The 144,179-nt window shown below is 46.8% G+C and overlaps 1 protein-coding gene across 1 annotated transcript; it reads left to right on the top strand.

Moving 5' to 3' along the window:
• Window positions 1–100,590: 100,590 nt before the first annotated feature.
• LOC119391314 (uncharacterized) lies at window positions 100,591–140,707 on the top strand. Its single transcript, XM_049415240.1, has 9 exons — window positions 100,591–100,965; window positions 103,441–103,652; window positions 118,512–118,558; window positions 122,018–122,183; window positions 122,495–122,577; window positions 128,504–128,624; window positions 130,287–130,476; window positions 139,533–139,675; window positions 140,451–140,707. The coding sequence occupies exons 1-9, from the start codon at window positions 100,596–100,598 to the stop codon at window positions 140,667–140,669; spliced, it is 1,551 nt and encodes a 516-aa protein (XP_049271197.1). The 5' UTR covers window positions 100,591–100,595; the 3' UTR covers window positions 140,670–140,707.
• Window positions 140,708–144,179: the final 3,472 nt, after the last annotated feature.

Below are 144,179 nucleotides of genomic sequence, written 5' to 3'. Positions count from 1 at the left end.
CGGCGGGCAGGCGTCACGAGCTCCTGAACACCGTCGCCACCTGAGACGGCGCAAGGCCGTGATCAAACGGGAGGCCTTCCGGAGGCCTTGTCTTCCTGATGTAAGGCACACGGGACGTGTCACCTGCGTGCTTGGGCTCGCCTTCGACGAGACTCGTCGCCGCACGCGGACTGACCCTCCGCAAGACAACGACATCTACAAGTCGTGAGATGTTTTTTTGTACCCTCGATCGAACATTCCGCGGTTAAGACGTTCATATTAATTTATGTGTGTTTATCTCTGTGCTAGTTCTCCGTCATCGTCCCTAGAATCCCTCGTCCCCATAAATATTTATTGAAACTCATTCATGCGTATTCTCTTGTCGCCCGTTCCGTTGAGCCACGCACTCGCAAACGTGACGAACCGCCGCTCGGTCCTTACAATTTCCTGGCGTCCGCGAGACAGGACCAAGCTCTTCCGTACACCTTAGATCCGCACGTTGCTTGTGTGTGGTGGGCGGCAATGGACGAAAAGAGAACGCTCGTTGAGTTAGGGAAGGAGATGGGACTCACTGGAGAGGCCTTGCAGGCATGGGTTAGCGCAGAACAGAAGGATATGAGGGATCAGCGAGCTAAGGAGCGGGAAGAAGCGAGGGTAGCGGCGCAGAAGAAACACACGCGAGAGTTAGCGCGTATGGAGGCTGAACGGGCGCTCCTCGAAGAGCGAAGGCGTGTCTTAAAGGCAGAGCGTTCGAGTTCGAGAGTCGTAGGCAATGAAACAGTTGGTGGTCAGGGTTTTCGCAGCCCCCACAAGATGATTCCTCCCTATAACGAGGGTAGGGATGAACTAGATGCCTATATACAACGGTTTGAAAGAGTGGCGTCTAGTCAAGGTTGGCCATAAGACAAGTGGGCCTTATCGTTGAGTCTTTGTCTGACGGGCGAAGCACTAACGGCAGTAGGTCGGATGTCCGCGGAAGACGCCACCGACTATGCCAAGCTGAAGCGGACGCTACTGCAGCGGTTCCGCTACACGGAAGAAGGGTACTGTGTGAAGTTCCGGGATGCCAAGCCTGAAAATGCTGAGACCGCACGGCAGTTTGCTGGTGGTCTTCTAGGATACTTTGACCACTGGCAAGAGTTAGCCAAGACAGCAAAGACCTATGAAGCGCTGCGAGACAAAATCGTGTCTGAGCAGTTTATACGACGCTGTGAAGAAAAACTGGCGATTTGTCTGAAGGAAAGAGGATGTGATGACCTAGACACGCTGGCCACGACAGCCGACCAGTACTTGGAAGCTCAAGGCATCCATAGCCTTGCTAAAGGCAAGAAAACCAGAGAAGAGAAGGGAAAGCCGCCTGGCCAGTATAAAGGAGCTGCGACGACAGCAAGCAAGGGAAAACCTCTCTGCTTCCTCTGCAGCAAGCCGGGACATAAAGCTTTCGACTGCTGGACCAGAACGAGGGCACCGAAGCCAGCATACTGGAAGTGCGAGAAGCCTGGTCATAGCGCCGACACGTGCTCTATTGGCTCTGGAAGACATGAAGCTTCATGCTCTGTTCTAAGACAGGAAGAACTGCAGGATGAGCAGGAAAAACAACGAAAGCCTGCCCACACAAGTGCATGCAAAAGTCATGGGATGCTGGATGTTGCCCAGAGCTGTACAACCTGTTGTGGAGGGTGGAAACAGATGCCGACGGTCACGGGTCGTCTGGAAGGCAACTTGGTGACTGTCCTCCGAGATACCGGCTGCAGCACGGTTGTAGTAAAACGCTCACTGGTTCCCGACACCAAGCTAACTGGCAACACACGCATTATACGCTTACTAGACCGGTCGGAAAAGTGTCTGCCAGAGGCCGACGTATTTATTGATTCACCGTTTTTCAGGGGAGTTGCTCGTGCTGTTTGCATGGAGAACCCTCTGTACGATGTTATCCTTGGCAACATCGAAGGTGCTATCCCGATTGCAGATCCTGATTTCAAGCAAACAGATTCACCGAGTGAGAAAGTGACAGAGACAGCGACAAAGCGTAGCAAATCAAAGGAAGTGACGGTTGCTACAGGAAAGACGGGAAAACTGCAGAAATTACCCGCACCGCAAGTTGACCCCTTGAACGTCAGCCCGGAAGAACTTCGGCAATTGCAGAGCACGGATCAGACACTGGAGGCTTGTTTCCAAGCATTGGGCCAAACAACAACGTCCAGGAAACGAGCTACTACCAAGTTCGTGCTGGTCCGTGGCATCCCGATACCCAGGAATTCGGGACATCGCTTCTAGTTCACCGTTTTTCACACCACGTGGCGTACGGAGCTTCAACGTTCGAAATTCGCGCGATGACGCTTGCCGTAATCGCGCGGATTGAGAAAACCACAATACATAAAAAAGCACGACAACCAGCGAGCGCGAACCTGTCGCCGTCAGATAACCGCAACGCTTGCGACTAGCGCCCGGTTGGGCTGCCCGACTGTGAGTCAGCAGTTCTGTTGCACTGAAAGGGTGCACACATACAAGTCGCTTGGCTGTGCTTGATAACTACGAACTCTCGAAAGAGCGTGCTGCTCTTCTTCTCATCCCCTGCCTCTTCAATATATTTCGTCCGATGATGTTGTAGTTGGCTCAGGGGTTTCTTAAAAGAAAGCAAGGCTGCTGTTTTTGTAATGTTAATAAACTAACTTCCAGAAAATAATGCAAGCTTGGGAAGGGGAGATGACGATTGCGGGTTTCCGAATGTGCAGTGTCTTGACGTCCCTAATTTTTGTTGGCCTCAATTTATAAAATCAATATTTTGCGCTATTATGTGAAGACGCCTGGCCGTGTTCGCTACCACAGACATTTTTCTTGAAAGCTCAATAAGCAGCAGAAGTAAAGGAAGAATGAATACCTTTGCATGCAGAATATTGTTCGACGATCTTAAAAAGAATGGTTTTAACAAAGTCGCTTTAGTTTTAACTGCGCGCTTTTTGTTTCTAAATAACATACCTATGCGTCGGAAAGTGCATTAACTTACGCATGACATGCTACACAGGACGCGTTTCCCTCTCTGCTAAGTGTTGGTTAAAGAGTAATGAAACAGATTAGATTCATATAAGGTATCGAGAAACACGCCTTCTTGTTTGACTGCCTATGCTAGTCTGCAGAAGTGTTGGAGGTCGCGGCTTGAAACCCGGCTCTTGCGGCCAGCTTTATTCGGGACAGAATAGCGCGTTTCTATTTTTACATAGTAAAGTTCGCTAAAAGGCCCGTCGTCGGGACCCGTTCAATATATTGATTACGAGCTGAAATATTTCATCTATTTGAGCAAGGGACGTGGAAAAGTCTCGAAAAGCCGTTTTATTTTTATTCTCTGTGTCGTGTGTTTGTTCACCGTAAGACAACGTAGCACCGCACCAGGCTTTGTTTGGAGCAAGCTGAGCAAACTTTCACGAATGTCTTTTTTTTGTCAGTAAGTTCGCTGTTCACTATTGCAAGAGTAGGAAGGCATTGAACTGCCCTGTTACCGTGCCGCCAGAAGGTAAACTGTTGTCAACGCGGGCCTTGTCCGCCGCGGTGGAGCAGTGATTATGGTGCTCGGCCGCTGACCCGAAGATCGCGGGTTCGATCCCAGCCGCGGCCGTCGCATTTCGATGGAGGCGAAATGCTATAGGCCCGTGTATTGTGCGATATCAGTGCACGTTAAAGAACACCAGATGGTCGAAATTTCCGGAGCCCTTCACTACGGCGTCTCTCATAATCATATCGAGGTTTTGGGACGTTAAACCCCAGATGTTATTATTAACGCTGGCCTTATACCTTCGCCAAGGTGATGCAGGGAAAGAACTCTGCAAGCGGAGTTTTTTTCCCTGCCTTCCCTTACGTATCGTAGGCGATGTGCCCTATTTTGCTTACATGGCGAGCCCCACCTTCTTTCTGTTTTTCTTCGCGGCGCCTTTAGAGTGACCGCATTGAGCGTCTCGCAATGGGAGCACTCTTAAAAAAAATGGAGTGACCCTCTCTCCTTTAAGGGAGAAACGGCGATGTCCCCAATGTTCGTCTTCAAATGGAGAAACCGTTCCTCCCTTTTCAATGGAGAAACCGTCAAAATCAAGATGGCTGACGCCAAGCCAGTGAAGCGAGCAATAGATTTAGGCCTAGCGAGCGCATCGATTCTCGACTGATAAAGAGTATGCGGCACTGGCAGTAACAAAAAACGGTCCCGCTGAGCTTAATATCGAACGCTATGACAATAAAATCAAGCAGACAAACCTGTAGTGATGAAAACCTCGCGAAACGGAACGACGGAACTCGTACGTTTCGCTCGGCCAGCGAGACGGCGTTCACTTTAAAAGAGACGGATACTGCAAAGGGGCTCTCACCCGGAGACTGTACGTTACGCTTGCTGTCTTTATTTGTCGAAGCGTCACACGGTGTAGCGACGTTATCCACGCGTTTGTGCCTCCAAAATGTACATTCTGTCGCATCAAAACAATCCCGGCGCAGCAGAGCATAGTTTCGATAGATAGATGTTCAACTTCATATAAGTAGGTGGAGCTATGAGAGCGCCTCGGCCGCGAAGTATGTGGTAGCTGGCGCCACCTAGAGGGATTAAACAATACTAAAAAAAAAGTTGTTTCTGACTGAGGCGGCGTACGTCGATACTGCACACGGCATTTCGGGGAGGTGGGCCCATTCACGGATTACTCAAGGACACCGGAAAGTTGATACGCACATGTTCACTAGGCAGACACATAGTACGCACATTCAATTCAATACATACACAATTCATTCGCATGTACAAAACCTACAACACACACAATGCACTACAGACGCATACGTATAGACGTTTACACATACCCCTCTAAGAAGCGCTGGCCCTTATATAGTCACTGAATTACAGTGGACCATAGTGGCACAAAGATGCGTCATTTTTCTTCAACTCTTTACGATTTCATGGCTGCGTCACAATATACGCCGACATTATTAAATGTTAGCTATGGCTTAGCCAAGCGCACCAGTTAATCTAAAGCCGCATGATAATGAACAATATAATTACAGAGAGTTGATTAGTTAGTGCGAAAACGACCATATTGTGAACCGTTCATACCATTCCGGCGACATTTTGAAGTAGCGCCATCTTCCGACAGCGGCCACAGATGAAATTTCTCTTCTTATTTCTTTATTTTCAATAGTTACTGTGTGAGGGCGCAACATCGGCAACATAGTTCAGATTCCGGCGCCTTCGTCGAGTCGACTTCGTTGAGTGGTTATGCGTTAACATCTGTTCACATTCTGTTCATGCGTTGACCACAAGTATGACGATGGGCCATGGATTCTTTCAACTGCTAGCCCTTCAGTGACAATGCTTCTGATGCGGTACGGCCGTCTCGTACGTACGTTACAACGCGGGTCGTGCGAAGAAACAAGACAAGATGGCCTCGCACCGGACGGTGGTCTTTCGAGAGCGATGTCAGTGGCTCTTGGCGTCGCGGCAGCTCGATTACTTGAGTAGAGAAACTGGCGCTACACCGCGCGAATTATGGAAAAGAACGCTACCCACACTACGTGTTCTGTAATATTTCAGTACGCTGTACCTACATGCTGCTCTGCTACTGTTACGTCACGGTATTCGCCTGGCGTGTGAAATTGTGGTCATTGTGCGACAACTGTGTAGTTGTCGTTGTGGCGGTGGTTTGTCTTGCGTTAGATTTGGAATACTCTTTTCACAAAGGTGAGTGAGAGTGTTAGTGATTACCCACTGTGCACAGCTGTCATTAGAAGCGCATTTTGTGTTGAGTTTCGCACGCCAAAGCAAAATCCTGAGAACGAGAGATACATACTGCACGCGTGCATAAGTCGGTCCTAATTCTCAGTGATGGCATGCGTATTCCAAAACGCATGTGATTGAGAATTTTGGCTTAATTGACAGAAGTCATTGACTTATTTTTCAGATATGTGCAACTATGCTGCAGGTTAACGTTAAAATGCAGCCACGGCGGCCACATTTCAATGGGGGCGAAAGGCAAAGAACACCCATGTGCTTATGTTCGGGTGCACGTTAAAGAACCCCAGTTGATCGAAATTAATCCGTAGTCCCACACTACGGCATGCCTCATAATCATACGGTGGTTTCGACACGTCAAACTCGAGCAATTATATGTTATCGTACTTTCACGCATGCACTGTCCAGTGGTATCACGTTTGCTAAAATGTTGTAAAAATTAACCTTCATGCTTCTTTATATCGCTTGTTGCATTGATAAGTGCTATAAGTGCTGTGTAAAACTAAAAACGCGTGCTCTATAGCCAAGTATGTTAACGCCGAAAAAAGTTGAATTATTGGTGTACCGTCGAAGGTGTTCATTAAAACAAGACTGTTTTGTGAAGCGGGATTTACTGTATTTATGACAAGCAGATCGTGCGCAAGCGTATACAAACAACACGAGACACACGGAAGTATGCGGCGCATCGCGCACACGCCGAGCCTATAAAAAACAAAAAAAGAACTCCACACACGTTACTCAACACATAGAACAAAAACAATGAACGTCACTCGTGTGTTGCTCGCATCAATCCTAGGTACAAGTAATTGCACGCGACTGGCCGAGATCGGTAGCACTGGATAGTCCGGTCTGAGGCTGCCGAGTGACCGCGAAAGGGCAGCCGCTCTCCGCAGCACGGAATCACGATTGAACTCGGCGTGCGCATGCGCGCGCGCGCAAGTCACGTGGTTGAGGAGAAAAGGAGAAAAGTTTCTCCCTTGGCGCTTGCCGCAAGAGGGCGCGACGAGTAAATCGTCCGCAAAGGAGAAAGTCGCGGCTCCGAAGGAGGAACGGAGCCCGTTTGCTCCATTCTCGCTCCCTTTTTTTTTAGAGTGAGGTTAACTGAAGTCACTTGGTGTAATCAATGCCGCTAAAAGCAGTGTGCTGTAGTGCGCGACTCACATCTCGCAGGAAGTGTGGCCCCCTCTGAGATGCACGGACTACCTTTTATTATTTTCATACTTGGTAGACACGATGTTCACCTGCTAATCTACTGACCGCGAATGGGTCAGAAATCTTAGATGATGAAATTCTTCGGTTTCCTCGCATTCCTCGCATTCCTCATTGTCATCGTCTCAATCATACAATAATGTCAATAAACACTTCGCACCCTCAGATGGTGCTAAGTAGCTATCATTCATTAAGGCAAGAGCGTTGTACGGCTCGTGATTTCAAAAATCCGGCTTGCGGCGCGAACACACCATTGGTACCAAAACTCGACTGGGCCGATACCCGGAGGCTGTGCAACAACGGGAGAGGCTGAAAATGCTTCAGGCTGAGGCTTGGACGACCAATGCAATTGACTAAGGACGTTAAAGTAGTTAAATTATTAATGTCCCTCAAGAGCATAGGCTACTGTGGTCTCCTTAGTGTCAGCTAAATAAATTTTATTACAGCGCCACCGACATAATGTGTATGCGCAGTGAGAGCGACTGGCCGATAAAGTATGGCGCTGTTAAGCGCGAGGTAGTGGGTTCGATTGCCTGCTATGGCGGCCGTATTGCTTTGATGTAGGACACCCGCTTGCTTTGATGTAGGTGCACGTTCAAGAACCCCAGGTGTGTAAACCTATTACAGAATTCCCCACTGCGGCTTGCCTCATAATGACAGTGTGGTAATGGCACGTAAAATCCTTTAAATTATTATTATTTACATAGGCCGCTAGGGGACAACAGGAATAATACGTGAAAAACAACCCCGTACACACGCTTCCTCATTAACGCGATAGTGTCACATAGCGAGTTTTGCCTAAATTAATGTTATGCATGTTCTATCATCTGCTTATTTTAATAATCCGCAAGTAGCCACGTGAATGCGCACGTGGATACTTCGGAATTACAGATGCTCTTGTCGCAGGATAAAAAGAAACATATATAAAGGGAGAAGGTTATGATATTCCTCTAGTTTTGCTTGCTTTGCTCGCTAGGCCGTCTTCTGGCGCTGTTGTCGCATGCTAAAAGCTACACCGCAGTGTGTATTTTCGCGGGGTACAAGTCAAGAAATGGCTTCTCCTGGTCTTTGTATTTTTTTTCGGTCATATTGCAAGATGAGAAATCCAAAACACGACTTGACGCCTAAGACGAGTGCGGTTTAAACCAATGCACTACGGAGAAAACATTCAACCAGGTTGATTATAAAGGCTTCGAGCTTTCATTTTTGGTAATTCACTTTACATAAACCAACACTCTGCCAGTACCATGTGTTAATAATAATAATAATAATAATAATAATAATAATAATAATAATAATAATAATAATAATAATAATTGTTGGGGTTTTAGCGTCCCAAAGCCGCGATATGATCATGAGGGACGCCGTCGTGGAGGGCTCCGGAATTATTGACCACCTGAGCTTGTTTAAGGTGCACCTAAACCTAAGATTTATTCCAGTATTTTTAAATATGGTTCATCGACGCCCTGATTCCGTAGCGCCTGCGTAACTGCTTATGCTCGACCGAATCAAATGCCTTCTCGTATTCTATGAAGGCTATATATAGGGTTTGGTTATATTCCGCGCATTTCTCTATCGCCTCATTGACAGTGTCAGTATGGTCTATTGTCGAGTAGCCTGTACGGAATCCTGCTTGGTACTTTGGTTGACTAAATTCTAATGTTGTCCTAATTGTATTAGCTACTACCTTTGTAAGCAGCTTGTAGACAACGGACAGTAAGCTGATCGGTCTGCAATTTTTCAAGTCCTTGACGTCCCCTTTTTTGTGGATTCAGATGATCTTAGTATTCTTCCAAGATTCTGATACCCTCACCGTTACGAGACATTTCGTATACAGGGTGGCCAGTTTTTATAACACAGTCTGTCAACTCTTTCAACGGATCTGATGTTACGTGATCCTCACCAGGGGCTTCGCCTCTTTTTCCCTCCGAGGCTTTATTTCCCCTGTCGTTACCGCTGGGATGTCCGATTCCTCTGGGCTACTACTACTTCTTACAAAATCTTCCTGGTTGCCCCGGCTACTGTACAGATCTCCGTAAAACTCCTCAGCTGTTTAAGCTATCCTACCCATAGTGTTAGTGTCTTTGTCTTCCTTGTCCCTAAGTGCATACATCTGGTTTTTGCCAGTACACAGTTTTGCTGTTCACCGCTTTGAGGCTTCGTCCGTTCTAGAGATAACTAATAGAGACATGGGACGAAGTTAGTCACGTGCGAGCCGGGCCGTGTCCCCTGCCCCTACAGCATAAATTAAATAAAACAAAACAATTCGTCTTCCTAGATGAAGTTCAGGAGCGGTCTATGCAATTCGCGGATCCATTTGGAATCAACGTCCGTCGACACTGTCGACGAGCTGAAGGTGAGGTTGTGATATTCAAAGAGTACTCGAGAGAGTATAGTCGGCGTTTACTAAAATAAAGTATGCCTTGAAGTATGAAGTATACTGAAATAAAGTATAGATAGACCGCGTGCGCGTCGCTCGCACCATATATGCATCAAACGATAAGCTTTTGCCACCCTTCGTTGATACTAACTGCAGTTGTTGCATTTTAGAAACGCTGGTTGTGCTTTCGCGTGATGGCTAGCAGGTCAATGTATGCCGCAGATATGTATAGTCGTGAGCAAGATGACCTGCAACGCTGAAATTACCTTTTAAATAGGCCATAGCGGCTAAACGCAGCGAGCAAGCGCAAAAGTGTTCACTGCACCAAATGCTCAAACGGAAATGTGTCTATGACGATGCTGTACGTCCCATATCAGTGTAGGTGCCGCTCTGTGGTTCAAGCGCATTGCAAAGTGCATTAGGCGTTGCCCTAAAGATGAGAAGTATTAAATCTCATGTGAATATAGCCTTTGCGCAGCTCGGTGGTAAAAAAAAATGCTCTCGTGCACTTACGCGTTGTGGTTAGGTGTATAACTTCGGGACTGTCGTTATAGGTTACGCGACGAGCTTTAGCTGTGTATGGCCCTAGTCCCACTACACGGAAATATTTCTGTCAGGTCGCGCCTGACACTTTGGTACTTAAATTGTCCCCTTAAAAGAACAGAAAATGGAATGTGTTGTAGATGCTGCCATCTAGAACAAGCCAGGCGAAGCTGGTGACAGCGTGTGCTCGAGGTGCGCGTGGCGCGTGGCTTGGCTCCTAGGAGAACGCCGTTTGGAATAAGCCTGTGTCCACGTAACTCAGCCTCCTGCCTTCTCGCTCGTCCCTGACGACTTCAACATGGTGTCAGAAGAACAGGTGCTACCAGTGGACATCGGCTTCTAGTCATCATCCTTACGAAGGACGCCGCAAGCAAGAAAGCACCGGTCATGGCGTCATTCGTTATTCAACCGCCGGACGCCCTCAACTTTTCGTCGCCGAACGAGTGGCCGAAGTGGAAACAGCGTTTTGAACGTTTCCGAACCTCTTCAGGCTTGTCCGTGAAGCCCGAGCAACATCAAGTAGACGCCCTACTCTACATCATGGGTGAGCAAGCCGAGGAAATCTACGCCACCTTCGCTTTATCTGAAGAGAACTCCAAGAAATTCGACGCCGTCGTGGAGCAGCCCGACGAATATTTTATTCCGCGACGCAACGTAATCTTCGAATGAGCCAGATTCAACACCAGACTGCAACAAGATGGTGAGTAGGCCGAAGATTTCGTCACTGTGCTTCACACGCTTTCGAAAGATTGCGAGTTCGGTGCTCTTCGAGAGGAGTTCGTGCGCGACCGCCTCGTGGTTGGGATAAAAGACAAGCAGCTATCCGCAAGGTTACAGCTCGACGCAGAGCTCACACTACAAAAGGCTCTCAATTCCGTCCGCCAGATCGAGAGTGTCCGTCGGCAACAAGCAGAGCTCCACCAGGAAGTGCCATCTTTGAACAAAGTTGCATCCGGTGCGCAGACCAGTCGACGTGCTTCAATGCAAGACAAAAGCGGCAGTTATCTACGCGAGGCAAGCAAGCTATCTTCACCCTCCGGTAAAAACCGTGCCGTTGGTGTGGTCAACAGCGTCACTCTCGCACTCTCTGCCCAGCACGCTCGGAACTCTGCAGGAATTGCCGGAAGAAAGGTCACTATGCCTCCGTATTCATGTCGCGACGCCTCGATTGTGTCTAAACCGAGCACGGAACTTTAGAAGCAGGATTTCTTGGAGCAGTCAAGACGACGGATGCGGGAAACTGGGAAGCAACAGTCTTGGTTCAAGGCCAGCCAGTATACTTCAAAATTGACACTGGTGCCGACGAAACCGTCCTCCCGACGCACGTATTCCAGACGCTCAAGGACAAGCCGCTTCTATCAGCTCCTCCTGGTCAGCTGCATGGCCCAGATGGAAAGCTTCTTCCAGCAGCAGGAGTGGCACAACTCCAGCTCGTCTACCGCAACCACGCGACTACTCAGGATATATACGTCCTAGATCAGATTTGCACTCCGTTGCTAGGCAAAAAAGCCATTAAAAAGCTACAGATGCTGACCTTCGTAAACGCCGTTGCCGACAAAGTGAACCCTAAAGAATAATTTCCAGCGGTATTCCAAGGACTCGGCAAGCTGCTCAAAGAACACAGGATTCAGCTTCAACCAGGAGCAAATGCTTTCGCACTCAGCTCCCCGAGGCGCATCCCAATTCCATTGTACGAGAAGGCAAAGTTGGAACTTCAAAGGATGCAGAAACTCGGCGTCATATCACCTGTTGATGAGCCGACCGAGTGGTGTGCGCCAATGGTAGTCGTCCCAAAGCCCCCCGGAGACGTGAGATTATGCGTCGACTTTACAAAGCTGAACCGCTACGTTCTCAGAGAATGGCATCCTATTCCTTCCGTGGAGCATACTCTCGGACTTCTTCATGGAGCTAAGGTGTTCTCCAAACTCGATGCCAACTCTGGAGTTTGGCAAAGTCCACTTTGTGAAGAATCAAGGAAACTCACCACCTTCATCTCACCTTTTGGGCGCTTCTACTTCAACCGACTACCATTTGGCATTGCGTCAGCTCCTGAACACTTCCAGAAGCAGATGGCGTACATTTTACAAGGCATCAGTCGAGTTGTCTGTCACATGGACGACATCCTCATCTGGGGTTCCAACAGCCATGAGCACAATGAGACACTCCGAAACGTGCTGCAGGCACTTGCAAAGGCTGGAGTGATACTGAACGACAGCAAGTGCGTGTTTAATGTTCAACGCCTTACATTCCTTGGACACTGGCTCGATGAAGACGGAATAAGACCCGACGAAAAGAAGGTTGAAGTCATACTGAAAATAGAGAGTCCCAAAAACAGGACCGAGCTGCAGAGAGTTCTCGGAATGGCAACATACCTTGCGAGATTCGTTCCCAATCTCTCTGATATTCTGCAGCCACTGACACTCCTGTTGTCAAAAAAGCAAGAATTTGCTTGGGGTGCTCCACAAGAGCAGGCATTCAACAGGTGGAAGTCGGTGCTCTCATCTCGTCCTGTCCTTGGAGTCTACGACCCATCAAAAGAAACAGTCGTCACCGCCGACGCATCATCCTTCGGACTGGGAGCATTAATCCGACAGAAGCAAACGAATGGCAAGTTTTCTGTCATCGCTTATGCCTCGAGGTTGCTCTCAGAAACCGAGAAGCGCTATGCTCAGATTGAAAAAGAAGCTCTTGCTTTAGTCTGGGCATGCGATAAATTCAGCGATTACCTTGTTGGCAAGCTCTTCAAGCTAGAAACGGATCACAAGCCGTTGGTTCCAATCTTCACTTCGAAGAGTTTTGAGGACTTGACGCCTAGATTACAGCGGCTAAAGATGAGAATGATGCGACATCGATATGAGGTTGCATACGTTCCAGGCAAAGAACTTCTAGCCGCAGATGCACTTTCGAGAGCGCCTCTGCGAGAGACGGGAGACAGCGAGCTCGAAGAAAGCGTTGAAGATTGCCTGTGCTCTATGACAACCTCTATTCCGATAAAGCAACATTGCTTACAATGGTTAAAGGCAACCCAACAAGCAGACCCTATTTGCACACAACTTCGTCTGCTGTGCGAGAAAGAATGGCCCTCCAGGAGAGACTTAGGACTTAACCTAAAACTAGGGGTGTGCGAATATTCGAAAGTTTCGAATATTCGTCGAATATTACATTCGAAATATTCGTATTCGATTCGAAAATCGTGTATTCGAAAAGTTTCGAATATTCGATAACTTCGAATATTCGAAAAATTCGAATATGCGATTCGATTATCACGCATAAAATAACTCGTCTTTCACATTTCTGCTGCGTTCGTATAGCTAAAAACGTTGCCGAGAGGAGCGATAAACATCGTAAGTACACGGAGGCACGATATCTGCCTGCGCCGAGCGCCGCAATACGTGTGATTTATTGCAGGTGCATCTCCGACGTGCAGCGCTGTTGGCGATCATGTAACCGTACATTTTCAATATTATGCGGTCGTAACGTGCCGCACTACCACTCGTTCACTATGCGGGACCACTTCTGAAGAAAGACAGTGACCCATGTGACCGGCTGCGGACTGTAGGCACCTTCAGATGCCCCAGTCTGGCAAAGCTTTGCCCCATGTACCTCCCTATGCCAGCCACTTCTGTTCCAAGAGAGCGTGCCTTTTCAGTGGCAGGGGGGGGATGGGGTGTCTTTGTTAGAAGGGAGCGCCTGCTGCCTAATCATGTGGAGCAACTCATATTTCTTCATGATAACATCTAGTCATTACTTTCATTGTGCCGTGTTATTTGCTTGTGTTGTGATGTGCATTGTGCTAGCCTGGACATTGTGTTCTGGAGATAGCAGTGTATGTTATGTTGCCAGTCAGGCTGTTAATGTTTTTTTTTCAAATAGCTACATGTTAAATAAAATATTGTTACTGTGGAGGCATTTTTCCTTTGATATTCGATATTCGATTCGATATTCGAATGTAGATATTCGTATTCGATTCGTATTCGAAAAATTTGATATTCGCACACCCCTACCTAAAACCCTTCTACGACCACCGACACCAGCTCACTGTCGAGGATGATTTACTCCTCTACGCCTCGCGAGTTGTCGTCCCCGACTCATGCCGAAAAGAAATTCTACGACTCTTGCACGAAGGACACTTTGGCATAACAAAGAGATTTGCTCGAGCCAGAGACTGTGTCTGGTGGCCCACCATAGGATCTGACGTCTCGTCCCTGGTGAAGCGATGTCAGCAATGCATCGAAACAAGAGTCAACAGGAAACTGCCACTAATAAGCTCCGAATTCCCTGAGAGGCCTTGGCAACGCATTGCGATGGATTTGTTTCACTTCAAGAACCAGTGGTGGTTGATAGCTACAGACTATTATTCAAGATACCCCGAACTAGTTCGACTTGAGAAGCTCACTTCCGCAGCCGTGGTCAACCACTGCAAGTCAATTTTTGCACGACACGGAATTCCCGAGGAAGTGGTTTCCGACAATGGCCCGCAGTTTTCGTCGTATGAGTTTTCACTCTTCGCCCAAGACTATGGTTTCAAGCACATTACATCTAGCCCTCACTATCCTCAAAGTAATGGACTTGCAGAGGCTGCAGTGAAAATCATCAAGACATCCATGACGAAGACCAATGACCCTTACCTGACACTTCTAGCTTACAGGTCGACTCCTTTGAAGAATGGATATAGCCCTGCCGAACTGCTCATGGGTCGTCGGCTGAGATCCAGGCTTCCTCTTTGTCCCACCAAGCTGACACCCCAATTGCCAGATCAAGACAGCCTTCGGAATTTTGAGGAAAGATACAGAAAACGTCAAAGGAAAGACTTCGACAGACGTCACGGAGTCCGCGACTTGCCGGAACTTCTTTATGGAGATGCCGTGTGGGTGACAGACCTCAAGAACAAAGGGACAGTACAAGCCCCAGCCGATGAGCCTCGATCTTATTGGGTCAACACCGACACTGGTGCTGTACGCAGAAACCGGACGCAGCTAGTTCCATATTCCCGAAGTCACAACAACGGCAGATAGCGCCAGTCCCAGTGATTGTGCTATAGAGACTCGCCCGCGTTGCCAGGACACTTCCCATGGGCATACCAGAAGTGGCAGGTGCGTGAAGCCGCCTGCTGCGGCGAACTTCGCTTGATTGCATTGGGAGATGTTGTAGATGCTGCCATCTAGAACAAGCCAGGCGAAGCTGGTGACAGCGTGTGCTCGAGGTGCGCGTGGCGCGTGGCTTGGCTCCTAGGAGAACGCCGTTTGGAATAAACCTGTGTCCACGTAACGCAGCCTCCTGCCTTCTGGCTCGTCCCTGACGACTTCAACAGAATGACCCGGAAATCGCAAAAATGAGTTGCCTTGCGCAATTTTAACTTGTGGCGGAATTTATACAAGAACACCCATGTACTTAGATTAAGATACGCGTTAAAAAGCCCTGATGGTCAAAATTAATCCAAACGGCGTGCTTTACATTTATGTCGTAGTAATTTCACGCGAAGCCACATCTTTTTTTCTTTACATTATCTTGAGCGTTTGTGTTGCGTTTTATAGATTGACGGAAGGCAGCGGACATTATTCACATGAAAAACGTACTTTGGTTCAGTGAAACAACCGGGCCTTTTTTCCATTACTCTCGTGCAAGTAATAAGAAATGCGGATAAATCATTTGAGCACGCAGTGCACGAAGTCCTATTTGAACTCATCGTGCAGGAATACGGTCTTTTTGTTGGGGGGTATCCAGATGAAGAAGAAGTAAATAATTCAGTCGTGCTACAGCAGCGCGTATAGTAGGTGGAACACAAGCTAAACATTTGCAAATAAAACAACAAGAAAACGCCATCCATTGCGAAAACGCCGACTGTTGCCGAAGGCGGGCTACAGATTCGTTGGCAGAATGCGCTACTCTCACAAGTAATACTAACGTTCGGCGCGCTTCGTGCATTAATTCGGGAATGAAGAGCGCACATATTACCAGAAAGCTGCAATCAACGCATTTTGTTTGCCGGAAATCGGATCAAATCGCTCACAACGAAGCGCTGTTGTGTGCGTTTCTATACGTGCCGACAACCGCCCATCCACACTAGCGCGGCGACGGTGCTGCCACCTGTAGCCCGATCTCGCGGCGAATAGGCGATGCGCAAAGCGCCGACGACGCCATCTGCCGCCACGGCTCGGAAGCGCTGATGGGTCCCGGCGAGCAGTGCTCCGCGAGCGTCTACGCGAGTGCACGGATGGATGTGTTTTCATCGTGATTTAACGATTCTGTCGGGCCTCAGCGATGTCGAAAAATAAGTGCTGCGTTGTCGGCTGCTCAACACACAGAAAAAATTGCCAGGAACGCACTTCTACAGGTTTCCGGTGCTATTTCATGAGCGAGAGCGACGGCGGCGGTGGATTGCGGCTGTACGACGTAGAAGGTAAGCAATCGCGCTTTGTTTACGGCGGTGTTAGAACGATTACCGTGTTTTTATTTCTTCATTTATGTCGCTACGTCTTCAGCGAACGCTACTACGTTTACACGTGGTCACCTCGCCCGCATTGTAGACGCTACAATGCACATGAGGTTGTTATTACTGATAAGACGCGATGCCTAGGCTCTCTTGAAAAACGAATGGCGCGAAGCGCAATGCCACAAAATGTGGGGCAGGTGACGGCTCCTTTACAAAAGCGCCGTGGAATCGCACGTGGCCTGCACGAAATCGGCTGCATTCTGCCCAGGGGCGTAGCCAAAAATTTTTTTCGGGGGGGGAGGGGGGGGGTCAACCATACTTTATGTATGTTCGTGCGTGCGTTTGTATGTGTGCGTGTGTATATACGCAAGCAAAACTGAAAATTTTCGGTAGGGGGGGTTGAACCCTCCCCGCCTTGGATACGCCCCTGATTCTACTTAATGATGGCACTGGAATGCGATCACTGGGGCCTGCGTACGGCTCACAAAGGAGGTGGCTGGAGGGGATCCGCTGAGAGGATCCCATGGCACGTCGGTAACGTGATAACGCAGACGCTGCGTGGCGGCACAAGCAGCAATTCTGCAGCCTGACCGTGCTCGCCCGCTCCCTAAAAAAAGAAAAAAAAAGAAAGAACATAAACAAGAAACAGCTCAATTCGCTTAAGAAAGGTCGAAATAATAAGAGAACGCCTGCTTTCACTTATAGAAAAAAAATATTTTTTTCAGCGAAATTACAAGGGGTCGACGGACGTGCACCGACGTTCATATCTGAACACACCCAGCAAATACGTAGCCAAGCTGCTATGACAAGCTAGGTGACCACCAGCTCCGCAGTGACTCAGTCCCGCGCCACTAGCGCAAGCAGCCGAGATACTTTTTCACAAGTTTGTCGTGCTGGTTTCAAAGTTTTACCAACGCTGACCCTTCGCGTGGCCGCACCCGTGAAATCCATGCGCCGGTGCGACAGCGCTCCCTCAAAATCTACTATATAAACACATGGCACGTAAATGAAGCTACTGTGTCGTGAAAAAAAAACGTCGGTTCATGCGTCAGCGCATGCAGGCATTAGTGATCGGGACGTTATAAAGAAATCGGTGTACTTACGATGAGCTCCACTTCGTAGAGAAGCTTGTTGACGCTTGTCTGTGGCAAACACTTGGCGCGTATGGAGACATTGTCGTCCAACACAGCTGTGACATCGGACACATGTCCACTATGATAAAGTGCGGCTCCTTTGCGCACACTATCGCCGCAAAAGTAATTATTTCGGAAGCGCACAAGCGGCAAATCGCACGCGCGAACTTCCGCCATGCTTGCAGTGAAAGGAGGCGTCTGCTACGCGAACCGCCAGCGGTTCCAACGGCCGTCCGCCGCAGTGGTATAGCGGTTACGGTGCTCGGCTGCTGACCCGAAGGTCGCGGGTTCGATCCCGGCCGCGGCGGTCGCATTTCGATGGAGGCGAAATGGTAGAGGCCCGTGTACTTAGATTTAGGTGCACGTTAAAGAACACCAGATGGTCGAAATTTCCGGAGCCCTCCACTACGGCGTCTCTCATAATCATATCCTGGTTTTGGGACGTAAAACCCCAGATATTATAGCGGTTCCAACGGCCGCCGCTACGCGGCTTTCAGTGGCGCCCCTATAGGCGCTGCGCATCGCGTATATATATATATATATATATATATATATATATATGTATATATATAAAGTCCCAAAGAAAAATAATTCAGAAAAATGCTTCCGAAGCGCGGACTCGAACCAATGACCTCTGGTTCCGCTGCGCCAGAAAGCGCCACTACGCCAGACCACTACGCCAGAAAGCGCAGATCCGTCAGGTAGCTAACGGCGAGTGTTATATAAAAACCCTTTACCGCTGGCAGGACTCAGAGACGGCAGGCGCTTATAAGCGTTCCTTCATTACCAGCGAGATGGCGCGAGGAGCACGACGGGTGCATTTAAAAGTCGTCGGCGAGCTCGCTCGCTTCTCCTTATATTTGCGCAGGGAGAACCTTGACCCTCCGCTGTCTGCTCGCGCGGTTTTCTCGTGGTGAGGGGAAGAGGAATGTTTCGAGCTTTCACCGTGATGTCCGCGCTCATGTTACGGAGCGTACGAAAGTCAATCGAGCTCAAGGGACGCCGCCAAACTCACAAACCGAAGATGAGCGCGAACTATCAAGTGTGGCCGCTCGACACTTGAAGCACGCTAGTTTCCTTCGCTGCTTCGGTCGCCTTTGCAACAGGAGCGCTGTTCGAACTGAGAGTATCCATTGGCGAGCCTCACTTCGTATAGCATTAATTTCTTGCTATCGCATTCGTTGCTTTGCCCTTGCGGCGAAACTGTCACTTTTTTCGTGTGACATTCCAGTTGCTTGCTATCGCATTCAGTCCTTATCAAAACAATGAATACGTTGTTGTGTAGTACGCCATAAAACTTTGCATAAGCGCACTATATGTGCATTTCCTCCTCTTTTTACCTGCAGCTTTTCTTTTTTCCATGCCCAATCGCATGCACATGTTTTGAGTGTTTCCAATACTGTCTTGCATTCTGCGAGGCAGGTCCACTGCGTCCTTTGCTTGTCTCTTTTATTAATAATACTATCTGGGGTTTTACGTGCCAAAACCACGATATGATTATGAGGCACGCCATAGTGGAGGGCTCCATGAATTTGGCCATCTGGTGTTCTTTAGCCTTCACTGCCATCGCACAGTACACGGGCCTCTAGCATTACACCTCCACCGAAATGCGACCGCCGTGGTCGAGATCAAACCCGCAATTTTCGGGTCAGCAGCCGATTACTGTAACCACTATACCACCGAGGCGGACGTTTTTTCGTTTGTTTTTAAGGCGAAAGGCTTAAATGCCTCATAAAACGCGAAATTTGACCATCGGCGTTGGCGCTCCGCGGCGTCGGGGACAAGTGATGCAAAAAATCATCGTCACGGGATGACGTCACCATATGACGCCATCATGACGTCAAGAACTTTGGAGTGACGACACATAATGCTGTCGTTACATGACGTCGTAGCTTGGTCAAACAAAAGTGGGCAGATCACGGAGGCAGTGCAAAACCGGGTGAGGTGCCTCCGATCCTGAGGTTTTCCATGAGGTACTCATTGTACAACTTGACTTTGTTTCTTGTATATTTTAGTGTCACAGCGGGTCTATTGTACACAATGCTGCCCTGTCGTCTTCTTGTTTTCATGCGTCTTCTTTATAATGACGCTTCGCGAGTGCTGTTTGTATGCGCACTTTTGCATGAGCCTTCACGGTATATATTAAAATAAATAAATATATTATGCTTGCTCAAATAATTTAAATACTCAATTTGTGTGTGCGTATTATTATTAGCCCCCTATTATTATCCTGCGTACAGGTCCTTTATTTGTGCGCATTGATGCTGTGCTGACAGAAGCAATTACACAAATAAAGTGCTCGATGGTAGAATTTACCGAAGACTGCCACTAGTCGCTTCACAGTGATCGTGAATGGTTAAAAAAGTCAAGTTTCGCCGCAACGGCGAAGCAATGAATTAGATAGCAATAAATTGGAATGTAACGCGAAGAACGGAAAGCAGCTCGAAATTGCCAGCGCATCGCTCGAGCCCAAAGGACGCACGAAAGGAACGCACACAGGACGAGCACGAACTAATGCGTCACAGCTCGACACTTCAAGCGCACTGCTCAAACATAAAGCAGGACGCATGAAACGAACGAACAGGTACACACAAGACGTGCGCGAACTAATTGTCACAGTTGTCACTTATTTCTGTTTGAACAGCGCGCTCCTTTCGCAAACGCGGCCGCTGCAGCGAGCGAAGCGAAGCACCCCACCGGCCGCCCCTCCTTTCCTCGAGATAAGCGCACGAAAGCGACCACGCCCTGTAGGACAAAGAGCAACGGCATTCGCAGGAGCGGGGCGACAATATTAACGCGCGCCACACGCTTCTCTACCACACGCGCGCACATCGCGCCATCTATGTGGCAACTAAGAAAGCATGCTGAAGTACATGGTGTATATAAATAGCTCGCCGTTAGCTGGCTGAAAGACTGCGCTGTCGTGGCCTAACGTCTAACGCGGCGGGCTGCAAAGCGCGAGGTCGCCCGTTCGATTCCGCCCGTCGGAAAATATTTCTGGATTATTTTTCTTTGTGGCTTTTCTATATATATACATAATTATACGTATACGGTGAATGACGGCGACGGGGACGGACATTTTCCAGCCGAGACTGTCCATATAATTGCTATCGTAATAAAAGCAAGAACTGCGTAATGATTTAAGACAGGACAAAAAGATAACCTGGAAACACAGAAAAAAGATTTAACTGCACACATACACACATGGGCATTAGACAGCACAGAAGGCGTACTTAAACCACGGAAAGGAATCTAGAAAACAGGAACCCGCTGTAGTTTTCTAGTGGTTATGGTGCTCGATTGCTGACCTGAAGGTCACGGGATCGAATCCCGGCCGCAGCGGCCCCATTTCCATGGAGGCAAAACGCCAGAGGCGCACGTTAAAGAACAGATGGTCTAAATTTCCGGAGCTCTCCACTACGGCGTCTCTCATAATCATATCGTGGTTCTGGGACGTAAATTCCACAAATAATTATTATTAGAAAAAAAGAAGGGTATTATCTACAGAAAAACACGCATAATACATTTCATGATAAATTTCACATCACAAAAAATAGCGAAAGCAAAAATCAAAGGCAGATACAGGACCAACCAAGTGCAGTAAGGAATGTTACGAAGTAAATAGCAGGATTCATATATATGATCAAGTAAACACGTGAGAACCACCGTGTATATATTAAACATCAAACTTTTATTGTACTGTTGGTTTACGTGGTCCCTTCGTTACAACGGTCCCCCTAACGTACGTCGCCGCACTAAATCGAACAATTGCCTTCTACCAATGACACGCGCCATATGTGAATCTTCCGTGAATTCTGCCTAGTACATCATCAACAACGTGAGATCGGGAGCGTTTATACTAAAGGGTTGATGAGAGTCATGGCGACTTGCAGCTCACTTTAATTTTACATGTAAGCTGTGAATTTTTATTGTTTAATCACGCGCAGGAGAAATCTCACACAGGCACTACATTGGAGGTCAAAATGCAGTGCCTATATATATGGGGTGGTCAGTGAACGGTTGCGCAGCGCGAGCAGTCGGTTTCTTCAATCAAGAAACTCGCTAGCAGACGCTGCCTGCGTCGGCCTCGCGAGGCGAGAGACGGGTGGGGGAGGGGACTAGAGCACGCGTCTGCAACGCAGCGAACGCGGAGCGTCGGCGTCGCGTGGCGAGAGAGAGGGGGGGACTAGAGCAGGCATCTGCAACGCAGCGAGCGCCTCCGCGCCATATCCGCCTCGTGCGCTGCTGCTTTCAGTGGTACTGGTGGCGCCACCAACGGCGAACGGTGGCGAAAGGTGGATACGCGCAACTCAAAGAAGCCGTGGGCAAAGCGCCCGTTACTCGCCGTTTTTCTATTCATTTTTCATTCTGGTTTGATATTTGTACTGCCGATGCTGCTCCACTAGCCAACCATGCCGTTTGTTACGTCGATTGTTCTATATTATTTGTTTTAAAATGACAGGCCCGTTTTTATATGCGTGCGCGCGATGCACTGCGTACGTTTCTTGCATGTGTCCAAGTTGTTTGCGTGATCTGTTCACACAGATGAAATAAAAACTGTAGCAGTACGAAACAGCGTTCTTGTTTTATTGAACACCCCGAACAGTACAAGAACAGTGACTATTACTACTGTATGCCTGCTTAAGAAACGCACAAAAGACACGCGTTTTTATCTTCGCCCAGCACTCGTAGCACTCAACCAGGCCACGAAAACCAAAATCTAACTTGCTGAACGTTTTAACAGCCGTCACACGGCTGCATAATAATGCGTGAAAGTACTTTAGCAAATGACCAACAAACATTCACACAGCGTTTTTTTTTTGTTCACAGACCATGTTAACATATGAGAAAGTTCTAACTGCATTGCAATCACATATTTCGGAATATCTAATCACTTTCACCATTGAAGCCACAATCCTCTAACACATGCGCTTTAAATTGAGCATGGCATTACTCAGACTTAGAAATGCGCACGCGTGGCATTACTCAGATATATATAGGAAATGCGCACGCGTGTAATGTATCTCGTATGCTAGATTCTCCTTTGGTACGTGCAACTCAACATAAAATGCGATTCTAGAAGTAATGTTCGTGGAGTAGCGAGCATATAGAAGGGCAACTACTTACAGCTTCACTTACTTTTGCAAGAACGGTATTCCAATTGCAATTCAATATTAACCGACGCAACAACGATAACAACACACTTGTTGCACACAGGCGTACCAGGTTGACGCGCGAGGCCAAGCGCGGTATTTTAAGTGTAGCACAATCGTGCGCGTACAGTACGCTAGGATATTCTGGCACCATGTCGTCAAGCTTGCAGTCACTGCAGCGGTTCCCACGATGTAGCATCAGTTGACGTCCTCGCGTCATCAAACTGCTGAGACGCCGAGAACTACACACACAACTGTCTTGGAAAAACGCGGTCTTGCAGCAAGCCATCTTGTCCAGCAACCAACGGACAAAAGTACACTACTGAGGCGTCTGAAGCATTGCCGTTGATGAGATGGCAGCTGAACGAAATAAGGGTTCATCGTCCGACGTGTGGCCACCGCCTTACACAATACTAACGTTGCAACGTCAAAGGAAGACGCGACGAAAGTGACGAGCCCAGCCGGCCTTGTCGTGTGCACTGTCGACTACACAGTCCTAACAGTGCACAGCGCGCGCTCTCACGGCCACCGAAAGAAATAAAAGAAAGTGTAGAGAGGAGTTAGCTTGGAGCATGGCCAGTCGGTGGAAGAAAGAGGAGGTGTTGCATCGTCGGTGTGGCGTGTTGTCGAGGGATGGCGCTAGTTTGTTTTTTGCGCAACGAAATTGCAAACTTTATTCAAAATGCATGGGATCCTATGGGGGGTTGGGAGAGGGTACAACCGCCTGAGCCGAGCGGTGGCGCCACCATACCGATGACGAGGCGGATAGGGATCTTTCTGAGAACTAGAGGTGGCTATGCCAGCGCCATCTAGTGAGCACTGCAAGAACTACAGGTGGCTACCTACTACTACAACTACTACATACTACAGAGGAGGGACAGACCCACACCCTAAGGAGCTTCGCCCCTAAAAAAAGGCGGCCGGTGGGATGGAGCGGGGGGTACGAATGTCACTTCACTCGCTGCAGCGGCCGCGTTTGCAAAAGGAGCGCGGTGTTCAAACTGAAATAAGTAACAACTATGACAATTAGTTCGCGTTCGTCCTGTGTGTACAAGCTCCTTCGTTTCGTGCGTCCTGCTTTATCTTTGAGCAGTGCGCCTCAAGTGTCGAGTTGCGACGCATTAGTTCGCGCTCGTCCTGTGTGCGTTCTTTCCGTGCATCATTCGGGCTTGAGCGACGCGCTGGCAATTTCGAGTTGCTTTCCGTTCCTCGCGTTACATTCCAATTTATTGTTATTGCATTCATTGCTTTCCCGTTGCGGCGAAACTGTGACTTTTTTCTCTGCCCGCGTACTTTCGTCCGCCTCGGTAGTACAAACTCCATTTGTGGTCTAAGCACTATGGCCGTCTTCCACGCTCCCACCCAGTGCCATAAACTGTACTCGTTTGACTCCGACTTACCATATATTACTTATAGTGGTAGCTGCTAAAAAAACATGCTTGATCCCTCCGTTATAGGAATCAGTACAATAAGAAAGTAAAACTTGTCTTTACAGAAGTAGCTGAATGTTTACAGTACATTGATATAACAGAACTTGCACAATGTCTATTGGTGTTTGCCAGCTATAGCACCGTTTTGCGTGAATGCACCCACGTTGATGCTTGGTGTCGCTTCTCCATCTCGACGGCTAAGGTCCATGCTGAATGATTAAACAAACCTTTCTGGTAGCTGCAGTAGTTAACAGTGAGAGATTGATCAGAGAAAACGGTGTGACAGCCAGAAGATCGTCGCTGACTGGACGCAGTACTTGGGAATGCGGCATCCCGCTGTACGTTAAAGAGTTATTGAACACCATGGACGACGGGACTAGAGGGAAGCGCAACGCGCGTCGTGTCTACCCTCTAGCCCGACCTATAATATTTTACTCCGGCCGGGCCTAAGCGGGCAACGCAGTGTTACAGCCAGGCGACGCATGCGCGCGTCGCACAGCTATTTTAACGCGATAGCGTTAGAGAGCTCGTTTCGCAGAAATTCAGCTGTCGGCGTCGGTGACGGCGCCGCTTGTGAGCGAAAAATTGTCCGTGACCAAAAAATCGAGAAAGATGCAAATAAAACAAACAAAACACTTTGATCCCATTGAGGATTGAACCCGGGTCGTTTGCGTGGCAAGCCTACCACAAAGCCACGAAAATAATTGCAACTGCTTCGGAAAAGAACACTACATAAATGCCATGCAGTGGAAGGAGTCTCTTTGACGCATTTTGTTCGGCCGGTGTTACGACGAAAATGAGCCCATTCGACGATTTGTAGGCGCATTGGCGAGGCCATCAAAGTACGTTTTTTTGCGCGACGCCATGCTTCGAAAAAAGACGGGATAGTGCACCCATCGCCGTTAAAAACACACACAAACTTGCAAACAGCTCCAACAATGGACAACTATGTCCATCTAGCGGAAAACATATCAAGCAAACAGCAAACATCAGATAATGTGCTGCCATCTGTGAGACATTGTGAGAAACATGTCTCGACTCTAGCACAGTGAAGTGCTTCAGATCGAAAACCACTACCATTACTATAAGTACATCACGCGCGTGCGTGTGTGTGTCTGTTTGCGTGTGCGTGTGTGTGTAACAATGCACGTTGATAAGTATGCAGTTATGCCTTAAAGGGACCGACAACTGCCCAGAATATGAAATTAGTTGACTCCACTGATGTAAAGATCGTCCGTTGCACTGACTCAAACCAACCCCGTTTTTTTCGTGAGAGATGGATTTATATTTTTATTTCTTAATTGAAAGTCGCGAAAAATGACCTGTGGCGCCTCTGGCGGCAAAAACATGGACGATCCGATGAGGACGGCCACGTGACCGTTGATTACTGTACGCGGTCGACGATTTTTTTGTTAGTATTGAAATATTGTTCGTTTCTTTATATTAAAAGGTATTACTCCATAATAATGTACATATAGGCCTGCGCTAGTAGTATGCAATAAAGTGGCGCTGCCTTCGCGTGACGTAATGATCCCATGCTCGTCAGCGCTTCTTGAGCAACTTTTCAGCGTGCTCATGCAACCGTGCACGCAGTTACCAGGTCGCTAAGATTTTGGAGCGACATAGTTTTGCTGCCTACACTTCGTCTCAGAAATGACGCGCGCTGCTATTCGGTGCGGCCGTGCATGCGCATAGTTACGTTTTCGATTACTTGGCTTGGCTCGTGTATCGAGAGAGTAACGACGCCGGGACAAGCCATCCATGACACAGGCGCAGGCAACCTTGGGCGCAGGCGCACACAACGCTGTACAAATACCGGGAAGGTGTATAAAGCCACACATCTCATTGTGACAGCTTGCTATTTTCAAAAATGGTTGGAAAGCTCAAAATAAAGGTGGTTAAGCATAGTTACAGTAACTCCTGCGAAAGCAGAACAACGACAGCTTTCACAAGGGCTAGCGGCATCGCTATCAATTCTCAGCGTTGCTGGAGCAAGCCTCCATGCGTGTTTGGAGCCTTTCAGATCGAAAAATACTGCTTATAAAATAACTACGTGCTTTTCGGATAAACCACTGCAGCTACAAACGCTACGAAGGGTGAGCTTCCTGTCGCGCCGTAAAAAACTGGGTCGAGAAAAATCAGTTGTCGGTCCCTTTAAGCTTCCCCCCTTAAAGGGGAAGCTTAAGCGTCGCCCAATTTTAGGGGAGAAGCATCTTAGGGTCTCGTCGTTCCGGGATGCATCGTCCTCTGCTGTCGCGGCGGTACATTTGCTTCAGCGCAAGAGAGGGCGCCACCACCTTAGCGCTCACCGTGTGGCGAGAGAGGAGGAGGAGAGGTTGAGGAAAGGAAAAGGCGCAACTTCTGCAACCCTAGTTGGGAGCACGGCTCAGCGCCTGTAGGGGAAAGGGGGAGAGGGAGATAAAGTTGAGAAGAGCGAGGAGAAGGAGAGGAGGAATGCTGTCCATGACCGAGGACGCGGCGGGCGGCTACTATAGCCGGTTGGCCAGTCCAGTGTCCTCAAGGAAGCGAAGAACCGCCTTGAAAACCTGGGTGTGGTGCTGTGCAGGGAAAAGAAGGTCCCTCTGTAAGCGAACAGCGCGCGTTCACTATGGAAACTCTTTCTGCGATGAACGCTGAACTACCAGCTCGAGAACGCGCCCTCGCCCGCGAGAGACAACGCCGACGCAGACAGTGCCTGCTAGCGATTTTCTTGATTAAAAAAAACTACTGCTTGCGCTGCACAACCGTTCACCGGTCACCGTGTATAATATAGGCACTGGATCTTGACCTGCATTGTAGTGCCGGTGGGAGATTTCTCTTGTGCGTATTTGAACCATAACGAATCGAAGCGTGGATGTGAACTAAAAGCGGACTGCGGGTCTCTCTCTCTCTCTCATCTTTCTTGTCTCTCATTGCAAATCAGATGTGATTTTGCCGTGGGAAACACCGGCGCACACTGCATGCTTCGCCCCTCCACAGGTTTCACGGTAATGGAGCTGAAACACCCTTCCCTACATGCTTCGCCCCTCCCCACTTTTTATAATATGGATGGATGCTATGAGCGAGGCCTAGGCTTGGGCTAATGTCGCCACCTCGCGGTGTGCTCAGGCTTTGACGAAATTGCACTTCTCATACTGCAAACGCGCCGAATGGGGCGCACGTGTAGCAAGGACGCGTTTCAGGAGCGAATCGTGGAGGCCAGGGTCATAATGCATTACTTCACTACAGCTACCAGACGCCGACACCATCGCGCTGACGAAGAGCACTGTGAGAGGAAAGCGTGAGATATAAAAAGCGTTTTTGTAAAGCCTACATTGTATGTGACCGCGGCGCAGTGGATCGCGTGCCCGCCTTCTGTTGTCGTGGACGGAGAAGGTGTAGGTTCGACTCTCGTTGATGAAACTTTTTTTTTCTTTGTCAACTGATCATGACGGAAATACGTCACTGACGTCCTAGGGGACCCTGGCATAAAATACTTTCGCGTTAAAAAAAAACGACCTTATCTTCCTTTTACGGATTAGCTTGATCAACATGTAAGCACAGAAACTGCACTCTCTCGTATTGCTATTAGCACGAAGCCACTCTCTTTAATCTCTGACGTTAACATTGCTATTTATTGGCCAGTACTATAAATAATATGCCTGCAACACCGCAGGCATGTGTTGCAACAATCGCATCATTCTAAACTAGCACACCAAGGACGACCGCGATAATTCCTTGAGAAATATGGCAGCCACTCAAGCTTTTTTGGTCTTTCGTATGTTCCTTACGCGCTATGTAATCGTAAGCAAGAGAAGATGCGGAATGAATGGTAGTGTGAATTCCAGTACCTACGTGGTGGATGCAAGGGTCGATTCACGAAATAATGCTGCTTTTAGGATGCTTATTTGTGACAACACGACATTCGCGCATACGACACAACAAATAACAAATGTTAGTACATATTTGACGATGCAGCGTGGTCTCTTGCGTCATACGTGCACCCCACATCCTTCGGGTTGTGTCGCTTACACAGCGATCGCTTGTGCCGTTCTATTTGCCCGACCTGTGTACGTGTGCGCATGCGTTAGAAGGTCCAAACCAGGGACTAGTTTGTTGCGCGTCGCAAGCAGCGTGTCGCAAACAGCGTGTCGCAAGTGTGAACTGTGCATGTGTGTTTCTCTCCGTATGTGAGTAATGAATAGCGTGTGTGCGTGCCTACGCTTGTGCTGTGAGTGCAGCGCGTGCGCGTAAAGTCGTGTGTGCGTAGGCACACGCGCGAAGTTTTTGACCGTGCATATGTTCGTATGCGTGTGTGTGTACGTGTATGCGTAGGTGCGTGTATGCGTAGGTCGCACTATGGCTTGGCACCCGTAGTGCGAAGCGGCCTTAATCCTTTAAAAGCTGTCACTTTTACTCAGATCACTACTGCGAATACTCACCTTCCCGTTCCCTTCCCTGTTACTTATACATCTACAACCAGATGTCTCTGAACTATCTGATCTGATCGATATGCAACAAGTGAGGCTCCATAGGAGGACACCGAGACAACTTAATCACCTTTATTTAGAGCTTTTCAACTATTTCTGGAAATACCAAGCTGTTGTGGCATTATACACCTTCCCTGTATTTGTACTGTGTTGTGTGCGCATGCGTCAAGGTTGTCTGTGCCTGTGTCAAAGGTGGCCTGTCCCGGTGTCGTTACTCTTTCGATGCACGAGCCCCCCAAGTCACGGAAAACGTCACTACCCATATACGCGGCCTCGCCGAGTACCAGCGCGCGTCATTTCTGAGAGGAAGTGTAGGTAGCAAAACTATTTCGCTCCAAAATCTGCACGGTTGCATGAGCACACTGAAAAGTTGCTCAAGACGCGGTGACGAGCATGGGATCATTACGTCGCGCGAAGGCTGCGCCCCTTTAATGCATACTACTAACGCAGGCCTATATGTACATTTTTATGGAGTAATACTTTTTTTATTATAAAGAATCGAACAATATTTCAATAATAACAAAAAAATCGTCGACCAGGTACAGCAATCAACGGTCACGTGGACGGGTGCATAGGATGCACCCGATTCATGTTTTGGCCTCCAGAGACACCACAGGTCATTTTTCACGACTTTCAATTAAGAAATAAAAATATAAATCCACCTCTCATGTCAAAAAAACAGGGTTCATTTGATTCAATGCGACGGACATTATTTCCCTCAGTGGAGCCATGTCATTGCATGTTCTGGGCAGTTATCGGTCCCTTTGGGCCACACGTCTCTGCCATGTCTTACAAAAACGCATTATTCATTGCAGCCGCGGGTCAGGAATTTTTTACAGGAGATCATCTTTATGAAGCTCATCGTCGCCGGAAACCATGGAAGTCATGGGTGCCCCATGAGAGCGGTAGTCAGCAACGGCTGTTTGGTGCGCAGCTTTGAAGGTCGTACGACGCACCAATGAAGCCGCGAGTGAAAGGGATAGTCCTGGTTTCTTTAGCACGGGAAATCGCCTTGTTTTCAGCGTTCACCTGAGGCTTGATATCGTTTTCACTCGGCTCTGCTTGATGCGACCCACTTTTTGCGTTTCGTGTTCGAAAGAGGGCGCCAAGCGCCAGCTTACTTAGGGCGTTCGTTGGTGCTTCGCAGAGAATAAATGTCGCGTAAGCTAGAAGGAAGCTCCAGACGAGCACGCCGAACAACAGCGTCACCTGCGAAAGAAAAATTAGGGCAGATATAATTGCCGGCAATTAACACTTTGCCAATATGACATGCTGTCGCCATCTGGTCATTAGACGGGCTTGTAGAAATGACGACATAACATATTACAATTCTAACAAACGTTTCTTCTGCTGCTACGGAGGGTATATATACGATTGCGAAATAAGGTGTACTAGATGCTGCAGATTCCGGTCATAGTGTTTCATAACGTTTGAGTCGTATTTGTTTATTAAGTTTTAAGATCTTTTTCGAGTGCAGAATGCACAAACAAGTTGAAGACATCATCACTGGCAATTGCTAGAAATAACGTTAACTCAAAAATGCGTGACGACTGAAGAGGAGGCGGGGCTCAGAGGTTATGACGATGGCTTACTATTAAAAGAATCCAGCGTACGTCCTTAGTACTACCATGCAAATGTGCACTTCTGACTTCTTGTCAAACAAGGGAATAGACACTGTGGTTATTTGGGAAAAGGCCACACTGGACAGGAGACAATACGTCCGTGGTTGCACATGTCCTCTGAGTGGCATGACTTTCTTTCTCTTTCCTTTTTTGTGACAGAGAAGACCACCGTCCACAGTCTTGGTTAGCATCCTTATCATCCCTAAGTGGGGGAGGGGGCACCATGTCTGCCCCTTACCCTTACTCAGTCCAATCTGTCGCGTCATTGTTCAACGTTCAGGGTTATGGCGACGCAGTATGGCGTTATTGTCGGCCGAGGACCACTGATGTTGCAGTCCAGTACTGTACCTTTATCTCCGGAAAGCCAGGGACCAGGGATAGGCACGTCAGCTTTCTTTCGGACTGAACCAACACAGCGGGAGGGGGGGGGGAGGGGTTGGAGGTCGCTTCGGTGTATCTTCACTCCCCTTAAAGAAAGACCCTGCGCACTCTTATGTCAGAAAGGGCATGCTGTTGCGCTACATTGCTGGGATGCTCCAGGAGGAGATCGCCGAGGGAAATTTCGATACACATGATGAACATCATAAAAAGTAACCCAGTCTCTTATGCATTCACCTAAGACGACTCGAAGGCGAAAGCCATCTTCTTTTTATTCTAAGTAGACTGTAACGATCCTTCCATCCCCCTCCACCCCCCCCCCCCCCTTCCCACCCGCGTACCCTTGAAACACTGTCACACCTCTGCTCACGTATTCTTCGCCGCTGCGCAGGAAACTTTCATTGTAAGTAAGCGAGGTTGGTCACTACTCAGTTGCATGATAAAGAACAGACACATGAGGAGCAGTGCACAATGGAATTTCTCGCGCTGGACTGTCTTCAGTGAACAGAAATCTGAGTTTGAAAACTTAGCGTTCTTACTATGTTGAACGCTGACCAATATATACGCTCCCTGGACGCACGCAGCAACAACTGGAGGAACGGCAAGTGAATGAGGTAGACGCCGAAGGTCAGTCGGCTAAGTGGCGCGAAGACTTTCCAGGCCAAGAAGTCTCCAATAAGTCCTGCAGAGGCAGCGAAAGGAAGGCGCTTTGAAAGATGTAAGATAACGAAACCATAATTCATGACTGAACAGCGCTCAATGTAAAGTGTCAGCGCATGACCTTTACCAGAAATAGTTCAGGTAACCCGCGGTTGGCACTTTCATTCATATCTCGCTGGCTAGCCTTGGTTGGCAGATGTTTAGTAGCAAGTTAGTACGTACGACAAAGTTTTTAATGGTGCACAAGGATGGTCTAACGCAGAGTCTTGAAAATAGAGCAAGCAACTGGGTATCTCTGGTACATTTGATGTCCCAATTTCTTAGTGTTTTATTATTATTATTATTATTATTATTATTATTATTATTATTAGTAGTAGTAGTAGTAGTAGTAGTAGTAGTAGTAGTAGTAGTAGTAGTAGTAGTACTCTACGAGCGCTTACGGGAACTTCTTATCCCTGTCTTCGACTCTATTTCGAGCGCTCCTATAATCTGAGATGCGCCCGATAAGAATTTTGTAGAAGTATTAGTGGACAGTACTGACTAGTTCATAAATAGGGGCCACGATTTGGTATTTCGCAGATTGCAGGTTGAGCTACAAGATTAAACTGCCTGCATATATTGTAGGGCCAGATCTGCCTGCAACTGACAACGTCCTTCCCCTTTTCCTATAATTTGAGGAGTGTTTCCAAGTGCGCCTAGTCGTCACCCGAGAGAGTGTTATCGGTCAATATTATCCCTTTTCTCATTCCTCCTACCAATAATCACTAATATATGGCTGGTTCTTGCTTTGAATATACCTCCGTTGATACCTCCGTTGAATATACCTCCGTTCACAAGAAAATTCTCACTTTCGCCGGAATGGAGAAGGGACTGGTGCGATAGCAACACACTGGGAATACTATACGAAGTAAGACTAGCAGCTTTAGGGGGGACGGGTGCTTCCGCTTTGTGCTCCCGAACTGCTGGATCCTACCGTCAAGAATCAGGCGTTTAGCTGCAGCATGTCTCACACGCAGCTTCTAACATGGAAAGTCATTAATAATCCCTATGGAAGTGACCATTTTCCTATAGTTCTGAGCACCCCAATAGTTAATGAATGTCCTCCACAGGTTCCCAAATGGCAAATTGGCAAGGCCGATTGGGAACAGTTTCGTAAAATGGCTCTCTTAAGTTGGACCAACATGCGTGCTTTAAGCATAGATGAAGCTGTAGACTACTTTACAACTTTTTGGATTGATGCCGCAATGAAGTGTATCCCATAAACATTCTAAAAAGACAGGGCGTGCAAACAAGGACACAAGAAGGAAGTCAGGACACCACAAACGCCGACTAACAACTGAAGAGACGCACAACGGCTGAAAAGAAAGAAGGCACGAAAACTTATCTGCGCATGCCCATGCAACAGGCGAACCTATCAATCCGGCACGCGTTGCGGTCTACGTTGAAGATAACTGTTAAGGCATTTGATTTCATCTTTATGCAAGTTAATCGACGGTTGGCTCACGCATGCGTTACCACTATTCTCGATATGCCATGCTTCTATCATCAGGCGCGTTTCTTCATTTCTATGACGGTACAACACTGCGCATTCATCGAATTTTGGCGTGCACTTACAATCTCGACAATGTAAAGATAGATTAGAAGGTGAGCCTCCTGTTAGCGATCTCTTATGTTCTAATAATCTCTGGTTGATGCATCGGCCCGTCTGTCCTACGTAGAAGCGGCCGCAGCTGAAAGGGATCTTATACACCACGCTCGTACGGCAATCAGTGAATTTGTTGGTGTGTTTTACGAAACAAATATCGGTCCGCTTCTTGTCTTTTACTCGCTCATTCTTCCTCTGCACAGCGGCGCAAATCTTACCTAGCTTATTGGCAGCCGTGAAAATAACATTAACGCCGTATCTACTTCCTACTTTCTTTAGCCTGTGAGACACGCAATGAATGTACGGTATACCTACGACACGTTTCTTCTTATCGTTTTCTGCAACCATGCTCGGACTTAACACAATAGACTTCTTTAAACGTTCAGCGACCGTGGCCACTGCATCACGAGGATACCCTACATCTAAAAGACGCGTAACCTGTGCGTTAAAGCTATCACTCATTTTGTGCTCACACGACTTGGTGAGGGCTGATTTAAGGCAAGACATGGCGATACCGTTTTTTACAACCTTCGAGTGCTTCGACGAAAAATTTAACAGCGGTTTCGAAGATCTAGGAGAATACTGCCAGCACACGTGGTTCTTCTGGAACGTTAAAGAAATGTCTAGAAATTGTATTCCATTATTCTGAGGCACCTCTTTAGTAAATCTCAGCCCACCTCCATTAATTTCAAATTTTTCGCTCACGGAAGTTACCACCTTTTCAAAGTCCTCACCACTACAAAAGATCAAGTAATCGTCCACATAACGAAACACCTTAATAACCGAATTACCTAAGGCGCCTTCCAAAAGATTGTCAATCTTGCTAAGGTATAAATCACTAAGAACCGGAGCAACCTTAGAACCAATACATATCCCTGATTTCTGCACATAAACGCCTTCCTTCCAACCTACAAGCGTCGACTTTAAATACATGGAAAGGATTTCTAGAAAGGCCCTGGTAGAAACACCACATTTATCGGTGAAAACGGTCTGGTGCGCTTGTTCGTTAATACATTCATTAACACAATTTAACAACTCCCCATGCGGCAAAGAATAATACAGGTCTTCAATATCCATACTAAAAGCCTTACAACAGCCGGGGTTCTCCTCGGAGAGGAACTGCACTAGTGCCTGAGAATTACGCATACGAAAAGGGTCTGAAAAACTCAAAGAGGTTAAGCAGTTCTGCAAATAACTAGATACAGCGACTTGCCAGGTGCCTTGCTCTGAAACGATTGCTCGAAATGGGATCTCGTTCTTATGTGTTTTGGCTGAAAAAAACAATTCTAAAGTAAGTGATTTTGCCTTCTTGACATTACAAGCTATTCTCTCAAGATTATGTCTTAACAAAAGGTCGATGCATCAACCAGAGATTATTAGAACATAAGAGATCGCTAACAGGAGGCTCACCTTCTAATCTATCTTTACATTGTCGAGATTGTAAGTGCACGCCAAAATTCGATGAATGCGCAGTGTTGTACCGTCATAGAAATGAAGAAACGCGCCTGATGATAGAAGCATGGCATATCGAGAATAGTGGTAACGCATGCGTGAGCCAACCGTCGATTAACTTGCATAAAGATGAAATCAAATGCCTTAACAGCTTATCTTCAACGTAGACCGCAACGCGTGCCGGATTGATAGGTTCGCCTGTTGCATGGGCATGCGCAGATAAGTTTTCGTGCCTCTTTCTTTTCAGCCGTTGTGCGTCTCTTCAGTTGTTAGTCGGCGTTTGTGGTGTCCTGACTTCCTTCTTGTGTCCTTGTTTGCACGCCCTGTCTTTTTAGAATGAATACTTACCAACTAGCTCAGCTCTCTGTTATTCTAAGTCCCATAAACAGCTGGACTGCCCGGCAAACGACGTGTGCCATGGTGGAACACTGAGTGTCGAAACGCGCGCAAAAAAAAAACAAAATAAAGCATGGAGGCTGCTTCGGGACTCGCCGACAGCCGAGAATCTGGACAGTTTTAAAAACATAAAGTCACAAGGCAGGAGAACTCGCCGACAGGCAAGAAGACAAAGTTGGCAGAAATTTTTATCGGGAATTAACTCATATACACAGGAGGCTAAAGTCTGGAACATGGTTAGTAGGGTAGCAGGCCGACAAGCACATTCACTTCCCCTAATAAACACACAAGGTGACAGCTCGGAAGACCAGGCGAACTTCCTAGGCGAACACTTCGAGCAGGTGTCGAGCTCGTCACACTACACGGAAGCTTTCCAACGATACAAAACAAGAATCGAAAAAGAGAAACTAGAGCGTAAATCCGCAAAACACGAAGCATACAATGAACCTTTCTGCATAGCTGAGCTACAAGCATCGCTTAATTGCTGCAATAATTCCGCCCCAGGCTCCGACCGTGTTGTATATGAAATGTTGAAACACCTGCCATCTGAAACACAAGAAACCCTCCTTTCCCTATATAATGCTGTTTGGTTTTCCGGCGAGATCCCCTCGGCCTGGAAAGAAGCCATTATTATTCCTATTCTAAAACAGGGCAAGGACCCATCCTCCGTTGCGAGCTACAGGCCCATTGCACTAACAAGCTGCCTGTGTAAACTTTTTGAAAAGATGATAAACCGCCGACTTATACATTTCCTCGAAGCAAACAAATCACTTGACCCATACCAGTGCGGTTTTCGAGAGGGTAGATCTACCTCTGACAACCTTATCCGTATCGAGGCACAAATTCGCGACGCTTTTGTTCACAAGCAATTCTTCCTTTCGGTGTTCCTCGATATGGAAAAGGCCTACGACACCACATGGCGCTTTGGAATATTAAGAGACCTATCCCACTTAGGTGTCCGAGGAAAGATGTTGACCATAATCGAAAGCTATTCGTCCAATCGCACGTTCCGTGTTCGAGTGGGTAATGCCTTGTCCCGAATATTTGTCCAGGAAACTGGAGTGCCGCAAGGTGGTGTCCTGAGTTGCACACTTTTTATTATAAAAATGAATTCCCTACGTCTGTGTATTCCACTGGATATGTTTTATTGCACATATGTCGACGACGTGCAGATCGGTTATAAATCTTGCAAACTTTCAATGTGCGAGCGGCAGGTGCAACTTGGTTTAAACAAGGTAACCAAATGGGCAGACGAGAACGGGTTCAGCCTTAACCCGCAAAAAAGTACTTGCGTATTATTCTCAAGAAAGAGAGGCCTACATCTCGATCCAGACATTGAACTGCATGGTCAGCGGCTACCTGTGAAAACGGAGTATAAATTCCTCGGCGTAATTCTAGACACGAAACTAAGCTTCATATCACACATAAAGTATATAAAGAAGAAGTGCATAAAAACCATGAATATTCTAAAGGTATTGTCACGCACTACGTGGGGTAGTGACAAGAAGTGTCTGATGAATCTTTATAAAAGCCTCATACGCACGCGCCTAGATTATGGGGCGATAATATATCAGTCTGCGACACCAAGCGCGTTGAAGATGCTTGACCCTGTCCACCACTCGGGTATTCGTCTTTCTACGGGTGCTTTTCGCACCAGCCCCGTGGAAAGCCTCTACGTCGAATCGAACGAGTGGTCGCTCCACCTGCAGCGATCTTACATGTCGTTTCTATACTATCTCAAAGTGAACGCAGACAACGAACACCCCTCACACCCCAAAATTAATGATATATCTAGTTCTGCCCTTTTCGATCACCGCCCTTCGGTGCGACAGCCTTACTCACTTCGTGTGAGGGGCTTAGCTGAGGAAACGGGTGTGCCACTTTCCGAACACTGTCTATTGGCTCCCGCTGCTCAACTGCCGCCGTGGCGGTGGCAGCTTATAGACTGCGATCTTTCTTTCAGGGAAGTAACGAAACATGCGCCTATTGCACATATCCGTACATACTTCCTTGAACTACAACACAAATACACTTGTGCAGAATTCTTTACAGACGCCTCAAAGTCCAATACTTCTGTGTCTTACGCAGCCGTTGGGCCATCCTTTACGGATTCCGGTATTCTACACCCTGAATCAAGTATTTTCACGGCAGAAGCTTACGCGATACTTGCGGCCGTTAAACACATTCAACAATTAAAACTACAAAAGGCAGTGATTTACACAGACTCTCTAAGCGTGGTAAAAGCTTTAAAAACTCTGAAAAGACACAAAAACCCCGTCTTTGTCTCGCTGTATTCTCTTTTAAGCACGATCTACGCACTCGAACAACATGTCGTAGTGTGCTGGGTGCCAGGTCACCGCGAGATTCAAGGCAACGTGTTGGCGGACCAGCTGGCAGCATCCGCCCACGAAAACAGTCACAATACATCCTTAGCTATTCCCCCACTAGACCTAAAACACTTCCTGAAAAGAAAGCTCACAGCCTTTTGGCAGACCACATGGGATATGCATACACGAAGTAAGCTACACGTTGTCAAACCGCATCTGGGTAATTGGCCGCCAGTATCAAAATCACGCCACACAGAAGTTGCACTCTGCAGACTTAGGATCGGTCACACATACAGTACACACACACACCTTCTGTCCAGTGGCGAGCCACCTTTGTGTGATAGATGTGGTCAACCACTCACTGTCCTTCACGTCCTCATTCAGTGCAAGGAACTCGATGCTATCAGAAAAAAGCACTTTTTATTGCCCTACCGACAGCAATTTCCACTTCATCCTTCAATGTTTATCGGTAGGGACCCGCTTTTTACATATCAGACACTGTCTGCTTTTTTAAACGATGTACAGAGTTTTCATGTCATATATCAAGGTGATCCGTAGCACGGCCTCTAAACAGAGGTCGCTGCTGCGGTGAATACGTAAAGACAGCACTTGCCTCGCGGCCCTTGGGCTCAAGGGCATTGACGAGGCACGCGTGCTGATGTCATATCTTCATAGTTTTAGTCTTGCGACCACTTGTCATTCATTCCACTACACATATTTCACGTCAATCTCATGATTTTAATATTGAAATAAAGCGGTTAAGCCGACGCTTTATTACGCCAAAGGCAAGATGGCGCCGACGAAGAAGACGTCCGAGCCGATGACTGATGATGGTTATGTACAGATGAGGAAGATGAAGTCCAATTAATGCCTACACTAATTTCCCCCGTTGACGAAAGCGGCCGGCCTGGCCGCGAATTACGTTGTGGAACGCAGATGAAAGGGTTTGAGACGCGAAATGTGCACAACCTCTGTGCCGCGGCAGCGTTGGTCAGTGGAGGCATGAACAGGTGTAACACGGTAGTTCACCGGCGAGGTCTGGTCTATAACTGTGTAGGGGCCAATATAGCGAGATTCAAGCTTTTCTCATAAGCCAGGTGTCCGTGCAGGCGTCCATAGGAGTACAGCGTCGCCAGGGCGATAGAAAACGTCGCGGTGAGTGGAATCGTAGTGATTTTTGCGATCTTCTTGGCTAGCTTCGGTGTTTATACGGGCGCGACGACGGCATTGGGCAACCCGGTACAGAAACTGGTCGCAAATGAATGGTGAAGAGTTGACGGGTCCAGAGAAGAAAGAAACGTCGAGTGATGAGGTTGGCTGGCGTCCGTATACTAAGAAAACGGAGAAAAGCCTGTGGTCCGTTGAACTGACGTATTATACGCAAACGTTACAAATGGGAGAACCGCATCCCAGTTACGATGGTCAGGTTGGATATACATGGATAACATGTCGCACAGCGTGCGATGAAATCTCTCCGTCAAACCATTTGTCTGTGGGTGGTAGCTAGACGTTGTCTTGTGTATTGTCTTTGACGCTTGGAGAACTTCACTAAGCGTGCTTGAGAGAAACGCCTTGCCTCGGTCGCTCAAAAGAACGTGAGGGGCTCCGTGCCGTAGGTAGATAGCTTTCAAGAAGAAGGTTGCTACTTCGGAAGCAGTTCCTGAAGTGATCGAGGCCGTCTCAGCGTACCGGGTCAAGTGATCAACAGCGGTGACGACCCATCTCTTGCCGTCTGGGGTAGTTGGGAGGGGCCCGAATAGGTCAATTCCGACGACAGAGAACGGCTGTGCTGGGCAAGGAAGTGGTTGTAGGGTCCCGACTGGGACAGTAGTAGGCCGCTTGCGGTGTTGGCAAAGGGCGCACGAGGCAATATATTTAGCTACGCTCGTGGAAAGACCTGACCAGAAGAACCGGCTGCGGATGCGCTCGTGGGTTTTGTGGTAGCCAAAGTGGCCTGACGTTGGGTCGTCGTGTGAAGCCCGAAGAACTTCCCCGCGAAGAGCCCGCGGTACGACGGGGACCCATCGATGGCCTTCCGGGTGAAAAATGTACCGATAGAGTACGTCGTCTTCAAACTTGAATATCTTGAGCTGTTTTCGTAGCCTGGCATTGGGAGAAGACGAAGCACCACTTAGGCGACTGATGATGTCGCTGCAATAAGAATCAGCACGCTGGTGAGTGGAAAGCACTGAAGGGCGGTTGGCTGAAGGACAGGGAAGAAATGGATGCAGTCAACGATGTGTCCTCAGTGCGGCCAATTTGACAAGGTGACGTGACGTGCTCCGATGTTGGCGGCAATGGACATCGTGATAGAGCATCGGCATCTTGATGCTTCTTTCCGGTCTTGTAAATGACGTCGAAGTCATATGCTTGTAATCGGATAATCCAGCGGCCAAGGCGTCCCGACAATATATATATATATATGTTTTACCCGCCTTTAGCGCGAGGAATTTTAAGGCCCCTATACAGCTACTTACCACAACCACTGTTCACATCCTTTGTTTCATGAACTGGCGCTCTTTGGCCATCAATTGGCCCTTGCGCCATTAAACACCACATATCATCATCGTCTCACACGCAGCTGCTCGTTGTTCCTGCTTGTAGACACGCATGCGAGCGCGCTTTTACGGCGAGGCTGTATACCTCTGCCCCCCGACGATTTCGTCTCCGTGGGCAAACAAAACGCGTAGGCAAAAAAGAAAAAAAAAAGAATAAGAAAAAAGTCACAGTTTCGCCGCAAGGGCGAAGCAATGAATGCGATAGCAAGAAACTAATGCTATACGAAGTGAGGCTCGCCAATGGATACTCTCAGTTTGAACAGCGCTCCTGTTGCAAAGGCGGCCGAAGCATCGAAGGAAACTAGCGTGCTTCAAGTGTCGAGCGGTCACACTTGATAGTTCGCGCTCATCTTCGGTTTGTGAGTTTGGCGGCGTCCTTTGAGCTCGATTGACTTTCGTACGCTCCGTAACATGAGCGCGGACATCACGGTGAAAGCTCAAAACATCCCTCTTCCCCTCACCACGAGAAAACCGCGCGAGCAGACAGCGGAGGGGCAAGGTTCTCCCTGCGCAAATATAAGAATAAGCGAGCGAGCTCGCCGACGACTTTTAAATGCACCCGTCGTGCTCCTCGCGCCATCTCGCTGGTAATGAAGGAACGCTTATAAGCGCCTGCCGTCTATGAGTCCTGCCAGCGGTAAAGGGTGTGTATATAACGCTCGCCGTTAGCTACCTGAAGGACCTGCGCTTCCTGGCGTAGTCGTTAGCGCCACGCGCTGCGGAACGAGAGGTCGCTGGTTTGATTCCGCGCTTCGGAAGCATTTTTCTGCATTATTTTTCTTTGGGACTTTGATATATATATGCATACTTATACATATGCGGTGCATGACGGCGGTGACGGCGACGGCAAAATCCAGGCGAGACTGTCCGTATAATTGATAAAAAAACGGCGTCGTGCTCGGATACTCCGTTTCAAGGGTGCTGATTCTAAATTTATTAGACGTTAATGTCACGCTGCACCGCAAAGACACAAAACAGAGACGCAGAAAGAACACCACAGGCGGTGTGGTGCTGTTTCTGTGTCTTTCTTTCGTGCCTTTGCACTACACCATGATTATCAGGAAGCACCAACTAGCCCAAGAACAAGTCCTTAATAGACGTTCTCGCACTCGGACGCTCCGTTTCAAGGTTCCCGATTCTAAATTTAATAGCCGTTCTTGACACCGCTCCTCGTATGCGCTCAGTCGTGCTTGGACCAAAGAGGTTAAAAAACATTTCACCATCTCTAACTAAAGGGAACCATGTGGGGATGCGAAGGAGCGCATGGGTCGACTTAGTTCCATTCATCACGGGCACCTTGTCCGATGTTAACGCGTCCTTGCATGTGGAGCGCATCATGAATTCACTGTAGTTGCTGTTACTCGTCCCGAACTCTTGTTGGGGTACGCCACGCGGGTTCATCGCACGTCTGCAGAATCTCGTTTCCCGGCGCCTTCACGTGATTGCTGAGAGAGTGTAAGGGGGAGAGGCCACAGCGTCTAACCCACCCCTTACCCAGGCCCGAATGCGCTAGCCCTTGCCAGCGCGTTCTGACTAGGATACAACGCGTTGGTTAATCGCGCGTCTGCAGAATCTCGTTCGCCGACGCCATCACATGATTGCTGAGAGAGTGTAAGGGGAAGAGGCCACAGCGTCTTACCCAGCCCCTTACAGGGGCGTAGCCAGGGGGGGAGGGTTGGGGGGTTCAACCCCCCCCCCCCCCGAAAAAAAATTTCTGGCTACGCCCCTGGCCCCTTACACAGGCCCGAACGCGCTAGCACGTGCCAACACACGTGGTTTTGTCTGCATTACGCCAAGCTAGGAAAGCATACGGCAGCCCGGGCCCCTAAAGTGCTCTGCGCGTATCATCATCAAGGCGGTCGAAGAACAAGACGAAGACTCCTCCTTGGCGCGAGCGCACGCTCAATATGTTACAGATGGCTATGGTAGGTTTTAGAAAGCGGACGGTCTTTTTTTTCATTGGCGCCAGTATGCCCTACGGCATAAGTTAAATAAAAAGAAAGAGCTCAGATTCGCGGATAAAGCCCAGGAGCGGTCGATGCAAAGGCCCGTACGTTCAGCGCGTTAAGTCAGGTGGTCGACCGGGGCGGTAGTGAAGGCCTCGTAGGTGGCGGGTGCGAGCCTTGTGAACGCACGGACAGGTCTTAAGCATAAGCGTGCGCAGGGTTCCCCTTCAGGGGGGGCGAAGGTTCGTCGCAGCGCCCCCCCTCCCTATTATGTCAATGTATGCGGCTGCCTTTGCGCCCCTCTTCTCGCCCCCCCTACAATGTATAGGGCTGACTTTGCGCCCCCCCTTCTCGCCCCCCTTGCCCCCCCCCTGCGCACGCCTATGGTCTTAAGTACGTGATCGATCGGTGCCTCTGTGGCTGGTCGCCAATGGAACTACGCACAAAGCCCAGCGCAAAAGCTGCTTCGCATATAAAATTGCCTCTATGGCTGGGGCGCTCCGTTTCAAGGTTGTCGATTCTAAATTTAATATACGTTCCTGACGCCGAAACTCGTATGCTCACAGTCGTGCAGGGACGCTCCGTTTCAAGGTTGCCGATTCTAAATTTAATAGACATTCTTGACGCCGCTCTTTGCATGCGCTCAGAGTAAGCGACGAAGGTAATAATAATATCTGGGGTTTAACATCCCAAAACCACGATATAATTATGAGAGACGCCGTAGTGGAGGACTCCGGAAATTTTGATCAACCGAGGTTTTTTAACGTGCACCTAAATCTAAGTTCACGGGGCTCAAACATTTTCGCCTCATCGAAAATGCAGCCGCCGCGGCCGGGATTCGATTCCGCAACCTTCGGGTCATCGGTCGTGCGCCATAACCACTAAACTACAGTGGCAGGGCATGGACGAAGGTGCAATGCTATAAACCGTTTAAAAGGTGCAGATTATAAATTTAACAGACCTTCTTCTCCAGAGTCCGCTCTACAAGTTCAACAACATACGCTTCAACCCACACACTTTCGAGCGACTCGCGGACGAAGGCGAGATAAACGAGGACGAGGTCGAGAGGAGGATGGACGTCGACAACTTGGATGATATGTGTGATGGCTATGAACGCGTCGAGTCAGGCGGATGTGTACGATGAAATATGCATCGCCGGTCTACAATCAGACGCACTTCTATGCCATCGCTCCCGGTGGAGGTAAGACGCCAGTCTTACTTTTGTGCGCTTCTAATGCGGAAGAACATTCAAGAGCCGTCGCAATGGGTAATTGTTCTGGGTCGTAGTCCAACCACCTTCAGAGCGTGCATTTCCGTCTGCGCGACTAGCGTTTCGCTCAAGATCCATGGCTGGCGTTGCGACCAGGCTAGTGAAAGAAACCCACGTGACAGGTAGAGGAAGTTGGGGCGCCATCTATGAACAGGGGTCAGAGTTAAGATCTGCGGTCCGTCTCTTTCCTCCCAACTCTCTTCAACCCCCTCTCTGGTGGGATCAACTCCCTCTCCTCCGGGAGGCGCGCTTTCCGCCGCCTTGCTGGCGCCGTCGACATAGAAATCCGTTAGAAAGTTTCGTGTCTGGCGTTGGTAAGGTTAAGGCGTGCGTTAACCGTCGTCATTCGTCCGTTTGATGGTGCTCGCTCGCTGTGTGCTTGTGCGACACGATGTTTTACGGCTCGCGCTGTTCGTGCATCGTGCTTTGTTGCTCGAATACTTCCAGAACAAGTCCCGGAAGATGGTGCCGGCCTCTAAAAGAACGAGAGGTGAGCTTGCCCTTTGAGTGGCGCTTTTCATTGTGTCAATTTCAATTCACGTCTACACCGAGTAGCTGTTTTCTGGAGTGGGGCTACAGTAAATGTTTTCAAAAATTAGTTATTTGAAAAGGGCAAGTTGCTGCGTTTACATCGTTATACGAACAAGCAGCGTACATGAAGCACATGCGACGCAACTATTGTTACAGGTTTACAACTCTCATAGAACTGCGTGCTCGAATGTCTGCTGTGCATTTGCTTCCGGTTGATTACTCGCCATCGCCTATAACCGCGTTTCTGAGGCTCTATCTAGATGTATGAAAACTTGTACTGCTCTGCGACGAATAAATGAGTTCACTTTTGCACGAGTCGACGGCGCTCTTTATCTGATTGGAACTTGTCACTTTTCCTCAGTATGGAAGCGTTTTTAAGTATTCCGGAAGGTCACACAGCTGATCCCAGAAAAAGGCTGAACAATCGCAGAATCGGCGCGTTTCAAGAAGAGGTGCCATGAATTCTTCTATATCAACCGTTCATTTTCTCCGTGTTTATCATCACTATAGTCGGATACAACTTAAGAAGGGAGGGGAGGCCCCACCCAGACGACCGAAGTGCGGCAGCCGATCACCTATGCGACTAAAGAAATAGTCCCGCTAATGCACGCACCGATGTTCTCCGAAGGCGGAACCCCCGGCCGTCCCGCTCATGACGTCAGTCCCGAGTGCGCGCTCATTGGTGCAGGCTTGTGTTGATCCGCCTTTGAGGAGGAAATGCCGCTGCCTTCTAAAGTTGTACGCGACTATAGGTATACGAAAATCGAGGTTTTGGAAATGTAGTCAATAAAGTGCGGCCAATATTAGTTTTGTTATATGTGGAGTTCACTTTGACATCTTTAAAACGATATTTGTATTATTATTCTATTTTTAGGTATTTCAACTGCTTTGATTGTTCTTGCGTTGCAGTGAATGTTCATTTTTGTTAGTTATCATAACTTTGTGCAACGTCGTGCGCATATATCAGAAGCTCTTCTGCACTTTTGTCAGTATCAAAATTGTGTTTTTTAATATGTGCATGGGCTCTAGTATTCTGTTCTTTATTCCACTGTTCTTTAAGTTCCTAACTTTGCCGGGAAATTTCGTGTTGTTTAGTTATCATGAACACGTGTATGTTAATGTCCTGTTAATGTGTTAATTACTTCTGTTAATCTCCTGAGCCTTTATCGCACCACATTTGATGAAAATGTTGAGTTTCGAAAACGAGGACAATAAAACGAGACCAAAGATATTTTGTGTTGGAGTGCAAATCATTCTCTTGCTTTCCGGCACATGCTGCACGACTGCAGTTTTTGCAGAATGCATGATTGCAAATTGCGTACATTCAAACACGCAACGCACGCAAGGCGCAGCACGCGTGAGCGGATGCATTAAAAAAGAAAACAGCGCCAACGGCGCAGCACGCGCCAGCGGGTTCATAAAAAATGAAAGCGCGCCGCTCACGCAACAACAAAAAATAAATAAAGAAGAACGGCGTGCGAGCGACAGCTAGGGGAGGAGGCACGGCTGGTGTTAGTGTTGCCATGACGACACATACCGCGTGCGCCGCCGTTTATGCAGCTTGAATCTCTGATCCCAAACCGCCAGGACTGTAACTGAATAGACGTTTTGCACTGCCGGCGCTGACGTCATGAATTAAGGCATCCTATGGGAGGTATACGGAGTGACACCCCCTTGTTGCAACGGCGCGCAAGACGCGAAGAACGAAGCACGGGATGAAAGCGCTGATACGCTGGAGAAACGTCGCCGCGCATTCATCCGCGAGAGCATCACGCCATCTCGCGGGCAATGAGCAAACAATTTCCTGCGGCGCTGACGCAGCAAGAGACACCGGCATCACTTTGGCTGAGCTTAACTATCAGATTTACCGAACCGGGCGTTTTCTGGGTCTGTACCTAGAGTTAGTAAGTCTGTCACCCTAAAATGTGTTGAGAAAAGCAAAAAAAAAAGGTGTGTCGAGCGCATGCCTCACCGCCACGGCCCGTGGAGCATGCAAGCGTGATCCAGACGAGAAACACCGACCACAGGATGCGCTCGAAAAACGCAGCAGCAAGCGTCACTGCTTCCGAGGTGGGATCCGGGCTTCTGTACCAGGCGAGCTTCATGAACATGCAGAGGAGGAGGCAGCCGGCGGAAACAAGCCAACCGACCAACTGTACGCCCTGGAAGAGTAGGAGATCAAGGAGCATAAAGAATTATTGATTGAATTGGGTGCCTTACCCACTTCCTTGGTTACTTTCATTCCTTCCCTTTCTATTGTGTCATTAAAGGGGAACCATTGTCACACTCCAAAAAACCGGCTGTTCTGAATCTCCACCCCTGCTTCTAACTGCTCCTTCAGGTCAAAATGGCAAGTTGATATTGTCGTAAATCTCACAAATTCTTATTTATTTCTTTGCCTATTTATTTATTTATTCAGTCAGTTGGCTAGTTAGTTTGTTCATGGGAGGGCGTGTAATATATCTCGTTAGTTGCTGCGCATGATAAATAAAACCTAATAATGTCCCTCAGTGTTAATGTACATCATGTAGGAATCATTGGGAATACGTCCCCATTGCTTTCTATATATGTGAAGAGCCTTATTATTCTGATATGAGGCGCCGCCTAACAAATAAAAAAGCCGTCAGATCCCACGCATTGTGGGAATCGATGTAATGCGAAGCAGCCAGCAAATAGCTGCATACATCGTCTTGTCTGTCATTGAGGAATATGAGTGCCACTCATGTTATTTATGTTCGTTACACAGTAACGTCGCGCCATACCAATTTCGGGGTAGATGAAGCTAGCAAAACTGCCGCCAGCGCACCGTGAGCGTGGCACATAAGTCATGCTGTACATGACATGCTTGTCATGATTTTCATGTCAAGTCTTGTTATTTATGTTCGTCACACAGTCACGGCGCGCAATACCAATTTTGGTGTATATCAAGCTAGCGAAACGGCCGCCAGCGCACCATGAGCGCGGCACGTAAGTCATGCTGTACATGACATGCGTGTCATGATTTTCATCTTAACCCTTGTTATTTATGTTCGTTATACAGTAACGTCACGCAATACCGATTTCGGATAGATCAAGCCAGCAAAACGGCCGCCAGCGCACCATGAGCGTGACACATAAGTCATGCTGTACATGACATGCGTGTCATGTTTTTCATGTTAACTCGTGCTATATGTGTTCGTCATACATTCATGTCGCAAGATACCAATTTTGATACAAATCAAGCTAGCGAAACGGCCGCCAGCGCACCATGAGCGTGGCTCGTAAGTCATGCTGTACATGACATGCGTGTCACGATTTTCATGTTAACTCATGTTATTTATGTTCGTTATACAGTAATGTCCCGCAGTACCAATGTTGATATATATATATATCAAGCTACCGAAACGGCCGCGAGCGCACCATGAGCATGGCATGTATATCATGCTGTACATGACATGAGTGTCATGATTTGCACGTTAGGACCTGTCCGTTATGTTCGTCATACACTCTTGTGACGCCCTATCAATTTTGGTATATATCAAGTTAACGAAACGGCCGTAAGAGCACCAAGACTGTGGCATGTATATCATGTCGTTCATGACATGCATGCCATGATTTTCATGTTATGACTCGTCGTTCATGTTCGTCATACAGTCATGTTATGCCATACCAATTTTGGTGTACGTTCGATTAACGAAACGAGCAGGAGAGCACAAAGTCGTAGGCGGCTAGATAGATAGATAGATAGATAGATAGATAGATAGATAGATAGATAGATAGATAGATAGATAGATAGATAGATAGATAGATAGATAGATAGATAGATAGATACGCTCAAAGTCGCAGAAGTTCGCTAAGAAATGCTTCGCATTTAAAACTCACAAGGTCCCTTACGCATTCGCCCAAGATTACTCGAAGGCGAAAGTCATCATTGTCATCATCATCATCACTGGAGCTTGATTGGTCACATCAGATTTTGCACCACATGGCGCGTTTTTAAGGCCAGGATATTCGTTGATTTTGTGGTTGATGATGATTGTGATGACGACGCAATATAGCTAAGCCCTTTGCAATCGGTTGACAACTTTCAACCAGTCACTCGTTGCACATTTGACATTGTTTGACGCGTGGTACGATTCTGCGCTTTTGCCGGGCAAAAATACATCTGCTAACCTGACCCCTTGGCACACATGATTGTATAAGGTTTTTTGAAAGCGGCTTAATTCAATCATTGGCATGACTCTGTAGTAGAATACTTGACTGCCGCGCAACATGTCTGGGTTCGATTCCGGCTCCAAGTATTGCGGTTACCATGTGATTATTATTAAGGTTACGCGAGGTTTCGTATCGGACACGCTGCGGATTTCAATGCCAGTGTCTGACGAAGCATTTGGGGGGTCCTGAACCACGTTTTCAAGTAATCATTAAATGAACTCAGTATCGCAGTTCATTATCTCGCGAATCGACTGCCGCAAGAACTTCTCCTATTCATCAAGAACGAACAAAGTTAGAAGGATCTGTCGCATGCTTTAAGCGCTCTCTCGTCCCTCAGATAGTGTTGGAAGTTACATAGGGAGCGATGGCGCGGGGGAAAGAAGTTACGTCAGCGCAGATGATGAAAAGCAATCGCTCACTCCCATTGTTGTTCCTGTGCGCGCTAGTGTGTCTACTCTGTAATATTAGCAGACTCTGGAGCGTGGCGGCACCCCGTGGCAAGAAGCGCATCTAATACAAACGGCGCTCTTGATTTATATCGCCTATTAGCCAATAGCATGCTATCTGCTGTGTGACGCCAAATAGCAGGCGCTGGCAACTTCGAAAACAGTGAGCACAGGTCTTTGTATGAAAAGAGGGGGCGTGAGAAAGCTTCGCGCCCCACTTCTAAACTTTCTTGCCTCTCGAGACTGCGACATTTGGTAGAGCTGTTCATACAAGTGCCTGCTCTCCGCAGGATGTTTTAACAGCGGAGCTATTTAGGGGCTAGCCATGTCCATTGACGAGAGGCGTCGATGGCGGTCACGCTCAGCGCAGGTTCCTCGCTGTGCTAACATATGGCGCCACCGCCTCATACAAGGAGCGTCTGCGAGGTGCTCCGAACGAGCCAGTCAGCGCGAAAAGAGGATCAATGGAGAGCGCGCGATTCAGGTGGCCTTTCCATGTTTTGCCGCCATGGATGCTGAACGGTTTGGGAGCTCCCACTGCGCTCACCGGCGAACTCAAGCTCGTACGCCCTACGAAAACGGCGGACGCTGCAAGGTTAGAGCGTCAAGGCGCGCTTTCGAGTGCACGCCAGAGGCGTTGCCGAGTTACTAACCGTTGGGTTCGCGGGGCAGGAACAGCAACTAAATGCTGGTGGAGAAGAGCCACCGAGGTTCTCGAGAAAGAATTGCTACCCATATCGTTCGGTGTACCGAACACCGTTCACAGCTCCACAGTTTCTTCAGATTTCGCAAGCCTGGAACTGGGCTTTTTTTTTCGTTAAGCCCGACGGGTGGTGTATGACCCCTTTATTGCTTTTGTCTTAGCAACAGACACTAGCGGATACGTGTAATGTGAACAATTCGTACGTAGAAGAGGCACAAAGTATATAGCCTTTATCTATGCAGAAAGTCCTTTTACGCAAGCACTACATTACTTCACCCGACAGTTTCACCTACTTTGGGGCGCTGTTTCAAACGTAGATATAACCTATTATGAAAACTTTTCCTTGCAGTTTCTTGAAAAGTGTAAACGCTGTGTGCTCTGCGAGATGTGACACTGACAATGTTTTTCCGCATCATAATTGTCTGCAGATCGCTAGCGTCAAGCGACAGAATGAACTAGTACCTTCGTTATTTTTCTTTTCCTAAAGTCCTCGAGCAGGAGACACGTCAAGCAGCCGCTGAAGTAATAGACAGCGTGGTAGTAAGGCCGGACGTAGTATTTGTCGATAGTTTTCGACATTATTCTGAAAAGAAATAAATTGGAAATCGATTATAATCGATTACATAATCGTTCAGTGAGCCGAAAGTCATTGAAGCGATAGTGTTTTTGAAAAAGTTACATCTATTAGGTGCGCCTGCAGTACCAGTGCCGCGTTATCTGCAACGAAGACTGGCGTCAGCACATTGAGCAAGAGAAAGAGGTGTAGAGAATGCGAGTCTTCGTTTCTGCTTGTTTTTCTGCAGTGGCTGAAGACAATGGATGCACCAAGTGATTTAAGATGGTTTTATTTTATTTTCTTTTACTGAAACTGAGAATCGCCAGATATAAGCGAAGACAATGCGATAGAGACCGGAAGCTTTAGCACGCTGCTATGTTGGTCGACCATTGTTTTGCCATGTTCCAGACGCTTATACACGGAAAAGAATGTTCAGTGTAAGTACACTAAGAATACTTGCCCTTGTCATGGTACAGTATCGTGAAAGCTGACTTCTTAGCCTACCGTTCCCTCGCAGTTATTGGTAAGAATACTAAGCGCCTGTACGGGGTACTCCGCCGTCTCTCTGTTAAAGCAAAGACGGTGTTACTTTGTGCATCTTAAATGAAGTTGAAACATGGCCACCCATCCGTAAGTAGAATGAAGCTCTATCTGTATCTAGGGGACTCTGCCCTTAAATTCTGCCCATTCTTTATACGCCAGACACCGTATATGTAGAGCTGTGGTGAAAAGTTCACAGGCTGCTATCCCAGGTAATCATATGGCAACGCAGCCTGGAAGCTTTTGACCACCTCTGTACATAGTGCTTCTGATTATTTTATTTGTATGCGTTTATTATTTCTAGTTTTTCTGGTTTTGGGTCTTTCTTCTATACTAACATCATGTAAGCCTGATTTACGGCTCATGCGCAGCCTACCTTCCAAAATTTTTCATATATAAAGATAAAATGTAGAAATAATGCCTTGTTTTTATTGTGAAAGTTCAGTTTTGTATGCTTACATAGGAGGGATTTGCCATTCCACTGCAACATTATGGCAGACGTGGACAAGAGTGATGAATATTTTATCTTTATCGTAATATGTATGATAATTCTTGGGAAATTTTGTTGTAATCGCAGGTGGTTAGTAAAGGTTTCATTGGTCCAGTCCAGTTCTCCGTAACACCTTTTAACCAATAAAGCTCTCCAGAGTGCGTTCTTCTTTAAAATTTAAAAAAATTGATTTCCTATCAGCCACACCGTAGGTTGTCTCATGTTCTTACTCCAGGGAAGGACCAGGGTAGATCATGAAGGGTGGCACACCAAAGGTGGCCACGACCCAGGTTCCGATGGCGCAGCTCAGTAGGCATAGTGTGGCAAACGCTCCCAGGGTGAGCATCCTCTGGCTTTACAAAAAAAAAAAAAAGAGTGCGGTACATTTCATATATAATTTAGGAACCATGTCAGGAAACAAATTACTACAAGATGTTACTACATGACTGATATGTTAGGCGCGCATTCTTCTTGTCGCTACTGAAGCTTACTTTCCCTAGCGGCTCAGATTCCTGCAGATGAGCGCATAGATGAGTAATTGCATATTTATATGGTATTACATTGTATCATTCGCCTCCTTACGAGTATGAGTGTAACTCTGATCGTATAGCGTTATGAAAACAATTCTTAGGATCTATAATTTAACATTGGTGTTGAAACCTGTGATGGTGTAATGTGGGCCCAGGATCCGAAATAATTCAACCGGCAGTCAGGTGATTCTGTACACACAACACAGACTTTAACACAACCGATAACTGACGATTTACACAACCGATAACTGACGATTTACACACAACACACTACAGCATTCATTATGTACATTCTAAACGTCCTACGCGCCTCGGCACACAAACTGTCCTACTCGCCGTTATGCCTGTTGCCGCTGCGGCGAGGTCGGTCGTCACCGGTACTCCTTGGGCAGTCAAGAGTCACGCTGCCTTGACCGTGGCGAGGTGGTAGTGGTGGTGATGATGGCACTGCAGGCCGGTATATCACCAGGCCACTGCAGTGCAGGTTAACTGCCCGTCGCCAACACCACTCGGACCCCAGGACCTCAGGCCAGGAACAGACTAGGCTGCCGGTCTCCGTGTCAGCACCGGGCACAGAGCGGGAAACAGGCTCACCAGGTCCACATGGCTGCCGGACGCCTGGTTGAGTGACGCAGCCCGAAGCAGGAAGCCAGGCTCACCAGGTTCGCAAGGCTGCCGGACGCCTGGTTAAGCGATGTCGCGACCCGAACCGCCGACCAGCGGCTGCCGTTCCAACCGTGTCGCGCTCCAACTCCTCGAGCCGCACGCCCCGCTCGCGCTTCCTTTTCGTCGTCTTCTCCTCCAAGGCGTACCGCAGAGCAGAACTGTCGTTCCCTCTTCGCCCCGTCACTCGCCACACAATCCACATCATCACACCACCCCCACTTAAGATAGTTGCGAGCAACTATTCCACTCCACGTCAGGCGGCGAGTGGGCAAAAGTGCAGGCGCGTTTGTAAAGTGGGAACAAGTTCACACGAGTCCGAATGTTCGTGTTCCACACAGCACGTAATGAAAAAAAAAAACACACATGACACAGACGCGTGAGTTCTGGCACGTGCGGATTGTTCCTGAAAAGTCGACAGTTGTTTACCCATGCAAATCCACCATAGTTTAGCAAGGGTTTATATGTGTAACTACATACAGCAATAACGGGTCGTAATACAGTTATCACTTATCTGCACAGGTATAGTGCCTAGACTCGTATTAGTACACTCGCGCGCGCGATGCACGAGCATCCGCGCGATGTCCGAGCCTTGCCGTATTGGAGCTGTATATGATGAAGTCATGTTCTTGTTTTTCTCTCCAAGGCACAATGTGATTTGTCTCTTTCCTCTTACTGGTTGCGGTTGGGTGCTTGAAGTTCCTCAAGTGCTGGGCATTCCTATTGAAACATGCTTTTCCATATCGGCACACTTGCTCGTCATCCCAATCCAGCTTCCCGTTGTCTTCATTGTCGCTCTCGTCTTCCAAAGGCTTGGTACGCTTTGCTCGCGGAAGCGCTGGAGAGCCGTTTCTTTGTTGTTTGGGGCGACTAAACTGTTTCAGGTGCTGTGCGTCTCTCCTGAAACGCTTCCCGCCATACTTGCATTTCTGTCGATTTTCTGGCTGCCGCCTCTGTCCTCCTCCTACCGTTGCTGAATTGTTTGTGGTCTTGCTGGATGTCGCCGTCGTCGTCACTCTCGCAGCACTGCCTAGCAGCCGTTGTGTCGTTGTGCTGCGCGTCGACGACTTGCTCTCGCCATCATCGTTCTTGTTCGCGAGGCCACCAGCACCCTTCTCCACGATGTCTTCTTTGGCCCCACGTTGCTTAGAGCACTTGCTAAAGTTGCTTGGAGAGCTTAGGTCTCTGTTCGTTCGCGTAACAGCTGAAACTATTGAAGACCTTTTTCCAGATGAGGGCGCCTGGCTTGCGGCATTGGCTTTGGTTGACCAGTCCGGATATTCCCAGTCAGGATCTGGCTCGTGCGGCTCCCTGGCTCCTGGGATGTTGCCTAGCACGAGGTCGTATATTGGGTTGCTCATGCATAGTGCAGTTACTTCTCCTATGAAGTACGGCGTATGAATCCAGAGGCGCGCTTCGGCCAGTTTCTTGCAACTGCCATCCAACAGCGCCATTTTCCTGGTATTTCCAGTTAGACATCGCCTGGGTACCAAATCACACCGTACGATCGTGGTGTTGCTGCCCGTGTCTCTCAGGACGTGTGCTACCTGTCCCAGTACTCGTCCTTGGACAACTGGCATGCAGTCAACTGCTGACCTTGGCGGCTTCTTTTCCCTCCTGCGGCATTCAATTGCAACGCAAGTCTTCCTCGTGGCAGCGAGAGATCTGGAATCTCGCGTTCCCTCACTCTCTACAATGACGCAGGACACCTGCTGTGCAGCCTGGTTCTTGCAATCAGACGTTCTGTGTCCGAGGCGCCCGCATGACTTGCATTTCTCGGAATCTGCTAATGTTTCTCGACACTCAGATGCCTTGTGCCCTTTGCGGTTGCAAATGAAGCAAATCGATTGATGCTTGTTCTGTGACACAGCACCGGGTTTATTTGCATCCTTTGCATCGTCTGCAACTCTGCCAATGTTATTAACGCCCTGGGCTTCGAGAAAGCGGTCGGTGCACTCTGAAAGGGATGCAAGGGTTTTGCATTCTCTCTCTTTCAGGAAGATGGCCAGCTTCGGATTGCAGCAGCGCAAGAATTGCTCGGCTATAACATGGTCACGAAGACCCTCAAATGTTTTGGGCACATCAGCCATTTCAATCCAGTTATCAAAATAGCTCGAGATCCTTGCTGCTAGTTGTTTCCCTGTTTCGCCAACTTCAGGCCGGGCTTTCCGAAATTTCTCTTTATATCCCTGTGCCGTGAATCTGAAGCGCTGAAGTAGAGCTTTTTTGACTTTGTCGTAGTCGAGTGCCTCCTCAGCAGTCATACGACCAATGACAGTGAGTGCCTCGCCAGTTAAGCACATGCTTACGGCCATACCCCATTTATCTCTTGGCCAATCTTGCCCGGTAGCCACGCGTTCAAACCTCTGCAAATACGCATGCAGGTCATCGCGACCCTCGTCAAATAGCGGTAGCAACTTCTGCGGATTCAGGCATGACGGGTTTGCCGACGGTGCGAGTGCTGTCGCCGCAGATGGCTCACTCTGCGCACCTTCCTGAAGCCTGAGCTTAAGTTGCAGGATTTGCAGTTGCCTCTCGTCCGCTAACCGTTGCCTCTCTGCTGCTTCTTTGGCCTCATCTCTCTGCCTAACTTGCTCTCGCTCAATCCATTCGCGAAGTTCCGCGCCAGACAAGCCTAACTGAGCTGCTACAGCCGCTAACTTATCAAGATCCATGTCTCTCGTCTTGTGCTGCGTGCACACACCTGACTGGCGATTTCCGCGTTCGAGATGTTACTGGCGGATCCTGGCAGGCTCGCCAAGTTTGTGATGGTGTAATGTGGGCCCAGGATCCGAAATAATTCAACCGGCAGTCAGGTGATTCTGTCAGTCAGGGATAATTGCCTACGCGAGGAAACAGTGAAATTTTTAGAAAGCTGTTCACTTTGTGAATTTAAGAACGAGTGCACTGCTGAAATATTTCGCTGTGAGGATATTTAAGTAGATTGTTTCATTCGGTATTCTGTGTTGGTAATCACTTAGCCAAATACGCCACCGATATGTGGTTCTGACCCCAGTGTAAAGTACTGAAGCGACATCAAAACTTATCGGAGTGAACCACTTTGGAGTCTGAGGCAGAATGACACAGAACACACTATATTTTGGTTGCCTGATTCAGAATGAGCCCTTTTCAGTAGAATATTTACGAGCGAATTCAAGTGTGACAAAATATTGTAAAATATCTTTAGAATAATAATAAATCGTAATATTACAAAATATTACATTTTGCGAGGGACTTTGAGTGTGTCCGAATGACTCTGCCGAATTATGCTCCGGAAATCTGGGGCCGCACCTGGTGCATTCGGAGGCGCTAGAAATGTACAAATTACAGCTCAAGATTACTTCCCTAATCGCAGGAGAGTTCCTTGTAGATTCTTACACATAAATTCATGAATATTTAGTACGGGAAAATGACTGTGTGCATGTACTTCCAGTGTTTACGCGCGTTGTCTATGGGATTTTCGTGGCAACTAAGATGAGGGAAAGGAGGCACTAGGCTCGGGCTCGTCTCTCTGTGCCTACATCTTTCGCGGTAGCACCGCTTGTCTCTGTAATGCCAGAACAGAGAGAAGGTAAATTACCTTTTGAGAATGAGGAGGGTAAAAAGCGACACGACGAAGAGCTGAAAATCCGCCGATAAGTACCAGAGGTGCTGCAACACGTCCTATGAAAATAAAAATGAAATACAAGGAATTTGTTACGTAAAGCTTGCGGAGGTTTTTTCTAAAGTCGCTTATCTTGTAGCATATGTTTAGTTGACAAACCCGAGAGTGTGATTTACGTGCGAGCATCTCAAGCTTGTCATCACATCACGATATCATTTCTTTTTATACAGTAGTTGTGGTGGCCTCAGTATAACTAGCTCATCACCTGTGAAGCGACTGTGTCTTGATTCTTTTTATTCTTTATTCTTTTTAGCCTTTTTATTCGGTTTTTTTACTTCCTGTGCTTTTTTCCTCTACAACGCTTCCACGGAACGTTGCTGAATCCTGTGTAAAGTAGCATGCAAACACATCCACCTTTATTCAATAAACACACAGACGAAGATATAATCTCTCAATAAAGATCTGGCGTCTGGTCTTTCTCAGAAACTGGTTTCATTGCAGTACAGTCATGTACTATGTGAAAGGGAGCAACAAATTCCTGCTTAAGCAACTGTTACTCGTGCTGCACAGATTCGAATATGACGTGTTAATTTACGAGACGTGGCTCTCATATATAGTATTATAACACATTTGTGCTTGCCAACTGGGTTTTGTCACTGTGGCCTCCTGCCTGAGATTTCAGTGTTCCCTTTCATCTTCCTTATGACTGTAATTTCGCTTATCAGCCGTCGTGGCGTATTTTCTGCAGGCTCGCACACTGGGCGTATCATTCAATTGTTCATGATATTCATGCGGAGAAGCACGCCGTTGAAGAAACCTTTTGCAGTATCTCATAAAGAGTATATTTCCCTCTCTTCTTCACTCTCTTTGTGCTGCAAGATCACAATACATCGTGCAGACGGCTGGCATCCTCGGGGCTTACCGAAATAGTGGTCGCGTAGAAATTTCTGATCTGCAGGAGAAGCTGCCACCAGTGGCGCGCCACGTCACCGTAGAAGTCACGATAGTAGGCTTTGGTGTCAGGTCCGATGACGAAGCGGGGCACCAAGTACAGGCACATCACGACGAAAAAAAGTGGGGCGCACACCCTACGAAGAGTAGAAAGTAGGTATGCTGACCTATACATGGATAAAACTTAAGAAGGCAGGAGAGGCCCCGCCCTGATGACTGAAGCGGGACCACCGCTTGCTTCCGTGACTCAAGAAATCGTCGCGCTCTTGCTTTCAGCCATGCCCTTCGATGGCTCAGTCACTGGCCATGCGGCTCGTGACGTCGGTCTAGAGAACATGCCCATTGTAGAAGACTCATATTCACCCGTCTTTCAGGAGGAAAAGTCGCTGCCTTCTTACGTTGGGCCCGACTTTATACGACAGAGCGTTAGTCATATTTATCAGAGTGTCTTGATAACAATATCTGTTCGTCCACTCTATAGCAGTTTTTTTTTCACGCTGCATGCCTACAGTGCAAATACCAATCTTCTATTTCTTGCAGCTGCTGGCTTTGCGTTGTGAACCTCTAAAGCCCACTTTAGTCATGCGATATATTACACGTTATCGTCTAAATTTATTCCTTTTTTATTGCGTTTGTCATGTCTTGCAGGAAAGGAAGCAGGGAGGGCCACTACGAATGATGATTACGGTGGGTATTGCAACCGCTACACTTACAGGCTTTTCAATAAAGATTCTGTACAATGCTTTCGAAGGCTCTTTTTACACCGAGTGGAAAAGAAGAATAGCAACGGAACGAGCTATGACATTTGGTAATACCGTTTAAGTCTTTGTTTACAAGTAGTGTTTCACTTCTGCGCCTATGACGCTGGTCCCGGATTAAGAAGGACAAAGAAAATTTCTTAGACTAATGTGGCTACTAAGAGAAAATATCAGCCAATCCTATTGCTGGTCGTGTCATTAGCGAAGGCATCTGGCCAATGGCGAATCCGCACTATAGCCCGTAAAAAAAAAGCTTTGCAAACACGGCCCCTGGTTCTTTTCATAATATAGTAACTAACGCTTCGCCAACGTGCAGAACGACCACAACCAGAAGGTAGACAAACACATGAGCAGTGTTTTAGACTTTGTGAACGTCTGTATGCAGTCGTGAGCCGCAATCATATCGCCTGTACCTAGCATGTGCCGCACTCTTCGTACGAGGGGTGTTTCGGACTTCCTGCACATTTATTACAATAAAACATGAAATTTGTGAAACCCTACCTTATCAACCTTCGAACTATTCCGATGCAGAAGATGAGAGGCCCGTTTCTTTTTTGCCTGGTGATGGTTAGGCTTAGAAGAAATCCGCTGAAAGGCAAGTTCACATTTTTACATTTGACCTTTACATTTGGCGATTGTGAAAATCGATATCTATATAGATCTGTACATACACTAGCTGCATAAAGCCGCAATGTTTTCACCAGGTTGTTATACAAACAAGCAAGGATCACAGAGAGCGCGGCACTGTTACATGTTTGTCTGTATGGAATAATATTTCGCTACGCTCCAAGTCTCTGTAGTAATGAGAGAGCACCATGACTTTTTTGCGGAGTATGGAAGAGGCAACGCTCGCCTTAATATATAGTCTCTCAAAAATAGAAAGCCAAGATAGGTGTACTGTTCTCTGCTTCAGCCATAGCGCTGAGTGGCCTCACCAAGTTAACGATATCGTGTGCTGCATTTACAAGCATTCGGTTCGAATGTACATTTCGTCTGCTTATCTCTTATTTCACATAACTTGCCCTGTGACATGACTTAAGGGCGAAAATTGAATAAAATCACTTCACGGCATTCATTATTCATAGCAATGCGTATGCCTTCACGGAAGGTTTACAATATTTACCTGAGGAAGAAAAAGGTGCCAACGCTGTTGAATCCAGCCGCCGTTATCATGCTTGGCCACTCGCTGGAAGCGATGAAGTAGTTCAGTGGACGCGCTATATAATGAACGGAAAACGGATTTTACTCCATCATGCAGCAAGAACATTGTAAAGTTTCCAGGCACCTGGAAGTATGCGTTTTCTACGATATACACCTCCATTGCGATAAGCAGTTTATCGATTCAGTGTGCATTCTATCCATGTAGCGTTAAGTGGATTAACACTAAAATTTAGGTGCTAAAAGTACGTTGTCATAATAAAGCACACTGTAGTTCATGACGTTAGATTAATTATTACCGTTTGGATTTATTTATAGTGCACTTAAATCCAAGGAAACAAGCGGCTTTGTATTTAGCCTTCATGACAAACCGGCGAGCCCATTCACAATTAAAGCCGTGACATAAAACCCGCAGCGACAAAGTGGCTCAAGTGCTAAGGTCGCTGTGTTAATTCTACTTAGATTAATTAGGTTCTGAAGCTTCAAGCGCCAAATCCACATTATTATTGACGTCGCAAGTAATGGCTGCGCAATAATTTGCACAATATCAGATTCCGTGCGCCTAAATATAAGCAGGAGGGCAGTCTTGCAATTTTTTCCCCTCCTCCGTCCCACCATCAGTTTATTGTTGCGAAATAGTGTATTGCCTAAGAGAAGAAGGCGTTACTACTCTCCGTTAAATGACCCCTGCCACCAATATTGAAACCTCAAGATGTTTGTGTTGTCTGAGTGTCCTGTATACGTGGGCACTTCCGACCGATTATTAGTGGCTGAAGTTAGCTTTAAGCTTTTTAATTCTGTTTTAAGGTAAGCGTGAGTGCTCATCTGAGATGGCAGCACCTCGCGACATCGCCACTGGTATGACGTACATCGAGGCCCCGTGTGACGTCCCACGAGTAAATCGAGTATTGTCGACGTCACAAAAGGTTTGCGGGGCGCACACAAACGACTGGCACCCGGCGAGGACTATTGCTCCTCCCTCTCTATCTCTTCTCCAGCTGCTCTCAAGGTAGGGCTGGCTGCTTAGGCCAAGAATGCTTTTTCTTTTTCCTGAGGGGGCACGCGCTTATTAACATACCGAAGCACCCACATCGTTTCACGATTGACCGCGCGCGGGGCCTCGATTTGAATATTGCGCTTTCAGCGACACCAACGCTCGAGTGCACGTGATCTTAGGCGCTGCCCCGCTGCGGGGCGCTTGTTTCTTAAGGTTTTAGGCGACCGTTTCGAAGTGACGCAAAAGTGGTCGCGCATAACGACGCTAGCACTAACGATACGATATGCTAGAGCATTTACGATTCAATGTCGGGACTACCAGACACGAAACTAAATATTACAGTAAAAAAGTCACACACAAAATTTCGCTTTCAGGGGTCCTTTAAGGTATTACAAAACACATCCCCACCCTCATAACTTACACAACCTTACCGTGTCCCAGCAAACAAGACAAAAACCGGCAAATGCTGCATCATGCCTGGCCATCTTTACACTCTCTAAGGATATGCATGTACCGGTCATTCATTCTCGTATTCATCTGCTTTACTTGTGTTTTTGATGACCATGCATTTTATGTTATTAGTGCATGGTGATGCGTTTTCGAACTTTGCATATCCATTATGTTTCTATGTTCCTATTTTGAAAGTGCGTGGTGGTCCGTTTTCAAACTTTGTATATTCATTAATTCTATGTTTAAAGATACAAGTGCTTTTAAATTATGTCTATTTTACCGTTTTTCCTTTCTTTTTTTCTGAAATTTGTGAGAACCACGTAATTATGATTCATGTCAATCAATTTTTGCCCATGTTTTTTATGCACATGGTTTTTTCTCTGTGCCTGCATGTGAACCTGTTCATTCACTGTATTTTGCTTTTGAACGTTCGCTGGTTGTTGCCAGAAAGGGACACGGAGTTAGTCAAGCCGGTATGTGGCTTTTTGTCTGCGTTCGTGTTATCTGTACCTTGTATAGATGCGAAATAAACTTCAAGTGTGACATGTGTGACATCGAATGAGACATCGTGGCAAAGCAAAGGGCTTGGTCAATGCTCACCCCACGTGTCCGAGAGTGTCGTGTAGAAGTGGCCCAGCGCGATGTGCACGATGCAGAAAAATCGTACGCCATGCAGGAACTGCAGATTGCACTCCTCTTCGCTGACTCTGTTGGTCACTCGCAGTAAGTCGCGCGTGTTCGTTGTCACCGAAAAAGCCGCAGCCAGTTCTAAAAGTGCACCTGCGTGGTAGACACAACGGTCACTATTATAGAAGATTGGTGATAGCATATGCAGCAAGCTTCGATAGCGCATCTTCTATCATTTATAGTTTCGGAACGTATGTTCTAATTCACAGAGATGTAAAAAATAAACTAGGACCTCAAGGATAGCTTTTGCCTTGCAGCAGAATCGCGGTTGGGGACTCTTGACGTGTCCTATACTTTAGGAAAAGTAGAATGCGCAAATGTAGCGCGATATAGAGACACTGTGTTCTGTACACACATTCTGCACATGCATTCGACTCAGCGGCCACCTGTGCATATTCCCCCAGTACTGTGAAAGCGTGCCACGCGTCACAATGCGTTGACTTGCACGAAGGAAACCTTTCTTGCAAGCCGACTTGTGCCGAAATCGCAAATCGATTGAAACTGGGGCCAGCCATAGAAAAGCCTAAGCATTTAGATGGTTGGAATGCATAGACATGAATAAATTACTACGAAATGTCGCATGCATCAAAATGTGTGAAAATCTGCTTATTTCAAATTGTCAAAGCCGCACGCCAGCAGAACGAAAAGCAAATCCATATCAACTATGTAACACATCTGCGAGAAAACAATTTTAGCGAGGAATCTTTAAAAATGCACTTACTGCGTTTATTGCTCTCTTGCAACTTCATTATGATGAAGTGGTCCACCAACGTACCGCCTACGACGGCGACTATCAGCACACTAAGAACAGTCCTGCATGCAACAGCATTCGAGCGAGCGTTACTACTCTTCCATGGCAACGGATATCGAGACAGGCACTATTTGCACGGGGGCTCTTTATGTTTTCGAAACAAACGAAACGATCATTTTAAATAAATCTGTCTGTGTTTGTGATCAAGACAGAAAGAGAAGAGTGCATAGAAAGGCAGGGGAGTTAACAATAGATAGTTTTGTTTCGTTATAGTACACAGACAGACGGACTGCAGGGATAAAAAAATCACGCCATATCCACGGAATGAATCATGATAAGTGGGGCGAAGCTCGAGAGGGGGAGATCATCGGTAACCGTAACTCTCCCATGAAAGTTCGCCCATTACAGCATTAAGAAAGACGTAAGACTGTGTGCGTACATTGTACAAATAAATTTTTATTTGTTCTTGTTCATTTGTCGTGTTCGTTTGACGTCGACGCGCCGCCTGACGAGGTGCTTCGGCCTCTCTATCGCGTACGGCGGGATCCTGTCGGCGAGCGCGCGCTGCCGCCGCCCTGCGCGCCCTCCGCTCCGCAGCCTTGTCAACAACCACCTCCTCCATACGGTGACTCGTTGCGAAAGAGGAAGCGCGTCAACAGCGATTGCCTTTCATAGTGTCAGTCACGTGAGAGTGACGTCATCATGACGTCACTCACACCAGCACCATCTGCGAGTGAGTTATCGAACTAGGCGGTCACGTACCACGAGACGCAAAGGATGGCAGACCCACGACTTTAGGAGCTTCGCCCCTAAAAAAGGAGTACAGTGAGATGGGAGCGAGAGATACACTCTAAGGAAAAAAAGAAAGAGTATGTATTACTCTTTTTTGGGAGTCCTGACTTGACACGCATATGCCTTTCTTTGAAGAGACACGTTAACTATCCTTTATGTTTCACAACTCTCCGATGAGAGTATAGTGATCCCCAAAGAGAGTTCGCGTGTCTCTTTAATGCTAGGCATGGATATACGTAGCAATCACCAAAAAGAGTCAAATGACTTTTTTTCCTACTGTTCAGAGATACAGAGATCAGCACAAACAATGCAACCAAGTACACGGCCCGCCGCGTATCATTCAGATCTGTCAATGCCTATCGTGAAGGCTGGTGGGCTTCATAATCGTGAAAAGCACAAATAAACGAATGACTGTGAACTTTATTCGAGGTAGGGAGCAGCTGTCATTCGTTCGAGCCTTCTGCGCGCAGTTTCTTTGCGAGCCGAAGCCTAAGACATTTTTGTTTTCATAGTGAGCGACTGTACGGAGTCGGTCGGGCACTGCCTACCTCAGTTGCCTCTCGGTACTATAGCGTGCACAGGCGCCGATAATTGCGTGTCAATTTGTGAGTCTCGTCACAGACGCATGTGTGGCTGTCCTTCGTTACGATAAGCAAGGCATGGGAGTTGATGAATGGGGCGCGTATGCAAAAACGGTATGGCTTAATCTGTTCACTTCACTGTAATAGGATCAAGTTTGTAACGAATGGTACTTATTTAATCAAAAACAACTTTCAAAGTGCACGTGGAGGCGCAAGTTTCCTATTTTTATCGTTATTTCTTTTTTTAGGTATGTCGAGCTGAAGCGACATCATTCGTTTGCCCATAGAAATGTTCTACAGTATTGACAATTCTGCGTACAGTTTCTTAAAAAGAACAAAACAGGTTTCAACTAGACCATCGTAAGAGATGAAAGAAATTGCTTCACGAACAATAGCTTCTATGATTCAGAAAAATTCAAATTTTCGCTTTTTGGTACATTACCTTCGCAGAGACTAGTAAAGCCAAAAATTAGCCAGATCCCGCGCCTCGTGGGAATCGATGATGTGAATATCATACGAAACTTTCGTTAGCGCGCGGCGTCGAGAAACTCTTGAATACAGCTTGCTGAATTATAGGATTATAAATGTCATCCTTATTAGACTTCTGTGAAAGTTGAGCCAGCACTGAAACCACAAAATTTGACGTTAACCCGGCATGACGCCCGTATCATAGGAGTACATATGCAATATTTATTGCTCTCTTACAAAATTAGATAACCATCACTGCAACCACAATTGACGCTGCACCGACGTTACGCATGCATAGGGTATTTTTCCAAAGCAGTTTCAAGACGTGGCGTGGCTCTCTGGTAGAACACAGAGTGCTGTGGTAGAACACAGAGAACAGAATGCTTGGGTTCGATTCCTGTTGGGACCCTGATTTTTATTCTTTGCATTCATCGCGTCAACACTGCCGATGCTGGTTTTTCTTTACGCTCTCGCATTTAAATTACAAATGTCTGTTCTCGCCATTTATCGGAAGATATCAAGATTGTGGTGGTGTCCTGACTTCTTTCTTGTGTGCGTGCTTGCACGCCCTGTCTTCTTAGAATGAACTGTCAATCTGCTGTGGGGCATACCCGCTTACCGTATACGAGCATGTGCCACACGTGTCGGGAGGAAAAGGTTTGACGACGTACGCGACATGGTTTTCACATTATTCATGTCATGACCAGACAGTCATATTCGTCCAATCCTCTTACCCTCTCATGCCAATTTTGGTCTACACCAAGTTAAGGAGGCGATCACGAGAGGACCCAGACGTAGGTGGCTAGATAGATATATAGTTACGTAGAGAGAAGCGCTCAAAGTGCCAAAGGTTTGCTAAGAAATGCTTAGCACTTAAAAAAAATCGAAGCGACCGAGGCTGCTATTCGCTCAATGCTTATAGCATGAAATCGACTCCCACATTTCGTGAGATCTGCTAGAATTTTATCTACGAAGCTCTTTTATACACAGCGCTGTGTGTGTTTCCTTCCTGTTGCTCAGTCGCAGTTTCACGCTGTGTGTTTCACTATGCTACACCAACATGCCCAAATTCGCTCTATTTCACACCTATGCTATTCCGCTCACACCGGCACATTATCCTAAACTTTGACGATACATCTGAAACAGTTCCCGTTGGCAGCATGGGAGTAAGCCAATACAAGCGTGCTTGAAAGAAACTTTTGTGAAACTCCATTTCAGAGAGAGGTACGAAAAATATAGCTACAAAGAAGACGGCAATAAGCTTAAATTTAGCAACCGAAATTTGATGCCTTACAGACGAAAGTGCCTTGGAAAATAGTTCAAATGATATTCTTAAGATAAGCAAAATCGAGAGAAGTACAACTTACGCAACTCCTATTTCCGCTTTTGTCCACGGCTCCATGTCTGCGTTGACGCAGTCGGAAACTTCGAGGCGTACTTGAGCTGGTTTAACTGGATATAATAAAAAAGCAGGGTGTTGCGTGTCTACAATTTGGAAGCCTTTTTTCTCACTAAAGCTTGTTGCCTAAAAATGCGCCGGATTAGCTAAATTCAAAATATTAGCCGTAGAGAAGCCTTAGGAACTGTTGCTTATTGCGAGGGTACGGAGATTAATGAAAAACAAAACAAAGAAAACAAATACCCTGTTATGACGACAGATAGTATAAACTGCATTTTGGAAACGTGCAGAATCGCACGAATGAGAGAAAGCGTGAGTTGAGGGAGAAGGATGCAGAGTTGACAGGAACGCTTGTGGCAAGCTTCACGTCAGCGTTCAAGAAAAAGTAATCGCCAGAGAATGCAATTATATCACGAATAAAAAAAAAAACAGCGCCACTCAAAGCAGTCAGTTTTTAGTGGGAATTGTGCAATTCATGTTTCAGCAAATCTGAAATAGAGAGATATAGAATAGGGAAATGCAGAGAGGTTAACTGAAAATACATTAGATTTGCTATCCTACGCTAAAGAAAAGCGGAAAGAAAGATGGAAAGAAGACCTGAGAAAAGAATCAAGCGTGAAAACACAAACAAAAAATTAAGGTGGAGAAGCGGGAGCTTTTTAGTCTGTGCATTACGCCACTATTCCACAAAAAAAAACTTGTATAAAACGTGAATTTACGTCAAACTGAAGGCAGAGGGTGGGCACACACATGCATTAGAAGCGTTGTATTTTCTCTGAGACCTCGCTTTTTCTCTAGTCGACATCGCTAATGTGCTATAATTACTCAAGTTTTGAGAATTCCTCGTTTCTCTGCTTTTTAATAGTTTGACAAAGTTACTTTGGCAGTGGTAAAACTGTGGTTGTCGTTAGATAGTCTACTTCACATCAATGTCATGTAATGCACCGTTCATCCGCGTTCAGACGCAGCCAGCCGGTAATTCTGATATATTCGCACTCACTATTTTTATAGATAAATTGTAAGCAAATTTGGAGAACGGGAATCAATGTATTTATTATAAAAAGAACGTTTTCGTGAGCTGCGAACCTCTGGCACTATGAAAGACGATCAAGACGATCAACGCTTTCAATGTTTTTTAGTTATCAAATGAGGCAATCTTTCTAATTCTGTAATAAGTATCTCTTGCAGGGCAGAGCGCAGCGTACGGCGAAATCGCTAGGCTCACGAGCGTCAAATCGCCAAAGCGATAGAAGGCTTACCTGAGTCCACTATAGACTGGAGGTCTGCTTGTGTGCATTCTTCGATGAAACAAATTCCGACTCGTACAATGGCTACCTCTTTTACAGAGAAGTAATTTTTGAAGTATAGTAGCTGAAAGTGAAATATATTTGAATTGAAAACAATATGATGAACACACATGTGTCAAGTGTATTCTGTACCAGTAGCACTGCCTAAGGCGTTGACAGGCAGACCGCTCGCTGCGAAACTGATGAGCTACAGAGAACGTTAACAGCAGATTACGTCAAACACCTTATATTACGCTAAATTTGTATGAAGCTTTTAGCAAAAGTAGCAATATTATGCTATCAGAGCGGCTGTAATCAACTGTCATAACGACATTAACACAAAAATACCAGTGGTTCTATATCAATCGTATTATTACAATAACGAATGTTACAGGAGTGGTGTGATATTAAATGTACTAACCTAAAAATATCTTCAAGTAGTCGCACACTACAGACTGACTTTAAATTTGTTTTTTTTAATTTTCCTTTGGCTCGACTCAATTAATGAGCACCATTTTTATGAAATGTGACCTCTTACTAGTATTACGGATCATGCAGCCATTCCCAGAATCTTTTTTGTGTGTGTTTGTGAATTCCAAAACGGAAGTTAATTAAGCTTTATTACTCGGCGATCTGTCTGCCGTTTTTTGTTAATAGCTTAAGAGCACTGAATTAAAAAAAAACAATGCTTAGTTTTCGTCATGCACATTCGTCTCGTTACTTGTAATTTAGGTTCTGCAGCTAAATTTCCTGTACATCTAGGGATTAGAGACCTTTCTGTTTGCTGAAATAACCTAATTCTAACAAAAAGAAAAGGATGGCAACAGTATCTACGGCAGTAAAGCGTCTCTCGTGGAGCGCTTATAAGCCCCCGAAGGAGCACGATTGCCTGCAGCCATAATTACATTATTCATGCGATCATTACTGATCTTAATATTTGTCAATTGCAAGACGATTGCGCAAGCCAACAATCGATTTATAATACGTAAATGAGTTGTTTATCTGCTGCAATCTCGCTTCTTCTGACCTTAACTCACGGCCTCTGGTTCTGGCTCACACCTCCTGTAGCCATCACACAAATACTTGTTTTCTCTTACCCTATTGATGCCTTTGCAGCTGTTTTTCCTGTATGTTTCCATACGCCACATGTGCTCTTTGTCCGTGACATGACGTTTTGCGGCAGGTTTAACCCGTGTTTAACTGCAGGTGAGAGTGAACGAACCGCCCTGTTGTTTCCCGTGTCCATATGCATAATCTGAGTGGTTTTATTTACGAATGATGCTTTCCCAGCAACTCGCTCAGCTCTCCTTACTTTTGTAAAGCCACACTTTTACGACAGCGTCAACTACTTGCACCTTGGCGTTTGTGCAGAATTAAGCTAGACTTAAGCTAGAAGAAACGTGCACCCAAAGCAGCATGAACAGGCAAATTTGGCGATCTAGATTACGGCAATTTGAGCATGGTTTTATAGCATATAGGAAAAACAAGCTTTGAGCAGGTACGTGCCCACCGTTATCAGTCTCGCGCATACGACAGTCAACTCTTTTATTCCACATTTCAGGACTCGAAACGACCGTCTGACCTTTCGAGTGACACTTGTCCGACGGCATCTCGCAAAACTTTGCGACACCGCTGCCGTACAGCTACATAGTAAATAATTAAAATGCTTTGTTCGTCCCGCAAAAGTGGAATGCTCCGAAGGTCGGCGTGCACGTAAACAAAAGGAATACTTCGCGCAGCCTGAACCTAGCGCTGTTGACCTTGCCCCAAGGACACGGTGCTGCAGCTGCGACATTATCGAAATTCTACGATCACTTCCTTGACTTTCCGCACAAAATTTCTTCAGAGTCCTACATACGTTTATGTTGTATTAAGAGGCATCGACGGGCCCGAACGCTCCATTTCTTTATGAGCAGTTAAGTAATGAGATAATCCCTGTGATATTAGTCTGTTGCTTTGCTTTTCGTAGTGTTACAGCTTCAAAGCTCGAAACCACAAGAAAGCAGAGAGGCGCATATTGCATATTCCGCAGAAATAACATACATGCTGCGGGTAAACAAATCGCGTGGTTAACACGTATTTGAGAATAAGAAAAAAGATGATCTTAAGTGCGGTGTGTTCATCGTACTGCGCCTTTTTTCCCTACATTTATAGCCCGACTACGCAACAATTGTAACAGTTGAAGTTGTACAGTAACGGTGACCTAAAGCCAGATTTTGTAACAAGGAGAACAGCGCGACCTTTTTATAAAAAAAATTGCGTGAAGTTCACACGGCGCAATTCGAAAGATAAAAGCAAAGGGACGAAATAACTAGAGTTCAAGGAACGTCTGGGCTGTCGACACCATTGGGTGAGACAACCATCCTGTCCGATCTGAGAAAGCGTGGAGACGTTGGCCCGATTCTTGCCTTTGTTAGACGAGCCGTCTTGCGTTCTTTCTTTTTATACCCAATAACAATGCATTTCTAAGAGAATGAAGTGTTAGAGCTTAATAACAGTTCAGTGTTCATCTGTCGGAGTTGTAGCAATGGTCCCTTGCAGCTTCCTGACGGAGTCTTCAGGAAGAACACGACGGCACACAAAGCGTTTGTCGTCTTTGTTATTTTGCCATCCGTGCTACAGAACCTTTACACCATGAACCAAGCCCAAATATCTACTCTTTGGACGGAGACTTTGGAAAGTGGTCTTATTTTTTAGTTCTAGAGGCCCAGGTAAGTGCGCATTATATAGGCTGATTCTTTTAGAACTGACCTATTTGATTGGGCTGTAGTTTTGTTACAAACTATCTGATTTTATTGCGGTTTGCGGCAAAACATTCAGGGAGGATCACAGTCTAATGAGTCATCCCGGTGTTTTCTTTTTTTTTTTTGATGTGCAAGACCGAAAATAAATAAGAAATAACCAAAACCGCGAAATGCAATGCAAAAAGGGATGGCTCGCGCCTGTCAAACGTTGTAAAAACTCTGACTGCCATGCGGCATACGAAACGTGACTAGTAAATGTTTGTATAGGTTATAAGAGTAATTAAAGTTTAGAATCACTCACCCTTAAGCAGGCGTTCTAACTTCAACTTTTCTGACTTCAACAGTATGCAGACCCTCTTGTACAGAATTCTGCGGAATGGCGCGGTTTTCGTTATTTCTTACTTATTCTTTTTTTCGGCGTTGAGCATGAAAAAACGGGACGGCCGGCCCAATAAATGTTCATCATTTCTTAATCTTTTGCCCCAAACCGCACTAAAATCGTATAATTCGCAACAAAACCAACCCCGTGAAATAGGTGACTTCTAAAAGAATCACCCTGTATTTTCACGGCCTCTCCATAAGAAACTTACACTGCACTCTGTGACACATCATTCACTGTTCCCTTTCCTCATGCACAGTACTTGGAAGGTCCGTCTCGTGGTTATACCTCAAAGGGCCAACACTTTCTGTATTAATTCCATACAGCGTATGTTTCTTTGAAAAGTGGATTGAGAAAGGGGGTTGCCTCCTGCCGTGGTCAATCAACTACCGTTTGACGGCATCGAGGACCGCAGATATAGATTCCTTGCTCATTTTAGGAAGAATTTGAAAACACATTATAAAGAGTCAGGTATCACACCGTGATCAAACCGTTTGTTTCGTGAACTTAAAGAATCCCTGTTGCTCACGGCAAGGCATGTTTACGTTACTCGACCTTTGGCGCCATATATTGAGCGACTGACCCCCTGAATCGACGCCAGGCGCCTGATCATTCTTTCGTGAATGTGCTGCTCCTGTTCGCAATGTGAAACTGATGAATATTACCAAGTTCAATGTATGCCTTTATTTGGCGCATGTGCTTGCTTCTCTCACTTCCGAGAGTATGCATTCGGAGGTGCCTTCAAGCTCCACATTCCTTCTTATTTTTTTCTAGAATTATCTTGGGCTTCTCCAAAAGCGAATAGCAGAGACGTCCATGGTCACCCTGTTAAGGCGCTGAGGAACCCGAGTTATCCACCAGCACTCAAACCAACTTTGTACATTTTGTTTTATAGATAAGCTGTGATGGAATAAAGTACTACTTTGCACACCATCTTGGATCGTTGGGCACGGTTAGTCTTCGATGGACACCTTCGAGACCAAGTTCGGGAATAATAATGCGTCACTCTTCAAGGACTGAGGTAATAATATTTTAATATTACTACGTGATAGTAGCTGTTGATAGCAGACACTTAGCTTACGGTCAAGTTGATGATGAGAACGGCGAGAGAGACTGGCGCGAGCTGTTCTTCTTGGGCGGTGCCGCATGCGAACAGTTTTAAGTAAATCCGTGTGTAGTGATTCTCGTGCCTGCATTTCCCGTAACAATATTTATGGGCTTTCTTTTTCCCTAAACGAGTCAAATGCACTTTAACTGAAACTGAGAAAAAAAGCACTTTTTCGCTACTGCCAATATGGTCTGGCCTGCTCCAACAATTTTTTTCCAGTGAGTTTCTGTCCCCTAAATAAGTCAAATTTGTCTTGCGGCCAAAATCTATATAGCCCACTATCGTTGGTATTCAGGAGTAAACTTTGTATTTGGCTCTTATAGAATGGAACATTTCATTTGGGCTTGAATTTGCTCATAAAAGAAGTCTAAAACGATTCGAATGTCAGGTATAGCAGTATTTTTCGATAAAATTAACATCATCCTTGTGCTTCTGTCGGTGCCGTCCTCCGTCGCATGCGCGTAATAGCGAAGACTAGACTTGAAGAGCGAGTGGTCCTTCCTGGCAAAAGGCACACTATTCTGGATTGTCGGCAGCATTTTTTTGTTCCTGGCATATATTGAAGGCCTTGAAAAGTGCTCCAGCTCTTCTTCTTGGGAGCTCGTTTTATGTCATGTCGTTTGAAATAACATCTTCAAGGAATAGATCGGTGCCCAATATCTTCATTTGATATATCTTTTATTTCAAATATATCATCTTCGAGCGAAAGAAGGACATGATACTGCAGCGCTAAAGTCGAAAAGAAACGCTAAGAGGCAAAAAGAAGTGGAAAAGTCGGCATCTTACTCTTTATGTTCGAGTTTTGCCCTACAACAGCGTGTCCATCAGTAAGTGCCAAATCGCCCTAGAAAAACTAATTGTGGAACGTAAACACGATAGCAAAGCAACGAGGACACAAATGAAACAGATTTGATGAGACCATGTTGGTTGTTTTGGTCACGATTGTTGACGCAGCGCTGGTTTAATAAAAATGGCTCAGTTTAATTGAAACAGATGCAGCATTTGGCTCATTTTTTATTATAAACTGCCTTTTTGAATTCACGTTGCAATCAGGAATGGCCGCATTTTGATTCCAACTCTTTTAGAAGTTAAAGATACTTAGGCGCCCTTTACGCTCCCGTGACATTTAGCCCAGTTTCGGTTTCTGCATTTGGCTCATTTTGAAAAAAAAAAAAAAAAGAACACCACATTTCTTCTTTGCTGGTCTGAACCGAACAGGTTTCACGTCATTTACATACCGACAATCTCATTTTAATATATACTGCGACACGTTCCATGGACAATCTTCGCGGTGGCACCACTAGGTGTCCCAGCGTGTCAAGGTTTAAGTGAGTAAGAGCACACACGTGTCATACACGACGTGTTACGAGCCTGGCAGCGCGTTACGTTGCTGCATTGTTTCAATCTCAGTCAAACATACGTGGGCAGTCATTGTAAAATTAGTTTTGCAGTGCCTCTGTTATTGTGTTTTCAGTGCCTAAAGCGAAATAAAAACAAAAAAATCTACGAGAGAAGAAAAACGAGAGAACAGCTCTCATTTGCTCTTTCTTCTCTCATTTTTTTCCTATTTATCTTTTGGTGTTGGAAAGGCACAAAATGCCGAAATGCTTACCATCCCAGATGTCAGGTATAAGTGTTCCGTTTAATGTTATTTTTTCACACTGTTGTAGTCCTTTTTGCTTGAGAAGACGCGCCATTTCTTTCTTCTAAATATTTACTATCGTTAATCCGCTCTAAGGCACTGACTAAAAATCTATGCATTACTGTCTGTATAATGAGTCAAACTGCAAGAAAAATGACGGCGTAGGAATCTACACTCTAAGAAAAAATTGAGCACCTGCCTTACAGCGATAATCGTCATCCACTTCGCGTACTTTCCCCGCGTTATCACCACGGTCCCGGCACTTTCCCGGTCACGAACAGCGCGCTCTTTATTAGGCCGTTAGAGTTTAGCGTTAGCTTGATAGCGGGGGTGAAAGGAATAGCGTTACCGTGCCGCAAACTTTGGTTGTGGACTGCTTAGCGGGATAGTGTTTACGTGCCCGAGCTGGCATGGTGGCGCCACCTAGCGGAGGATGAATGCGTTAAAAAAGGGAAAAGAAAAAAACTTAAAATGCTCGCCTCTATCCCCGAACGCAGCAATATTACTACTTTAATAAAAGTAAAAACTATGAACTACGCACCAGAAGCGAAAAATTTCATCTTGCAGACTTGTTTACGCCGATATTCTGCTTAGGCCTGGGGACGCTCGAAATGGGAAGCGATCTGAAAAAATGCGCTACGTTATCCGTAATACTCGGTCGTCGAAGCTACCCGAAGGCAAGCGAAGCCATTTTACGCAGTAGTTTCCTACGGAAGAAGTGGATCCGTCCACATCAACGCCAAATTCAGTCCGAAGCGGGCGTCCAAAATCGCTGCCATGTTTTACATACACTACGTTAACCACGCAAACACGGTAACGCTAAATCTGAAAAATAGCGTGCGCGCCGTAAACACTACGGGTCATTTAGCGCACTGCACATGCGCATTTCCATCCCGCTATTCCACTAAGCCCGCTAGGCCCACTAAGCTATAACTGTCTATTAGCGTGACATAGCATTCTCTATAGGAAAGTGACGAGAGCAGGGGCGTAGGGGCAGAAATCGTTTTGTGCTCTGTGTGCCATGGCAAAAAACAAAATAAAATCGGGGGGGGGGGGGGTGCACGGGCCTGGTGTGTCCCCCCCACCCTGGCTACGCCACTGGACGAGAGTCGGGTTTTCAAGAAAGGAAACGCGAGCAAGCCAGATGGCGATTATTGTTGTGTCGCATAAATGCTCCCCAAATACTGCTTTTTTTAAATGTATATAGCCCAGGGCTCACGTTTCCACATGTGTACATTTGTGCATGCCATGGAGAGATTCAACCGCAGATGGCGTCCTGTTTGCAAATTAAAGTTAGTCTGCCTTTATTCGACGTTTACAATACTGGTAGTAAAAAGCAACGAAAGGTCGCAATAGGTGTACGTAGCAGTTCCTCAGAAATAAGAGCCTTGTATCAAGAAGCACCTTCTTTTAAAGAACATGCGGTCTGTGTACTGGTTGCCATCCCGTTTCCAAGACGATGCGAGTACGCATCATTATCAAGAACAATATCGACATTATCATCATTGTCATCGTCATCATGATCAAACTGCTAACATGTGCCTTTCAGAAAAACGTGGAACAAACCATGAGCTTTAAAAGATGGATCTAACTGTTCTACATGTCGCGAACACACTCAATTAACGTTTACATTTAATCCGCCGCGGTACTCTAGTGGTTATGGTGCTCGACGGCTGACCCGAAGGCCGCGGGATCGAATGCCGGCCGTGGCGGCCTTATTTTCGATGGACGCTTGAGGCGTGTATCCACGTAATTAAACCCCAGGTGGTCAAAATTTCCGGAGCCCCTCCACTGTGGCGCCCCTCTTAATCATATGTGGATTTTAGGAGGTTAAACCCGGACAATTGCTATTATGCTGCTTACTTTTGGGTGCAGCGCGCTCGAGAGGGACTCGATAGTTATCTCCGCGGCTGTGCCGTTCTCGACATACACGAGAACGTTGCAGTACTGTCCACGAGTGACCGGGTTCCCTCGGCCATCGTGCACAACCGTCTCCAAGCATTCGTCGAAGGCTCCCAAGTCCGCCCGAGAGCCTTGGAAGAGGCCCGTCGGTAACTTTCCGGAGGCATCAAACACTGCGCATAAGAAACAGATTTTTCTCCGAAACATCGAGTACGTCTTCCTAGTGAAAAAGTAGCTGCCACGCAGTAAAATGTCGCTAAAGCCCGTCCTCTTTCTTTTATATGCTACTAAAGTTCTTTCTGGACAGCTTTGAAGGCAAATGCCCAGCCGGCGGGACTGTATTCGAAATTCTCGCACTGCATATCGTTCTCGGCTGCGCAGGTCACCATAACTCTGACCTCCGGCCACCGGCATGGGGGAAACCTATTAGTAAATAGATATGGTAACTTCTTGAGCCTCCTACAGATATATGCTGGCCCTATAGGAAAGAAAGATTTTAAATTGTTTTTTTAACACGAAAGTGTTTTATGCCGGGGTCCACCACGGCTCCACTGACGTATTTCCGTCACGGATATGACGTTGTAAAATATAAAGACTAACAGTGGGCAAAGAAAAAAACCTGAAGAGAGAGTTCTGTCACCTGGAATCGAACTTACGACCCCTCGCTCCGCAGCGTGCAGCGCGAAACGATTTGGCCACGGACGGCACGTTCTTCGCAATGCTAACGGCTAACTATTTCTACACACTATTTGCCGGTTGCTGTACTCGGAGATCTGTCTTACAGCATGCTTTCGTTATCACTAGCGAGATGGCGCGAAGGGCCCTAAGAGCGCGCTTGAAAGTTCGTCGCCGTTGCGACGAGCGCCCGCGTCTACAGGGGGTGGTAGCTTGTGCGTGCGTTTATCTCGTGATCGCGGTCGTTTGTACGCCTCGAGTTGAGAGCATGAAGGTGACTTGGCTCACTGCAGCGGCCGCTTTTGCGAAAGGAGCGCGGTGCTCACGCAAAAATAAGTTACAAATGTGACAGTTCGATCTCATCCTGTGTATGTTCGTTCCGTGCGTCCTTTCTGCTTGGGCAGCGCAATGCAAGTTTCGAGCTGCTTGCCGTTCTTCGCGTGACATTACAATTTGTTGCTGTAGCATTCATTCCTTTGCCCTTGGGGCCAAAGAATGCACAACAAACGCTCAACTACGTCTGTGAAGACACGTTTCACTTTCGTGTTATACCGATTCCTATGACAGAGGGATCAGCCATGTTTTTTTTTACTCATCCTTGACCGGAACATAGGTACTCCCACAACGAATCGAGATCTCGAGTTTTTTTTTTTGGTTTCTATAAACCCAGCCGTCAGTGACTTACCTGGACACCATAGAATGTGTGGCCTGAGCTCAGATTAAGACTCTGCTGAGGTCAATTGCTTTCATCCTCATTGAAAGGAGCCCTACATACACTATGAGCGTACGTAATTGTTAAACAATTTTAAACCTCTGAAGCGCGTAAACTTGGAAGACAAGCGAACATCGAGCTTCAATATTTCTTTTTGCCGATTAGCGCAACCTCAGTAAGCCTCCAGGAATCAAGCATGTTCATTCTGTACTTACATCTGAGCGCCCATGGTCGAAGGTTGTGAAAGGCGCTCAAAGTCCTCAAGAGACCGACGCGGCACTGGGAACCAACGTGCGCGGTCGATAGCCTCTTGATCAAGGAGGCCGGCATGCTGGCGAATCCGCGTTCAACAACGTCCCGGAGTATTTTTAGGTAATCAAATAGGTCCAGATCCGTCGGCGCCGTTGTGGCTATCGACTTTCCTGTCACCGAATGGTTGAGGCTCGAGCCGTTCGTCAAATCCTGTGCGCATGATGCGCGTGCCAACAGCAGAATAATCATGAAAACCATAACGGAGGTCACCCTCATGACTTCCATCGAGTACTTGCGATGCGAGATGTCGAAGGCAAGCGCTTTCATCGACGCTCTAGCAAATCTGATTTGGTTGCCTTCTCTGTCCTTCTACCTTCTTCTCTGCCGAAAAGTCGTTGTGGCAGCGTACGGCTATAGGCCAGTGTGGTCATCAGAAATGGACAAGTATGTTGCGCCAGTGGACCGAGTTGCCTCACTTGATGCTTCCAACAGCAACCGCATGCCGCTGCACTCTCCCGGACAATCGTTATTGCAACTGCATTATGTTCTAATATACAGCCAGCATGCCAGACCATCGCCCTCAACGAGGCGCGGTATTTTTTCTGCCTGAAGTCAAGCAGTCGAGATAATGTCGAGCGAGGTTGCGAAGGATTGAAGGGTGATGGACATTGTTGTTCGAATGATAAGCAGCGCACCTGCATCCGCTGAAAAAAATCCGGCGAGAAGCATTTAAAGCGTCACTGCAGAAAGACTGCGATGTCACGGTAGTGCACTTAACCTAGTTTTCAGCGCACGTCCACTCTTGCGACACCTGTCACGCGGCTTACAGCTGTAACTTTCGCAACTGTAGCAATGAAGGGTTCTAGCGCGGCCGTACCAACTTGTTCGGCTGAGCTCGACCTTGAACCATGGTCAGCTGGCAGCTGTGACCTGACAACGTTTCGGGATGAGCCAGACATCGCAAATAAAAATGAGCCCGCGGCTGTTGTTTCCTTCGAACTGACATCTGTCTGTGAATATGCACGCAGTGGCAACATGCCAGGCAAGGTGCCGCCCATCGACTTATTTCCTGAACCGGGGAAACATCAGTTTATGTCAGGCTTGCCCGTCTTTCAAAAGAAACGCCGTAAAAGGACGCGAAGGTCTGCGAAGATGGGCGTAAATATCAACTACAAAATTATCGCGACAGCGACTCGAGCCCTGCGCCCCGCCTGTCACGCAATCGCGATAAACACCTCGCTTTTCGCAAGGGCATTATTTGATGGGCCTTCCATCCGAAGGCGCACCCTTCACGCTAGCGGCACGTCTGCCTTCAAATCAATGCAAGCGGTCGCTGTTCGTAGAAATGCTATTTAGCTCGTATAGAAGAGACAACCAGTGGCGGGCTCCTGGCCTTTCAGGCAGAAACCGAGCAGGAAAAGGATGAAGCCATACTCCTGCCTTAAAGTAAAGGACTGTTGTGTAGCGTCTACGTATTGCGCTGAGGAAAATTACGATCTCGAACAACACATAAAAAAGTGTAACAGAAAGAACGCCTTCTACATATTTCGTCTAACGATGCTAGGAAAACGGCGTCGCCCGCAGCCAATTAATTACGCGAGAGAAATGTATCATTTATGCCCAACCTATGGCGGCAAAACACTCATTACGGCTGACAACAGCGGAGGAAACTGGTTTTAACTTTCCATGTTTCTCGCCTTCAGCGTTTTCTCACACCTCTTTCTGGATAGTTTTTGCGCTCGCGTAGCGACGCGAGCCTGCGCTCGCGTCGCTTGTGGTTCGCTCCGCGTACATCGTTATTTTAATCGTGCTTTTGTTTCTCGAACTCGTCAGTTACGCAGCCCTCGCGGGATTTTCCCGCGTGTAGAGTAAACAGAGCCTCGCGAGGCGTTTTAATGCGACCTCGATAAACCGGCTGCGAGTTTTCTTCGTTTCTTGCAGATGACGTCCCGTTACGTCAACAGAGGCGGAACAAGCAGTGGCGCTTAATGGCAAAACGTAGCTACTCTGTCAGAAATAGGTCTAAAGACCAACGTGGGCCCTATCGGCAACATCTGCCGCGGTTCAACTACAACAAGTGTGACCTTGCACACCTGTTTTTGGCACTCTTTCAAACGCGCGATATTTCGAAACGTGAACGAAGTTGAACGCGGATGTAATCTCTTTGTGCAAAGTAAACATCGACGTTTGAGGGTAATTCTCGTTTCCTCGGGAGGTTGCTGCGACGCATGTAGTGAGCGTATTTTATTATGTGAGATGATTTTATCAAATGGGCTGCTCCGACTAACGATAGTTTTACAATGTTTAGTTGAGCGCCTCCAGCCTATTCGCTTATTTGCCATTTGTGTACGGTACGTATATATACGTCACAATGCAAACGACCGACATTGTTTTTGTAAAATTAATTTCAAGTTTGACGGTTTACCATTGCGTTGCGTCCGCCTGCTCAACAGTCCTTCAGAATCAGGCTTTTACGCGTTACGCGAAGAGGAAGTCCATTGCAAGTACAGTTACTTCAGTCAGAAATATATTTGGTCGCAGTTACCACCTAGTGCGTGGAGAAAGTAACCGATTAAATATCAAAATGTATTTGCTTACATTTACATTACCTTTCTGTCCTTCCAATTCTGCGTGCTAAGGCTTTCATTGCCTGTACTCGCAGCAGAAAAGTCGTTTCCTGACGTGACGTAGCCTCAGATGAAACGACACACTCATCGATTGCACAGTTCGGCCGTGCCGCGCAGCGTACCGAAGACCTTCCAGCAACGAGCAGAGTCTCTTTAATATTACGCAACATGTGCGGGTGTGTCAGGCATGAATAAGCCTCATTCACGTTCATGAGGCATCCCTAAGAAAAAGAAAGAAAGACAAAAGCTAAATTACAATTGTAGTCACGTTGCGTCTCCTAGCGGTTTTTCGCAAAACGTGCAGACGCGCGTGCATGTGGTTTCAGGGGGTTCCATGCAGTCACGACCTCCTACGACGCAACGGACGCTTAACGACCTCGAAAACGCCGGGGTTCGGACGGCTAATCTATAGAACAAAAGGTCGGGAACTACACTGAGGGAGAAGTCCGCCGCGGTAGAGCAGTCCCGAAGCTGACCCGAAGGTCGTGGGTTCGATGCTGGCCGCGATGGCCGCATTTCGATGGAGGCGAAATGAGAGAGGCCCGTGTACTGTGCGATATCAGTGCACGTTAAAGAACACAGATGGTCGAAATTTCCGTAGCCCTCCACTACGGTGTCTCTCATGGGTGGTTTTGGGACGTAAAACCCCAGATATTATTATTCCATTGAGTGAGAACGGAGCTTATCAGAACAGCTGATCGGGCGAGTTGGTGGTTCATGAGTCTCGAAATACCAGAACGCAACTACACAGGGACACAAGAAGGCAGGGACAAGCGCATACTACCAACTGAAAGTTTATTTGGAAAGCAATGGCCTATATATGCAGACAGATAAATTTTTTAGGAGAACATCCGAGATAGCACAACGTTGAAAATAAAAGTAATTGGCGCACTTTTCCACAGCTCATTGTCTCGTAGAAAATAGTTAACTCTTGCGGCATGTGTGGCTTTCTAAAAACACGAGCTCCTTATCTTACAGGGTGAGTAAGCGTTTGCTCACACAAGACAGGTGATCACGGGCAATACTTGCAGTTTCAGTAATAATTCTTGTGCCGTCTTCTTCATGTTTACCAATCACAGCTGTACTGCCAAACCAAACCTTGTGTGCACATCTGCTCACATGTTGCGCCAAAAACACCATTGTTGCAGTTGCGTACGCTGCACGCATGCTCTCGCAATCTACCGGTTTGGCCGACATAACAAGCGGCGCATGCAAGCGATATCTTGCAGACAACGCTAGTTACATGATTAACAAACTGAGTTCGTTGCTTCGTTTCGCATAGTCGTTGCTTGTGTCTCGCAGCTTACGTCAACTTTGCCAGCTGAGAAAGCTTATGGGGTGCCGAAAAAACTACACCCCCAATGGGAAAAACGTAGCGAGAGGGCAGATGGGTTGTCCACAGTAATAAAAAAAAAACATGGCTGATCCCTCCGTCATAGGAATCGGTATAACACGAAAGTGAAAAGTGTCTTCACAGAAGTTGTGCTTATCGTGTAGTGATATATGAGAGCTTGTACAATGTCTATTCGTGTTTGGCAGCTATAGCACCGTTTGACGTGGATGCACCCATGTTGACAGCGTGTCTCAATCACGACTACTAACGCCCATGATCATGATTAAACCGTTGTGGTAGCTGACGGTGTGAACATATATTTGGACACAGCGAATCGTGAATCCCGCGTAAGGATGATATCAACAAGCTCATAATCAACACTATTACCCGGTATGCACTTCTTCAAAGCGTTGTCAATTAAGGAGAGAAACGGCACGGTGTGCGCTTTCTAGTGATGGGTAGCCGACGCCTGTCCTCATGCATGCATAACAGACAGTACGCTTCAGCAACACGGGAGGTAGAGTTTCGTAGCCAGAGCCGCAAACGCGTGCGTCCCGCTGGCCTCTGTCTCGCAGGCGCTGCTCTCGCTCCACCAAGGCCACGGTGTAAGATATGTATCTTACACCGTGACCAAGGCACGACATTCGCCCGTCGAAATCGCGTCCTTTCTGCAACGCATATTGCAGCAGTTTTGTTAGTCGGTGATCTCGCAATTGAAGCAGTCGGCGGTGGAGAAATCCCGTTGGTGCACGTGGAAGCTGCACTACTCCGATGAGCCGACGCACGCTAAAACGAAGCCAAAGGCAAGGAACGTAACTGCGTCAAGGGTGCCTCGGCGACGCCAGCGCGGCCAGTCTACCTCTCTGGTATCGAGACGCTTTAACCATGACCTTCGATATCGCGTGCAATCTCGGAGTAAGCGCTAGTAAGTGTCGATCGTGAAGCATTACTTCTTTTCACATCTCACAGACGGCGGCACCGCCCCGCTCCGCCCGCCGCGAAAGAGAATGTGTGAAAGATATAAGGCGCGTTCGCGCCGTGTCTAGCATCTCCCGAGTTGGCTTAGTCGGTAGGGCGTCGGGCGCTTGCCGTCGCGGCCGCAACGTCGTGGGTTCGATTCCCAGCGGGGTATCTTTTTCTTGGTTTTTTCCTTTCTCAGCCGTTGGCGTCCATTTTATTAACGTCATATCCGTGACGGATGTACTTGGTGGACCCCGGCATAAAACACTTTCGTGTTAAAATAATAATATCTGGGGTTTAACGTCCCAAAACCCCGATATAATTATGAGAGACGCCGTAGTGGAGGGCTCCGGAAATTCCGACCACCTGGGGTTCTTTAACGTGCACCTAAATCTAAGCACACGGGCCTCAAACATTTTCGCCTCCATCGAAAATGCAGCCGCCACGACCGGGGGTTGTCCACAGTAGAGGCCGCGTGACATGTCGTTAAGACGAGAAAATAAATGCAGAGCACTCGGGTTTGCATGTGGAAACATGGCCATCCATGAAGCAGTGGCGTTCCGCAGCTGTGGACACGCTATGATGATGTTCCCCGCAAATACAAAATGCTCAAAGCAGCAGCTGTTGTTACAGCTTAGCTTGCAAATAAAGTGGCTGGCTACATGCAAATGATTACAGCAAAATGTAATTGAGTTACACGGACTGTTACCGCGCAAAGAGGTAATCTATCAATTACGAACACAGCAGAACAATTATATTGATTATACGAGCAATCAACTCATGCAATCGGTTGCTCATATGTACATATATCTGTTTAAATACTTTTCTTAGATCGCTGAAATACAACAAAGACGCGTAACATCATGGAAGGATTCAAGAATGAGCAGAGAAGTTGGTGATTGGTACGTTGCTTGGTTTGTAGTTCGTTGGTACGCGTCTATATGTTTCAATAAGCATGTGCCAACCAGCACAAGAACAAGTTTTCCTTTTCTTAGAGGTGGGCGCCAGTCTTAATGCGTTCCGCGTGTGCGCACAATTCGACCATGCATTCGTACTAACAGCCTATGTTTCCTCCTCTCCACTTGATTCGTCTGAATTAATCGTTCAGCAACTCCTTTTCACTGAATTGCACTGAATTGTTTGTTTAAACCTCAAAGGATTAAACTGCTTGCAAAGAAAAACTATGTCAGCTTCGTTCTTTAACTGCCAATATCTGGCGGAATAACGTACCTAAAGTAGACGCGTCAGGAAATAATATTATAATAATTGTTGGGGGTTTGCGTCCCGAAATCACGATATCAATTAAGGAGGGCTCTGGAAGCTTCTACCACCTGGGGCGTGCACCTACAATAAGTATACATGGGCCTCTGGCATTTCGCCTCGATCGAAATGTGGCCGCCGCGGCCGGGGTACGATCCCATGACCTTCCTGTTGCCATTCGAGCTCCATGACAATTACACCACAGCGGCAGATTCGCATCAGTTAAACGGCGCTCAGTATTCATAATAGTGCTTTTTCTTGCGCTCTCCTGAACTCCTTACCATTCATGTATTGCGCACCATTAAAACCAGCAGAGGACGATAAGGTAACTGAAAAAGAATTGGCCGCGTATCTGCATGCTTCGCTGCAAATGTCGTCGAAAGATGATAGTCTTCTGCCGGCCGTTTCAGCGCAGCCTAAGAAACACTAGGGTCTTTAAAATTACGTACCTATGCATTTTCTAGTAAAGGAACACACCACCTAATACTTACGTATTGATGTTGCGCCTCAGATATGCATATTATTTGTTTTTTGATCGATAATTTTCACAAGTATGAACGCAGCTACCAGTTCAAGATGACCGGGCGTTCAGCAAGTGCTTAAACGTTGGCCGGGTGGCTGAATCGTGTGACAGACAGACAGACAGACAGACAGACAGACCAAAATTTCTGCGTTCAAGTATCGCAAGAAAGACCGTCGTCTTCAATAAACAAGCAAGCAAGCGATCAGTGCTCCCTGACAATGTCATTTAATATCAGGTGTAGGACCCGGAAACGCTTGGTTGTTGCAAGATTGGTTTCTTTGCTTTCGCGTTGCCACCGGGACTCCATCTCTCACGTAATGCTAACGCGCCTCTCCCAGGCCGGAAAACGACACTGACATTATGGTTCTGCAAGTTGTTGTTGTTGCGGTTGTTGTCACTGTTGCTAAGTGTCATGGCGTCGCTGGCGACTCCTGCATGGTGAGAATAGGTGTATATGACTGACAGCAAGTAGTACCTATCTCTTACAGATTCTTTACGCTTATCAAGAGGTTTTCCCGTGGCTTCCAAAATACCATTTAACTAGGCTGGGCATGGTTAGCTTTTTTTTTCCCTTACTTACCATTTTGGCTAGCAATTATTTTGACGCTCCATTGAACTTGCAGTTCGCATAGATTAACCAAAACAAAATTTTACTTCTATTGCATTTGATTCGAAAGAACATTCAGGATTCATCAACCTCACGGCCGAGTTGGTTCGGCAGCCTATGAGATTCTCAAAACTCTACAAAAGCCTCATAGTTCCACGGAATGTCGTTTTAGTGTCTCATATTCACTGAAGGCCCAGGATTCGCACCTGTAAATCGCTGCTGGCAAAGCCAAGACGTTAGCCAGACCAACGTTAGCTTATAGGCTGGCACCTTTGCCTTCCCTGCTGACCACAAGGTCGCCGGGTGGAATCCCGGCCGCGACTGCCGCAATTTCGGTGGAGGCGAAAATGCTTCAGGCCCGTGTTCTAGGCGCATGTTAAAGATTCCCAAGTGGTCGAAATTTCCGGAGCCCTCCCCAAAGACGTCCCTCATAATCATACCCTGGTCTTTGGACGTTAAACACCAAAGATTTATATTTACCTTTCTTATTGGTACTCTTTGAAAGTCCAGCATTTTGATGCCTTTCGTAATACGATTCTTTGGTGTATTGCTTTTGTAAAACTTATCATCTTCGTCTATCCTGGGTCCAAGAAAAATATAGAATTCTACCACATCCAGTACGTCGTCCCCTGTACGTTGTATGCTTCACAGTGTATTTTTCTATGCGACTGTGTGATGTGTGCTTCACACGTTGTCATAATTCAATTTTTTCAAATAATCGCACCATGGTTCCGGCAAGTAAAACCCCAAGAAATTTAGTTTTCTTTTTATGATGCCCGTGTACCCATTTTCAGCACCTGTTCCTCCACCAAGTGCAGGGTAGCAAACCGAAAATTCACATCTGGTTAACTTCCACGTCTTTCACCTTTCCCTCTCTCACTCTATTTCAGCTCCCTAATTAGTTTGCATCTGGCGTCAAGGTGAAACTCGAGCAAACACGCTGAAGCAATGTGTCGCTCTTTCCCAAATTCCAGCTGTAACGACAGTTCATTTGTCTCTTATCAGTGCCCTGCGATGTTCGCGTGCCCTTCGCGAGCCGCAGCCTCAAAATGAAGCCACTTCAGCTTTTTTTTGTGTGTTATCGCCGTACTCGCGTCTTTTGAGCGTTGCCTCCCTCACGCGTACATATTATTTTCTATTTTTACGGCGAATTCCTGATATCACGTTAGTTCGGTATTTAGTACTTTAATCTTTTCCTTTTGTCGTTTCCCACCGTACGTAAATTAATCGTCACAGCTGTTTTACAGCGAAGCTGTATATGGATGGGCGACACCAAAATTTGTACGTCCTAGGTACGAATGAACTTGGAAAAAAACGAGGGGAGGGGACTGGGTTTAAACCCAAGAAAATTTATTCCGTTTCATTGATTTTGTTAATCACTGCGCCCTTTATTTACACCACCTCTCCGCGGACCATCAGGTGATTTTCAGCGAACGCATATGAGAGCCAATGAGAGCATCATCTGTTTCTCGATCGTCTGTCCTAAGCACAACACACATAGACAGCGACTCGAACAGGAACACGATGGACTCTGCGCGAACGTTTTCGTTGACGAAAATACTAGGCCCATGGCCGTCTAGGATAAACCGCAAAGCAATGAAAGTGCTGTACCGTATTTTTTTTTGAAGACACCAATATTTGCGATGGTTACAGAGCGGACTACATTGAAAGACTGCACCGCGACGGTATATGCTCTCTGTTGAAACGAGAGTTGTTGAACTTGTAGGATATATATATATATATATATATATATATATATATATATATATATATATATATATATATATATAAGTGTAGATATGGTTCAATGGGCCAGTTCTTCTTGGGCAATAGGTATAATACAACGGAGGCGTTGTCAACAGTGACATAAATATTTATATCAGTGTTGACAACGCCTCCGTTGTATTATACATATATATTGTAGCGGGGTTGCAGCTATGACTGTGGGGAGGTGTGCGAAGAAGAGGCAGACGACGTGTCGGTGTTCTGAGAATACACAACCGCCATCTTGACTGCTGGACTATTCCATATTGTAAATAAGTTAAATATATTCGTAACATTTTGGTGGTGGTGCTGGGTACTACGCAAGACGGAACTCCGCAGCGGACGTGTCCTCGACAGCCTCAATATGTCAACAGAAAGCAACTCTGCTGCTGCCGCTTCGACCGCGACTCCGGTACAACCGGTACAGCCGGTACAGCCGGTCGTATTGACTCAACCGCGCGATCCCGGTAACTTCTGCGGCACCGACCAGGTTGACGTCGATGACTGGATTGCGAAGTACGAGCGGTTTGCAGCGGTCTACAGGTGGGACCCTACAATGATGCTCGCCAATGTTGACTTCTATCTCTGCGGAACAGCAGGCGCGTTGTTTCAAGCTCATGAAGCTGACTTAACAAGTTGGGATGCCTGTAAACAGAAGCTTCGCGACCTATTTGGTAGAGCCGTCGGACGCCAGCGGGCCGCTTCTAAAGAACTCTCCTGTCGGGCACAAACTTCCACCGAATCATACGTCTCCTACATCCTTGACGTCCTGGCCCTTTGCCGTCGTGTCGACACCAACATGTCAGAGAGTGACAAAGTAAGCCATTTGCTCAAGGGAATTGCGGATGACGCTTTTAATTTACTTGTGTCTAAAGACTGCTCAACCGTGGACGACATCATCAAAGAGTGCCGCCGGTTCGAAGAGCTGAAGAGTCGCCGCATTGCCCAGCATTTCATGCGACTTCCGAACACGGCCGCTACATCATCCTGCGAGGACCTTCAGCCGCCATGCGGTCAACCGCCTACCAACGAGAGCGTAGTTCGCATCGTGCGCCGAGAAATCGAGGCGGCGTCGCCACCATCTTTCCTGACGCGGCCATCTGCTGATCCTCGACCAACGATCTCGTTGATCCAGCAGGTTGTGAGGGAGGAGCTTGCAAATGTCGGACTGCAGCCGGTATGTTCGTTGACGGAACCTCGTGTCAGTTCTATAACGCCTCCTCGTGCACCGGAAATGTTGCGCCGCTATCGTGACCCTGCCCAGTGGAGAACGCAGGACGACAAGCCGATCTGCTTTCGTTGCCACGGTGTAGGACATATTTCCCGCTACTGTCGTTCTCGCACCTTTCCATCTCGCTCGTTTGCTGGCTATCGACGTGACGACAACCACCGGCCCCTGCAGTTTCCCGCTCGTGACGGTGGACCATACGATGAGGCTCCTACGACGCAGCTTTAAATGGTCTATCTGCCTTTGTTACCTGGACGACGTCATTGTATTTGCTCCCACCTTTGAGTCTCACCTCGACCGACTTTCGTCTATTCTTTCCGTGTTTCGTGCGGCTGGGCTACAACTTAATTCATCGAAGTGCCACTTTGGCCATCGCCAATTTGCTATTCTAGGGCATCTCGTCGACTCATCTGGCATCCGACCCGATCCCGACAAAGTTCGCGCTGTCCTCGATTTTCCCGTACCAACTTGTGCCAAAGACGTTCGAAGTTTTGTGGGCCTATGCTCATATTTCCGACGATTCGTCAGAAACTTCGCAGATATTGCGCGCCCACTCACTGACCTTCTCAAGAAGGATGTGCCATTTTGGTGGGGTCCTGACCAAGCCAGTGCTTTTTCCCGCCTCATTACACTGCTCACCACACCGCCGATCCTCGCCCACTTCGACGCGTCCGCTCCAACCGAGGTCCGCACCGACGCTAGTGGTTACGGCATTGGCGCTGTGTTAGCCCAGCGTCAATCCGGTCATGATAGAGTTCTTGCGTATGCCAGCCGGCTCCTTTCTCCTGCCGAACGCAATTACTCTATTACTGAGCGCGAGTGCCTGGCGCTTGTATGGGCAGTTGGTAAATTCCGCCCCTATTTATATGGTCGCCCTTTCACCGTTACCACAGACCACCACGCTCTATGCTGGCTTTCAGCACTCAAAGATCCAACAGGGCGCCTAGCTCGTTGGGCTCTGCGCCTCCAGAAATTCACGTACACAGTGGTCTACAAGTCCGGCCGTCTACACCAAGACGCCGACTGCCTTTCTCGGTACCCCGTCGACGATCCAGACCTCGTAACGGATGACACGTCCATCTGTATTTCCTCGCTCTCCGCTTTCGGCAACATCGGTGACGAGCAACAGCGTGACGCGTCCCTACGAGATCTAATCACCCGCCTGAATACTGACTCGACGGACAGTTCGCTTCGCATGTTCGTCATCATCGACGGCATTTGATACCGCCGGAACATGCGCCCAGTGGGACAAGAACTACTAGTTGTAGTACCCACTCATCTCCGCTCGACCGTACTTCAGCAACTACATGATGTACCAACGGCCGGCCATCTTGGTGTTGCCAGAACGTACGACCGTGTCCGCCGACGCTTTTTCTGGCCTGGCCTCTACCGTTCCGTGCATCGTTATGCCGCTACTTGCGAGTCGTGCCAACGCCGGAAAAAGCCAGCTGTGCACCCTGCCGGGCTCCTTCAACCTATCGACGTACCTGCTGAGCCTTTTTTTCGTGTCGGCCTCGACCTTTTGGGACCTTTCCCACTTTCTAACAACGGTAACAGATGGGTCGCCGTCGCTACGGATTATTCGACCCGTTTTGCCATTACGAGACCTCTCCCGAGCAGCTGCACTACAGACGTCGCCGAGTTTTTGATCCAAGACGTCATCTTACATCACGGCGCTCCTCGTCAACTCATCACGGACCGCGGTCGTTACTTTTTATCCAAGGTAATCGAGGACCTACTTCGGTCTTGTGCAACCAAGCACAAGCTTACGACGGCCTATCATCCCCAAACGAACGGACTCACAGAACGTTTGAATCGCACGCTCACTGACATGCTCGCCATGTATGTCTCGACCGATCATCGCGACTGGGACATTGCGCTACCCTTTGTCACTTTTGCTTACAACAGCTCGCGCCACGACACTGCTGGATATTCTCCCTTTTACCTTTTGTATGGACGAGAACCGACCTTGCCGTTCGACACGCTCGTACCCACCCCTGCCCACCTGTCCACCGAATATGCTCGCCACGCTATTAGCACAGCCGAAAAGGCCCGTCAGATCGCCCATCGACGCCTTTCGGAATCGCAACTCCGCCAGAAACATACATACGACAGCTGCCACCGGAACGTTCGCTTCAATCCGGGTGACCTCGTTCTCCTGTGGTCTCCGTCTCGGCATGTTGGCCTGGCCGAAAAACTTCTGCCCAAGTACTCCGGCCCTTACCGTGTGCTACGCCAGGTGACTGAGGTCACCTATGACATCGCCCCTCTGGACCACACGGCGCCCTCTACGTCTTCCAACGTCGTCCACGTCGCTCGCCTGAAGCCGTACCTTTCGCCCACCACCTGCTAACAAGCGCCGAGTCGGCGCTTTCGCCGCCGGAGGTCGATGTAGCGGGGTTGCAGCTATGAATGTGGGGAGGTGTGCGAAGAAGAGGCAGACGACGTGTCGGTGTTCTGAGAATACACAACTGCCATCTTGACTGCTGGACTATTCCATATTGTAAATAAGTTAAATATATTCGTAACAATACATACATATATATATATATATATATATATATATATATATATATATATATATACATATATTCTTACGTGTAGTTGTAGCCAACTGGATGACGACGAAGAAAGTCGCATGGTACGGGCAGGAGCAGTGTAGGAAAACGAGAAGGATGAAGTGAAGCTGATGGGACGAAGCCATTTTTGTGTTTGAAATACAGTTTTCTTTCTGTTGTGTGGACATCGTGTGGTTTCAGCGTTGCATTTGGTGGCAGCGGTGGGATGCGAGCGATGAATGGACTGAGAGGCGAATTGGTGAGCTCGATGGAGGAGGCGCTGGAGGAGCTGGACCGCAGGCAGCTGCGTCGGTTCGAAGAGTTTCTTCGCTGTGTTTTGGGAAAGGGATCGCAGTGTGCTGCCGAGAGCAGAGGTGACACGTCGAAGGTTCAAGAACAGACCAGCGTTGAGAAGCAGATGATTGTTAACGGAAGCACTGGTCTGTGGGAGTGAGGGGCGGCAGATAGCGGAGCCGGTGCGAGAGTGCGCGACGGTGGGGATAATAATAATAATAATAATAATAATAATAATAATATCTGGGGTTTAACGTCCCAAAACCACGATATGATTATGAGAGACGCCGTAGTGGAGGGCTCCGGAAATTTCGACCGCCTGGGGTTCTTTAACGTGCACCTAAATCTAAGTACACGGGCCTCAACCATTTTCGCCTCCATCGAAAATGCAGCCGCCGCGGCCGGGATTCGATCCCGCGACCTTCGGGTCAGCAGTCGAGCGCCATAACCACTAGACCACCGTGGCGGGGCGCGACGATGGGGAGAGAGAGTGTGAGGTGGCGCCTTCGACGTTAGTCGAGAGCTGTGCTGTCCGCAAAGCTATTGAGAGGACATCAACGCCATCACAACAAGGGCTGGAACCAGATGACGTACAGCCCAAAATTTATTTGGCGGCCTCTGCTCAGCAGCTCTTCATCGTTGCGGCGGAAACTACCCAAGGTAACTTCCCGGGTCAAGTTACTGCTTGCAACAGCCGAGACTTGCTGCTGTCGACTGCTGTTACAACAGTTGCCAACAAGGCTAGCGCACCGAGGTCCAAGCCGTCAGACGGGAGTCACAGTGAGGTGATGACGGAGCGACAGCAGGATGCCTGCGGTAGCAGTGAACCAGTCAAGGTGCAGCTTCTGTCGCAACCGCAACCTGCACCTCTTTCCTACAAACCCTTCGTTCAGAAGCTGTTGCCACAGACGCGCTGCACTGACTTTCTGCCGGACCCACGCGGTGAGTGCATGTATGCGAGGAGCCCAGGTGAAGAGCATGCGGAGGCCACACAGCTGAACGAGATCTATGGCGGTGATTGTTTCAAGCTGAGAAACTTCTTGGTAAGGAGGACCGTTCAGTTTTCGAGCTGTGTGAGCGGTGCACTTATACACGACCCGGACAACCATCTCACCGTAGATATCGCACTGGGGGCCGACAACAATCGCACGTATGATTGGCAGAACCACGCCGACGATCTGAACATTGTTCGGCGTACGCAGAAGCGCCAACACGAGGCGGCGGACAGTGTCACCAACGTTTTGCCCATGGACTAAACGTCATCTGTTGCATACAGCAAGGCGGCTCGACACCGAGAGGAAAGACCGCTGGCCGTGACTGTCCCGCCAAGGCGCGTATTTTCGAACTGTGGTCTACTCATACGACATTAATGCGGTCATTTGCTAAAGGGAACTGACAAGCTTCGGAGGAAGAGTACATCTTTCTCTGCCCAGCTGCCCCGCCACCAATTGTCGTGCGGCCCCAGTGACAAAGACCGGGCCTCACGTTTCATCTTCGCTGGTTAACCTTCTGTACGGAGGGCTTGGCCGGTGATTTCGTACATTGTAATGCATATTTCTTGATCTGCCTCGATTTCGTTCACGTCGTAAGCGCGCTGTACCGCATTGTGTTCCCTTTGAGTCCTACGCCTATACTGTCTCGTTCTATTGTGCGAGGTTTCCTGTTGCTGTCAAAGGTAGATATTCTTTGGAATTTTGCTGCACTGATAGTCTCTTCCTGCTTTTGTTCTTTTACATACAGGTGTTTCAGGTAATTTGCGCTTAGTATTAAAGAACCAAACACTTGCGCTATGCGTGCCAAACTGGCCCAGCGTTGTTTTGAGCTGTACGTAGAACGTCATAATATGTTTTCCAATCCGCCAAGCTGGGTAATTAATAAAGATTGCTTAATTAACATTTCAAGTTTGTAACTCTAGCAAGAAATTCTCAATGCGAAAGTTGTAGCACCTGTTTTGAAACGTCAGAATATTTAACCACGCTAAGGTAACTGCCGATTTGATAAACAAAGTAATTAACAAAGATTGCTTAATTAACCTTTACTATAGTAACTCTAAAGAAAAATATTGTGCAGAAAAGTTGTAACGTTTGTTCAGCAATGTCAGACTATTTGATCGATGCTAAGATAACTGCCCCGTTGAATTTTATTGCGAGAGCAATTATATCGACACTCTCGGCTGGTTTTCGCCGTCGCCGTCTGTCGACGCCGTTAGGGGCCGTATGTGTATATGTACAGGCACGTAGCCACGATTATTTTTTCGGGGTGGGGGGATGCCCCAGGCCGAATTGTTCAAAAGAAAGTTTTTATATGACAAAAAAGTTGCCCGGGAATATAGAAGGCTTGACGAATTGCGAGGGAGGGCCCCCCTGTCCCCGTTCCTGCCTACGTCTACGTGCATCTATATATATATATATATATATATATATATATATATATATATATATATATATATATATATGCCACAAAGAAAAATAATTCAGAATTTTTTTTTCCGAAGCGAGGAATCGAACGGGTTACCTCTCGCTCCGCAGCGCGCGGCGTTACACGGCTAGGCCACGAGAAATACGACTTTCAGGCTGGTTATGGTGAGCTATTTACATGCATCATTTACTTCAGCATGTTTTCTTGGTCTCCAGCGTGATGGTCTGAAGTGCGCGCGGGGCACGCTTTAAAGGTCGTCGCCCCGCTCCTGCGAACGCCGATGCTCTTCGCCCTACAGGGCGTCCTGCGCGCGCTTATCTCGAGTAATGAGGGGTGGGTGTGGTTGTATGTCTTGTGCTTTCTCCGTGATGTCCACGCTAGAGTCACCAAGCGTACGAAGGTAACTTTGCTCGCTGCAGCGGCCGCGTTTGCGAAAGGAGCGCGCTATTCAAACGCTGTGTGTGCCGGTGCGTTCGTTTCGTGCGTCCTGCTTTATGTTTGAGCAGCGCGCTTCAAGTGTCGAGCTGTGAGGCGTGATAGTTAGCGCTCGTCCTGTGTGCGTTCTTTTCGTGCGTCTTTTCGGCTTGAGCGACGCGCTGGCAATTTCGAGCTGTTTTCCGTCCTTCGCGTTACATTCCAATATGTTGCTATCGCATTCATTGCTTCGCCGTTGCGGCGAAATTCTGGCTTATTTTTTCCACCTTTTCTTTAGAGTGCGCGAAATTAAAAAGCATAGTTGGGTGATTCCACGTAAGATCGAACAAACGATGGCTGGTCGACCTCTCAAATTTATTTCAAGATTTTATATATTATTGCCTGATGAGTGGAAAGAAGAGATCCGCAATTTGTTTTGCCACCAAAAATTTTTTCGAACCACAGGAAATCAATAATGACGAAGATGTGGAGTGGAGCGCTCATCCGCTCTGCTGTTTCGGCCAAATTTCGTTATGAATTCCACAAAATATATTAAAGTTAGGTAGCTGAAATTTATTTACCTAAATGTATGCATGTTTTTGCTTCTGCTCAGGTATTTTTAGTTTTTATGTGTAGTGTAGATGTTTTTATAAAAAACCTCAAAAATGGCCCAATCGGCAAAATTTTCTTTACTTTGAAGGTCTTTATCTCAAAAAAGCCTTGTAGCATAGCGACAAAAATTCTGCATTACGTTCTTCGCATGCGTATCTACCAAACTGCCAAATCGTTTATTTATATAACTTTTCAGTAAAGAGATATGATTGGGCTAAGTTCAAGAAAACACCGAACAATGGAAACTTCTGACGACAATTAAAAAAAAAACCCATTTTTTAAATTTCTTAAACTTTGTCCACTTATTCTCCTCCACATCATCTTTCACAATCATTAAAAACATGTTGCATAATGTCGTTGCACTAATAGTTACGGCCCCTCCAATAAGACCCTTAGGCAAGGATGGGCAATTCCGACTTCTTGCCCAGCAAGTGTATAAAATGCAGGCAGGATTGAATTTCTTTTTATTAAAAGGCCAGCAGGTACCTAAAAAGGTGTTGCCGGCACTGAAGACGTTAATTTTGAAAATATTTGGTCACTGCAGCGGCCACGAGCGCGGGGCTACCGATCAGGTGCGCGCGCACCCGAGATGCTCGTTGTAAGAGACGGCGCAGTGAGAGCTCGTTTTCGCGTCCTCAGACCGATTGAGTTCGAAACAGCAACACCTCTCGGGTGACTTGAACGCACGTGCACCGGTAGTCGCAGTGATCTGGTTAATTGCGACGATTTCTTTTTCAGGGGGCACAAGAATGTCATCGTTAAACTGTGCGTTCCGTGAAGATCTTTCATTGCAGTGGTAGCAAAAGCACGCGTAGCGCAAGTAGTCCGTCTCACTGACAGTCACTGATCTTTCGGGCGTTAAACGTTCCTTCAAAGCATTTATGTCTAGGTAGGTAACTGCGAAATTTTGGCTTCTTTGCATTAATTAAAGGAGTACTGACACGATTTTGAGACATCGCAAAAGGGACATTTTTTGCTTCGTTGGTATGCAGTGTCCATGCTGTCCACACACTGGAGTCGGAGAACAAGTATAAAATATTTTAATTTGACTTTGAAGTTTTCGTCGCTGAGCATTTGCAAGCCAGCCACACTGCAAGGACATTATCCCGACAAGTCAAGACATTTCCTCCGAGTTCGCGAGTTCTGCGTCCTGCATGCAGCCTAAATCGTATAAATCACTGTCAGGGTCACTGGACGACAATTCACTCATCGTTGTCTATTGCACCACGAGCAGATGACGGATTTCCCGCTACTACGTCGCGAATTTCTGTATCTCCGTGACGTCACACAGCTATGAAACGACACTGAGAAGCCACCCCCTCGATATCGAAACCGAAAGTGTCTATTTAAGGTGGCGCTAATTAAAATATAGGATGCATTCCCAGGCACCACAATAGTCGTTTTAGGTTTCTCGACAACAGTATTTTTATTTAGAGCAACAATCCGAAATTTTTTTAAATTCGTATCAGTACTCCTTTAAGCTTCTTGTGCTTCGAAAGGTAGTCTCCACAATAGACTCATTCAGAGCTATACTTTCTCGTCATGAGACGCACAGGAGGAGTAGAGTAAGAGCAAAGCACAAGAACTATCCGCGCCGAATGAAGTGTGAACAGCGCACTGAACACGCGGCCAGTTCACGCCGTCTGCTGCCGGCATCTAATATAGACAAGCGCATCCGGTTACCGATAGTTTTGCTTTTCTTTCCTTTGACAATCCATATTTTGCTTTGCCGCTGGAGCGCCACGTTCATGCTTTCCACTGATCGCAACTGGCGCAGCGCAGTTTCTGTGGCAGCAGCGTGCGTGAAGCGAGTGCTCATAGCTCCCTTAGAGAGTTTTCATCTTGCTTCAATCTCCGCCGTGTTATCAGCGCCTAGCTGAGATGCGAACAGAGGGCGGATAGAATAGCGAAGCTCCAGTGCACGTGCGTTCAAGTCACCCGAGAGGTGTTGCTGTTTCGAACTCAATCGGTCTGAGGACGCGAGAACGTGCTCTCACTGCTCCGTCTCTTACAATGAGCATCTCGGGTGCACGCGCGCCTACTCGGTAGCTCCGCGCTCGTGGCCGCTGCAGTGACCAAATAATTTCAAAATTAACGTCTTCAGTGCCGGCGACACCTTTTTAGGTACCTGCTGACCTTTTAATAAAAAGAAATTCAATCCTGCCTGCATTTTATACACTTGCTGGGCAAGAAGTCGGATTGGCCCATCCTTGCCTAAGGGTCTCTTTGGAGGGGCCGTAACTATTAGTGCAACGACATTATGCAACATGTTTTTAATTATTGTGAAAGCTGATGTGGAGGAGAATAAGTGGACAAAGTTTAAGAAATTTAAAAAATGGGTTTTTTTTTTAATTGTCGTCAGAAATTTTCATTGTTCGGTGTTTTCTTGAACTTAGCCCGGTCATATCTCTTTATTGAAAAGTTATATAAATACAAGATTTGGCAGTTTGGTAGATACGCATGCGAAGAACGTAATGCAGAATTTTTGTCGCTCTGCTACAAGGCTTTTTTGAGATAAAGACCTTCAAAGTAAAGAAAATTTTGCCGATTGGGCCATTTTTGAGGTTTTTTATAAAAACATCTACACTACACATAAAAACTAAAAATACCTGAGCAGAAGCAAAAACATGCATATATTTAGGTAAATAAATTTCAGCTACCTAACTTTAATGTATTTTGTGCAATTCATAACGAAAGTTGGCCGAAACAGCAGAGCGGATGAGCGCTCCACTCCACCTCTTCGTCATTATTGATTTCCTGTGGTTCGAAAAAATTTTTGGCGGCAAAACAAATTGCGGATCGCTTCTTTCCACTCATCAGGCAATAATATATAAAAGTTTGAAATAAATTTGAGAGTTCGACCAGCCATCGTTTGTTCGATCTTACGTGGAATCACCCAGTTGGCGCAAGTTAGCTGAAACACCCAGTATACGCGATGCTACAACCAAAATCCCACGTCAACCCAGGACTCGGTTATCATCGGGAAAGCTGTGGGGCGCCTATATATCTCTATGCATGAAAACCAAAGTCTTTTTCAGAGCCAAAGCAACAAACTTTATTAGGCTTTTTTCCATTTAAAAGCGAACGTTCAGCTGTAGTGACGCCACGAAGTATATGTCTTGAAGCTGTGAATTTTAAATAAAGATTGGTTAACGCGTTGAACTATATAAAAACAAAAGACTTTACAAAGTTTACAGCTCAGCAATAAAGACTGGCGTATCAATTGTCTAAATTATACCTAATTACAGATTAGAATCGGATAAAGATTTATGTTTCAGACTTTGCTCTGTTATACATCAGTAATATGTAAGTAGAACTAATGCAGAATTCCTGTGTAGACATTGCGACTAATCTTCGCGAGTCAAATCTCATTATACATGCTTGTCCGCTGCAGATCGCGAAATCATCTGAGGCCTTGGATGCCTCATCAAGCTCGTAAGGTGACCATCGGCGTCAACACGACTGCTGTAAAAGATCATCACCATCTGACACGTCACCCTATGACGTCATCATGACGTCACAGACCACCAAGTTTGGTGACATCACATGGTGACGTCTGCACATGACATGGTAAGTAAAGTTTCGACAACGATGATGATATGCGCACTCCTGGCACATTGAGAGATCGGTAAATATACTGCTCATTTTAGCTTGTTTTTGTATTACGAATTTCATACGCAATATTTCAGAACATTTGAGGCCCTAAATCAAGGTTATCTTCCCTTGGGTAACTACACCTTATTGCTCATTAGAATTGCATAAAATTTGAAGATTAAGGCATTGCTCTCTAGAATGCAAGAACTGACTCTCGTTTCTGTTTTAAACGTGTATTTGCATTAATAGGCGTGATCGAGCAAAAGCTTCGTCTTAGCCATCAGTCTTATTGCTACGCAGCAGTGCGTATTCTCGCTAGAGGACTTGTGAATTCACTGCACTCGCGCTTGTATTGAGAAGCTGCGGTGAGATGTTTACATGAGGTCACCGTCACGTCGCTGATCGCCTTATCGAACATTCAAGGCCCCGTTTTCTGCCCGCGTGTATAAACTAGCGGGTATAACGTGTGCATGTTCACTCTCTGTTATTTTCAGATTTATTTTCTGTTTTGTTGCTTTCAGGAATTTGCGTTACCCTCGGCTTTCGGCGAAGAACCGCCAGGGTTCGCTGTGCTTAACCTTGACAACCGCAAAAACGCAAATCGCAACGCGCAATGGTTGCCATGCCGTTAACCCCGTGTACCCTGCGATTTCAGTGCACGTTAAAGAAGCAAGAAAGGGTCTAAAATATCCAAAGCCCTCCACTACGGGCTTCGTCACTACGCTAGTGACTCATAGCGTGAGTCACTTCGGGACAATAAACCCCATAAACCAACCATCCAATCAGCAGCTGCCGTTATAGTTCAGCGTTAGAAAGCTCAACAACCTGATTCTTTTTTTTTTTCGATTCGTGTGTAAGAAATGTTTTTTGTTGTTGTTTTTTCTTACTATTGCGGAACTCCGCTCAAAGCGTATACATGCTCTGTCGTCGGTTCAGTTTGCCTGAAACACGTAAATCTGCATTCTCGGCGAGGTTGAAACCACGTGACAACTGAAGGATGCCTTTGTGATAGGAATCGACTACGCAGGTGACTATGCGAGGCCGTAGGAAAAACCTGCGACGTGTCTTCTGCGGAGTGAGGGTAGCCAGTACACACGCGCTAAGAAAGTTGATGTGGTTGCAACACACACGTTTAGTTGCGAGGACACGAGCTATTCTTGCGATAGGCACGAGCTGTGAGCTTTGAGATGAGTATTCGTCGCGGACAGTATTACGGGGGCCGACGACTTGGCACGGCGTCGTCGTCACATACGTGGAGACCCAAGAAACGTAAGCAGAGCATTGAGTCGTCATTAATGCGTTTTTTTTTTAGTGCATGCGCCGTAAGGTCATCATGAGTTCGCCTACTTAATTGAAAACGTTCAAGCAATATAATATTTTTACTTAATGGATATGAGTTCAACATTGAATGGCTTTGAGTTACCACATGCAATGGTTCTTTACATTCCATCTAAAATTATTTGCCCACCGTAAACAATAGTTGGATTGAGAAAGTTTGTGACTACACTTGCGGCCACTAAATGTAATAGCAACTGCCAGCTGTCTATTCTTCGGGCAGGCTATGGAAAATTTATTCGGTCAGTGATTGAGTACTTTAACCTGCTTCACAAGCACACTTCAAACGTGGCTGCTCCTGTCACAAAAAAAAAATGCATATGCCACTGCATGCGCTCGATGCTGTTCCGAAACCTGATGGGTTCGTCAGTATTGCGCTGCACTCTCCGATTAAAATAAGTTGTGGAGATGGCGTTTTTAGTTAACGTGCATCTATAGGTCATGAGCAGGGAGATTTTGGACACTGTTCGCATCGCATTGCAACCGCAGCGGTCGGCATCGAATCTGTTATCAAGGGCAGTGCACTATAGCCACTAATCTGCCATGACGAGCTTATTTTTGTCCTCATACTACGCACTTTTTCAAAGCTAAGCACCGGGGAACAAATGGTGCGATTGAAGGGATGCAAACACAGAGAAACGCCGCCAAGACGGTAACGTGGGGCGACAAGATTTTAAATATTGCAGGGAGAAAATGGAATCAACACTGGCAGGACAGGGTGCGTTTGAGATCTCTGAGTGAGGTCTTCGTCCTACAGTGGGAATGAATAGACAAGAAGATTGTTATGATGGTAATTGTTCAAAAAGTGTCTAAAATTTCATCTTTACTACCTCTTATTATTTATTTATTGTTAGATCCTTTAGTTATTCGTTTCTTTGTTTGTCTATTGATAAAATACTACGGAAACGAAGTCCAAGCAGGGTGAGCACGCAAGATAATTTACACAAATGCACGATAAGAAACGTTTTTGTATGAAAGAAAAATTTTTTCCTTAACACGTGATCCACCATAGTACGGTCGGCTAACGGGACATTTACACCTTCCAACTGAGCAGGTAACGCGAGAAACTATCTAAAACGCTATCTGCTAGTTTAGTAGTTCTGAACAAATAAATGACTCACTACGCTTACATTATCAGTGGATGTCGGGAATGTCACAGGCGTTACGTACATGAACCTCAATGCAGTAAGGTAGAGAGGTGGGCGAGTTGGAATTGTTTGCGCTGACTTTTGTACAATATGAACCTTAACTGTATGTGAAAAAAATTATCGAGAGCAAAATTCTTAAACCCTCATTCTCAGCCCGTTTTGAGGCGCTACATAAAAAAGCTGACCCTTTTTTTTCGTACTTCCAGAATTCATACTTCGTACTACCAGGAATCGTGGGCCCCTCTGCAGGTGACATTTAGCAAACAATCTGAATACTGTAGTAGGCTATTAATGAGGCTCACTAATAATTTCCGAATGCGCGTGTTCTGCCAATTTTCATGCTGCATACAGGGCGTGTCGTTGGTTTTCCAAGTGTTCTGATGAACTATGATAGGCTAGTTGCTTATAGTTTGTGTAAGCAGGAAGCATGCATGCTGTTAGTATACGAACGATAAACGTGAATATGTACAGCTAATTCGCAACTTTCGTCAAAAGCTAGTTCCTTAATAATTTCAGCGATTCAAATTGCCGCTGGCAGCAGCGTATCCCAGAATTCAGTAACAAATGCACAAGGCTGCCACTTAAATCTCGTTTACAGAGCACTTACGTTGAGGGTCTATCGAAATAACAATTTCTCGCAATATTAATATGTTTTCGCGACTATTAATGCTGCCAACAACTGAAAAAAGGACGAGAAGAAAACGGACACACACTGGATGAAGCGTGTACTAATTTACAACGGTGCCACATATTTTTATGCACGACACGAAAAGTACAGTCGATTCTTTGCCACACGAAGTCAAGAAGTTGTACATACCTACTGGCCCCCGTAGCAGTTTTACTTTATATCATAGCTAGGTTCAGGGTGGTGCACTTTTATTTAAAAATATGTAATTTAATCACAGGAAACTGCAGCTGTTGCATAACATTTTAAACACTCGGAGAAAAACAGCATCTATGGAAAGTGGAATGTGAATCTTGAAGGGCGTGCAATTTTGCCGCTCTTTCTCTTTTTCTGCAAAGGTAGTTAAAGTTAGGCCACAGGCAATCGAGCACGTGCAAATATTTTTCTGCGATAACATCTTTGCATATTAAACGACAATCGCTCGTTGATGGCCAGGAATGCCGCTTGAGTTTCTACATATGCGCTTATCGCGTTTATAGGACACGTGGCAAGTTAGCTCGGCTAACTTGCCAACTTAGTTCAAATGGCAGGGTCAATACTTACGCATCCCAGATCACGGCAGGGCAAGAAGAGGGGGGTTCCAACTATTTTGGCACAGCGCCCTGCAGCAGTCAATGCGTCCGCCCAGTACAAGGAAACAACTTTCAGCAAAAATAAAACATACAAGGGGAGAATAGATAACAAACAACCACCGCATATTTGTGCTAAGAAAAAAGTGCTTTAGGTTTGTAGCAACTGTTTTGCGTTGACGACCGGGAATAATTAGACTGCCCTCCCCCTTGCCCTCTCCTTGCCCATTTGTTTGGCTCGCTTGATATGTGAAGTCGGTCGTCATTGTGACTCTTGCCGTTCGGTGCGACCCCTGTGGCTTAGAGTGGTTCGTCATGGTTCCTCCGCGCCATATAACCATACAAACAGCTTATTATCTCGACAACTGAGAAAAAGGTATGTTATTTGTGTTCGATATTGTATTCATCCTTTATTCTCCGTATAATGTTGTCCTTAAAGCAACATCATATTCGCTTCCAGGGATTGGGGTTCAGCGACCATTTTTATTGTTTTCAGGGATATTTTCAGGCATATTCTTTTACAGGCATGCTTTCTTCGCAAACCCTCCCAGACTTTTTAAAATTTTTTTATTGACATGATGCAGAGAGATGTTGGCGCACAAATAAGGCACCGGCTACTCCTTAGCTCTTGGAGTACATAGGGTCCATAACATAAAGTACATAGGGTCCATAAACATAAAATACATAGGGTCTAAACTTAATTAACCACTGCAGTTGCGTTGCCTATTGGCTTACAGACAGCACAACATTGATAACACGTCGGGCGGCTGAGTAAGCCTGATCGATCTGCAAGACACTGCATTAGTAGGGAAGGCTGGTTTAGGAGGCAGTCGCGCGGGGGTCATGGTGCCCACGTACGGTCGGGCAGAAATGTTGCAAGGGAATGTACAGAAGATAAAGAATTGTGCAACTTCTAACAAACCGCTGCCCTAAAGTTTTCATTCAGAAAGATTCAAACATGTGCGTTGAGTGCACATAACTTCCCTTTTGTCGTTGCGGTACATTACTACTGGATCACTGCGACAGTGTGCTATTTGCCGAGCACTCATAGCGTTTCAAAACATTGGTAGTACATTCTTAGTCAAAATAATGCGTCCGTCTTGATGTTCCCCTTTGTGGCCGGGCAAGTGCTCGCGCTAGTTTTGCTTACCTCATACAACGTATATCAATTCGCCGAATATTCGTTTCGTGAACTCTCTTACGTCACGCCTCTTTCGGTGCCTCCTCGCAACCTTTGCGTTTGTGGCCCACTCGAAAAAATATATTTTCTTCAATATTACTTAACTGCACAGCTAGACTCCATATATTCAACCGCAAAGTAGCAGCTCTCCCGAGCTTCCCTTGCGGATTTGTTTGAACGGTCAAGTTGTCATAGCTATACCTTACAGAACCTATGCGTATATTGAAGTCTTCACTTATCGTAAGTATACTTTCTAAACTTCGCTCAGAAGTGGGACACTGCTCATAAAATCGTCAATTCATGGTGAATTCGCAAATAGACAACGTAACTTTCATTGAGGTTGACATTTACTATCAGACGTGGCAACAAATGCGGAAGGGCGATATGCAGCCCCAAGAAACTCCTTTGAAAAAGCAGTGTGAGAATTCACTTACCCATTCAACAAACGAACAGTACAGAAGTTAAGAGGAACGTAGAATATTGAGGTGATTATAAATCATCGAACATGCACTGTCCACGGATCTATCGTTTTAACAAGTGGACTACTCTCCTACCAGGCCGCAACTTGCCGCTCGGACAGACAAGTGCTTTTTCGATAACGTTGGCTGCAGAGAGGTTTCTTGTTCGACGATCACTCATCCATACAAGCAGTTGCACAATAAATTGAACAGTTTATTAGCTATGAAAATGCGTTGTCGGTTCACTCCTATAAGTAAAGTAGTGACAGTTGTCAATGCTTTCATTTGAGAACTACGATGACAATTATTAATTTTGTTTCTTTTCAAAGCGTTCGCCCGCCATGCTCTTCCTGACGCTGAAACGACGAGGACGTAGCCATCCATGGACGAAAGGATGGGCAATCGCCGCAGCGATGTTCGCCTTGCTATCATTGCTAACTCAAGTCTCAAAGGCAGAAAGCGCTGCGAACGCTTCTAGCAATGCGACTTCAGAAGCGACTCTGTTGAGGACAATGAGGACTACTACTTCGGAGCAGGACGACGCGTCCGATTTCTTGAAAGAACTTAAAGAAATGATGGCGCGTAGCTTTGCCGACATGCCGACGTCCCTGAGGAGGAAGATGCTGGAAGCCGAAGTGCGGCCAGAGTGTAGTATTGCTCTTATGAGAACAATACGGGCATTCCTCAACTTCGAGCCGTGGGCATTGAAACGTGAGTAAAACAGAGCATGCTTTTCCGGTTTCGTCACTACCCAACCTTGATCTCACTCTTGCTGTTATATCTTGCAGTTCAAGGTTCCATTATAAACGAAGCGCTAAGACGTGGAACAAAGCTGGGCGGCCGCAGCCGAACAGCAATAGGGGACTAATTTTGATGATAACAACAGCAACAATAATAATAACTTTTTAGTCAATGTGCCTTGCCTTCTATTTGTTCCTCAAATAACGTATTGTCGCCTGCCTAGTGGATATATTAACACTTCTAGAACGCTGAGAAACCTTTAGTAATAATTGTTGGGATTTTACGTCCCAAAACCGCGCTATGATCATGATTGAACGCCGCAGCCGTAGCGAACGACTGCGGAAATTTCGAGCACCTGGAGTTCTTAACATTCACCTAAATCTGAGCATACGAGCCTCAATCATTTTCGCCTCCATCGGAAGTGCAGCCGCCGGGTCGGGATTCGATCCCACGACCCTCGAGTCAGCAGCTGAGCACCATAACCACTAGACCACCGTGGCCGGGCTCTCAGCAACCCTTGTTGATACAATACGAAATACCAGGGAACGCAAAAGCCTGGGACACACAACTGGATACTTTGTAGACAGATAAATTCACTCATCACGAATATGCTCATGAAAGCACAATAGACGAGTACTGTTGTGAAAGGTTGAGAGAGTCCAGGTGGAGGACGAGGTCGTAGAGAAGAGTCCAGTCGATGGAAACTTGTGCGCTGGTAGCTTCTTCGTCTTATCGTGTAGCATCGTTTAGAAGCGCAGAAATATGCGCTGCACTGTCAGCTCCTGTCAGCGTCATGGATTTACGCTTTCTTCCTGGGCAGATGGTGCATCTGCACTGACAACATTATTGCCGAGTAGTGGCTTGGGAGCCACTGAATCTTGACATTGTGTGTTTGATCGACACGGTGATGAAGAAGCTCTCAAAATTCGAGGACTAGTTACTCTTTGCTTCGATAACTTGAGGCGGAACTTGAAACAACGTAGAGCTGTGTTGGAGCCGGTGGATGAAGACCATTTTACGACGATGTTGTCACAAATTATCCGACGTCTGCTATGAAAAACAATAAGTTCTGTCGCTGCGGGTTTCGTCTCCTGAAACACCCCGAACTTTACGCTGGTCATTTTTTCGGGAAATACTTACTTAGAACTCCTTAGAAAGACATAAGAAGCATATTATTATTTATAATTATTTACAGATACTGCAGCCCCTAATAGGGCTCCAATCTATCACTTACCAAAATGTGTCGGGGCTCGAACCCTCTACCTTCAAAGCGTGGGAGGTGTCGAACATTCGAACTCCGAACAATACAGGGACAGGGACACCGAACCTTCCAAGTATCTAGGGTAGCAGACACTACTGAGCCCTGGACATCTGAAGTAATAGGGACTACAACCCCGAACTTTCCAAGCGCACAGGGCATCGAACCCTCGACCTCCGACGTATATAGAGACTCGAACCTTGACCCTTCAAACTGTGGTGGCCATAGAAACTTCGGCCTCGGTGTTATATGAGACTCGAGCGTTTGAAATGTGTAGGGTATCAAGGGTACAACGTCTCGGACGCCGAGCCTTCAGACTTCGTAAGTCATCGAACACTCGATCTCAGAAGTATACAAGAACCGGAATCCCGAACGCTTTGTGTGTGTAAGGTATCCAACACTCGATTCCTAAGTATATGGGAACTCGAGCAACGAACTTTCCAAGTATATATGATATCGAACCCTCGGACCTTATTAATATATGGGGAGACAAACCCAATACATTAATAGTTTCCGCAGTATGGAAACTTCGGCCTCGTTATTATATTAGGACTCCGACAAAGAACCCTCCAAGTGAGATCACCGAAGTAGTGTAACTAGTGAGGAAGCTGTGGTCAAGCAGTGAGCAGTAGTAATTATTTAGGTTTAACGTCCCAAAACCACGACATGATTATGAGAGACACCGTAGTGGAGAGCTCCGTAAATTTCGACCACCTGGAGTTTTTTAACGTTCACCTGAATCTATGTATACAGGCCTCAAACATTTTCGCCTCAATCGAAAATGTGGCCGCCAAAATGCGACCGGGATTCGATCCTGCTTCCTTCAGGTCAGCAGTCAAGCATCATAAACACTAGACCACCGTGGCGGGTCAATGATCAGTAGCAGACGGTGGAGATGAGCAAGTGGCACAACGCTAACTTAACTCGCATGCACTCTATGCTAATTTTTTGTGTGTGCATTTCTTCCATTTCTTTGCGGACTAACCCTACACATGCGGTTTTGCATGAGTGCAAGAGGAGAGATGATTGCTTTGTGTTCCTGTATGAACGTGTCAATCGCACGATGTTGCGTTTCCCGGTGAAGTTGCGGTCACGTTGGCTGTTGTTACCAATACCCGAAGAACTTCCATCTGTGTTCTTCCAGTAAGAGCAGGCATATAATGAAGGAAATATCACTCTGCGCGCAGTGTTTGACGCATCAGGAAAGTACCCGACGGGCCTGTTCCAAGGATCTCACGCTGACCTAGGCGCTTTTGACGAGTGCCTAGAGACGGTGCTTCACGACAGTTACGGGAACGTGATGGCACGTGGTCAATACTGCAAGCTGCTTGTCTACTCCAAGAATGGGACTGCTACTGAGTCTGCGATTCTATCTGTGCAGGACGTCCTCCATCCGAGGGTAAGTGACGATGCGGCGGAGGCATGCTTTAATGCGTAATGCGTCTGCGGGTACTACACTCGGCTAATCGCGCTCGCCCGTCCGCAACGTCGCGCAAAGCCTGTTTCACAAGGTGGCATTAGGATGAAATTTTTCGTCGCTAGGAAAGTGCGCTTTCCTACGCATGCTCATGCAAAAATATTGGAGTCGCACTCGTTCAGCGGTGTGGGAACGTGCGACTTGCATATATTCATGCACGTCGCTCTGGTCGCAGCGATCGGTGGGACTTTTGGTGTACATCCATAACTACGCGCCAATAGGAAAAACAAAATCTTGCACGTCCAATTACATTCTTCCACATGTGCGCGTTTGTTGACTGCGTGGTGAATGAAGCCCATGTCTGCATTATCGCGTTTACTACACAGCTACAACGCGCGAACGAAGCTCTTGAGCGGAAGTACGTAGTACCATTCCGTAAAGTTCATTCACACGCATGGCAAGTTGCCAATACCTGTATGCCCGGCGAAGCGAAATAGCCATTACATGGAGCTGCAATTTTCAGACCTTTTGTGCACATGCGAATAGTGGAAGCTTTTGTTTTTTTTTGTTGGCTTTGAGTGCTGACAGTGATAACTTCATTGCGGGAATTGGCATGCGCTGCCAGTTACAAATAATAGGAGCCTACGAAATGCCTCGTATGAAGAGACATGGCCGCAATTCTCTCACTTGTTGCCTTCATGCTATTCGCGATACAAGATTACCGCTGTTGGTAGTGGCGCATTTGGGTTTGATACTTGTTGCTGCTTTCCGTCCAATAATATGGCTAGGAGGAGTAATTACTTATTGGGAATTGCGACTAACATATAGAAATGAGTCCTTCGGAAGATATTCACGGTGACCATGCCGGGATCTCGCTTAACTGGTGGAGACCCTACGAGGCGACCGGGAAGGGACGCGACGTTCTCCATTGCCGCAGTGAACAAAGACGCTACGGCCGGGTTCGTCGACTCACCGACACGGCGAAGAAAAGGCACTCGAGGCAGGTTGTCAACAAACACGGGTTTATTAAACCAAGATGCAGCACAGTGCGACAATCAAGGGCTTGCAGGCCGTATAGGGAAACTCCGCACCACCGGTCGAGTACGCTTGCCAGCGGTGCAACGACTATGTCACGGACTGCGATTTTTGCGACCCGGCGTCAAGGCGAATTAACGGGCGCCGCTCTTCCCCGCTGACCGGCGGGAACCACGTACTCTTGAAAAGATCCGGGAAGTGCTGAATGGGGTGTCCGTCTTTGAACGTCGCCGCGGACGATTGATCCTTTGTACCTACGGCGGCGGCGGCAGGATCTTGCAAAGGCCGCGAGGTACTCCGAACAAGCTTTTGACTTCAAGACGCTCCGGCTGAGAGCCAAGCAAACTGACCGTTCCCACGGGAAGAACTTCTGGTGGACAAGCCGTATGGCAGCACCCCAACAGATTGTCACCTTCGCTCAGTTCAGGACCCTCTCCTAATTAAAAGGGGGTGTGGTCAGTTAATTATTTTTAGGGCGGAGTTTCGAACAATGAAACGCGCATGATTGGACCCAGTTAGAGGTCCCTTGTTCCCCCAGGAAAAGGATGAGGGGACACGAGGATGATTTAAGCGCAGGATTTGGCCCTGCTAAGCAGTCTAGTCGCTTACCAACATGGTGTAGAAGCAGATCAACAAGTATCCCTTCTGGAAGTTTTAAGTGCGAATGCACTTTATAAGCGAGCCTGAATCCGCCGTCCCATAGCAACGGCGCGAGGAGCGGAGAGGAGCGTCTGTAGCAACGGCGCAGCTACGTCACGCCCCACGTGACTGCGCGCGCTCCGCCCTCCGCTCCGTGGCTGCGCGCGCCCCGCGCATTGCCTGTGGTGATGAAGGCCGGCGGCGAGACGCCGAACGAAAGCGTGCGAAGCGAGCCGAGCACCCCGAAGCCGATCTGGCGCGGGGACGCGCGATGCGTGAGCGAGCGCGGGCCCTCGAATTCGATCGGCCGGACGCGCGCTTCAAGCGAGACTTCCTGGACCGCAGCTTCGGATATAGCTGCGCGGTGTGCGATCGACTGTGGTTCGACAACAACCTGAGCCCCATCTCGGGCGTGCGCAACGCCGCCAACAAGTTGAACGCGTTGCGGGTTCTTTGGAACGAGTTCGGAAGACAGATCATCATCATCAGTAAAAGTGCTTTGCACTTAAAAACGGCCAGACCTCCGTGGGTCGGCTGGCGTGTGCTCTCTCGCTGCCGTCTCCTTCGCTCGGCTCTGCAGTTTAGTCGCGCGCGCCCCCCCCATAGCATCACCCCGTGCTTCGCACTTCCTCATACTCCCCTTCGGGGAAATGCGGGTTTTTTTAGTGTGGCTCTGTATCGGCTGGCCACCTAAACTTAGCCATTCGTTTAGTTGTGACGAGAAATTAACGTCCGCATCGTAGACATCGGAGCTTCCTCTCGGGTTAGCTCAACCTGCCCGAGATCGCCTTCAAGCACTAGCCTCCCGGAAACACCAGCGTTGCAACACCACCGACATCGCAGTCGTGCCAGAACTCTCTGTGACTTCTCGCATCCGATCGTCGTGGACTCAACGCTGCCGGTCATCACACGTATGCCTTCCCCTGTTTATATCTTCGAACTTTCGCATCAGTAGTTTTAGTGTTTGTTAGTTTTGTGTAGTTTATAATCCTTCTCTCCTGTATCTGATTTATTGAGTTTGTATGTAGTTGTTAGTTTGTGATAAGTGCTGTATTAGAGTTCTTGTGCCGCAATATCCTTAGAGTAAAGTTGTTTTGTTTTGTTTTCCCACGTCTCTGATCCCTTCACTGTCTCTGCTTACGTACGGAACGAACTAACCTGCTGTCATTCCCGTCGCCGACTTCGCGCCGGCGACGCTGGTGGCAGCTTGTAACAGACTACCACACAGAGGGCAGCACTCGACCGCACGAACGAGAAGCCGCCTGCCAGAGCAGCGCGTCAACCTCTCGTGAAGGCCTGAGAGCATCTGACGTGGCGAGCCAGCGCCTGACGAGCTCATGAGAAAGGGGGTTTTCAGTGGCGGCCAATGAGGACAGGCGAAGCAAAGCGATGTAGGCTAGCGTGGGGTGCGGCGAGCATTGTCCGGACTTGTCCGGACACGTGAATCCGTGCGGGGAAGAGGGAAAGACCTAGGCATGGCTCGCACCAGGCAAAAAAGGCCTTGCGCCGTAGGGACGGTAGCCCTGTCGCCGATTAACGGCGGTTCCCGACGCTTCAGCCGCGCGGGGCCAGCACATGCGCTAGCTGGTTAACGAGGCGCCAAGGGGGAGGGCGCGCTCCTTGATTCCCACAAACTAGCACCATAGCTTCGTAACACATACAGTGAATATCCACCATGTCACCTGGCAGTGAACGGTAAGAGCTACTGTCACACACTTTAAAACAATCTCACGCTTGAAAGCATATCAATCTATAGGTTGTTAGCCCTATCCGTCATTTGAATATTCCCGCACGGTTGATGTAGATGCCATCCAGTAATTCTTCTGAAGCATTAGAACTATGCAGTCAGCCACTGGCAATATTGATCTCTCTATAAAATTGCATCATAAATAAACGTTGAAGAAAGTGAGCACGTGTGCGCATGTACATTTTTTTCTTGGTCTCTGTCTTTCAGCCGTGCTGATTTCTTCATGAATTACCACATCGGACAGGCTGTTGCTCTATTAAGCGTCGCTGTCCTTAGCAGAAAATACTACGTAATTCCATGCACGCGTTCAGCTTAATGTACGTTATATTATGGGCTTTATTAAAATCTTATGTTTACTGGTAGTAACCAAGAGGATAATACATTACCGCATCAACCACACTGGTGTGAATGTTCCCGGCAGGGAAAGTAATTGTTCTAGGCCCCGCACCGTCGATAGATCAGGTAGTGTCATTTTATTCCTGTGGTGTGCGTGTGTACACATGCGTTCGTGTGAATCTCGGCGCGCGCGTGAAAAGATAGTATATTTAGGGCACGAAAATATGCAGTGCAGTGATTATTATTATCCGTGCGATTTCGGTTTCGATGTACGATTCCGTTCTCTCTCCTTTCTTTTTTGTTGTGTTAGTAATTTATAGGCACTCTGGGTGCATTTTTGCCACCGCTGTTGCCGTGAGGTCACGTATAAAGAACAAATCGATAGCACCACCCCGCGCGTATACGGTCTATGTGCGTCGTATAGTCTATCGCGGGTCAAGGGGAGAGAAAATACGCCGGCCGTCTTCGTCAAGCTAAAATGATATGGAGGGGTTCCAGAAGGGGGGGCAGCGTGGCCTCGGCTGGAACTACGTACCTTGACCGCCCGGGTGAGGTCTCCCGCGGTCGCGCGCTCCGTATCTTCACGGAGATCAGCAGACGGCTCATACTTTTGTACTTTTTGCTTACTCGTCGCAACGTTGGCGTTCATGCGATAGACAGCTCCAAGGTTGTTTCCCTTGCTGCAGCGGCCGCATTTCTGTATGCCAGGGTTTTGTTGAGCTATGCACAAGTAGCTAGCTAAAAAGTGAGCTGATATCTTTACTTCGTATTACATTGCAAATTATGGCCGTTACGACATAACTGTGACTTATTTCTGACACGCCTATGCTACCTCACAATTATTGAGGTAGCACTAAAGTCTCTCTTGGCACGAATAAGTGTCTCATAAGCTATTTTCTTTCAGATAAAATATTTCAGCAATTACGTAACCGCCAAGGATTACCCTCTTCTTCGCATGGCGATCTGCTTCACAGATGAATGCAACCAGCAAGACTTTCAAGCCTTGGTTAACGTGGGTATGTCCTTAACAGAGCTTTCGATGGCGTACTGAAAAGCTCGCGGGTATATGTGTATGTTACACGATACCGGGCATATCTAACGGTTATATCTTAGATCGCTTACGAATATCTATTAGCCCATGTTAGCCTCCATCCATGTACAAACAAAGACTCTGCTAGCTTTCACATAATGATACACAAGAAAGCAATATTGTGAATGTTTACGATGCATTTTTCAGCTAGGAGGCCTAAACGTAGTGTGTTCTTTATAAACTTTCATGATTTCAATGCACACAGCACGGAATTATCGAGTTGTTGACGCGTTGCACTCAAGATCAAACCGTACGTTGTGCTCACGACTCTACTTTGGATACAAGTTTTGTCGCTGCTGGACGTAAGGTGCACCTATCTCTAAAACTAACTGAAACACAGCATGCGTCCACGCACAAAGCAAAGTCATGTGATTACATTTAGTCTTTAACTAACCGCATGGATTACGCCATACTGTGTCATCTCGTTTGCAGTGAAGACGCCTCTCGTACGCCTGGAAGTATCCAACTGTGTAACTGCAGACCCTGAGCCATGGACCTACGCTCAGATTGCCATAGCGTACGTTGATGTATCACCTCCGTGTTTTACTAGTGAAGCGACAAACCAACTCAGTGTTGTTTTAATATAACTGCTGCCGCTAACAGCCTCGTCGGACAGCTTGATGAATAGGACTCTGCATACATGCGTAATTCCGTATATACCCTTGGCGATGCCTACACTATCTTCACCCATTTTGGGCATTGAAAACACTTCATATCTTTGTGGTAATCAAAGAACTTTATTTTGTTGAGCATTACGGCTTGTTTTGTGAATGTTTTCTTTCTGTCCCACACTCTGCATATCACCTTCTTCTTCATCATGCCCATCTACCCGCTAGGCATACAGCCACACATATTTGTCCAATGTTCATTAAAGAACCTATCATATCGTAACTTATAACACTCTACCGTATTCCGTCTTGTACCATCTTATTAGGCAGACTTCTTCGGAACACCTCTTACGATGATACATTACTGACAATACATTGAGATCGATGCTTTTTATCGTCATAGTTACGTAACAGTAAATCCAAAACAATGCCACCGCGAAAATTTTCAGTTGATGGAACACGTTAACGCTCTCGCGTAAACTTGATAAAATGGTGGCTCATTAAACTGTTTGCACTTATTTCATTCACCTGTCCAAGGCGCAACTACTAGTGGTTACATTCTCCGGGCATTTCATTAAAGAATCTTATCTCTCTCCTCATAAACGTTTTCAGTTTTCGCACACGGAAGATTTCATACTCATCAACATAATTTAAGTAAAGTTCGCAACGACAATCTCACGAGTAAAAGTCTCAGAAATGCAGTTTAAATCTTGCTTCACAAACGTAAATGTCTCTGCTGTATACGATCTGATCCACATGCTCCTAGACATTTTTGCACTCGGGCACCGACTGAACCGCTGGGAGTGCAGGAACAGTGCCATCCGTTGAAAAAGTAGCACGCTACGCAGCTTATCCTCCTTGTAATTCTTGAAGCTGTGAATTGTGTAGCCGGGCTATGGCACTATCACTCCAAAACAGTGAAGTGCAGTCATCTTCGCGAAATGAACATTTGCTCAATTCCTGACATATAATGACTACCTCAGTTGAGTTAGGGTATGGCTGTTCGACTGCCAGCGTAGATAAAGCCTGAAACGCTATAGAATAGATTGCTTTTCTGAGATACCGTGGAGTCACTGATGACTGTTATGGTGACACCATGAGTGTATGCCCGCCATTGAGATTTATATATGGCACAAGTTCGTTAAGCTCACGAAGACGTCTTCCTGTGACCTGAACACCACCACCTAACCTCCTCGTACTTGGGATGTATCGTTTTCAAATGTTACCTTTCGCTTTTGCTAGCACTACTTCTTGTTCCGCTGATCGAGCCGTCTTCATGAAGTGAACAATATGGGGGTTTATTTGAATGAGTTCTCGTTAGAATAAACATTCAGAAGAGGTAGCCTTGACACACAAGTAAAGTTCGAGCTAATTATTGTTTTTCTGGCTCTGTTTTTTTTTTCATTTTCAGCATTTTTTTATGCGTCCTCCTAGTCGTCGTGACGGCCGCAACCTTCATGGATTATATCATGGAGCGCATGCCAAAGAAAAAGCCACGATACAGTACGTGCATCATAATATAATTTGTTCCCTCGTCAAAAATTGTTCTTTGTCCGCGATCACACCGCAATCTTCAATCTCCCCTTGTATTTAGTTTTCATTTTCACTTATTTTGTGTGCGTAAGAAGTGAAGAACACAAAGCAGAGCACAACGGTCTGAGGTATCTGAACTACAGCTAATATTTCACAGTTTCGTAAGGCAGTTTTTAACGAACCTAAAGGATAATTAGTCCAGTGGGAAAGGTTACCTTTGCGGGGCTTTTTAATTTGCGCGAAAATCTTAACGGAAAGAAAAGAGCGGGAAAGGACAGAGCACTGGTGGACTTTAGGCTTTGAATTATGCTGCCGCAATTGGAATCGAGTGCGCAAACAGTAGATTAGAACGCTTTTTTGTATCGATTTTGGTGGCGATGTCGCCCGCCGCCTCAGGTTTTTGTCACCGCTAATACGAACAAAGGGAAAAAAAGAGGTTCCAGCTGGACGAACCTAGGCACTCAGCATGGCAGTCAAGCATTCTGTTACAGAGCCACACCAGTGCTTTTTTTTCATAGTATTTATTACAAACGTTCGTAATGTGTATACATAGCGTACAAAATAGCCAAAGCCGCCTCGACTAAGCGCACAACAAACGTTACGAGGAAACAAGTTTCAAATAACACTGTTCTCAAAAACGGCAATGCATTTCATGAAAAACTGGTACCAATCCGGCTGTAACTGTAACTGGTATCCACATGCCTCTATAAAATACCAGTTTTCAAAAATTGTGCATACTCATTATTAAGAGCATGCCAACACCCACTACTTAAACACTTCGCAGCGCAGGAAAAACAGACACAAAGACGACGACGCCAGACAACATACGAGCTCTCGTATGTTGTCTGGTGTCGTCTTCTTTGTGTCTGTTTTTGCTGCGCTGCGAAGTGTTTAAGATGATCAACCAACAGGCCCAATTCGCCACAATTACGAGCGCTCGTATGTTGTCTGGTGTCGTCTTCTTTGTGTCTGTTTTTCCTGCGCTCCAAAGTGCTTAAGATGATCAACCAACACGCCCAATTCGCCACAATTCACAACCCACTACTTTACTTTTGGATGGCGCGAGATAACGCGTGCTATCGAATGTCGACTCAAAATAGGATGGTGTCCTCGCAGCTAATCGAGCAATGTTCTATGATTTCTGAAACGTCACAGAGGTGCGAAAGATACAGAGATGCTTTGCCTACTTAGGTGTAGTTTTTCTGTATGCACTTTGTAGAGAAATGTCTTCTAGTATGGCGAAACATTCATTGCTTGAAACTCATCGGGAAAACGCCTTATATTGGCGAGATGTCACGTTAACAGCTGTAAATGGCACGGCAGATGCGTACAATCGCCGCAGGCGTCACAACGTGTGAATTGCGTAACGAGTCGGTGGTTTAAAGCTACCCACCCATTACGAAGGGCGTAGCCGCGGTTCGTAATCATCATAATCATCCGGTGCCACCATCAACAGGTGCACACATTGCCTTACAGACGCGTAGTGGTACTTCGTTACTAAGCAATATGATGCTTAATTTTGGCATCGCGGGTACTTCGCAACTGTACTTCCACTAGGCGCCATAACGGAGTTTACAACTGGTTCCGATGCTGTTGCTCCAGCTTACGCTGTTTACTGTGCCGGCTTTTCCGCGCAGGCCTGACTTTTTTTTTCTTAAGGCAGGTGGCGCAGTTTCACTCGAAGGAGGCTGTTCAACTTTCATCGACGGCGGGAGCATTTCCACGATGGCGATATGCAACAACATATCGAGTACTGAAATTTAAGTACACGAGTAAAAAAGCTCAGGTTGTAAAAATTATTATGAATCCCGAGTATAGCCCCGACCCGCGTTTACTGTGGCGTGCCTATTGATGCCTTCGTGCCTTCGTGCCTTCGTTTCGGGTGGTAAAAAAACTAGAATTTAGACTTCTTTAAATAAACCTTTGTCCATCTCAGGTGGAGTGGCGAAAGTGGTGAAGGCTTTCTCCGTGACGTCCAACACACGCGCGCTGCTCAGAGTAGCTGACAAGAGCAACCCCGACCACTACGCCCTGCAGTTTCTGCACGGCATGCGATTCCTCTGCATTGGCCACATTGTATCTTGCCACTGCGGTCAGACCATATCGGATAGTTGGTGTGAGTAGTCGTATCATGTAATGTATTTTGGAGAGATTGCTACTTTTGCGCGTTGGTAATGATCTGCACTGCGACAGCACCGCTCATTACAAGGATGTGGCGAGATACAGAAGAACACAGGAGAGATACTGAGTCAAGTGAACTACAGTAGCTGTCTTACGTTTTCATAGCTCTTAATTGCTGTAAGAGCTGTGACTGCTGTACGTTGTGTTTATTGTTGATAATTTGTAAGATACAATGCATTTGACATACTTGTAACGTTTTCGTATGGTTATATGATTACTGTACTGTAATATGATTCTTTCTACTTGTTGGTAAAAAATATTGGTGAACTGCAGCGTATAAGAACACGGGAACTCAACTAACCAGAGGACAAAGGGTCAACCAGCTGTAACTTTTGGTACTATGGCCGATTGTGTGCAAAACAAACCTGCCGTGTATCAGCTTTCGCGGTCTTCTTATGCTAACGCACCTTACCTTAGAGATGAGGTGATCGTGGAGGTTAGATGCATAGGCTATTGTCCTCATTACGTACATGCAAAGTTCCGTTTCAATCGCACTTACCATTTTGTAGCTATGACTTTTGGCGCAACATGCATATTTTGGCATATTTAGATTTTTATAAATTTTATTTTTTACATGTTTACAATTTTCACTATTTTGAAACGTTCGAGCTACCTGAGCTTTACAAACCAAAAAAAAATATAATTAGAACTTTTGGACTAGAATCAGAAAGAGCAAGGAAGAGAGAGAAATAGATAAACGCGATAAAAAAAATAAATACTGAGATTTTTCTCGAAGGTGGCGACCTACCTTAATCCTGATACCTGTACACCCTGCTAGAACTGTGTCGACGCCCTACAATGCAACCATCGTGGAGCGCCCTGTTGCTACGCTTTTCCGAGAATGAATGATTCCTTGTCAACGAGGAAGTGTTTCTTAGAAATGTGCAGTGAATAACGTAATTGCCTAACTTTCAAGTGGTAATTAGGTAAAACCTTTCTTTTTTTTTCAGCCCGATTTCTAAACTTGCTCATTGCATCCGAAGAATGGCCATACATGCTTCTATCGGCTGGATTCAGTAGCGTTGACACCTTCTTTTTTCAGAGGTAAGTTAAAGGAACACTAAAGGCAAATAAGAATTTATGTCAGAGTGAAACCTCATTGTATGACAACTTCTAAAACGAGAATATTATCAACAGCAGTGCCCTACTTACCGAGAAATTAAGCTAAATGTATCACATGATGAGCGCCTCGAGTGGGACATTTTCGAAGTGATCCCGATGACGTATGAGAGTCTGCCTACAATAAATCACTAGTAATCAAACCAGCAGCAATAAAAAAGAACCTTCCGTGCATCAAAAGACGTAATAAAATGCTGTTTCTTCGTTTCCGTTTGATTCATGGAAAAAGAACCTCGGTGGCACAGTCCATGGGGAACGGCGCGCGTGGTTCAAAGGTTCCGTTCTCGCCGAACTGCGCTTCTCCCGGCGCCCTGCTTCGCTCGCGCGGTCGCGTCTCAGTGGTAGTTTCGGGATCGCGTACTGCCGCGTGTGTTTGGCGCGCTCGTGAAAGTTGCTCTGACAGAATGTTCGACATAATTCCGCATGCATGTGATATTGCCGGATGCCCGAATGGTGCACAACGCCAGTGCTGCAGCAAGGAAACCGATGTGTCTTTTCACTGGGTGCCGCGGAACGAACCCTTATGCTCGGAGTCTCGTTGTCAAGTTCTCCGTTCACATCCATTGCGGCGATTGCGGCAAGCATTCGATGGCTTCCATGGCCGTTGTTGCTGCTGTGGGTCCTGCTACTTTCGCTCTGCTACTACTAGTGTCGGCGGCCGCGCAGTAAAGGCGGGCAACGTTGGGCACGGCAGCAGTGACGTATGAAAGTCTGATTTCAGGCGGGTGACTTTGAAGTGCGCTAACGTGATGCGGACCACTAAAACGTGATTTTATTTCAAAATAAGCACTTCCTTGGCATAAAAGTAGCACTACGAGGTTTCTGGCGGCGACTATGACGTTTTGCGGCTCTTCGCTCGCAAGCCTTGGAGGCAGTGTGTTCCCATGACGTCAAGATGCCGAAACTACTGTGTCAGGCTCAGCGTGGAAGGATTCTTAAGCATGTGTTCCTACCACCCTGCCATCAAGCCGGATGAATCGTGAACACGAGCAAATGATATCAAAGGCGAATTCCGTTGTTGACTGAATATTAGTTGCGTGGGGGCTAGTCTGAACAGCATAATTGTAGTTATGAAACAGCGTTGTAACACTGACCGGGTTTTCATCACGCGAATTAGAGGCTGGAGAAAAGGAGACATGCAAGGGCACACACGGCGCTGCGTGTGTCCTTCTGTTTCTTTTTCCTACATTTATGTAGCAGCTATGCACCGCTGGAAGCGGGCAGAGAGAGACAAACTGAACGCACTGCTTAGGAAAGTCACCAAGCGAGTTCTTGGAAAACCGATCCTTGCTCACACATAGCGTTTACTTCCGCTCGGCATTCACAACACTCTAGAGGAGATCACGGAAGCTCAGGCACGCACCCACAACTAGCTCCTCTCACTACTACCAAAGCGGGTAGATGCATCCTACGGGATCTCGGTCATTGCCCCGATGTGATCGCAGAAGACTTCTCCAACATTCCTCATTCTGTTCGCGAAAGCATTATGGTGGCACCTATCCCTAGAAACATGCACCCCGATCATAACCGTGGCAGAAGAAAAGCAAGAGCTGCTACCATCCTTAAGGAAATATGCAGTTATCAGCGACAGGTCAGCTTTGTGGATGCTGCTTCCTGTAGAGGACGCCAAGCCTTCTCAGTTGTAGCCATCGATTCTAAACAACAAATTACCAATGCTGCCTCGGTGCGGGCCAGGAACTCAGAAATTGCGGAACAAATGGCAATTGCGCTAGCCTTGCTTGATGACACGCGAGACGCTAGCGACTCGAAGTCAGCAGCATTTGAAAAAAGCGTCATTTCTAAGCAGGCCCTCCGCCTCCTCGAGGGTAGAGAAATCACACACCACTTCATTTGCTGGTTCCTGCACATCAGGGTCAGATAGAGGGTGTTCTTTCCAACCTCAATGAGTCGGCTCATGGTGCTGCGCGCGACTTAACCTACCGCGTTACCCCCGGACAGGTTGGAGACGACTCCACCGAGAATAGGAACACTCCTTCTACCTACAACGAGAGAACAAAATAATTTTACATCGCTCACAGAATTTACTCTCTTCCACATCCGCGGCTCAATAGAGCTCAGGCTCTCACACTTCGGCTCTTGCAGTCGATAACAACTCGGCCAGGTGGGATGCGGCCCTCCGTAGCCCTCTTCTGGCCGACCAACTCTGGGCTGTCCAGCAGGCCCACGATGCGGCCGGGAGGCTTGGCCTTCCGGTCCCTACGTGGGAGCGGCCCGCTGCGTGTTGAGACACACCCTGCAGGAGCTCAGTAAAGTGTGCCATACCATGCCATTTTATTAGTCGCGCCCAGTCAAGATGACATACCAGCAAGGCAACGCTGCCACTCTCTCAAAGTTTAGACGGACACAACGTGAAATTATCTTATTTTCAGTGCTTGTTTCACGTCCCAGACGTCTGTTTGAACTTTGCAACATTCTTTTATAACTATCACTTTTTTCTGTCATCCAACAGTTGTGTATTACAGGGAATAAATTAACACCGATTTAATCTAGCGACCAATCCGATATTCGTACAATCAGCACGTGGGTGACCATACCACATGGCTGCGGCACCTTTTCACTTGTCACAAATATACAGGTGTAATATGCGTTCTTATTATTCATTGCATTCATTCGGGCGCAAGAGTACGTCTAAATTTTCTGCCTATATGGTCAATGCAACAGCCGTGCTGATGCACCTTAGAAGGCAAGAATACGTTCCTTCATTTTTTTAGTGGAATATCAGATTATTGCATCAATGCACAATTGAGCTGCTATGTTTAGGAGGGCAGGTGAGGTCGAATGAGCCTCCATTTGTTATGTTAAATGCGAAGCATTTCTTAGCAAATCTTTGGCACTTTGAGCGTTTCTATCTACGTATCTATCTATCTAGCCGCCTCTGTCTCGGTGCTCTCATGATCTCCTCCTTAACTTGGTGTAGACCAAAATTGGCATGGGAGGGTAAGAGGATTTGACGAGTAACACTATTGGGTCATGACATGAATAACGTGAAAATACTGTCGCGTACGTCGTCAAACCCTTTCCTCACGAGACGTGTGGCACATACCCGTTTACCACGGGCCTCGGTGTACGGGTATGCGCCACAGTTCATATCAGTCCAGGAACGGCGGGAACACACATTGGTAATTTAAATGTGAGATCGTTAAGATAAACGGTCATCGTCATTGTATGCCCGACGAATTTAAAGAATAAAAATTAGGATCCCAGCAGGAATCAACCCAAGGCTTCTGCGTGGCAATCAGGTATTCTACCAGAGCCCCGCAAGGTCTAGAAACTGGTATGCAAATACAGCCTGTGCAGGCGTAGTGTCGATGCAACGTCAATTGTGGTTGTGGTTCTGGCTATGTAATTTTACAAGAAAGCAATAAACACTACATACATACTCCTACGATACAGGCGTCATATTAGATTAACATCTGTGGTCCCAGTGTTGGCTCCGCTTTTACAGCAGTCTAATAAACATTACATTGGCGTTCCTATGATTTAGCAAGCTATATGGAAGAATTGCTCGATCCCGGAGGAATGCATTATCGAAAATTACGTGTGATATTCCCATAATTGCACCATAAACTGCACTTAGTTTCAGTAATGCTGACGCATGTACTCTAACGTGAAGGCTGACGCTACGTCGCACCATAAGTTACCCCTGAAATGCCAGTGTTATCGACGTGCCTGGTAAGCACACGATGTGTGCACAGCTACTACACTTACAAAAACACGTCGATACACCTCTTAACGCTTGGCTCAAAGCCATAAAATACAGCACAGAAGTGCTCGCTGACTGCTTCGCATGAAACCGAGTTCCACAACGCGTGAAATCTGCTGAATTTTTATTTTACATGAAGTATTTTTTTATTTATTAAGAGCCTGTCATACGAGTTTCTCCAATTCTATTTTCAGCGGCTTCTTTTTGTGCCTGTCAGTGAGCAGGCAAAAGAATAGCGGACCCTTGGCATTCGTCATCGGTGTCGTGAGACGCTACATCAGGTAGGACGCACTCAGCTTTCTTCTAAGTTATTGTAACTGATAGGCTACTTGAATTGTGGCGAGTACACCGAACAGGAAAGTCAAGAACGGTAAATGTTGACTGATACCGGATGAAGCAAGAAGCGATCAATCTTGTGAGTCTGTTTGTGACAATCGGTAATAAATAATTCATTTAGGAAGCCACTAACTACTTAACACATTCCGCTGTGCAAATTTAACAAAATGCTTACTGGAAAAACATAGATATGCCACTGAGCGGTACAACTAAAAGTCCTTAAGAAAAGAAGATATTTCCTTTTCTAGTTAGAATGCATTTGGACAATAATCGTAGTGACTGACCTCTATGAAAGTGAGAATGATTGACATAATATTGATTGCTACTGACAAGCGTGTTAACACTCGAAGGTTATGAAATATCCAGAGATCCTCGCTTTGCTTTACGACTGTAAACAGGTGTGAAGTCATCGTCGGAATCGTCACTGCTCGCCTAATACAGTTCGGTGGACTCAATATCGGCCTCGCTGAGTTCGCTGTTGCGTTTCCTCCAGGTGGCTACCGACATCGGTGGCATACCACATCGGCTGTGCTGTGGAAGGTGACTTCAATGAACTACGCTTTTTTATTTGTGCAAATTACGCCATCGGACAACCTGAGGCCCCTGAATCGGCAGACCGTCTCGAGCAAACTCAAGTCTCTGGTGCCGAACGAAATCAATTATGTGCGAGTCAACCTCCGCAAGAATGCCTTCGCCGTTGGCGGTGTACACCAGGCCTCCCTTATTTCTCTGAACAGCATTAGAGACCTCGATAATATCAAGGTACAAGCTCACATTCCACTGAGCAAGGACATGGTGCTTGGTGTGATATACGATGTGGACGTCACCATTCCTTAGGCTGACCTTCCGATGCTGATCAAGGCAGTGAGCACACTGACATACATCGTCCAGATATCACGCTTGGGCAAGTCGCGTTCTGTGAACATTATCTTCAGAGACGACACTTTGTCATGTCCCGTGAAAATAAGACACTTTCGACACGTAGCTCGTCCGTTTACATCAAAACCACTCCAATGCGTCAGTGTCAGAAAATGGGTCGTGTGCGCGGTGTTTGCAGTAACGTGGTTGTTTGCCCCCGATATGCAGAGCCCCATAAAGCAGAATTCTGCTGAGCAACTGCTCTGAAATATTCCAACTGCCATGGATTGCATGAAGCTTCTTCAAGACATGGTCTAATAATGAAAAAAGAATGGAGCGTATTGAAAGATATGGTAATGGATGGCTCAACACACAGAGAAGCCGAGTGATATTGTCAGAAAGCGACAACGACTTTCCCGTTACCGACGGAGGGCTAACAAAACTGCTGCCCAATCTGGACCGTCACCGCGATCTCTTACTCCATCGGACCACCGGAATTCTCTTTGCCGACAGCGACCACCATTCCCGCCACCACCACCACCAGCCAACGCGTTACATTCGGAGAGCCGAAAAGACACGGGGGTGATGAAAGCGGTGGCGAATGTCACGTGGCCGCCATTACCACCATTGCACACTCATAGAGAGCCGGCACATGATTGCACTGACAATCTCCGCAACGAAGACCGACGTGTCATCGCTGTGTTGACGTCGTTAATAAGTACAATTCGCGCTATATCCTCACCGGAATGACAACCCCATCAGCTTGAAGTGCATGGCAAGTCCTAGATACCATCGAGCCAGTCCTTCCAAGCCTTCATTAACATTATGGGTTGCAGCCAACTTCATCTATGACAGTCGAAAGTGAACCGTACTCAGTAACAGTTCGCACTTTGAAACCTTCCGGATATGTGCGATGAGCGCTGCTTTGCGTGCGAGTGTATTAGTAGCCCTTTCTTTCTTTCTTTCTTTCTTTCTTTCTTTCTTTCTTTCTTTCTTTCTTTCTTTCTTTCTTTCTTTCTTTCTTTCTATCTTTCTTTTTCTTTCTTCTTTCTTTCTTTCTTTCTTTCTTTCTTTGTTTCTTGTTCTTTCTTTCTTTCTTTCTTTCTTTCTTTCTTTTTCTATTCTCTTCCTCCCCTTCCCCATAACCCCCGTGTAGGGCAGCAAACCGGCTGCAACCTGGCTAACCTCCCTGCCTCTCCTTTCCGTTTCTCTCTCTATATATACACTCGAAAACTAATTTTGCCATAACCATTTTCAATTCGTTCATTTGTCTTTTAAATATACGGATGATTAACGTGAAGTCACAAGCTGTAAATCGCGCGATGAAAAAATTGAAGGCGACCTTAATCCTTGATTTATGTGTCTAGTAGTGTCACTCGCACCTGGGCGTTTGTGTGCACTGCCGCAGGGGATCGCAGAAGCCAGTTAGAAGTATACTTGCGGTTGAGACCTGCTGCGCCTGGTGCCGCAACGACCACAGCTGCTCAGAAGAAAACCGCCTCCTCTTTTAATGAATTCATTCAGTTAATTTTCATCAATTGTCCTAGCAGTTAACTTGCGATTATCTTGTGTACACTTATGATCCGTTATCACATGTATCCAATATAACTTTTAATTGAAACAGAATCATGGGTTTCTCGCCAGTTTTATTTTTTCGAACACATTTTGATTATTCGTAAAGTGGGAATGACTTTACTTTTTTTCGCAGCAGCTTAAATCACTATAAATGAGCCTCAATGCAGGCTGGCGCCCTCACGAAATCACCATAAGGAGTTCATGCTTATCTCTTAGAGTCAGTTCGATCAAAGATATGATTCAGCCTATGGAATGATGAACGTTTGAAGACCCACCACAGCAGCTCCGAATTATCTTTTTCAGATCTTCACGTTTTTGATATCACATGTCGCACTTTGCTACGTCCGTAAGATGTACTTCCCGCACTGAGCACAATAAAACGTACACATCTTCTGTTACGCGAATCGGCACTACCGAACTTGTATTGCGCTGCTCAAATCCCACTGCGAACGTTTTATATCAAGAAGAAAATATTGACTATCGAGTAAATCTAGGCATATCATTCTTCTGAGGTCAAACAAGATTTGCCCTTTTTAGCACGAAAGTGTTTTATGCCGGGGTCCACCAAGACTTTAGTGACGTATTTCCGCCACGGAAATGACGTTGAAAAATTGTACACCATCAGATGGCAAAGAAAAAAAGTTCCGTCAACGGGGCATCGAACCCACGACGGCTCGGTCCGCAAGAACAGTTGCCGGGCACGCTATCCACTGCGCCACAGTCTTTTTTTTTTTTTTGCTTTATTGCCTGCACTGCGCCACAGTCACAGACTCTAGACACATTACAAACGCGCCTTTTATATCTCACACTCTCCTCTCGCAGTGCTCTCGGTCGGCGGGGTGGTGTTGCCCTCTATGAGCGGTAAGGTATAGTAATTCGTCATTACTGTGGCCTCCGTGATTAGCACCTGCAACGCTTGTTGCTAAACGTCCGTCCCATGCGGCGCGTTTTCAATAGAATTGCAATTTCGTCAGTGCCTTAACACACCGTGAGGTGGCGATCTTAGCCCAAGCGTCGTAAAAGTGTCGGTCTCGCTCATAGTATTACGCTAATCCAAACCAAAGTACCTCTGCGACGCGCGCCTGCCTCCTGGCTGTAGCAACGCGTTCCCCGCTTACGCTTCCCCCGAGACAAATTGCGGCCGGGCTACAGGTGCGGTGTGACGCGCTTTGCGTTTCCCTCTAGTCGAGCCGTGGTGTTCAATCGCACTTCAACATGCCGCAGGATGGCGACCATGTTCTGCGTCCAATATGCGACGCTCTCCTGGCTATCACACCTCGTTCTCTGATTACGCTTCCACCGTTAAATACTACAGTTACCAAAAGAGTTCGTTTAATCACTGAACGTGTACGTTAGTCATCGGGATCGAGATGAACCACTAAGCATCGAAGTGGGTGCATCGACGTTAAACGGTGCTATAGCTGCTAGACATCTATACACATTGTGCAAACTCTCATATAAATGTATAACAAACATTCAACTACTTCTGTAAGGGCACGTTTTACTTTCGTGTTATTCCGATTCCTATGACGGAGGGATCAACCATGTTTTTTTCTTGTTTTTCAGAACGGCCGTTCCTATGTTTTTCTTCATCGCGTGCTTGTACATCCTGCCACGTTTTGTTTCCGGACCGGACACGAAAGCTTTCTTTCTGGAGCTGTACAGTGGCATGGGTCGCTACTGGTGGTACCTGCTGCTTATGATCAGAAACTACGCTGGCACGAACGCCCTGGTGAGCATGACGTACACTTGTACGATCATCCTAGTCGATTCTTTATATCCACTCAAGGATGGGACTTTTTTGCCACGGCATCGTGAGTTCTAAAGACATTGATGATGCAGTGTTGCACGAGCCCATTCAAATTTCACCTCTTTCGAAATTTCTACACCCGCATATTATGCCGCATAGGGTAAGTACAAAGGGCGGCAAGGGAGCTTCCGCGCATTTCAAAGCGACGAGCAGTGAAGATAAATACGTTTGATGCAATAACTTGGTAAGCTGTGCAGTGTTACTGGTGCTGATAAAATTTAGCATTTTTTCAGGATGTGCTGCCTCACATATGGTATTTATCAACCGACTTCCAGCTCTTCGCGATATCTTTGCTGACCTTGCTCCTGTTTAAAAGGTGAGCGAAGATTTCTACGCATGAATTCGCATTTTCTTCTCTAATCTGCGTTTAAATAACGCGCACGCGTTATATTCAGAGGCAACTATCGGATGGAAAGGTCGTAGGCCTTCGTTTTCGTATGCTTCCATTATCAGCCCTTGCCAATTGTTGTGCGGAGTTCTAAGAAAATTTCTCGCAGCTTTTAATGACTTCGTCGTAAACGAGTTATGATGTTTGATGGTAGTAAGTTGCAGAAACGTTACATCCATTTGTTAATAATTCAGTTATTTATCAGGTTTTACGCCCCACAACTACAATCTGATAGTCACATTCGCTGTTGTGAGGGCACCCGGATTAGTTTAGACCATGTCAATCTGAGTAGACGTGTGTTCTTGCATTTATCCTCCATCGAAATGCTGCCGCCTTGGCCTTAAGTGGAACCAGCGTCGTCAAGCTTAGCAGCGCGACACCTTACCTGCTAAGCTACCACTGTAGGTCACGTACTTTTGTTTGAGGTCTATTGCACTCATTAGCTCTAATGACTTGTGAAAACTATACAGATCACTGTGAAGGGGAAAAGCAAACAAAAAAATCAATGCGCTTTTCAGAATCATTGCCTAGCTCGTAGAGATTTCAGATGCAGAGCCAAAGAGTACGTTCTGTTCTGGTAGCCAGACCCATGAGGCCTAATTTTAGTGATTGATGCGCATGTCTTCGCATCAACAATTCGCCGAGGTAAAATAATAATTACTACATTGAGTGTTAAACACCAAATCGTGGGTTCAGCTTGCCGCCAAAACGACAGCATTTCGAAGGGGGCATACAGATCTCGTGGCGACTTTCTTTCAATTACTCTTTCTAAGCCTTCCATATCGCTAACGGACAAAATTTGGAGGTACGCAGAAACGAGGACAAGAAAGGAGAGGACCAGTGCCAACTGAACACATTTATCGAATCATAATAAGCACCAGAGTTTTATTATTAAAAGTTGCGTTTTGGAAAGAACATTACATCCCAGGTAACTTCAGGCGCATGCGCGAGCCACAATTTTGCCAGATTATCACCAACGCGTTTTAGTGATTTATATCGCTAACATTTTATCAGAAACCAACGGGCTCAAGTTCAAGCCCATTTTTGTAGCACCTGAATGACTATTCGCAATGCCCACGAACTATAGGTGGCGCGCCGTGCTTTTCAAGATGGCGCCAGGAGGAGGGTCAACCCGATTGTTAGCATAGGAACAGATAGGACGTGCGGACGTACGGACCATGCCACTTTCACCGGATGAAGTTATGACCTGCGCTGACATGGATATGAGACTAAAATACTTTCCCAAACCATGGAAAGTGCTAAGTACTCGCCACCTAATTATTTGCTGCGAAGTGAAAGGTTATATTTCAGCTCCGTTACCGTGCATAACGATGCTTTGCGAAATCCTGTGCGTGCTACATAAACCTGTATGAACTAGAATTGACGTATGAGCTGAACGGCACTCCGAGGTAGTAGGTACCGAGCCTGCCTGACGGATTTGCCGCAGTAGTAGGCCGCCAGCGAGTAGCGCCATCGCTGCTGCGCGTGATGATGGCTTGCAAACATAAAAGTGTTCTGCGATAATACCCCTTCGTCATTACTTGCGCAGTCGGAAACGCGGAGTTACGTCTTCAACGGAACACAAGCATTTAACATGCCATTCAGTAGCGCTTGTGTCACAGCCATGCTGAGACTCTAGCCGTGTGTACTTCACTCGCATGTTGCAGGTTCGATCAGCACGATCGAAACATGAATATCGAAAAGAATGCACACGTGTGCTTTTCGCAACGTCGAAGAAGTTCGCCGAGAGGCGTGGATTGTGGCCGTGACTGCACGCTCCATCGCCAAGGTCTATCCAAATAGGTCGCGAAGCTTCGGGCGAAAAGCGGTTCAGATCCTATTGTCAGCGACATCAGCATGGGGAGTTATGGGAGTAGCGATTGAAGCGCGACTAGGTGTGGTGGGAACAAACACTAATAACAAAAAACCTAATTTCATTCAACAACAAAATAATATTTATATTTTATGACCGAGATTTATTTCAGAATAACATTTATTTAGATCCAGTGTACAAAGAATTCATGAAAATGTATATGCATTATCAAAAATCTTCTTATTAGCGCCCTCTAAAGAATGACACATGCCATTGCTCTGCGACCGCAGTCCTTGTAGTGTTCGGAAAGGCGCGCGTAAGTTCGTCCTGCGGCGACACACCCCACTCAGGTGTGCTGGTGTTTCGCACTTGCATGCGTGCTGTGAATTATTGTGGTGAGAATTTGATTTTGTGTGCGCGAAGTTGCGATGTGCGTTTCATCATTGGTGAACGTGTTGGCTACGGTGTTCAACGGACAACGGCACGAGGCGGCTAACATTTCACGCCGAACGCTTTCGTCGGTACTAGCGGAAACGATGTGGTGTTCCAAGGATGCAATAGCAACACGCGTACGCCTGGCGAGCCCTCTCTTCTAGATAAGACACCGGGGCAACGGTTCGGAGTAGTGTGCTTGCTGGATTTTCATGGATCAGTATTCCTGCTGCCCGGTTTCCTTCGTGAACATGCGGTGCCTACTATATTTCCGGTTATCGGTGAGCAGATCGCTAAGTTATCTGTCGCGCTACGATCGCTACAATTCGCATGTCTTGATACGTTACACGTAAGGTTAATTTATCGGAACAAAGGCAAAACATAGTGCACGTAGTGTACGCACCTTTTGTACTTATGACATTTGTTGCTCATTGTGTAGGGTGTGTTAAATTGCTTTATTGTGGCCATTGAATAAAACTGAAATATCATTATTTTGGCGTGACCAGGCGTCATTTCTTCTCGTTAGAACTGAAGCACGCATGCAATGCGCTCTTTAAGTCCCCTGCGCATGTGCGAAGCAAATAAGCAACGCTGCAAATATGAGATGTACGCTGCTGCCTACGTTATTCACGCTGTGGAAGATCACACGAACGCAGAATAAAAGCTCAGAGAATAAAGTTTCCTGGTAAAACCAAGGCGAATTCCACGACGGTACACTTAAACACGGCTGTTTATTCACGGGCCGATACTAGTTTAGCTAGCGTTGGCTTCAAGCGCATTCGCCAAGGGCTTGCCGGCTCGCTGTAGCGCGAGTCCTTAGTGATCAGGGGCCTAGGAAAAATATTTTGAGGTCAAATTTCGCGCTAGTGCCAACAAAATGACGTCACTTCTTTACCGGATATTGCGTAACATCCGCTTTATTTTTTGTTCCGCCGGAAGTGTTCCCTCCTCACACAGATGGCGCCAAGCCCCATGAGCAGCTGATGAGCAGCCATTTTCTGAACGTATGGGCTTCTATGGAAGCTTCGCTACCATTTACATTTACCTTGCCATCGCTCTAACCATTTCGCTTCGCTGGTCGAGCTCGAGCGTGTTGGCGGCATGCAGCGCTCCATAATATCCACAATAACTGTGATACATGCAATGCACAAGAGGAACTATGCTTTTATTTTGATCTCGCTCAAGGATATTATACATTAAATACAACCAAAGTGACTTACGAGTTACGAGCGTGAAAGAACATTAACGCACGAGGGGACGTGAAGTGCAATTCGATCGTCGTGAGTTAGCAGCTGGTGGTTCATCGTCGCTATCTCTCGGTGCTTTCACAGTCTTCTACGTCCAGTGAAAAATCCTCGTCGTCGAGATGGTTTCTTTCAACATCACTGCTGAAAGCAATCTGAAGAATTTCCTCCGCCGAACGACTTCGACCACTCCGCGTCACCACGTTTACAATTAGAGAGACGTCTGGGCGCGGAGAACGTTTTGCTCTCAGACCGGTCAACAAGCAAATCGCTTGCAGTGTGCTGCCACCTATCAACAAACGTACAAAAACAAGCGGCGCAGCGGTGGCTATGAAACCCAACACCACCAACACACTGGCGAAGGACGGCGTGGATGGAAAGCGTTCGCTCCACGAAAGGCGTCGAGCAGACGCGTCCTCGAATGATTGAAACGTCGCTCGCACGATTCCTAACAGCGCTTTGCTGACAAAGGATAGAGGCACTATTTTAATGTATCGCCAACTTGAGATCGCTCAGTTATACATGAGCACATCGCGAGCCCGCGCGACCTCCCTCCCGCGTACAGTGTTATGGGACTCATGCACTACAAGAAACACTGACCAATTATATATATAAGTAAAACAGGATGAGCTTCAACTGAATATGTCGGACGATAACATTTAACTTACCTACGTGGCTACAGTAAGCCTCGCGAAGCTGATAGTATGTGTACACTGTGGGCTAGCATTGAAAGCTCGAGTTGCCACGTATTTTCACGAAAACTTCGCTTCTCGCAAGAACGAATTAGATTTCTCGTGTCACGGAGGGCCCGGTTTGTTCACTGACGCAGGGAACACGCAAAGTCGTAGTGTTCCTTTCTTGGCAACGCGTTAACACTGAGCCTAGCACAGCCGAACAAGGGAGCGACTGCATAGTGCCGCCATTTTGTCGTCTACTAACCCTCCTCGAGAGGACGTTCCTCAATTCCGCTCGGTGGCGCGACAGTCTATGGGCATTGCGAATAGTAAAGCGCAGCGCGTCTCAAAGTTGTAAACGCCACCGCTGTGTCACCACCAGAATGCTACAGTTCCTCTGTTTGCGCTGTGACTCGTAAATTAGACGTCACCGCTTCCCAATGCCACGTAACATTTTAAAACATTCAGCGCCTCATAGGTCAGCGCTGCAAGAACAGGCCTGAGCTCTCCAAGAAGATAAAGATATATAAGCCTGCTAAGAGCTGTTGTTTCAGCAGATAGCTGGCGCTACTGACATTTGGCAGATGAAATCATAATGTTGGGCTTTTACGAAGGTAACCTTGCTTGAAAAGCGCGTATAAATACAGAGTTGTGGCCTACGCGTCATTTAATATCGGTAATTAATTGCATAACATTGTTTAGTAGCATTCTACAACGTGCCTGTGTGCCGCGTCTCACTACTGTACAGGCGAAAAATGCTGGCCGTTGGAGCATTCATCACATTGTCGCTACTGGGATGCGCCGTTGCAACGTGGGCGGTGGCCAATTCAACGATGATGCCGTTTATGGCATTTCCTGCACCAAACCTACAGTGAGTAACATTGTTCCCAGCCGCGTTCTTCCGAAGTGAAGTCCACGAGAACGAAACGATGCGCGCAGACAGGCGTGGAGCTAGACAAGACATAGCTGTGACTTGCTACCTTACACGATGGTGGACGAGTGCGCCGATAAAAACAAAATGGAGGTGAGCCCAAACTCTGCACACTCTACAGCATTATTTAACAAAGCAGTTCACTGACCACAGTCCAAACAGATTGGCCATATAGATATGGAAACGTCCATTTGCATCTGGCATAGTCGCTTTCTTGCTTTCCTCTTGACATTGCGAACTTACCTGAAAAGGCTCTATTCTTCTGAACACTAGGGAGTCCTGCGAATACAGCGCAGCAGATCGTTTGCTTAATGTGTAGACCCCTAGATATTAGCAACCGTATTGTGTCACCCATAATTTATTCTGTGTGACATAGAAATAACAAAAGTATTTGCTATGGAGTCATCGTGCTTGCACCCTGTGTTTTTAGGTGCTCATATTAAGCTGATACAAAACGCTAAAGCCAAACAGCGGGTTTTTATGCCGCTCATATTTGATGAAATTGTGGGGGATGGGGTGACCGTAGCTATTAACTAGAAAAAAACCATTCCATTGCTATGGCAGAAGTAGGTGGAGCGAGTAATGACTTTAGACTCAGACTCGCTGTATCAGTTCACTTTACAATTCATAATTGCGAATAGGTCTAGCCATTTCAGTCATTACTTAAAAGCGAAAGCACATGAGGTGCTCACAGTTACGTAAAGCCACCCGTAAGAATCGTCCATTTTCATGCCTGTTCTTCCTTTCCTTTCTCCGACAGTGTAATGGACGTAACCATGAACGAATACTACGTCCGGCCGTACTATCACGCCATCTGCTACTTCAGCGGGTGCATCACATGCCTCCTCATCGACGACTTCAGAAACCGAAAAATCTCCAAGGTGCTTTCACTCGAAGTATTCGCGCTTTATTTTGTACTCGTCCCGAAATTTGCGCTGTATCATTTCACCATATTCCTCTAACCTACTACTTTTTTTGTCTTGCAGTGGCGGTTAGCGCGTTGCAGATGTACTTTTCAAAATCATTGCGCAAAGCATTGCTTGTTGTAGCTCGAATAAAACGTGATGAATAGCGAGCTTGCACATGTTCCGTATACTGCATATAGTAGAAACTCTTGTAGAAAAACCTGTTTAATCTCCTGCTTTATTTTTAAGCCTAATGACGGCCGACATTGCATTTTTTGGTATGAAAAAGCAATACAATCCCCCTTGTAGTGGGACTACGAAAGTTTTCTTCAATTATAGGATGCGGAAGTTCCGTCAAAAACATAAAAAAAGAGTCCCAGCACGATCATGTGGAAACTACAACTCATCAGTGCTTATCCACCATTTTCTATCCACCACATAACATTGTCGCAGTGAGCTACTGTATGCTTCTTCAGTTATCCCAGGTTATAGCGGTTAGTGGTAGAGTTTTTTTTCTATATTATTTATTAATCTACATATTATGCGGCAAGCTGGGGCTGCGTTGCTTGTACCCTGTATACTGTGGGTACCACTTTCTGCTGTAGTCAGAAATAAAGAACAATTTCTACCAGCAAAACCATTACTTCACTCCGTACTGACCATATGCATGCATATACACGGAACTGAATCTGCAAAGGCTAAGTGATCAGCTTACAGGAAAGCTCACAAATACCGCACTTTTGATATCCTGAAAGCTTACTGACCAGGCTGATAATTACATGTACTTTTACTTATGTGCGTCGCTTAAGTGTGCTAAGTTGGTAACGTCCACAACGCACGCGGCTGTCAAAAGAACGCATCAGGCTGTTGCCTTTTGTAGCAAATATTCTAAAGCCTTCTGCACATTGTCATGGACAGAATGCCGAAGTGATGCTGCAGTAAAATTGTGAAGGCTAATTCGATCACCACACAGTGTACAATATTCAAGGCATCTTCACGATTAAAGCAGCTAAGCACTTTTCCGCGAGTGCCGTAAACCTTAAGCTTAATATTACCCCAACGAGGCGCGCTCGTGATGTATTGATGAATTGTACTGTAGCTTTTGTCGTCAGTTAAAACGTTGGTTCATCAAACTACCACTATGGCAACTACCACTGTGCCACTGTGACAAGCGGGTGGTTGAGAATTTCCCTTTCTAAACCCTTCCAACACCTTGCGGGATTCCACAGAACTGATTTGAAATATCGTGTCTATGTGCTTTGCTGTTGTCGATGAATTCGCCTTCGCGCTGCCAATCGCTAGCTTCCTCGTTAGCTAAATTGGTAGAGGGACCGCCCCGGAAAGGCGCTGGCCCCGGGTTGGATCCCCGGACTAGGACGAACTTTCCGGCAACTAAGCTGCTTCCCTCCCCAGAAATCCGCATCAGTTTCCTTGAGGCTTCGTGCTTCAAACGGGTGGTTGTCAATTTCCCTTTCCTACCACTGTCCCTTGTGAAGACCTGCATTTAAATAACAGATAACAGTAGTTTGAAAATTCCGCGGATTATCATTGTTGTCGTGGCCTATAAAATTAGTAAGGAACTGATAACATCCTGCGTATCTTTTCCTTATTATGTTTCTACATCTTCCGGCTATTTAGGCATCGCAGATTGCCGGCTGGTGCATATCATTCAGCTGCGGCCTCTGCTGCGTGTTCATGAAACTGTCCTGGTACAGAAGTCAGACGCCGCCCACAGAAGCCGCCAAACTGCTCGCCGCCTTCTTCGATCGCATTCTTTGGTCGGTGTTCCTCATATGGGTCACCTTAGCCTGCTCCACAGGCCGTGGCGGTAAGGTTTACTTAATATATAGCTTTTCGTCATTTGCACGCTTTTCTTCTGTTGATTTGTTGACTTGTGGCACGCAACATTAACAAAAAAACGTATAGACCTCTGCTCCATTTCAGTAAGCAGGTTAGGTGCTGTCGATATATCTAAGCACTAGTACTGACGTCGTGGTACGTACGCTCTGCACAGCACTTGCTACCGCCTCTTGCTGGAATCATAGCGAACGTTCTCATTAGCGAAAATACTAGGCCCATGATCATCAGAGATAAATCACAAAGCAATGAAAGCGCTTCAAAGCTTTTCGTGAAGGCACTTATATTTGTGATCAGTATTCAGCGAACTACATGGCCAGTGTTTACCGTGCTTGTATATGTGCTGTGTTAGAATGAGAACATTGAACTCACCAAATTCAGGAGTGTGTACAATGTGACTAAGCTATTTTTAGCCAAAGTTTAAAAATATGCCGATACATTCAGTGACGACGCGACCAAACGCATGTTTCTGGCTGTTGCCTGGAGTACGTCAGACTATTTCTTGTGCTCTGAGTAATTGCTTAATTAGGCCACTTTAATTAACTAACTTTTGAAGCAGCGAAGCTGGGCAAAAAATTCCAACGAGACAGTTGTAGATTGTCTTGCAAAACGTCCGATTAGACAGTTTCTAACTTTCTATCAATTAAGTATTAGTGATTTTCCGACATGGAGGAAGGAAAAATAAGGAGAGGCCCTGACGTCACATTTGTGAAGCCTCCACATCGCAAACACCCGCATCGCCTCCTAGCGAAGGAACCTCGAAACATTTCGCCATTTCCGCCGTGTCGTTTGCAAGCGCATGCGCGATTCGAGCCTTTTCTTTTTCGCCGTGCGAGCGACGCCGCCGTAGCGCCGCGGCGCAGTCGATTCACGCATGCTGCTCCTTGTGTGTGTTCTTTAGGAAAGCTACGCAATGCCCAGCTGTTGCGTATGGTTGCGTATACTCAGTACAAATCGCGTGCACTGCGGAAAGTACCGGGTGCCACTTTTCATGTGTACGTACACGTCCGCTTCATTGCTGATCACTAATGCATGGTATTTGCATGCGAAGCTGTCGGATGTGCGCTCTGTTGCTTCTTACTCATTGTGTCAACTCAGAACACACGTGAACTTTTGTTTTTGGCGTCTGACGCGCCGTACATAACATGCCCCGAATGCATCGTACGTTTTTAGAGGCTGTGTCGTTCAACGAAAGGGCAATAAACATATGTTGTTGTTATCTGACTACGTGATGTATGTATTGTGCAGTGTGCGCTCGCTGCGTGCTTGTTGTTGTGTGCGTTACAAACTTTACGTGCACGATCGCGTATACAATACAGCGGTGTCCTTTTCTACGTGAAGTTACGTCAACTATAGGTTGGCGTTGCGCCGAATAGCTACTACGCTCACTCCGTATACACGAACAAAGAACCGCTAATCCGGCAACAGATCGGGGAATCGGGCTACGAGAAAGGGAAGGCCTAACGCCCAGCAGAACGCGTAAGTCACTGCTAGGTGAGTTCGAATACGATGATGCAGGGGCTGGACGTTTTTGATCACGGCACGTACCGGTATTCTGTATTGTTGCACAAAAACGCTCCACGAAGAATTTCAGTACGCAGCGCTCGGGCCTGCCACGCACGAACAGCCTGGTAAACGTCTGCTTGCAACATTTTACTGCGTGCGAACCGCACAATACGCGCTAAGTTTACGCCGGGACTATACAAATCTGCTCAGAAGCTAACCACCGCGGAGAGCACGCCGCGGGGCGTCTGCTGTTTTGTTTGCCCCATACCGGTTTGTTTGCCCCATAAATCTGACGTCACTTCCGCCACACTTTTCGCAATGCATTGAAATACGATAGGGCCTCTCCTTAGTATTTCTTCCTCCATGTTTTCCGATTACTGCAGATTCCCACTAAATACAAAAAAAAGATACCACGCGATATGCCGCATGCGCGCCTATGCGCGGCGTGATTCTGGTGCTCCCTAACGTTCCGCGTACAAAGGATATGCTTCCCTCGCGCCGGTTCATAGCGATAAGCAGACGCAGTGGTTATCGCTTGTGTTGCCGCTAGCGAAACGTGTTCGTCTCACAGCCACCACCGTCGTCGCTTCCCTGTCGAGGCTGGACAATCGGGCAAATGCTACTAGACAGTTTCAGTTTCACGTACGTAGGGACTTCACGTACGCAAACGTTAAAAGTCCACGTACGTTACGTGCACACAATGTGAAACGCTTTTAGCTACACGTACACGACGCGCGCCATGAGGGACCACGTAGCTCCATCTATCGCGAGATGGCGAACGAGATATATTGCTTGTTCGTGATCTCGCGAAAACTCAGCGCGAATCTGTCTAGGTGCGCAAGAAACGCACGCAGAGAATCGAATCTCCCGTACGTCCGTGAGACCAGCGCGCGGACGCTATTTTCTGCGCATGCGCACTGCTTACACGTGGAAGCTCTACGTACGCAAAGCCTCTACGTATGTTAAACTAAAACTGCCTACTGTCGTTTGCATGCGGAACGTGAGGGAGCACTACAATCATCGCGCGTACTGGGGCGCAAGCGGGCATGTCACGTGGTATTTTTTGTATGTCGCGGGCATCTGTAGTAACCAGGAATACACTAATACACAATGGATAGAAAGTTAGAAACTTTCTAATCGGACGTTTTGCTAACCGATGTACAACTTTCTCATTGCAATTTTTTAGGAGCTGGCTCGCCAGGTTCTTAAGCTGGGGCGCAGTCCCGCGCCGTAACCTGCATCTATCCATTCAAAGCGTCGTGTAACGCGAAGAGGAACGCTACGCACGTCGTGTCTTCCCTCTAGCCTGGCCGTTAATTCTCACAGGGCAAGCGGGGAACGCGGTCAACAACCAGGCGAGCGTCGGACAGCCATTTTTAGGGCCACATTGTCGTGCGCGTCGCGAGGGCAGTTTTCAAATTGAAAGAACATCATAAGCGTTGCGTCTGCAAGTATCGACAATGGAGGATCAGACGCTCTTAGACATTTCTTGTATATATACTTCAACAATGTGTATATAATTGTAAATTGTGTATATAGTTCCTCAAAATTGTAAATTAATAAAATATTGTGTATATATGTATATATAACAACGTGTGTCACGTCTTCATATGATGGTGGAGGACTTGTACGGAAGATTCACGGGTTTTCCCGTGCTTCTCCGAGCCAGCTCCTCAATCATCGTTCACTTCATGGACATGGCGTGTTTTTTGCCTCGCTTCGCTGCTTCAAAAGGTAATTAATTAAAGTGGTCTAATTAGGCAATTAATCAGAACGCGAAACACAGTCGGACTTACTCCAGGCAATAGTCGGCGACATGTATTTGATCGCGACGTCATTGAGTGCGTTGGCGTACCTTAAAACTCTGGCTAAATACAACTGTAGCACCCTATAATATATATATATATATATATATATATATATATATATATATATATATATATATATATATATATATATATATATATATATACATATATATCTATATATATATATGTTCTTTTTTTTTAATCTTGGTATCCTAAACAACGAAGTGGAAAGAAGTACTCGCGAAGAAATGGCGACAATTCTTTATTTTTAATATTTTTTGTAAAAAAAGCCGCAGCAGCTGCGGAGCTACCTCCGAGAACCGCTTGTCGGGGCACCTCCAACGTGTTTACACGGGGCGGCCGCGACGGCAAAAGCTGTAGTGGCTCTAAGGAGGGCTCTGAAGTTAACATAAGATGACTATGTGTTTGCACCTTTGACTAACTCGGAGAACCTTGTTCAAAGATCATGCATCTTAGCGTCATGAATGTTACCAATTTGCGAAATACCATCGACTTCGCGGTAGTCTTGGTTGTTGTAGTATATTTTTCCTAGATAAAACTGGCCGCGCCAACCCCTCTATTTTCTTCAATTTTAGGGGCGAAGCTCCTTAAGACGGCACCCGTTCGTCCCTCGTAGTCATCGTAGTAGTCCGTAACAAGTCTTACGCTTTGACCTCCAAGGTGGTGCCGGCGGGAGATTTCTCCTGTGCGTTGTTGAACAATAAAAAATTCGCAGCGTGCGCGTTAACTAAAAGCCGAATTCTTCTGTCTCTCATTCCCCATTAGCAGCCATTGGCATGTTCCAGTAGGAAACGTTAGTAGAAGTAGAAGTGTAAGTGTTAGCTAAAAGCCGACTTCTTCTGTCTCTCATTCCCATTAGCAGCCATTGTTTACCTCCAAGGTAGTGCCTGGTGAGATTCTCCTGTGCGTGATTAAACAATAAAAATTTTGTTCAAAACGCCGTTGATTGATGAAATAAACCGACGAAAGACGCCAGATGTTTTGTAAAAGCAGAACGAAAGAACGCCAGATGTTTTTCTTAAAGTGTAGTAGTAGTAGTTGTATGTAGCCACCTCTCCCGATCGTCAACGGGCGAGGTGGACCGGCAACGGCGCGAGGACCCTGCCGTACGAGAGTTAAATCACACTAAAAGACATACTTTGCGGGCGATACACTCTAGTGAGCTTTCAACTTTCCGTCTTAATGTACATGATAAAGAAATTATTTCTACGTAAAAACGCAAGGCACACCTTGAGCAATATATTTGGTTTTGGCACGCTAAATGGAACCATGAGGCGATGCGAAGCCGGAGCACTTGCACGATCGCGTTCCGTTGGCTTTCGTTGGGCATGCTACCGACCTCGCGTCGTGGAACGCGCGTCCTGTCTTCCCTCTAGCCTTGCCTTTAATTCGCACAGGGCGAGCGGGGAATGCGGTCGCTCTTGGCGCTCTTTCGCTCGGGAGCGGACTTCTTCCTTGCATTTCACCGATCACAAGTGATAATGAAGGGACCACGTAAACCAACAGTACAATAAAAGTTTGATGTTTAATATATACACGATGTTTCACACTCTTTATATTATGTACTGGGCGCATTTCACGGAAGAGTTTCACGGTTTACAGATGATTCCCTCCGTAGCTTCGCCCCACTCATCATCATTCACCCCGTGGATATGCTGTGATTTTTTTTCGCCACATAACATACGATGCAGCGTCCGAGACAAGTTCTCGCGGTTTACAGCTGCGGCCATTTCCTTGCGACGTACGGCCTTCATGAACGGGCAACCGACACAAACTCATTCCACCTGTCCGGTGCCTTTCCGAACAATTAACCGTGACGCAGCTCGTCGGTACACCGTTTCTTCTTCGCACAATGGCACACTCCAGACCAAGGAAGTTTGCTCCAGACGCACCAGCGAACAAACAGGAGGAACTGCGGTAGGCACCAGGCAGATTTTAAAAGACCTCCTTGGTAGGCACGGCGGCTAATGCTTTCCACGCGAAACTGAACGTCCGACGACAGGCAAACCGCATTTTTGTTACGTAGGGACCCTGGATCTCGTCTATACGATTAAAGGCCGACGTAGTTCGCGAACTTGGAATAATTCTCACCACGTTGGCACTTTTTGTAAAACGTGTCTAAGCATAAAGTGGCTGTGATTTTCCATCAAAGCGGGTCAACACATGCGGCCTATGCAAGACTACCAGTCACACCTGAAGTGTCATATTAACGATTGCTACATGTTGATAATCGTCTCAAGCGCCCTGTCAAAGTGAATTTTATGTATGTGACGTCGAAATTTTAGGAGCGGAGCTCCTTATAGCGTCACCTGGTCGGTCGTCAGAATCTTAGGACTATTCATTCAAGAGAATGGACATAATGATGGGATAATAAAAAAAACTGGAGGGATTTGCAACGCAAGCCCTTGGATTATTTAGAAGGGTTGCGCTGAAAGGTCGTGGCCTGAATGAAAGAAGCTTGCTCAAACTAACCCAAGCATACGTATTAAGCCGTGTGAGCTATGCCACGCCTTTCTTGGGCATCAGGTCTGAGGAGAAGAGGAAACTCGACTCGCTCATTCGACGGTGCATAAAAAGGGCCTTAGGCTTACCAATCAGCACCTCCACAGAGAAGCTTCTCTCTATGGGATTGCACAATACTTGGGACGAAATAGCGGAGGCTGTTAAAATTTCACAGCTCGATCGCCTAAGCCGAACGACCACAGGCAGAGCTATCCTCGATATGGTAGGCCTTCAAACCGATAGGGGACCACGAGGCAAATCAAATATCCCGAAAGACTGCCGAGAAAATCTAATTATTTCCCCCCTCCCTCGAAACATGCATCCCATATTCCACGCAGAGAGGAGGGAAAAGAGGGCGCAAACTCTAATCAAACGCTTTGGACCAATGGACCACAAGTTGGTTGCGTACGTGGACGCGGCAAGTGGCAAGTCGGGCGCGGCGGTCGCCTCGGTGGTCGACGGCCAAGGTGCCCCCGTATCGGCCGCCACCATTAGAAGCCGCAACACGGAGACGGCTGAAGAACTTGCAATAGCGCTCGCTTGCGTTGGAACGGAAGCTCATTTTATAATTAGCGATAGCAAAACGGCCATCTGGAATTTTGGAAAAGGTCGGATCTCGCCCGAAGCGGCAAGGGTTCTGTCCGGTAGACGGCTGAACAGAAAAATCAGCCTAATTTGGACCCCAGCACACACGTCCGTTCCTGGCAACGAGGCGGCCCACGAGTTAGCCCGAGCTCTCTACTTCCGGGTGACTGTGGAGCCGCCCGACTGCCAGAACATGGACGAGCGTCTGCAAAGTTACACCGAAATCGTTGAAAATTATCGGCTACTTCGCAGAGTGGCGCCACCACCGGATAAAAGCCTGAACAATAGGGAGGCAGTCGCATGGCGGCGCCTGCAAGCTGGCAATTTTGTAAACCCGGTCTGGGCATATCATGTTCAGAAAGATGATAGGCCAAACGATAGGTGCAAGCACTGTGGGGCGAGAGGGACCCTCGACCACATAATCTGGGAGTGTGGTAGCTCCCCAGGGGCTAAATCAAATATCAATTGTAGAGAGGCCTGGGAAGCCCTGCTGCGGAGCAAGGAACCCGCTTCACAGCAACAAGCCATCCGCCTGGCGGAAGAAGCCGCGAGGAGTCAAGACCTCTTCGCCTGCTTCTAATCGCGGAGGTGCCGGCCCCCGTTGCCTAGGCCTGTGTGCCGAGGACGGGGAGTAGGGGGCCTCCTTTTCTGGCGGAACAATAAAGTTGTTATCATCATCATCATCGTCGCTCCATCCGGCGTGTCCCCGCCGTCGCGTCTCCCGTATCATTCAATAGATGGCGCTGTCCTATAGGTATGCATGCAAACTGCAGTTGGGTGGCGTATACTAGATGGCGCTGTCCCATAGATAAAAAATAAAACAAAACAAATAAAAAATAATAAAAATGAAAAAATGAAAAATAAAAAAGTAAAAAAGTAAAAAATAAAAACAAAAAATAATTTTAAAAAAAGAAGAAAATCAAAAACGAAAAATAATCAAAGCGGCGTATCGCTTTGATTACTGCTGGGCGAAACCACTGAACATTTCACGGTGTAACCATGATTGCTTCAGGAGCTTCGCCCAAGCTCTTCATCATTCACCCGTAGATATGCTGTAATTTTTTTTGTAAAAGCCTAAAGCTCTTTTCACAAAGCCCATTTAAATTTTCGGCTGTACGCTGTCCATTTCTCTGTGAACTTTTGTTTTTACATCCGAAGCAGCTTATGGCGGAGTTCAATCCGGTGGTGGTGTGCGGCGTGACCACCCTTACTGCGGATGCGCAAACCCTCTCCGCACACGTCCTCTCCCCCTCTCCATTACCCCTCTGAAACGCGGGCTCGACATGCCGAAACGCTGCTTCGCATCGCCTCATGGTCCCCTTTAGCGGGAGATGGTGTAATTTTTATTGCGCTCTCAGTTAAAACATATCATGGTCTACCAACAGACGCAATCGTTTATAGTTCTGAATACCATGCGAGTTTTAGGGTGCCGTCAACATTTTATAATTGCTTTATTGGTACAAAAAATAAAAATATATATATACATTACTAGAACGGATTACGGTGCCGGAAGCAGTGTAGCTGCGCTGTCGTTGTAGACTCTCTCGTCTTGCCTCGACTAAAGTTGGCATGTGCTCGCCTTTGCCCGCCTGATTCCATAACACGAGAGTTGAAGGACGCACCACTTTCGCGGCACCAGCTACCGCCTCCTTTCCTTCTTTTCACTCTTCTCTTTTTATACTCTTTTTGTACGTGGCGTGCCCTCACTGCGCATTACCCTGCATTGGACCATTTCCTGAGGACACCTACCAGTGCCTGCGGCAGTGCTGGCACTGCGTCTAAGACTCTAAGGTATGGTAAACTTGTGAACATGACCTGCACCGTGTAACTACAAGCTCCATCCCTTCTTATGAAGTTTGAAATTTCTATTATTTTTGGCACCGGTCAATGGCTTGATAGTTTGACTATATGAACGCCGTCACGTTGGCTATACAACGCGACTGTCCGCTTGCAACATCCTAATCTAGGGGATCACTAAGGGCGCGTCACGGGGCAAGAATATGTAGGAGGCGAAACTACCGTAAATGAGGGCACGGTTGGGAGAACAGATTACGAAAAGAGTGTGCGACGATTGAGGCACATGCAGTGGCAGCGCCTTGCGGCAGCCGCGGGAATTAACAAATACGGAGCAACACGGGCCACCGGCTCTCTTCGCAAGGGAAACGGCCCCAACATGGCAACAATTTCCTTGCTGGACGCCTGATGCCGTTGGCATGATAATTGCTCGCATAGTTGGCCAGCTTCGCCGGGACCTGACATTATACGATTGCCGCACAAACACGAGTTTTCACTCCAAGATGGTTCTACCTCAGTGGCGCGCGTCACTGGAATGCGATGTATGTTTCCTTTAATGTTATTTGCTTCGTCTTATATCCAATGCCTTGCCTCGCGTAGGGGTCGCAGCTTTGGGTAAATCCCTCCGCTATTTCTTCTGTATTCTTATCTCCGCTTTCCTCGATCAAGACGGTTCTGTTTCAGAACTGTTATATCGCACGACTTGTTTTGCGTTTACTGGTCGACAATAGCAGTTATTCACATTTCGTTAACCGTTACGCAGATATGTGTAGCGTCAGTGCACATACAATGTGGCGTCGCTTCGTTGCAGGATTCGTAAACAAGCTGCTGTCTTGGAATGTGTTTGTGGCGCCGAGCAAACTTTCCTTCGGCGTCTACCTCATCCACATGCCGTTCATCAGGCTCTCGCTGCAGGCATCCAGAGAGCGCCTGTTCTGGTCAACATTCAACGTGGTGAGGGTTACATTTCGCGCTCTACAGCGCTTCGATTATACAGCTCTAAAATCAATGGTGGTGACCAATCTCATCCAGTTTTGACGACTGAGCCACAACACTAGCAGTTGGTAACTGCACGTACATGACAATATGTAAGGTCACACGAACAATTTTAAAAGTGATGTGGATTCGGCCACGTAAAACGAGTAAGTCGATTGCCGTTACTGTTTCTACACTTATGTTCACAGTTCTTTGTTTTCATATCATTTATGGCGCTGAACAAATTGGTTTAGCTCTAATCCGTCTTATACGATTACGTTAGAGACGTAGATTTTCTTCCATTCAGCACCAATCAGTTTTGCATTCTTACGTCGGTCACTATAACAATATACATGCATAGAGAATAATGCGTTTTTCTTTTTGCTCAGCGCTTTATGTTTAAGTGGTTTTACTAAAATTTATTCTATGGTTTCACTAATGTTTGAGACGTTCTTGCGGCTTCAGACTCAAAAGCACGTAATATAACCATAGTTATACTCTTGAGATGATTCAAAGAGGATGCTAGCGTAGGCGGTGCGACGGATTTCAATAATGTGGCGCGCTTGTGCGTTTCCACCCATTTGGTTTTTGCTACGCCTTGTTTGGAGGCGCGCGGTCAAGCAACGGCAATTCGCTGTAGCAGCGCTCCCACGCAAATGTTCTGATGCCGCTGCTGCATAAGGCAAATAACGTCGAATTTCTTATACCTTTAGTGCGTTGTTTTATTCTTTCTGAAAATTCTTTTCTTTTTCAGGCCTCAATGTACTTTTCGGTGCTCGCCTGGAGCTACGTCCTGGCATACTTCACTTATCTTGTGTGCGAGGCTCCAACAACCGTTCTGGACAAACTAGCCTTCGCCAGGATCACGCAGAGTAGACAGAGTGTGCACAAACAGAATAGTAAGCCCCAGCTGAATGGAATCGACGTGAAACAACGTGAAAAGGCCGCAGACGGTGTATTTTCTCGCCTATAGGGGATCACGCGAAATATGCTGTCAAAGAGAAAGACTCAAGATACATACAGCTGCTGTCCATATCAGTTCCTGTATGTGCTTTGAAACTTCGCTGTCATTCATGTCTTCTACAGCATCTGCGTGCAAATCGGTACCGATGATTCGAATACAGAAACTGGTTTACGGCGATGCTGTGGTTGTATAGCAATAAGATGAGTAACACTGTGACTGGACGCGCCAAATGTCACTATATGCGCGCGGTATAGCAGAAATCCCGACTACGCGCACTACACTCTACTTTACACATACAGGGAGTTTATTTGAGCGGACCTTAGTTTCAGACTCGACACTCTCATCACACAGTGCATGAAGTAGTGCTGTGACCTGGATGTCGTGAACAGCTGTGGTACGAAATCGCCGAACTTCACCACCTGGCCAAACGAAAAGGCAAGGTTTACTTGTAGTGAATACCAAAGAATGAACAACAATTATCATGTAGATCAAAAGTTGCTTAGAGCATACATCAGAAGAGGCAAAAGTTACCGTTCGGCACTCCAGGATAATAACTGCAAGCCAGCTTCTCCATGTTTCCCGTACTCTCTCTTCGGCTGCGTGGAAAATCAAACTATATGGCGTAGCAGGCTAGGCCAACTGAAACCTCGTCACTGCTCTGAGCTTCATCCGCGGTACATCAACGTGAAACATGGCTTCTGTATCGGCATTGGCGTTCCAGAAGGCTTACACTACACTAATTCGCGTGGCCTCCACTGCTGTGTGCGCTGTTGGCTGCGTGTGTGCCACTTTGTTTAATTTGAATTACAAGGACAATCACACGAAAAATAATGAATTCTCCAGCCACCTATAGCCCAATGTTGCTAAAGTTAAAATTTAAGAAACTATAAATTAACCCGACGTTTCGGGAGCGATTCGGTCCCTTCCTCAGGAGTGACTGTTCGGCGGGCTCCGAAGCTAGCGACTTTCTTTGGTGGTGTCCCCCTCTCCATCGTCCTTTGTCCCGCCGTTCTTGCTGCTGCGGTGTTTTTTTGCACTGGTTCCGTAGACCGTGCACGTACACACTCGGTAAGGTTCCAGCTGAGCTGTTAACATTTCCCGGTGTCGTTTGGATATGCCAGGATTCTAAGAACTGTCTTTTTGTGTGGTTGCCCTTCCGTGTCGATGACCCGGGCGTCGAATATGTTCACATTTAAGGACAATCACTCACCAACACACTGCCGAGCATGGACGATAGGCCGATTTCGGTGTAGGAGCCATAATGTATCGCTCGTCAGGCCTCAAGTCAGCGGAGGCACTTCACTGCCTCTCGAGGCCGACTAGCCTGTGTGGGCGCCTGCGACTGGCTTGTGCTGTTTCGCGGGGCGTCCTTCAACTTACCACGCATTTCATTCAATATTTCGCTCATCTTTCTATTCTCAGATCGCCTTCGTCAAGCGCAGAGTAGCCAACAGGACACTTGCCTTGTTAACGTCTCCGCGTTCGTTGTTTCTTTTCACCAACTACTTTTCGAAATGTTTAACGGAACAGCCCAAGCATCACATCTGACCAGCAGAATTTCCTTGGTTTCGCGTCCGGCCAACTATGCCTTCAAACACTACCGACTCCTCCGCTACCGGCGGCACTAAGCGGATACACCCGGCCAAATGACTGCTTAGTGACGCAGTGAAAAGTGATTTGCGTTGTTAGGTGATACAGATTAACTATACTTTGTATAAACGTTTCTTTTCTCATTGTACATGTGTTCACCCAAGCAGTTTTTATACCTCCGTATGTGTGCTTCTTTCATTCGAATGCCACAGGAGAAGGCCGTGCATCACTTCATGTGCATTTACTTCCGATGGAATGGAAAGGTGAGGGAATCGAAGCGGCATGGACCGATGAAAACTTCATTTTTTTCTCCCTCACTCAGCATGTTATATGTAATATAGTTCAAAAAAAAAACAAACCGCTCTTTCTTGAACTCCATCCAAAGTATTATTACCTAATTCTTAAGTAATTCGAAGCCTTATTCGCTAACCATTTTCTAGTTGCATTTCGTGTGCCAGGATGTCTAGCAAGATCCCTTTCGGAATAACTGTGACAGTCATGTTTCTTTGATACGTATAGAATTAGAAGCCTCATTATAAGAGAAAATCGCGGGACAAACGACCATAAGAGTTCTGATCGCGATGACTGCCTCTGTGAGCGTTAAAAACAAACAAAAACAGAGGAACATTATAGAAAAACCGGCATAATAAACAAATAAACGACGTGGAAATCGCACAGTAACATTCTACTGTAGAGTGAAGTTTCACCTAACGACATGAGAACAAAACAATCGTTTCGCTCGACACGTAGGGCGTCGATAAAACGGTTCCGTTTTATTTCAAAGAATAATTTGCCATATTTGACAAGAAAGGCATTCACTTTCTGTTTCTTTATTTTGACCACGAATCGCACTAAAGAGCTGTTGAAAGCCTTAAACACAAAGTAATAAGTTTATTCCTCACGTACGTGTGAAGGTAAGTAAAAATGTTGACATTCCGTGCGGATCCCTGAGTGTACAAGTCCAGAGTGTGCATTGTGTACGTGTGATTCGATATAACTCAGCAATGAGGAGTATCACTGTTCCCCAAAGTGCAGCATCTTGGTATTTGCGTATGAGACGCTGACTTATTTTGCGTGGCCCCGAAGTGAAGAATCTAAGTGAACTGTTTACAAAACCGTAACAAATGATTTAACAATTTGTTGGGACCTGTAACTGGCAATATTTCCTCCTCCATATGCCAAAAGTGATGCAGTTTTTAGAACAACGCTATCTAAGCATGGCGTTTTTGTTTAAATTGCCAAGGAATTTCGAGAGTTTCCGGGTAGAACCAATGAGCTTTCGCAGTTATATAAGTTTCTGCCCCTATAGTTGTTAACCTTTAACCTTTTTCTTGTTGACACGAAAAACACACTTCATATCCTTAATAAGAACTTGTTGTTGGGCGAGTTGGTGAGTACTTAACATCGTGGTTTAGCGCTAAAAAAGACAGACACATGTGAGAGACAGGACAGGTGCTACTAACAGCTGGTTTATTGCAAGGGTTGCAATGGAATAAATACCACACTGGTGCGCAGACGTGACGAACGCGTAACAAGACGTCACCACTTATCAGGCTACAGGTATGTAGCCTGAAAGTGATAAATCAGCACGCGAACTCTGGGAGGCGTATCATATAAAGAAAAAAGGTACTAGCTGTGTTAGCGACACATCTATCTGCTTGTATAGAAATGAGATTAGGCTTTTTGATGCCACATGCCTGTAGCCTGATAAGTGGTGACGTCTTCTTACGCGTTCGTCACGTCTGCGCACCAGTGTGGTATTTATTCCATTGCAACCCTTGCAATAAACCAGTTGTTAGTAGCGCCTGTCCTGTCTCTCACATGTGTCTGTCTTTCTTTAGCGCTAAACCACGATGTTAAACACTTCATATCGATGGTGTGGCTATCACATGTCGCTGGTATATTGCGTTTGACTAACTTTTTAATACG

Source organism: Rhipicephalus sanguineus, chromosome 4 (genome assembly GCF_013339695.2).
Source record: "Rhipicephalus sanguineus isolate Rsan-2018 chromosome 4, BIME_Rsan_1.4, whole genome shotgun sequence".
NCBI classification, from domain to species: domain Eukaryota; kingdom Metazoa; phylum Arthropoda; class Arachnida; order Ixodida; family Ixodidae; genus Rhipicephalus; species Rhipicephalus sanguineus.
The sequence above is the reverse complement of the archived record's forward strand: the minus strand, read 5'-3'. Positions and strand labels throughout refer to the sequence as shown.

Bases quoted from the DNA above. Each gene is read 5' to 3' on its own strand.
- LOC119391314 (XM_049415240.1), top strand. From the start codon at position 100,596: ATGCTCTTCCTGACGCTGAAACGACGAGGACGTAGCCATCCATGGACG. The intron at 122,578-128,503 runs GTGAGCGAAGAT...TTTCTCCGACAG, and splicing joins ACCTTGCTCCTGTTTAAAAG to TGTAATGGACGTAACCATGA. The intron at 128,625-130,286 runs GTGCTTTCACTC...CCGGCTATTTAG, and splicing joins GAAACCGAAAAATCTCCAAG to GCATCGCAGATTGCCGGCTG.